The following is a 144,179-nucleotide window of genomic DNA, read 5'->3' on the forward strand; positions in this document are numbered from 1 at the left end:
CACTAGTCATATTTTGTTCAGTTGCGACTAACATCAAAGTCTGATTATATCCAAGTTCATGAATTTGACTGTTCACATTTTTACTTAATTCGGCCAAAGTGTTCTTTGTGTCGACAGTCATATTGAACAAAGCAAGAAAATCCTGACTCCGTGCCTGTTCGTTTACTCTTAAGGAATTAGTTTGACTTGCCAAAGTATTAATGGTCTCTTGTATAACGTTTATTGCATTCAGGGGTTTTATGCTTGCCAGCTGTTTTAAAGAAAGCACTTCCTTTTCAACCTCCATACTTTTATTTTTCATTGTGTTTAACTCCTCTCCTTGCAATCGGACGCGCATGCCAATGTCGTTATTGAAAATATCTTGGTGGACATATTTGTCTTCGGCTTGTTTCGTTTTGTTTGTTATCGCGATCATTTCATTTTCTAATACGGAATACTTCTTCAGTAGCTTAGAATGTTCTTGTTTTAAGTAATTGTGATTCTTCTCAAGTGCCTGATATTTCTGTTCTGTATAAAGCAGAAGATCTTCTTTGGTTTTATTTAGCTTTACTTCATCAACACGGTTTTGTTCGAGAATATCAAATTTCTGCTGAAGTTGTGTTGTCAGTAAAGCAAGATTTTGGTCCATGTCGTGTCGTAATTTATCCGTGTCCTGTCGTTGTCGGAGCATTTCCTGTTGTTGCAATTTCCTTTCTTCAAAGTATGAAGATACGGTCAAATACTGACTTGGAAAAGCAGTTTTGCCCCCAACATTTTGCGGCTTATCCAATAAAAAACCTTCAACACTCAATAAAAGAGGAAAAATTGAAATTAAAATAAACATACCTCTTCAGGTGGTGTAGCCAGTAATGAAGTAAATATGAGGACAGTATTTTATTGCTTTTATCTTTTGACAGTTTATCTGTCATATGGGTGATGGTACATATGTCTTTTTAAAGGAATACAAATAGTCTGATACTCTGACACAAACAGCATTTAAACTGAAAAAAAAACCCAAAAGAAATATAAAACATAGTATTACATTATATAATAAAAAGTATGTATTACTTATTGAACGGATGCGCTTGTATTGATATTGAAAAAACATTTCGGTCCCTCTGTAATTTAACACAGTGATCACAAGGTTTATTGATTACAGGTTGTGAAATTGGTAAACAAATATATTCGTATATCACTGATAAACAGTTGATACGTTGACTTAATCAAATTTCCCGTTTTTTTAACGGCAGTATTACAAAAATCTAATGTGTTGCGGATTTATTATAAAAATTTAATAAACAAGTTAAAAGACATAAATCTGTTATATGTTCGCAAAATACATTTTTAATTTAGTGCTGCAATAGTCTAGCTTCTACGTACAAGTAAAAGCAAAAATAAGATAAAAAAAGAAGATGCCGAAAGCCTGAATTTATTTTGATAATATGAAAGCAATCTTTTGGTAATTTTCACAAGACTTACTCAATTTCGAATTTTTAGATAGTACCCGATAAACAAAGATTCTTATTTGAGTTAAATATTGCATTACAGTTACAATTATTGTTTCATTCTAATTATTGTCAGGTAATTATTCTTGTATACTATAAAGAGTATTTTACCAATGGATTCGAGAGTCATTGGTGAGTCTTTTGTAAACAAAACGCATATCTGGCGCAAATAAAAAAAATCAATATCGATATCAATGCTATCTATGCTGAGTTTATTTACTAACATGTGGTCCTCATTATTGACATGTTATTGAACTTCCCTAAATTTGTGGCGATCACTTCGATTATTTTGACGGAAAGTTATACATTTCCCTAGTAGATTGATCAACTGGCTTAAAACATTGTGTTAAAAAGTATCCAATTAGAATGGAGACAGTATTGACGTGGCAGGGTACTTTATTGTATTTTCCCGTTGGGTTCATAGATGCACATACAATATTCAAATGACAAGACTTAGTATCCAGAATGTTAACTCTTTATCTATCCATTAACTAGAACAACATAAACAAAGTCAATTTATTTTGAAATTTAACCTACGAAATTTAATCAATTGTATCTAAATAAAGATAGATAAATGTGTTGAAGTAATCAGAATGTTTGTGAGAAGGTTATTTCGTGTATGCATAACAATGAAATCGATCAGACTGCTGTGTACTCATTGATATATTTTGTATGCAAATTGTTAAATTCATTCTTTCTGGTTTCTTTTGTATTTCTGCAGAAAACAATATATTTAGTTATAGATAAAGACTTAAGTGCTGCTTTTTCTTCTCTACCTTAAAGTCCCCTCGAGAATAAGAATGATTCACGATGAAATGTAACAAGATCTCTCTAAATTCATTCTCAAATGACCTAATTCTAATATTAGTAGAAAAAACTCATATACTTACAATCAATCGGCGTTGATGATTTAAACATAAACATTTGGATAAGGTTAAACCATGGAGGTGGGATAACAACATCTCTGGCACTGTAACTTTTGCTTTTCTTACAAAATTTCAAAAATTAACCCAAACATGAAAACGTTACATTCATGATTTTTATTTAAAAATGACGTCAAGAGTACCTGCAGCCTGAAGACATATATCAAAAACAAAGGAATCATTCATGCAGAATACAATGAACGCCCTTCATTATTTGCCTATAAGAATCTGAAAATAGTTTCAATTATTAAGAATACAATTTTAAAAAGTTTCCATTTATCTATTCGTAACATACAATACATGTGTATTTGTCAACATCAGTTTCAAATAATATGGTCTGTTTTTCAGAAAATAAACAAAAACTGAAGAAATAAAAAAACCGCTTGAACAATTAGTGAAGAGAATAAGCAAACAGTGTTTATGTGTTGACTAAGTTTATCATATATTGATTATGTCTTAGTTTGAAAACGTCGATGTAAATTGGAATGACACCTAAAATAAGCTGTAATTTTTTTTTACTTGAAAAATAAAAGGCAACATTTATTATAAAATAAAATGTGACAACTAAGACTGCATATTTGTTTATTTGGTACAATCTGGTTATTTCGATCTAAGCATGCGATGGTTTTCTTTTATATTGGCTGTCTTCCTATAAAATCTATAAAATAAGCAAACAGAATTTGAGAAAGTATTAAACATAATTACATCGATGAATATGTGTCTGGCATGACGGACATTATATTCAACTATCCAAAACACCATTACAATGATATTGTTACCCCTTCATGTATCTCGATACAGTAGCAACGACCAATAAAAATGCAAAATTTATTATCTAAAAGAAAATTAACCTAATGTTCTATTAAAAGGAACGAACGACAAAAATTCACGAAAACATATTTAATACATTTGTGCGATTAAAGTTGATAGGGGAACGGGGGTGTCATAATTTAAATCGATAGAATATTTTGATAATTTGTCAAAATGAGTTTTTATCATGCTTTTTAAAAATATAGTAAAACATATGGGTCAATGTGCTTTTTTTATGTTACAGATTGAGTAAAATTGTTAGATTGTATATAGATCATGCATGCACAACCCAATTATCGGCGATAAAAAGAAAATTGCTCCATTAGAATGTTAAGATGAAATATGAGATTATAGCTCACGGGACTCGTTTTCTTGCTACATAATTAAATAGTTAAATTCATAACACATTCTATTACAAAATTTACTTAGTTATCTTCCCTTATACCTGAGTAGTCTACCCTTAATTGCAAAATTTCAACAAAAAAAATGAATAAAACAAAAATAATCTGATTTTTGTAAAATACAGGTGTAAATATTATAAAATACATAATTTTCTATATTGAAATGAAAAGATCTTACATGAATAACATACTACTCTCGAAATTTTCACATTTTATTAAAGATGTTGTCCGATAATTATCTTCTTTTGCAAATCCAACATGGAGGTAGACACCCTATCTAATTTAATAGAAATAAAAACATGTCAAATGAATGCCAATAAGACAATTTTCAACCAAAAAACAAATCGATGTTGATTGAAACAAATGTTTTAAAACCTTAACTATATTTTAGTTCTGCCATAATTTTAAAGCACATAACAGCGTAGATAATTAATCTGTATGCATGCGTAAAATATCTAAAATGTTTTAGAAAAAGTTAATCTGTCGACAAAAACAATACCTAAGGATGTTACCACTAATTCCTTATCCATTCTTTTTACGTACAAATTGAACAAGGTCATAACGGTTTTCAACACCGAACATGACTTCATAAAACTCATGTTTCGATAGTTGTGTGTGTGTAAATTATAAAAAATGACCTACATATGTAATCTACGAAAACAAGGTTAGTGTTATGTTTTAGTTATAGAAGATTTTTTTTTATATTTTTCTTCTGGCTTTATGAAATGAATGTTGACCCTTTACTTCAGAAGCTGTATAAAGTTCAAATGTGTACAGTTTGTAGCAACTTCAGTTTTTTGAGTGATTTTTTTCTTCAAACAAGTGCGATTCGAACGCATTCATTTATCATTCTTCATAGTTTACGATTACATATATTTTTTTTTATAATATTCTTGTCCGGGGCTGAAATCAGTACTTGCTTTACACAAAGATGTATAACATGAAACATATTGAGAGCTTTGTTAGTATTCGGTTACACATACCTCTGTCGATTACAATACAAAGCATTTATTAGTTTATTCATTTAATGACCTGCTAAATGAGTACTTTTATCCCGCCGTAGTAATTGTTTGACATAAAGCAGACGCGATTTCTTTGTTATGTTGTGCTGTAACATCACTTTATGTGAAGGTTGAACGATATGTTAACCTCATCACACGCCTGTTCAAATTAATGATCCGGTAATTCAGTGATGAACGTTTCTTTATATCTACCATGTCTGTCATAATTATTTTTCGTTAATTGTATTCAATATATTGAGACAGCTATTTATCTTGATTGAATTGTTTCATATATTTTCAGTCAGTACTTTTTATAGCTGCCTATACTATGTTGGGATTTCTTGTTGATCAAAGCCATACGGTACTCTATAAAGACTTCGATGTCCATGGTTTGAACTATGTTTGATTACTGTGTAATTAGCAATCATTCTGCGTCAACTTGTGTTGTTACGTTGGGTCGCTAAACACTGCATTTTGGTCATCAGATGAATGTCCAATCAATTTGTTCAATGTGCCTTATGTTGCGGGCAATCTTTAGTCTTTGCCGGTCTTTTGTAGGGAGTTTGTCTTAAACCTTCATTTTGTTCATCATTGACTATTACTTTTACCTGATTCGAACCAATGCTTTTTCATGGGGTATTTCTTACGAATTAAAAATACGAAAGGGAAACAAAATCGTTCCAAACTACAATTAACTAAACCTCAGTTGTAGACGTTCAGCGAATTTATGCACTTGGCACTTTGGTCTGGCCAACCTTATGCAGTTAATTTTTATTTGTAATTTATGTGGACTTAAGCTTTTATGCAGGGATTTCTATTACGAATACAATGTTTGTAGAAGCATAGTCGCCATATTAAATTCAGTTGCAGACCTTTCTTGAAGTATATTTACCTAGTGTGGACAACAAATGTTTATTTATGAATTTCTAAGTTTACAAGTTGGGAGGAGGTGGAGTATCCATACATGTACGTCATACGAAGACCTAGTGTGAGACTTCTTATAAATGATTTTACGTGGAGAATTTTTGAAGAATCGAAACTTTCAAAAGGGTAATGGTCACCATACTGAATGTAACACATTATTTGGAGGCTTTTGGTTAATTAACCCACATAAGCCTTTTGCTTCGGACAACCTCATTGAGGACTAATACTGTACGTGTTTCTAGGGATTTTTTTTATAGGAATTAAAGTTAAGTTAGCCACTGATTGTCTTACCCTATGTGGAACTGTTACATATGTTATGTGAATTCGCTTGAACCTTTTGGTCAGGTCAACCCCTTCAGCCATGTATTTTACACACACCTGTCCGTACTGATTTCTTTTCTATAAATACAAGTTGGCATGGAAAGCGCGAGGTGTCACCAATCCCTTTTTTGCATCTAAATTGCAGAATCTCTGAGGATGAACACACCGTAGCCATCTAGTTCAGACAGTTTTGGCCTTTATCTTTCAATTGTTATTGAGTTGAAAAAAAATTCTCCGGTGGAAATCCTTGTTAACGACTAATATAGTTTCGAAGGTTATTGTCGCCATAGTTTAATTTTGAACCTCTGTTGCAGATGTGCTTTTAATTACTCATCTAATCATCTTGTTAAGAACAGCATTGTTGATCAAGAGGCAAACTTAAGCACTCCTCCGGGTGCGGGATTTTCTCGGTGTATTAAATACCAACATGTGGCCTTTGGCTGTTTTCTGCTATTTGGTCAGGTTGTTGTCTCTTTGACACATTTCCCCATTCCTATTCTCAAAACTAGGTCTATGGACAAAAAGTATGGAAACACGCTTTTAAGTAGGAAACTTGGTAAAGTTGGGAGGGGTAGTGTCACTGACTCGGACCATCTGAATATTTGGACCATACGCGTATGGTCATGACCATATGGGTATATACTCAAATGGTCCGACCATACGCGTATGGTTCGACCGTACACGTATGGTCAGGGTAATTCACACTCTGTTACAGGTTACTTTAAATACGTCTCAACTCTTCATATGGTATGACTTCATTAAAAAGACGCTCTCATATAGATAATTTTATATTGATTTATATAATCAGAACAAAAAGATTAGCTAAAAAAAATTAGAAGTTTCAAATAGTTAATTTTATTTACTTGTCAAAAATATATTAAACACATTTTATACCAATGGTCATTGCCGATGGTCATTACCGATGGTTATAACCGATTGTTTATAACGAGTGAATGGCTTTATGTCGACTTTAAGAAATATTTCCAAAAATTTCTTATTGAACTGTTACACAAGAAGTCAATTGAAAGTAATATATTTTATTTAAGTTGTCTTGTGAATATGGTGTATTGCAGTCGTGTTACGATATTTGAGATCTAGAACTTCGATCTTAAAAGATCGTACATATATCGGAATGGCCCAAGACCTCGGTATCACTGTACGCAGCTGCAAAAAAGCTAACTTTTCATTCGCAAACAAAAGATGTAAATGAAACGGATCGTGCACAACAAGGACTTGTAAATGCAAAAAAGCTATGATACCGTGTGGTAGTAACTGTCACCCCAAGCCTACATGCAAGAATGTAATTAGGGATGAAAACTAACTAGGGCATCAATTAAAATTTACGTAGTCTTTGAATTATAAAATTAATATATTGTCATGTAATCATCATTGCTTTTTTGGATAGTTTTTGTATTGATACGTTTTTTAAGTAATTTGAAAAAAAATACCTATATGGTCCAAATACTCATATGGTCCGGTCCGTTAATAACCAAACGAGTATTATACTCATATGGTCTGACCATACGCGTATGGTCGGACCATATGAGTATACGCATATGGTCATGACCATACGCGTATGATCCAAATACTCATATGGTCCGGAACATCACTAAGCCCTTACTGTAGACCTCATTTGCAAAAGAAATTGTAAATAAAACTACCTAGGCAACCTTATGACATTATTTATTATGTTTACCTTTTGCAGAACAAAGCTCTATTGTAGGGATATGTTTCCAATTACATTTTGGAGTTGGTAAGATTGCAATATCGGAATCTGGAATATCGATTTCATACGTTTTTTGTATATCAAACGCCAACTATTGATATGTTAACGCTAATTTTCCCAATGCTAAAATGAAAAAGTTTTTATTGCAGTGATTTATTCCACCTTTTTTTTTCAAACCAGCATAAGATAATCATTTACCTCCGTTATTCGTTCTTCGAAAAAAGGTGTGATTTTTTAACAAAAAATGCAAACAGATGTTTGTTTTAATTTCAATATGCTCTTAATTTTATTGAAACCATTAGACTCAATAAGAACAACATTTAAACTGCATACACTTTTATAAACAATTAATTCCTTGGCATAATTTGCTCAATTTTAAAAACATCAGCAATAAATTATTGAGGGAGGGGGTCATGATCCCGAAATCCCGGGCTTAAAAACTTGAAATACCGAGGTCCCGAATTAAAAGAAATTTAAATCCCGACATTTACGAAATTCGAATAAAGACGTCCCGGATCCAGAAAGGATCAATCCTAAAATCCCGAACTTAAAAAAAAACTCCGGAGTCCGGATAAAGTTCCTAACCCTTCCCCACCATCATTATACAGATTTTAATTTAATTGTTGATATTACAAATCATAATACAATATCATTGTGATAAATATTATGTACATGTAAAATAGAACAAATACAATTATATACTGTAATCTCCAAAATAAGTATACTCTGTTATATTTAAATCAAATTATAAATCTTTACTTTATTTTGATTATTGTTAGTTTGGACCACATGCCACCATAAAGAAACCACGATCCATAGGCAAACACCCAGACTTGATCATTTGGATTCAACTTCCTTGTTACAGTCACTGCACCAGTAAAAGTTTTACTACCACTATGAACTCCGATGTATGTGAGTGAAATATCATTTCCATTAAGTCTAATATAGTAATTTGCATCACTGGTATACGACGTCACAGACGCAGATATCAAGTACAGTCCTTCATGTTCACAGGTAAACTTTCCTGTTGACTTGTATGTTGACAGGTCCGTGATACCGATGCTGTACTTGACGTCATCGAATTTCATTATGGTATTTCTTATTGTTCCCTGTGACGATGGATGAGCAGTCATGGCAACTGAAATAATTGAGAAAAAAAACTGTATTATATTCTTACAATATTTCTCGTAAATAAATACACATTCCAATCTCTTGAGGTACATGTTATGTGTCACTTCATATTCTGTGACTTTCATGAAATAACAATAATTATGGTCAGATGGTATTTAAATGAAGTATCATTATACCGTTTTTGCTTTGCATGTATAGTTTTTAATTATCGTTCGAATATTATACAACAATTGTACTTGAATGTTGATGAATACGATCTCATTTGTTCTCTTTTAATCAATTAAAATTATCAACATTTTTATTTCTACTTATAAATTCAAATGAAATTTTCTAAAATTCTAATTCTGTTTTCAGTTCTTATTTTATTATTCATATACTGTAAATTTAGAAATAATTGCGTGTATTTATTATTGCGATGTTGTCATTTTGGACTGTAATGCGTTTTTAATCTTTACGATTTTGAGATAAATTCTGTTTTATTCATATAAAATATTTCAAAATGCGAATTTGAATTTTTGCGTTTACAACTAAGTCGCAGTTTTTACAATAATAAAAACCTCGCAATAGATTATGAATTTACAGTATTCGAAAATGAATTCAACAACTGCACATTTGATGTTGTTAGTTGACACCAGAATAACAAACATAATAAAACACGTACAATGTATACGATAAAAGTGACCAGTTAAACATTTCAGCACTTAAAATAAAATCAATCAGATACAACAAATCATATTTAAATAGTGTCTTTGAAGCACATAATATTAGTACCCAGCGTAAGGTTCATTATGGACTTTTGGTGCTGTAACGACACTTTTATGCACCGCATATAGGCTATTTCGTCGCAGCCAGTTTTTATTATCGGTGAAAGCTGGAGTATCCGGTGGAAACAATTAACAGTCGATAGGAAAACTGACAGTATTGACTGGTTAATGATTACAACAATAACTACTTAGACAACTCTGCAACACATGTTAAAAAAAGTTCGTCAGAAAGCAAATACATGCAACAGTAGTGTACCGCTGTTCAAAACTCATAAATCCATGGACAAAAAATAAAATCGGGGTAACAAATTAAAATCGAGGGAAACGCATTAAATATAAGAGAACAACGACACAACACTGAAATATAACACACACAGAAACAGACCAAGCATCAGACAAAATCTCACGAGAATAACAAACATAACATCAAAACCAAATACATGAATTTGGGATAGACAAGTACCGTGACACGTCTTATCGCAATGTGAATTTACACTCAAAAATAATAGAAAACAAACGACGCAACGTTAAAATGTAACACATACAGAAACGAACAATAATATAACAATGGTCATCTTCCTGCTTTGGTACATGACATTTTCAAAGGGAAAAAATGGTGGGTTGAACCTGTTTTTTTGGCATGCCAAACCTCGCACTTTAATAGCAATGTTAAATATAACATTGAAATGACAACATACTATTACAGGACTGCAATAAAAATAAACAGGAGAACATATTAGACAAAGAAACACATGATTAATAGATAACAAAAAGCATCAGGTTTAAAATTCAATACGCCCAAAAACGCGCCTCCTCCACACAAGACTCACCAGTGACGCCCAGATATAAATGATCGAAAGTGAAAAAAAATGTACAAAGTTGTACACCACTGAAGATCAAAAGTTGAAAAGGGTTGTGTCAAAATCATGTATATTGCAAATTGAAAGCAAACAAAAATGTAAAGAACTTTCAAAGTTAACAAAGTACATTTATAATTTTTTAATGTAGTGGCTTTGGGACATATAGATTCCTACATTGATACCAGTGATTTATTCAATTTATTCGTATTTATTCAATCGAGATAGTAAAATTGTCAATTTTAAAGTCCGAGCCTCGGCGAAGATTTTAAAATTTGAAATAGAACTATTGAATTGGATAAATCCGATAATCCACTAGAAACTAAAAATATTTGCAAGAATCTTTTTCTCCAATGATGAAAAAAATCTGTAAACTTCATTAACACATGTGACCATTGTTTGATTCATCAACTGCGCTCATAAAGGTCATTATTATTAAATTCGTCTTATCACCTTCTGAGATCACCAGCAACCACGCGTTAGTTAATTTTGTTTATCCAATGGGATCGGAAATGTTATCATTTCCATAAAATTATCATTTATTTAAATTTTGAAAACTGTTTAGTTTCATTTTTGTTTACTTTATGAAAAAATAGGACCAAAGTTGATGAAGATCTAAGTTAAAATCGCAGGCTATTTTTACTCTTGACATTTCATGAGAAAAAGGTTAGTAATTCAAACGATGTGTACTGATCAATGTTACGATAAACTATCTATCATTGTTTTTTATCCATATTAAATGAGGAGGAAATAATCAAACTGTTAATACATTTTTTCTTATTTTTGTTGTTGACTGAATAAAACAAAAGAAATAATGCACCTCATCTTTCTAATTCTTTTAATCAATTTGATTAGAATTATCTCTCATAAAACATATAACAAGAAGAGAAACATAGCTTCAGATGATAAATGATATTATATTCCTTTTCTATCGTAGAAATAGTTTGAATATACATATGTTGCCTGCTGGCGTTAGTACAAACTTTGTGAACAACTACTATTCACAAACACGATTCGATCACAATATCACGCTTACTTCCTGTCATTTTCTCGCTTAACCCCTTGCCATTCACACCGGTACAGCTTACCGGTGAAGCCAATTTCAAGATTTTTTGGCGGCATTTAGAATGGTGCCATAGCCATTTGCTGACGTACAGATGTGGTTAAGGGCTGAAAATAATCCTCAGATAACCAGCAATTCGATTTAATGTGCAGCAAACCTCTATCGTTATTAGTTAAAAAATAAGTCGCCTCTTACTGATGTGTAATTCTTCTGTAAAAACCATTTATTTTTCTTCGAATTTTGAGGAAAATTCTCAAAAAGAAGGGCAAAGAAAACTGCTTCTTTAAGAGGATTTATGACTTTTCTCAATAACTGTGCAGTGAGTTTTTGAAGAATAGTATTAAACTAATAGTTCTAACTTGTACACTAGTTGCAAATGTAATATTTAGAGTAGAAGCGCACTCACAAACTTGAAATGCGCTAAAAATCCGAAGTCATTTCTTAGAGATATTATGAGAAAAGAGACAAAAACCACTTAAATATTCTAAAAAAAATTTGCACAGTTGAAATAGATGTAACAAAACATGGTTTCGTAAGTGTTGGGGTATGATAAAGTTGAAAACACTTTTGTTTGAATAAAGGAACATGTATATTTCAATGAAAAAATGACATTGTAAAGAGTGGATTCCTCCTAGATTTGCGTAAAAATCATGCATTTGGCAACACAAAATTATCATCTGAACACATAATTCCAAAAGGAAAACAAACTGGGTGAGAATCTTTATATTATTTTTTTTTTTTTTAATTTCTTCCGTAGTAGTAGACTTAAGTACTTAAATTTCAATAAATTCATTGCAATGCCAGTGGCACAGGGGTACGATGATCTATCCCAAGGCGCTATGATTGAGGGTTCGAATCTCACTGCCGGAGTTGGAAAAATAATTTCCTATATTAAATGTAACTTAACTTAACTTTACTTTTAATTTCAAAAAGAAAACCTACGAAATTTTTTTCAAAGAATGTGTGTGTCAAATTGACCCCCCCCCCTTTTCATCCCCTTGGCTCCATCGGGCTCGGTCAAGGGTGTCCCAGATCAAGCTAGCATTGGTAATTCAATGACTTTTCACTTGTAAAAACACAGTTTAAGTTTCTGATTGATTGAAAACGAATTAGACCAATAACTAGGGTCCAAGTTTGAAATCGGACAATAATGGTGTCTAAAATCAGTTATTTTGAATGTTACGCACATCTATATTTCAAGGCCTATAGCACATTATGCGTCTATTTATTCCACTATGATAACTTTTATGGCTTCAACAGACTCGAGGCATTGTGTTTCCACCAAAACCTGACCCTATTAGCCCACCAATATGTCTATGCATGACTTTTTGTCCAAGGATTTCGTATGTTCTCTCTTTTTCGCCAACAGTCACGTGACTTTTGGAAATAAACCACGTGACCAAAAAATGACGAAGTATCTCCAAACTTAATTTTCTGAAATATTTTACTAATTATCTTTCATTTGAGCCCAATATGACATGTGTATGACCATTGATGCGAATGCAGTATTCATTTAAACTTCGATAGTGTCTTTTCGATAAGTAAAGGTCTAAAATGCCTGAATGGGAAGGGGTTAAGCCAAGCCAATTAAGCCAAGCCAATTAACCCCTTCCCATTCACACCGGTACAGCTTACCGGTGAAGCCAATTTCAAGATTTTTTGGCGGCATTTAGAATGGTGCCATAGCCATTTGCTGACGTACAGATGTGGTTAAGGGCTGAAAATAATCCTCAGATAACCAGCAATTCGATTTAATGTGCAGCAAACCTCTATCGTTATTAGTTAAAAAATAAGTCGCCTCTTACTGATGTGTAATTCTTCTGTAAAAACCATTTATTTTTCTTCGAATTTTGAGGAAAATTCTCAAAAAGAAGGGCAAAGAAAACTGCTTCTTTAAGAGGATTTATGACTTTTCTCAATAACTGTGCAGTGAGTTTTTGAAGAATAGTATTAAACTAATAGTTCTAACTTGTACGCTAGTTGCAAATGTAATATTTAGAGTAGAAGCGCACTCACAAACTTGAAATGCGCTAAAAATCCGAAGTCATTTCTTAGAGATATTATGAGAAAAGAGACAAAAACCACTTAAATATTCTAAAAAAAATTTGCACAGTTGAAATAGATGTAACAAAACATGGTTTCGTAAGTGTTGGGGTATGATAAAGTTGAAAACACTTTTGTTTGAATAAAGGAACATGTATATTTCAATGAAAAAATGACATTGTAAAGAGTGGATTCCTCCTAGATTTGCGTAAAAATCATGCATTTGGCAACACAAAATTATCATCTGAACACATAATTCCAAAAGGAAAACAAACTGGGTGAGAATCTTTATATTATTTTTTTTTTTTTTAATTTCTTCCGTAGTAGTAGACTTAAGTACTTAAATTTCAATAAATTCATTGCAATGCCAGTGGCACAGGGGTACGATGATCTATCCCAAGGCGCTATGATTGAGGGTTCGAATCTCACTGCCGGAGTTGGAAAAATAATTTCCTATATTAAATGTAACTTAACTTAACTTTACTTTTAATTTCAAAAAGAAAACCTACGAAATTTTTTTCAAAGAATGTGTGTGTCAAATTGACCCCCCCCCCTTTTCATCCCCTTGGCTCCATCGGGCTCGGTCAAGGGTGTCCCAGATCAAGCTAGCATTGGTAATTCAATGACTTTTCACTTGTAAAAACACAGTTTAAGTTTCTGATTGATTGAAAACGAATTAGACCAATAACTAGGGTCCAAGTTTGAAATCGGACAATAATGGTGTCTAAAATCAGTTATTTTGAATGTTACGCACATCTATATTTCAAGGCCTATAGCACATTATGCGTCTATTTATTCCACTATGATAACTTTTATGGCTTCAACAGACTCGAGGCATTGTGTTTCCACCAAAACCTGACCCTATTAGCCCACCAATATGTCTATGCATGACTTTTTGTCCAAGGATTTCGTATGTTCTCTCTTTTTCGCCAACAGTCACGTGACTTTTGGAAATAAACCACGTGACCAAAAAATGACGAATTATCTCCAAACTTAATTTTCTGAAATATTTTACTAATTATCTTTCATTTGAGCCCAATATGACATGTGTATGACCATTGATGCGAATGCAGTATTCATTTAAACTTCGATAGTGTCTTTTCGATAAGTAAAGGTCTAAAATGCCTGAATGGGAAGGGGTTAAGCCAAGCCAATTAAGCCAAGCCAATTAACCCCTTCCCATTCACACCGGTACAGCTTACCGGTGAGGCCAATTTCAAGATTTTTTGGCGGCATTTAGAATGGTGCCATAGCCATTTGCTGACGTACAGATGTGGTTAAGGGCTGAAAATAATCCTCAGATAACCAGCAATTCGATTTAATGTGCAGCAAACCTCTATCGTTATTAGTTAAAAAATAAGTCGCCTCTTACTGATGTGTAATTCTTCTGTAAAAACCATTTATTTTTCTTCGAATTATGAGGAAAATTCTCAAAAAGAAGGGCAAAGAAAACTGCTTCTTTAAGAGGATTTATGACTTTTCTCAATAACTGTGCAGTGAGTTTTTGAAGAATAGTATTAAACTAATAGTTCTAACTTGTACACTAGTTGCAAATGTAATTTTTAGAGTAGAAGCGCACTCACAAACTTGAAATGCGCTAAAAATCCGAAGTCATTTCTTAGAGATATTATGAGAAAAGAGACAAAAACCACTTAAATATTCTAAAAAAAATTTGCAGAGTTGAAATAGATGTAACAAAACATGGTTTCGTAAGTGTTGGGGTATGATAAAGTTGAAAACACTTTTGTTTGAATAAAGGAACATGTATATTTCAACGAAAAAATGACATTGTAAAGAGTGGATTCCTCCTAGATTTGCGTAAAAATCATGCATTTGGCAACACAAAATTATCATCTGAACACATAATTCCAAAAGGAAAACAAACTGGGTGAGAATCTTTATATTATTATTTTTTTTTTAATTTCTTCCGTAGTAGTAGACTTAAGTACTTAAATTTCAATAAATTCATTACAATGCCAGTGGCACAGGGGTACGATGATCTATCCCAAGGCGCTATGATTGAGGGTTCGAATCTCACTGCCGGAGTTGGAAAAATAATTTCCTATATTAAATGTAACTTAACTTAACTTTACTTTTAATTTCAAAAAGAAAACCTACGAAATTTTTTTCAAAGAATGTGTGTGCCAAATTGCCCCCCCTTTTCATCCCCTTGGCTCCATCGGGCTCGGTCAAGGGTGTCCCAGATCAAGCTAGCATTGGTAATTCAATGACTTTTCACTTGTAAAAACACAGTTTAAGTTTCTGATTGATTGAAAACGAATTAGACCAATAACTAGGGTCCAAGTTTGAAATCGGACAATAATGGTGTCTAAAATCAGTTATTTTGAATGTTACGCACATCTATATTTCAAGGCCTATAGCACATTATGCGTCTATTTATTCCACTATGATAACTTTTATGGCTTCAACAGACTCGAGGCATTGTGTTTCCACCAAAACCTGACCCTATTAGCCCACCAATATGTCTATGCATGACTTTTTGTCCAAGGATTTCGTATGTTCTCTCTTTTTCGCCAACAGTCACGTGACTTTTGGAAATAAACCACGTGACCAAAAAATGACGAATTATCTCCAAACTTAATTTTCTGAAATATTTTACTAATTATCTTTCATTTGAGCCCAATATGACATGTGTATGACCATTGATGCGAATGCAGTATTCATTTAAACTTCGATAGTGTCTTTTCGATAAGTAAAGGTCTAAAATGCCTGAATGGGAAGGGGTTAAGCCAAGCCAATTAAGCCAAGCCAATTAACCCCTTCCCATTCACACCGGTACAGCTTACCGGTGAAGCCAATTTCAAGATTTTTTGGCGGCATTTAGAATGGTGCCATAGCCATTTGCTGACGTACAGATGTGGTTAAGGGCTGAAAATAATCCTCAGATAACCAGCAATTCGATTTAATGTGCAGCAAACCTCTATCGTTATTAGTTAAAAAATAAGTCGCCTCTTACTGATGTGTAATTCTTCTGTAAAAACCATTTATTTTTCTTCGAATTTTGAGGAAAATTCTCAAAAAGAAGGGCAAAGAAAACTGCTTCTTTAAGAGGATTTATGACTTTTCTCAATAACTGTGCAGTGAGTTTTTGAAGAATTGTATTAAACTAATAGTTCTAACTTGTACACTAGTTGCAAATGTAATATTTAGAGTAGAAGCGCACTCACAAACTTGAAATGCGCTAAAAATCCGAAGTCATTTCTTAGAGATATTATGAGAAAAGAGACAAAAACCACTTAAATATTCTAAAAAAATTTTGCAGAGTTGAAATAGATGTAACAAAACATGGTTTCGTAAGTGTTGGGGTATGATAAAGTTGAAAACACTTTTGTTTGAATAAAGGAACATGTATATTTCAACGAAAAAATGACATTGTAAAGAGTGGATTCCTCCTAGATTTGCGTAAAAATCATGCATTTGGCAACACAAAATTATCATCTGAACACATAATTCCAAAAGGAAAACAAACTGGGTGAGAATCTTTATATTATTATTTTTTTTTTAATTTCTTCCGTAGTAGTAGACTTAAGTACTTAAATTTCAATAAATTCATTACAATGCCAGTGGCACAGGGGTACGATGATCTATCCCAAGGCGCTATGATTGAGGGTTCGAATCTCACTGCCGGAGTTGGAAAAATAATTTCCTATATTAAATGTAACTTAACTTAACTTTACTTTTAATTTCAAAAAGAAAACCTACGAAATTTTTTTCAAAGAATGTGTGTGCCAAATTGCCCCCCCTTTTCATCCCCTTGGCTCCATCGGGCTCGGTCAAGGGTGTCCCAGATCAAGCTAGCATTGGTAATTCAATGACTTTTCACTTGTAAAAACACAGTTTAAGTTTCTGATTGATTGAAAACGAATTAGACCAATAACTAGGGTCCAAGTTTGAAATCGGACAATAATGGTGTCTAAAATCAGTTATTTTGAATGTTACGCACATCTATATTTCAAGGCCTATAGCACATTATGCGTCTATTTATTCCACTATGATAACTTTTATGGCTTCAACAGACTCGAGGCATTGTGTTTCCACCAAAACCTGACCCTATTAGCCCACCAATATGTCTATGCATGACTTTTTGTCCAAGGATTTCGTATGTTCTCTCTTTTTCGCCAACAGTCACGTGACTTTTGGAAATAAACCACGTGACCAAAAAATGACGAATTATCTCCAAACTTAATTTTCTGAAATATTTTACTAATTATCTTTCATTTGAGCCCAATATGACATGTGTATGACCATTGATGCGAATGCAGTATTCATTTAAACTTCAATAGTGTCTTTTCGATAAGTAAAGGTCTAAAATGCCTGAATGGGAAGGGGTTAAGCCAAGCCAATTAAGCCAAGCCAATTAACCCCTTCCCATTCACACCGGTACAGCTTACCGGTGAAGCCAATTTCAAGATTTTTTGGCGGCATTTAGAATGGTGCCATAGCCATTTGCTGACGTACAGATGTGGTTAAGGGCTGAAAATAATCCTCAGATAACCAGCAATTCGATTTAATGTGCAGCAAACCTCTATCGTTATTAGTTAAAAAATAAGTCGCCTCTTACTGATGTGTAATTCTTCTGTAAAAACCATTTATTTTTCTTCGAATTTTTAGGAAAATTCTCAAAAAGAAGGGCAAAGAAAACTGCTTCTTTAAGAGGATTTATGACTTTTCTCAATAACTGTGCAGTGAGTTTTTGAAGAATAGTATTAAACTAATAGTTCTAACTTGTACACTAGTTGCAAATGTAATTTTTAGAGTAGAAGCGCACTCACAAACTTGAAATGCGCTAAAAATCCGAAGTCATTTCTTAGAGATATTATGAGAAAAGAGACAAAAACCACTTAAATATTCTAAAAAAATTTTGCAGAGTTGAAATAGATGTAACAAAACATGGTTTCGTAAGTGTTGGGGTATGATAAAGTTGAAAACACTTTTGTTTGAATAAAGGAACATGTATATTTCAACGAAAAAATGACATTGTAAAGAGTGGATTCCTCCTAGATTTGCGTAAAAATCATGCATTTGGCAACACAAAATTATCATCTGAACACATAATTCCAAAAGGAAAACAAACTGGGTGAGAATCTTTATATTATTATTTTTTTTTTAATTTCTTCCGTAGTAGTAGACTTAAGTACTTAAATTTCAATAAATTCATTACAATGCCAGTGGCACAGGGGTACGATGATCTATCCCAAGGCGCTATGATTGAGGGTTCGAATCTCACTGCCGGAGTTGGAAAAATAATTTCCTATATTAAATGTAACTTAACTTAACTTTACTTTTAATTTCAAAAAGAAAACCTACGAAATTTTTTTCAAAGAATGTGTGTGCCAAATTGCCCCCCCCCCCTTTTCACCCCCTTGGCTCCATCGGGCTCGGTCAAGGGTGTCCCAGATCAAGCTAGCATTGGTAATCCAATGACTTTTCACTTGTAAAAACAAAGTTTAAGTTTCTGATTGATTGAAAACGAATTAGACCAATAATTAGGGTTCAAGTTTGAAATCGGACAATAATGGTGTCTAAAATCAGTTATTTTGAATGTTACGCACATCTATATTTCAAGGCCTATAGCACATTATGCGTCTAACTATTCCACTATGATAACTTTTATGGCTTCAACAGACTCGAGGCATTGTGTTTCCACCAAAACCTGACCCTATTAGCCCACCAATATGTCTCTGCATGACTTTTTGACCAAGGATTTCGTATGTTCTCTCTTTTTCGCCAACAGTCACGTGACTTTTGGAAATAAACCACGTGACCAAAAAATTACGAATTATCTCCAAAATTAATTTTCTGAAATATTTTACTAATTATCTTTCATTTGAGCCCAACATGACATGTGTATGACCATTGATGCGAATGCAGTATTCATTTAAACTTCGATAGTGTCTTTTCGATAAGTAAAGGTCTAAAATGCCTGAATGGGAAGGGGTTAATTGCAATTCTTTGTCAAACAAGTTTTGCAAATATTTGCATGAATTCTATGTATTGTACTTTATTGACATGATATAAATGTGTTGTCAGAAAATGTTTACAAGAATTATTTTGTTATTGTTTATAAACTGAGTATACATTCGAATGTCGGATATGCTTTTATTAACGACGCACCAGTTTTTTCTCCTCTTATAATTCATGTGATTCCCTCGAGTTTTGTTTGCTGCCTTGATTCGTGTGCATTTCTTCCTAGTCAGTTAACGAGATTTTATAATCGGTAAACTACAACACTGTCGTCATAACTTATTTCAAACGAACTCATCAACAATCAGTTTCATATTAAGATTATTTCTAGTTTTATTTGTGTTAAGCCAAACGAGTCATTTAAAATATATTTGGTTCACCTGTTCGAATGTTTTTTTTATTGCTGAGGGAAATAATGACATTGTAAGTATTTGAAAAAAGGCATGTGTGATATAATCATGAATTTTGACCTAACCTAACAAATACACTGCCTCGAAGTCCATCTATGTTGACAATATAATATGTTTTCGTTTATCAAAATATATACGTACAGTATCAGAGTTTCGTTCAAAGGCATTTCAAATGTTTTATATTTTTCTTATTGATCTAAAAAGTGCAAAGTTTATTATTTGAGTATGGTGCATGTACAATGATGTACCTGAATAAATATTGCACCACTGATAAAAAATTCTAATTTATTGTCTTGTATTGAATGATATAACGTTCATGTTTATATTTGTTGTTCTTAAGGAGTTGTATGTAATGGTGTACACATACAGATTCCTTTTAATCTAGTTCATTTTATTGCATTTATGTTGAGATGACTCAAACATAAAATTTACAAACCTCTTTTTGTGCTTTTTTCAAACTCTGCTCCAACAGCTGATATTTTTTCCTTCATTTGTTTAATATCTCCCTGTAGTTTTTCTTTCATTGTTCTAACATCGCTTTCCTTCCTAGCAGCTACATCTGAAATTAAGTGTTTAACTCTACAGTACTCTATGTTAATATGACCGATGTTTTTCTTTCATTATTCTTACATCGCTTTCCTTCCTAGCAGCTACCTCTGAAATTAAGTGTGTAACTTTACAAACGACCATTTTTATATTACATTATATTATTTTTTTTTCGACAGGTTACTAATATTGAGAACATTATTTTTCTCTGTTAAGTAAGAGCAGTGACAATGTACAAGAAGTAATGTTAGGCTTACAACCTGTGCAAGTAGGAGAGGGAGCTGTTTTTGATGAATATGTGGTGTGTAGAAAATATTGGCAAAGTATATACTATTCCCCGGGATCAATAGTCGTTATTATAAAAAAAAGTCTGGAACGCAAATAACAAACAATTCAAAATCTTAAGATAATGTAATACAACCAATTTCAACATTTTTTTTTTAATTGATCATGTTTATAGCAAATGGAAGCAAACTCATGTTATAGTACATTTTTTATTACAGTATTCCTACGAGGTGTTGACAAACAAATCGTGTGCGAATCCACTATAGTAAACCATAATACACCCCGGATAGGAGGTACACTAAAAAAACCAATCCAACGTTATAATGAACATAAAACAATGAAACTTTTACTTCTAAGATACCGTGTATAGATTGTATTAAAACATAAGAATAAAACAAAAAAAATGGGGGGGGGGGGGGGGGGGGGGAAATCGCACTAAACAATGAAACAATTCTGTCATTAAACCATAATTCATTAAATTGTTTTTAATTCTTTAAATTAAAATCAAATTCACACTGATTAAATTAAAAAATAAGATGCTTACTTTATAAATTGTTTAGAAAAAAAATTTCAAAAACTAAGTTAAAAGGAAACAAAAACGGACAGAAAATGAAAATTCATTTTTTTCATCTTACCTTCTATTTCCTTTAGGAGAGTTGATATCGTCAGATTGTTAGAAGTTTGTAAGTTTTCCACGGCAGATTGAGTTTTGTTATTCACAATGTTTTCAGCGAGGTCATTCATTGCTTCGGAAACAGCTTGCTTCACCTCATTTCCTATCAGTTCCTTAAGTTGTGTTGTTAAGATGGAAATATCTAGTTCTGCTTTCAGGGGTGCGTTTAATTTTGAAATTAAAGGTATATCAATGGCAGCTGCACGAACATGTTTCATCAGCGAAATAGTTAACAGAAAGATAGTAATTCCGTATAACAAACTTAATTCCATATTGAAATTACGCTTTTTCCTGTGAAAATGTAGACTTTATATCTTTATGTTAATGAAAGACTATGACGAAAAGAAAATGTTCTTTTATATGATGTCAGTACGTCGATATTAATTATACTGACTGAAATATGTATTTAAGTTTGCTGGTACTTCAGTAGTCATTATGATGTCTGCCAAGTGACGATCATTTATCAAGCATTGAAGATATTCTATATTCATATTAACATCAACAGAATGAGGCAAAGGAACACGTCATAATTAGTAATCTTGGCTTTGATAGTAAAGATAAGTTGCATACCAAACGCATTTCATCGTACTTCATAGTACTTCCATTCCATCGTATGCGGCAAAATTATATAAATAACGTTTTTCCGCATCCTTAGATATCATATTGACGACTTAAGAGTCGAAACTACACAGCTGCACTTGTGATTGTTCCAAATATCTAGTCAAATACAAGGTTTACAAACATTCTTAACTAGGTAAATATGAGACATTATCATCTGTCTAAATGTTTTCAAAGAAACATTAAAATATAGAAAAGTTCCTAGAAAAAATAAATAAGTCACAGCAACAAAATAAACGTAACCAACACAAATAATTATTCTTATTTCTTTATTATTATATTTGACTTTTCGTTTCTTAGTGAGATAAATGTTGAAGGGAAAAGTCTGCTTACATTTATAACACTTATAGTTTCATGAAATGAAATTGCCAAGTTTTGCCAATTTTCTTTGTTTATCACATTTTTTCAACTTTCGTTGGTGTATAAAGGTTTTAAGACTACTAGTAAGAGCAAGAACTGTGTTTTCGTTGTTTACGTTTTCGAAGATAGGTTCACAGGTATTACATTTTCGCATATATTGTTCAAACTTTGTGCGAGTCAATGGGTGTGTTGAATAAAGTATTGTTGCGTTAAAACGGACAATAGCGCATTAACTCTGATGACAATAATTTCAATATTGTAGATTTATTTTCATTCTTTAATCAATAAATTTCTTTATCATAAACAGCTGCGTACTACGTTTGTTATGTTCAAATTTCTTACGTTGCCTTGATATAAAATAGTGGCATAACACAATTTATGATGCTATTAGCGTATTAGAGAAGTTTGCATAGTTAATTGACACGTGTGATATATACGTTCTCTATAATAATGAAACATTTGTTAGAACTGTCTATCGTGAAATTAAGTTGCAATCGGTTCTTTGTTTACGACTCATTATACTATGTAATGTCTATGGTAAATTGTTGGCTTTAAATATTGAAATATCAAACCAGTAACTGTACTCACTAAAGCATAATCTTCGTTATGAGACAAGTCTCCAGGTAGAAGGCCGTACATCTTTCTTTAATTTATGACTTTGCCTACATTTTGACTTAGTAGGATATTTGTCTAATCTGTATTTATCTTTTTATTTATTTTCCCTATAGATGTGACATGTTTACCTTCTTCCTACACTTGAAAGTAAATTTATGTTCACTGACGTGTTAACTTTTTGTGTGCAACATTTGATTTTAGCGACGTTTAACGTGATTGTCACAATACTTAGCATTATTTTAATATGTTCATCAAGTTCTTGGTAAGTCTATAAGTTATAGTTCAACATTAGTCTATACTTTAAATAAAACTAAACTGCACTTTGATATTTGATGACCTATTCAAATATTGTAAATGAGGAATAATACATTAATAAATGCGAGGGAAAACAGAACCGGAACAGGGGGTATTCAACCCACATTTTAAAATCGAAAAAAAAATATTGTGATGTGGTAAGAATGCCAATAAAATAACGGCATCAACCAAATATAAAAGAAAATTGTGTGTGCGATACAATGATGTTATGTATCTCATTGTGTGTTTTCTTTCTTTCTATGTTTGTTTGAATTCTCAAACATTTACTGTTGATTAATTCCTATTCATATGACACCATGTTTTGGTGTGAATTTCATGTGCATAGCTGAACCACAAAATCATATGTTGAACGAACGCCAATTCCTGATAGGATAGTATGCATACTTTGACAAAATCACGCAACTAAATGTAATTGAATATGCAAGTGTTTATTCATCCACGAAACTTAGTATTATGAGGCTGACTTCATGCAAGAACTTCTAAGAAAGAAAGATAAGAAGTTAGCAATATCCTTTAACTCTACTTTCCGCTATAAAGATGATGTTCTTTCACTAAACAATTCAAAATTTGGTGACTATGTGGAACGCATCTATCTCATTGAACTAGAGATAAAGGATACTACAGATACAGTTAAGTCGGCTTCTTATCTTGACTTACATCTCGAATTTGACAATGAGGGTCGGTTGAAAACAAAACTTTACGACAAAAGAGATGATTTCAGCTATCCAATTGTGAACTTTCCATTTTTAGGTAGCAGAATTCCAGCAGCACCTGCATACGTGATATATATCTCCCAATTGAAACGATATTCTCGTGCTTGCATTTCCTGTCATGATTTTCTTGATAGAGGGTTACTGCTCACAAGGAAGCTATTAAACCACGAGTTCCAAATGGTGAAGCTGAAATCATTCCTTTGTAAATTTTACGGAAGCCATCACGAGTTGGTTGACCGTTTTGGAATAACCGTTTCACAAATGATATCGGATATGTTTCTTACGTCGTAACTACAATCCCCTTCACTTTCATGAATGTGACCTACCAGATTAGACTATATACAGGATTTGTAATAACATAAGCAACACGACGGATGCCACATGTGGAGCAGGATCTGCTTACCCTTCCGGAGCACCTGAGATCACCCCTAGTTTTTGGTGGGGTTCTTGTTGTTTATTCTTTAGTTTTCTATGTTGTGTCATGCGTACTATTGTTTTTCTGTTTGTCTTTTTCATTTTTAGCCATGGCGTTGTCAGCTTGTATTAGATTTATGAGTTTGACTGTCCCTTTGGTACCTTTTGTCCCTCTTTGATAGCAAATGGAAGGAAACTCATGTTATAGTGAATTTTTATTACAGTATTTCAACGAGATGTTGACAAACAAAAAGTGTACGAATCAACTACAGTAAACCACAATGCAACCCGTCTCGGACGACAAAATATGAATTACGAATAGAAGATACCAAAAAAAATAGAAAACTCTAATATACCATATATACAGTGTATTAAAACATTAGAACAAAACAACAATAATGAAAATAAAAGGGTTTCATAAAAGAACGTCATTAAACTAGCATTCGTTGAATTTTTTGTAATAATTTGAATAAAAACCAATTACTCACTGACTAAATTAAAGATTAAGATGTTTACTTTATAAAATGTTTAGAAAATATTTGTTTTAAAGAGACAGAAAATGCCATTTTATTTTATTTCATCTTACCTTCCATTTCCTGTAGGAAAGTTGATATCGTCAGATTGTTAAACGTGGTATCCACGATATTGTCAGCGAAATCCTTCATTGCTACGGAAACAGCCTGTTTAACTTCATGTGCTATAAGTCCTTTCAGTTGCTCTGTTAGAATTGAAATGTCTAACTCCGCTTTTAGTGGCGCATTTAAGTGTGTGATTATAGGTATGTCTATCGCAGATGTACAATTGTCATTTTCACAAGAATTCCCAAGCACAATTTCATTAAGTGAAAAAGTAAAAAAGAAAGATAACACATACATACAGCATCGTTAAAATCCTGATATTTATATGCCATTTGTCTGTTGGAAGACACAGATTATATATACGTTGTGTCTACTTTACATTGACGTGATTAACAGAAAAAGTGTATCATCTATGTCATGATCAGTAACTGAAGAAGTTATTCTCATAAAAGTTCGTCAAATTAATCGTGTTTTAGATGAAAAATAACATCAACAAAAATAGGAATATGACATAATTATGAAGTTGTCGTTAATGTTTTAAGTTTATCTTATCAAATTACATCACCAGCATATGATATGAGCCTTGACCGAATAATGTGGCAGAATGTATATTTCGCTCTTGTTCGTGACTTTGATAAACATGATAAAAGTATACACAAATACAAACGTGTGTACTTGGTTCATGGAGGAGTCAAACCAAATGCTGTGAAATATGCATCAGCTGGCAAAATCAAGGTTTGACAGTAACCAATCCTTTTTAATAGTTATCAAAGGTACCAGGATTATAATTGAGTATGTCAGTCGCACGTTTCGTCTACATAATATTCATCAGTGACGCTCTTATCAAAATATATGTAAAGCCAAACGAGTACAAAGTTGAAGAGCATTGATGATCCAATATTCCAAAAACTTGTGCCAAATACGGCTAAGGTAATCTATGCCTGGGATAAGAAAATCCTAAGTTTTTTCAAATGAGTTACACGTTTGATTGTGCGGTATGCACAGATTTGCAGTCATCTTTAGTAGGTACTGAGACATTAATCATAAAACAAGAGTCAGGATAGTTCATTCTAAAATGATTAAGAACTACTGCAGCAATATTTTAGGGCTCGTATCGTATATATGTTGAATTGTATCAGATAAAATTTCTGTCGCTTTCTTACTTACCCATTTGTTCAAGTAGCAAGCCAATATCAGTCCTTCATCCTGATTTAAACCATCTTGCAAAACCTACCCATTTTACTTGTTATTAATTTATTCTCAAATTAAACTTTGAAAGAAGATAGTCGTAATGTGTGGACAAACAACTTGAAAGTTAATCGTAAATGTATAAAATATGTCTATGTCCATAGTAACTTATTTTGTCAGAATCTCTGCTAACGGAATATCTAATTAAAAAAAGTTGTGTAAACATTACAACAAACGCGTTAACAACATTCGTCACCGACATATTTTTTTAACATGAGGTAAGTTTGCATTTTTCATGATCATTTATACAAATATCTGTATACTATTCGGGACAACGACAGGTCAGCGATATTAAGAATATAATGCTCATTAAAAACTAAGTTAAAACTATACTAAGTTATAGTTTCTATCATATCTTTATTTAACACTCTTGGGAACTTCATGTTTTTCACAGGATTCACAGGAAAACAAGATACCATGATCTGAAGCATATACTTACTTAAAAATGAACATAACTTAAATATTATAGTTTTCTTTACAAGCAGAAACCCAGTTGAAATAGATCAATGTAATCGAAATAAAGGCAACAGTAGTATACCGCTGTTCAAAACTCATAAATCCATGGACAAAAAACAAAATCGGGGTAACAAAACCGAGCGAAACGCATTAAATATAAGAGGAGAACAACGACACAACACCGATACGCAACACACACAGAAACGGACCAAGCATCAGACAAAACACCTTGAGAATAACAAATATTACATCGAAGCTCTTTGTTAGAGAAAGTGATAAATACTTACTGTAAAGTTTACTATAGTAACAAAAAAAATCTAATATGATGTGCTTCTTTTGCTTTATGAATAAACCCTTGCTCTAAATCCAGTATACTTTTTTTTTGGCACAGGCGTTTATTGACTACTGCAAAATAATGAATTGTATCAAATTGGCATGTATTTAATATATTTCATTAACTTAAAAGACTTCCAAACTCTTAAATGATGCATTTGTTGTTACTAATTCATTTATTAGACTGTAACATGTGTAATGTGTTGCATTCCAAAATTGACATATTTGACCTAGATACGACAACTGTTCATGCTGGCTGTTCAAAAACTCCTCCCTCGGGAAAATCCCAGTGCCAGCTGTTTGCTTCTTTACAAACAAAAAGGGAGGTTGATGGAAGAGACTCCACAAATCGCTTAACCCTTATACATATCGGACATAGAAATTATCTTAATTATCAGAATCGAAATAATTGATGCAAGCTATATACTTTAATGTAGTTTTAACATTAAATTCGTATTATTTTAGCCCTCAGTATTGCTCGGGCAAAAATAATCCCGAATATAATGCCTATCCATGTTAAAACTACAATAAAGTTTTTTTTTTCTCAGTACCGTTTTGTTTTCATAAGGAGACGTAACACCACTACGAACCATGTATGAAATAAGCCCCGCCTCCCTTCTTTCCTTATATGGAATATAATAGGACGCAACACCACTAATAACCGTGTATGCAATAAGCCCGCCTCCCCACTAACCAAAAATGAAATATACAAGGTCTCTAGGCGAACGCTTTAAGCCTATCATATTGTCAAACAATGGACACAGATTGTCAGATAAATGCATGACAAAATTGTGTTTTGGTGATGGTGATGTGTTTGTAGACCTACCCTTATTGAACATTCATGTTGCTACAAGTATCTCTATCTATAATGAACTTGGCCCATTAATTACAGTGGAAAATCTTTTCTAAAAATTCACAAACATTTACAAAAAATTATAACTAGTGGTCTATGTGAATATAAAACAAAGGGGGCAGATGGATTCATGACAAAATTGTGTTTTGGTGGTGGTAATGTGTTTGTACTGAACATTCTTGCTGCTTACAATTATCTCTATGTTTTTTTATAACCAACAAAACGATTCTTGGAGTTACAATGATCCGCCATGTTGGGATCACTGTAACTGCAATTATGGTGATTAGTTGAACACCAGTGAACTATAAAAAAAAGGATACCAGTCCTGTCATACAACTGAATATTAATATCATTCAAACGAGTACGAATCTATGACAACGTAAATGCACTAAAAATGAGCTAAACTATAATAGGACGGGCGCTCAATTAAACGTGCCACACGGGTTGTGTCAGACCTCATAGAAAACGAGTTTCTTAAGTTCAAACCTTCAAATAGATCGAACCAACAAATGATTTTGGAGGTGTTCAATAGTAAATTCAGATACAGTTAACTTATTTATCATTCCTAATAAAGTAAAATATGTCTCAACTTATTCAATCTCAAACACCAATACAGTACGTAATATAATGCTTTTGTATCTTTACATCATATACTTTCTCAAAGATCGCACCACTTTGACATTTGGTTTCACTTCGCAATTAAATCCTGCAAAAAATAATTAGAAATGAACGTGAAGACAATTATTTTTGTCAATGTAAACACAACAGTAAAATTTTAAAACTTCCACCATAGAATGTCTGTGTGGCAGACAGATATATTATAATGCATTTACATATGTAATATAAACATTAAGGACGTTCATGCAGTCAGTACGTTATATGTATGCACCGGTCCAAATAACCTATTGACCTCGTCAAACGTCCATTATTGATAGAACTCAAATCTATTTGCAGGTTTCTAATCTATCGCCGATTCCTAAATGACAAATGTGACGTTATCAACGTCAAAAAAATAAAATCTATATATGGCAGTTTTTTTTTTTTTCTCCAAAATCAATGGCAGATCTTTATACTGCGTAATTTTCTGCTAGTGTGAGATATTATGGACATAATTGTGCAAATCGTGATACAAGCATGACATTTTGTATATAGGTTGACTAAATGATAGTTAAAATAAATCCGCTGCTGACCATCAATTTTTTTTTGATTTTTTTCAAATGGCCACCGCCCATTTGGAAATGACTTCTTATCCAATTGTCTAAATTTTGTAAATCCTTTTAAAGCTGTTTTATATTGTATAATCCAATGCAAGTTTTGATAAAATTTCAATTAAAGTTTGTAAAGTGCGATAAAACAATACATCCTTTAAGAAAAAAGTGGCTTCCGGTTCCAAAATGGCGGCAACAACGTGAAAATGTCAATTTTATCATTTCTATCAATTTAACAACAGATATTACGGTCTTTGTTCGGTTCAAATGCATAAATACAGATTGACTATCTTATAACTATCTGACAGTGACCAATACACACACCTGTACAAGGAAGACCAGAACGGTAGCATTTCAGTTACCCACACAGCTTGGTGTCTTGCATTTGCATTTTAAAAAAATCCTGACACGAGTATGCAACGGCAGCCAAAGCAATTTATTTTGGTTTCCAACTGTCATTGTTTTATTTTCTTTCATCCAACTCTAGTGTTCCTCACTTGGTAAAAGAACCTGTCGAATGAATAACTCTGGATGAGCCAAAACATGTTCACTTGATATGCTTCTCTTTTGATGTGATCCATATGAGAACATCTGGTAGGCAAAATAGCATCACAAAGCTGCTGCTTCCTTACTAACGATTCAAATTGTGCCTCCCTAACAGCAAATGTTGATGTTGCAATGCATGATGCAAACAAATGCTTCTATGTCTGTGTCTGTGTTTTCATACAAAAGCGGGGTAAAAAAGTCCGTTACATCAGAGAATACTTCTATGTGTGCCAAGTTGACCTGTTCCCTTTACCATGAAATGCCGACACAGTGTCACACCCATTAGATGCATGGCAGAAAAAAAAGAGCGGCTACACGAGGACATGCAGAGGAAGCCAAAGAAAGCCTATATTCCTTTAAAAATCTATTCACAGTTTATCCACATCTTATCTTGCGAGTGCTGCAATTTGTAATGCTACTTCATCTGTGTTAATACTACTTTTAATAATCATTTTCAGCAGCATGCTTGTCATGCATAATCATCCGTATATCTGTTTCTTCATGGTGAGGAGATAGCTGGTATTTTTCCTTAATGAAATTGCAAAGAATATTTTCACCTTGAGCATTGTTGAGTAACATAAGCATTTTTATAAATCACTAAAGAATTATGTTGGCAAGAAACTTGAACAAATCCGTTTTGTTGTCATCTTCGCAAAGAAAACTACTCCAAACCCTTCGCGTGTTACAGTACCACCAACTTTCCGTTTAGCACCTAATAATACCTTGCCTTTTTTCTCGTCCAAGACTTTAAATTATTCATTTACTAAACATCAAATACAATGTACACTGTTTAAATTGACGTTCTTAGAATTGAACGCCAGAAATTAAACTGTGGTCAAGGACTCTCTTTCCTTAAACCAGTTGATCAAATACTTAAGGTAGATCACCAGTATATATTTTTTTAGAAAGAATTTTTTCTATTATTTTGCCAAAATGAAGATTTTACAATGCTCTTTTCAAAAATTTAATGAAAAGTATGGGTCACCGTGCTATTTTTCAAGCTATGAGTCGTTGAAAATTGCAAAAATTTGGTTAGTTTGTTCATAAAAAAACACATTAGTGTGCATTAAAAAAAATTCTATGAGATAGAATTTTGAAATAAATTGTGAGAAGAAAGGTTTCATATTATGTTTTATGGAAAATAAAAAGAAAAAATGGTGTCACCGAACTTGTTTTCTTGCTACAAATAAATATAAAAAATTTCCCTATTAGCCCAGTATAAATTTTGTACTAAAAGAGTTATTTCCCCTTTAATAAATGGCTCATTTGAAAAAATAATTTTAAAACCAAAGAAAATGATATTTGTTAAAATATTTTGAACAATACAATTAATTAACAAGTTTTCTTCAAAAAGAAAAAAACTTCTAACATCTGTCTCCAAATTTGCAGATTTAGGCAAATAACTAGACCGATTTTGTACTGTGATTGTACAATCCAAGATGGCGGTATACCATCAATCTACCTTAAACGTCACGGAGTCATGGGTAATATGTTCTGCGTTTACACGTTTAAAAGCAAAAAACATGCTGTCATCGATGTGCGTGATTAGTTCTTATTACATTTGAACATATATGAAAAGAATCTGCAATTCTAGGTGTTGCAATAACGGCTTCAGTGAGGGCACATGTCCATCCACTATCACGAAATATTTCACTCAAACTTTTAAAACAAGTGGTTTGTAATGTACAAACCACCAAACAGTACGATCTGCGTACAAATCTGGACATTCCCACTGAAATTGCTTATAATTATGGTTGCCCGGAATTTAGAAAGTTAATTACCTTTTTCGTCTTATTCAATCAATGCTTGATAATTGAAAAGACGAGTATTCAAACAGTGGCATCATAAAAGTTACACGAACTTTAACAGAAGAGCCTAGATGTTTAGGGGAATGAAATGATGAAAAAGAAATGTTTAAAAAATCAAAATCCTCATCTGTAAGATGAACTACGATTTACATCAGTGTGCCCTTATAGTGCGTGCAAATTTCTCTTTATGTAAATATAAGTAGTCTGCGCATGCGCGCGAAATTGTTAAATGCATGTGTATCATAACCTTAAAAAATGGTATCAAACAAATTCATAACGTCATTAAAAATCCAAAAGCTCTAAGTATATAATGAATAGTTCAAATGTTTTTGTGTGAATTTTGTAATATTTTCGGGCATGCGCAAACTCTGAACATGTAAAATATTCATTTCTAGTATATTTATCATATGAAAAGAAGGTAGCCTCCAAGTCTGATAATATTTTATTCTAGTCAAAGAAAATGTTTTTAAATAAAAAAAAGGTATTTTAAACCTGAAAAAAACCTCAGCCATTTTGGAAAGGTGATGGCCATCTTGAAAAAATGATTTTTTTTATGGCCAGCAGTTTTTTCTTAAAAAGTATATAAAAATAATGCTCCGTGCTAATTTTCATGCTTGTATCATCATTTGCACAATTCCCTTCATTTTGCTTGCTAATATCTTCCACTATGCGGGAAATAGTAACATTTAACGACACAATTCAATTGAATAACACCATATTGCATCATCGCGACTGCAAACGATGTCAGGACCCATAGATATAAACACCATTTCAGTGGACAACAATATTGCGGATGGTTTAAAGGACGATTTGACCTGTATTTCGGAATTTGGACAAAATGTGCTGTACCGGCCGAAGCCCGCGATGAACAAGGACACCACTTTTCAGTACTAGGAATTATAGAAAAGGAGTTATTATAGTTAATATTCTACTGTCTACGACTGGCAAAGTTTATAAAGTAAAAGGTAAAATGACCGGATACCAATTTGATTTAAATGGTTATAAAGAAGATGGTTATTTGAAAATTCAAACTGTTCATTTTTATTTATCATTTTTGTTTTATAAAAAAATACCTTCTTGTTTGTAAGGGGGCTTACTTACTAGTAGAGGGTTTCATAACTGTGTTAAACAGGCATCATGCACAGATTAGAATATGTGTATTTCTACGGTGCACATCATTTTAATCTTGAATAGATATAAGATGATGTGGTATGAGTGCCAATGAGACAACTATTAATCCAAGTCACAGTTTATAAAAGTAAATCATTATAGGACAAGGAACGGTCTTTAACACGGAACATTTGCTCATACCGAACAGCAAGCTATAATAACGGGCCCAAACAAAAATACTAGTGTTAAACCATTCTAACGGGAAAACTCACGGTCAAATCTATATAAAAAACGATAAATGAGAAACACTTATGAACCATAACAAACGACAACTACTGAACATCAGATTCTTGAGTTAGGACAAGTGCAAACAATTGCAGGGGTTTAAACATTTTATTGGTACCAAACCTTCAACCTTAACTGAAACAACAGTATATCATCAAAACATAGTCATTGAAGTCTGTGTTTAGATACATGCACATGAATTCATTAAGATTTTGTTTGGAGTAGCCATCATAATTTGGTTGACCATTGTGGAATGTTTATTTCACAAAATTTTAAAGACGTGCTCCTGTTGTTGTATATATATAAAAAAAACGGATGTGGTATGATTGCCAATGAGACAACTCTCCACAAGAGACCAAATTTACACAGAAATTTACAACTATAGGTCACCGTACATGTTTAAGACAAATCATTGTTCATGTATGTTCTGCATTGTTTTCCATTTGTACAAAAAATGAATATTTGCCACAGATTAGGAAACAACAAAATGTCGCCATAGATAAGGAAATTACAGAACTTGCCACATATTAGGATTGTACAAAAACAGCCATAGATTTGGGATGGCATGGCGTCACATTAACAATAGATTAGGAATCTGCCATAGATTTTGAACCCAACATAGATTTGAGTCCTACACAGGGTTTCCGCTGGCGGTCGCCATTTTCGCAATTTGCGAAAAAATAATAATTGTGGCGATTAAAATTCGTCATTGGCGAAAGAATTTGGCGAAAGAAATATATATAACGATTTATTTTCAGCCATCTTGTTTATTTACATTTTTTCGGGTTTCTCTGACTTTACCGATCATACAATACTCGGAATTAACCTTGAACTCGTTAAGATTTTGACAGAAAATCAATAATCAGCTGATTGCATTCATAGCTATCGACATCAAAGGACTAATTAATAAAGGTGTTGATTGTATGATATGACAAAATGATATTGTAAAATGGCTTCTGTCACTTGTCACAAAAGGGATTAATTAACCATTTTGCGACGCACGTGTTTGAAGCGGTTTACTCCTGGTTTGCCCACTTTTAATTCTACCAATTATCTATTAGTAAAGAAAACAAAAAAGACAAAAGGTTTAATGAGCATACAATTGTATAGTCTGTTCCAACTTAGGTATGGTCAGGTATATAGTTAGTAAGTGTTTTCTGCATATTCAGGTTGTTTTTTTTGTATAGAAAAAAATATTAAAAAAATCAAATATTTTTTTTCATTATTTTAATATAAATTCATTCAACTTCGATACATGTACACATCAAATAACAAAAAAAAGATATTCAGTTACAAAAGTGTCTATATTATTCATTAGTTTCTGAATGATTTTCATGATAAAAATTTATTAATAAAAGATCTCTTTTATTGCAAACATAATTTAATAAATTAATCAATTTTATAAATGCATTGCATAAGGAAATATGTAAAATGAGGATAAATACAATCTTTTATATTTACACCAAAAGTCACAAAACATGATATTTACAAATCTTCACTTCATTGTCCAGTTCAAATGGAGAAGATGGGATCGATCGTCGGCTGCGTCACAGTAATCTACCACGTTTATAAGTAATTGTTGAAGTCTTTCTTTCAATAGTTTGAGTCTGGTTCTTATACTCTGTATCGCCATTTTTTTGTGGGCGGGCTCCTTCTGTTGCATCTTGGATAATATTGCATTCTGTTAGTGCCTGTGTCTTTTTCAGTAGCTCAATGATCTCATGGCCATGTTTGAGTCTCTTTTTAAGTTTGTTGTGCCATCCTTCCAAGTGATTTGTGGTGGTGGTCCTTCTGTGTAATAGTGATTCCATAGAAAACGGTAGCTTTCAATCCTGAACTCTGTCATGTATTCTGTAAATGAAGTTGTAGCCAGTATGTTTTCAGTTTCTCAAATGTCTTCTTTAGTTTTTAGCCAAACTTCCCCTACAAGGTGGGGTGGAACAAGAGGTAGTACTGCGGCCCCTCGTTGCAGTTGAGTTATGTCTTCATTTTCTTTATAATAGGACTGTAGTCCATATTTCTGTGACTATTGCCAAATACACTGGGTGAAGTGGAAGTAGCAGCCTTTCACATTAACCCCTGGCCACACTGTTCGTGTTGCGTTGTTGGTTGCTGTTTCATTGTCAGTAAATAGCCTTTTTGGTTGAAGTTTTAACTTGTGTTGATAGCAATCATGATTATTAATCGAAAAATATTTTATTGTTGTTATTTGTGTTTTTTTTAAGAAAATGCTAGCTTGGATGCAGATTACTGTGTAAATTGTGTTATATTTATAGCTTGGCTATTGAACAGTTGAATTTATATTCTAGTTGTTAGAATAAATTGGATATTTTTATATTAAGTTTCAGAACAGTGTATTTTATTAAAATTTTAAAAAAAATAAGTTAAAGAAAGTTAAAGATATTCAATGGGATTTATTCTAATAAATCTTTAGTTTCATTCTTTTACTTTTTCCCTTTTTACAGAATGTACCAATAATTAAAACTACTTGTTGATAAATTGGAAAAATAGTTCATTTCAAGTGCACATTTTCCCTATCTTTTGTATGAATAAAAATACATTTTCCTGCCAAAAATATATTAAATTTAGAAACTTTTGCACACTTTCCTTGATTTAATAACAGAATATAATGTTCTTTTGAACATTTACAGGTAAAATAAAAGGTAAAAAATATGACTATAATTCAGAAATAAACTATAATTGTTAAAACAACAATTCCCTCTATGTTTACATATACATGTAATTAAAAGTGGGCAAACCAGGATGACACCGTTTGAAGCTAAATTTTTACGCTTCCTCTCCTTCTTTTAATGATAGTCCAGAAAAGAAAATTGTTGTTATGACGAAAAATGTCCAAAAGCAAGAAAGTTCTCTGATTTAAAACTTTATCATTTAACCTTCATAGATCATTGGTTTGAGATGGTACTTCAAAGTCGTTTCGGTGACACACGTGTTTCAAGCATATAGTTTTACTTATTTACGATGGTCTAGAAAAGAAAACTGTCGTTATGAAGAAATTTATTCGAAAGGTTGGCATGAGAGTAACCCTTCAATATAATTAATGACTACACCTTACACGAGGCATCAATTCCAAGTGATAAGATACTTCGTTTTGTTGTAAAAATCACTTCTTATTTAGGGAGGGGCTGAAAAAAAGGAAAATTTTAAAAGAAAAATATATTTGTGTTACTTGGCGAAAAAAATAATAAAGTGGCGAAAAATATATTGTTTTGGCGAAAGAGGTGGCGAAAAAAATATTTGACCCAGGGGAAACCCTGGTCCTACATATATACATCATGCACTTTGATCGATTGTTGTTTTTATACGTGTATCCCAGTCACTTCTTATATTACTCTAATACACATTTTATCATAAGGAGATGAGTTAAAGGAAGAATTAAAGGACTCATGAGGATCTTGACGGTGGTCCAATTTTCTGTATTATTAATATTTTTTGTAAATCATTCTCTCTCTTTTATATTTTACACCCTTTTATTCACTGTTATATTTTTGCCTTTTTTCTCTTAATATCCTCTCTACCCTTAACTTGGTTCAAGGAGATGTGGTATGATTGTCAAGAGACAAGTTTAAATGAAGTTGATATAGGCAATTATAGGCAACCGTTCGGCTATAAAGAGTCGTGTTAAAATTTGATACTTTATATTTCAATAATTAACTATAATTATAATCAGATATCACAAATCAGTAAATCAATTCACTTATTGAAACTAAGAAAACAAACTTAACAATGTATTCTTATTGCCCAAAATCTTGATTATAAATACATAACCACCAACATCAGGCCGTTGGTTTTCCCGTTTGAATGGTTCGACACTAGCAATTGTGGGGCCCTTTATAGCTTGTTGTTCGGTGTGAGCCAAGGCTCCGTGTTGAAGGTCGTACATTGACCTATAATGGTTTACTTTTATAAATTGTTGTTTGGATGGAGAGTTGTCTCATTGGCACTCACACCACATCTTCCTATATCTATAAAATTAGATTTTTTTTAATTCAAAGTTTTATAATTGAAATAATTACATCTTGCATAATTTTTAATTCAGTATATATCGTCCACACCGGCAATTTTTTTTTTTTTTTTTTAATTATTTGTGTTCAAAACTGACTGTATAACGTTTAAGGTGTACATTGTGTTTCGTTACTAATTTCTTAAAACTTATTTTAGTCAATACTTTTTTTACAGTTTGATAAGAGAAATACAGAGACAGTTAATCGTCATATTTAGGTGTCCATTATTCAATCGGTTTGAAGTGGAACAGGATCTGCTTACTCTTCCAGAGCATCTAAGATCACCCCTAGCTTTTTGTGGCTTTGGTATTGCTTAGTCTTTAGTTTTCTATGTTTTGTCTTGTGTCTGTTTGACGTTTTCTTTTTTTCAGCCATGACGTTGTCAGTTTATTTTCGATCTATGAGTTTGACTGTCCCTTTTGGTATCTTTCGCCCCTCTTTTATAAACATTAGCTGTAATGCAGATTTCAAAACAATGTTCCAATATACATGTACATAGGCGGTATAAGAAAACATGTATGAGGTTCAAAATTGTACCTCCTTAAAAATTAGTCATTTAAATACCACTTTTAAATTTGCTAATTTTCAAAAAATGAATAGGAATAGATGTTTAGTTAGAACTTCACAGCACCTTAAAGGTGTATACTTTCCCAAAATATGTATAATAGTGTAAAATTAATTGTATGGCATGTGGTCCAATGGTAGAAGATGTATGGTGCTATGGTGTAAGGTGTAAGGGGAAGGTTGTTATAGTGTATGAGGAATGGTGTGATTGTGTAACGTGTTTATAAAGTGTGGTTATCAAATTTTACAACTAAGCAATACTGATAAGAACTCATTCCAAACTAAAAGACAAATTAAAAGAGTTGGTATTACTTTGCTTCATAAAAAAGAATGCCCAACGTAGATACAAGTATCTTGTCTTAGGGAGGGATAAATCATACTTTGTAAAGAACCATTCTGATTCAAACAAAAAATTCTCTGAAACCGATATTATCAAGATGCTTGATTTCTTGATTGACAACATATTTGTTACGTTCGGAGGACGTGTTTTTCAACAGACTGTCGGCATCCCAATGTGAACAAACTGTGCCCCTCTACTTGCTGACTTGTTTCTTTATTATTATGAGGCTGACTTCATGCAGGAACTTCTTAGGAAGAAAGATAAGAAGTTAGCAATATCCTTTAACTCTACTTTCCGCTATATAGATGACGTTCTTTCACTAAACAATTCAAAATTTGGTGACTATGTGGATGGCATCTATCCCATCGAATTGGAGATAAAGGATACTACAGATACAGTTAAGTCGGCTTCATATCTTGACTTACATCTAGAAATTGACAATGAGGGTCGGTTGAAGACAAAACTTTACGACAAAAGAGATGATTTCAGCTTTCCAATTGTGAACTTTCCATTTCTAAGTAGCAACATTCCAGCAGCACCTGCATACGGGGTATATATCTTCCCAATTGATACGATATTCCCGTGCTTGCATTTCCTATCATGATTTTCTTGATAGAGGGTTACTGCTCACAAGGAAGCTATTAAACCAAGAGTTCCAAATGGTGAAGTTGAAATCATCCCGTCGTAAATTTTACGGACGCCATCACGAGTTGGTTGACCGTTATGGAATAACCGTTTCACAAATGATATCGGATATGTTCCTTACGTCGTAACTACAATCCCCTTCCCTTTCATGAATTTTACCTACCGAATTATACTATTTACCGGATTTGTAATCACATAAGCAACACGACGGGTGCCGCATGTGGAGCAGGATCTGCTTACCCTTCCGGAGCACCTGAGATCACCCCTAGTTTTTGGTCGGGTTCGTGTTGTTTATTCTTTAGTTTTCTATGTTGTGTCATGTGAACTATTGTTTTTCTGTTTGTCTTTTTCATTTTTAGCCATGGCGTTGTCAGTTTGATTTAGATTTACGAGTTTGACTGTCCCTTTGGTGTCTTTCGTCCCTCTTTTAAACCATTCAAGGACTGTAAGCAATATGTATCTGCTCTGTCCGTTAAACAGTAAAAACAGATATCGTAGAAAGGCAGAAGGGGGTGGGCGTGGTGATAAAAAAATCAGAGATAACTATTTAGATTTTAATAACTAAACATTAAAGCGGCGGGTATACATTTTAGAATGTAAATTCTATACAGGAACATAAACAACAAACATGATCATATATTACCACAGCAAGACATCTAAAATCTAGAGATATGGGCCAAAAACATACGTTTCAATGCAAAGAAGTGCTATATTTTTAGCATCTAGAAAGAAAGCCAGAACATGTACAGCTTAGACGGACATGTACTACAATAAGTCAAACACAATCCATACCTAGGCTTGGAAATATCAGAAGACCTGAAATGGACTACGCACATCTCAAATGTAGCAAAGAAAAGCCAATTCGCCAATCGGCTTTCTAATAAAAAAAATCGTTTTGGCCCAAAAGATTGCAAAAAGACCGCATATATATCATTAGTAAGATCGATTATGGAATATGGTGCCATATATATAGGACCTATATACACAACATGATATAAATCAATTGGGAAGGATACAACGTAGAGGGGCTAAATTCATAAAAGGCGACTACAGGTCTAGAGAAGAGGGGTCAGTTACTGAAATACTAGCCGAGTAAGAACGAGAAAAATCTACAGTCAAGAAGAACAAGTCAACGGCTGGTGTTTCTGTACAAAGTGGTTGAGGGTTTGGTCCCATCTATTAATCTCGACGACTTCTTTATTAAGATTAAAGAGGAAAATCATACTAAACACTTTTGCTAATTTTGTAAGTGCCAGGTATAGTGACAAATTCTGTGAAGAACAATACGACGGCACTATACACTATTCAAACACCAATCCATATAAGAACTCTTTCTTTGTCATGAACATACTCTATTGGAGCCAGCTAGAAGACAATATTGTACGCGCAAATACAGTTGAGAGCCTCAAGGGTGCTCGCCAATACATGTATGTGTCTGTCTCTATTTCCTGTTGAGTTAAAGCAATAATTGACATCTTCAAGGTATACATACAAAACAGGTTCGGGAATTTCCCGCTGCATTGAAGACACACTGCATGGTTGCCTTCAGCTGCTGTCGGCTATATAGTCGGGTTGTTGTCTCTTTGACACTTTCTTCATTTCCATTCTCAATTTTATATACAGATACAGATAATTTACGTCATGTTCTTTAAACTCGTACATATACATTTTTTTATATTCCGACAATGTACATGTATATATATGTATTTGTACTAATCTACTTACCTTTCGAATCCCTCTCTCTCTCTCTCTCTCTCTCTCTCTCTCTCTCTCTTTTGACGGAATAATTACAGACATACATTTTTTACATAAGAAAAGGGCGATCAAAATGCATTTTCTGAGCCAAAATCTTCACAAAATATACTAAATTTAATTATCTTCTTTTAACCGTTTTACTAATTAGGGTTGATAGCATTTGGTGTGGGTTGGGGTGAACATTTCGCAACTTCTGAGCAAGTCATATTCACAAGTAAATTTGTCATGTGTCACATTTTTTTCATGAATAATACGTCTCAAAATTAAGAAGATTCACAAATGGTTAAACACGCCTCGATTATCCATAATATAGATTAAAATTGACATACAATAATTGACCCAATTATCTTTATGTTTATTTTTCAATATTGACAAATATTTAAAGATGTACTAGGACAAAATAATCAATATGAATCAGTAAATGGAGCAACATACTACAGGCTTTTAATAAATAGAAAAATCAAAAGGCGTAAAAAAATTTAAACCACAAGTATATTCAATTATTGCATTTATCATATAAACTGTTACTTTTCCAGCACCTTAATTAATGGAATATGCGTACGCACAGGTATTTTCTAACCGGTATCCATCCATTCTAAAAAATAACCTTTCTACCTACTTCTGTAGGAGGATTAAACAACACTGAACTGTTACATTTCCATTGCTAGCCTTATTTAAGGAATCGATCCCAAAGCAGTAGTAGGACTTATTCTTTTAAAGTACATTGACAAACAGGTAAGGTTAAATTAATGTATGTATATTGAGGGGGGGGGGGGGGGGGCATTAGGGGGTCCGTCAACATGTTAACAACAACTAAATATTGGCAAAACAGTTAACAAAAAATACAAAACTGCTGATAACAGTTAACACAGTGGTTTGAAAACAGATAACATTTTAATTTTATCTCAGATAACTGTAACAGTTTTTTTTTTAATTTTTTATTTATATGTTAAGTATTAGATAAGTTGTCTCTGGTCTTATTTTAAAATAATATCGATATAGTTTAAACGCAGATCGCAAAGAGAGCTCATAATGAACTGTCATACGGAAAGACACAGTTTCATTACAATTTGCTCAACATACAAACGGAGTAACATGAGACTTTGTACAAGTCCAAATAAGTCATTCGACTGGTGTCTGCTCTTTGGTCGGGTTGTTATCTCTTTGACACATTCCCTTTTTCCGTTCTTAACTTTATAGTATGTGTACCGTTTATAAGTGCAATAGTTGGGCGATTACAGGGAAAATACATTATATTGACACAAATGCAGGTTTCTGGCTTATTTCGTTATCATGTTTAAGAGCATAATTGCACTTACAATGTACAAATTTGTTCATGGAATTGTTTGACCTATTGATTTATTGATTTTATTCGTATGTCATCACGTCCAGTGGCAAATAGTTCATGTATAATCAGGATGAAAGCTTTATTCATATTTAATGCTGGTATTATTATTAGCACTTTTTTTTCGCTCATAATATGCAAAGAAAATATTTGAAAAGAAAGAACATATAAGTGGGTGTATTGTTCGATATTAAATTACCAATGTGTATTATACCAGTCAAGGAGAAATATGTTAAATTTTCCATTATAAATTCGTCCGAATTTTAAGCTTTTCTAATCTATCTACATCGGCTAAATAAGAGGCACGTCTAAATGTAGGTTTGGTGCCCACGGTTACTTCGTTATTATTTTCTATACGATGCAACATTGGATAAAGATAATAAAAAAAACATCTCTTAACAGTCACACAACTGCATATTCCACACTTAATCATTATTATATAACACAAATAATATTTCTTTTGCATTATTATTCCTGACCAGTTACTTTAATCAGGCCAAACAATTTCAGTTTCCCAGTAGACAAAACATAGATTGTACTAGATAGTATATTGTATAAGTCAAAATATTGACATAGACTACTTATATTTAAGGGATTTAATAGCTTAAAACTGTTGTGCTGATTGTAGGGGGGTTTTTGTTTTCTGTTTTGCAGGTTACTAAAATAGACAGAAGTTCTGTAAAATGATGTTTTATTTTCAGGTTCCAAAGATCAAGTCTACATTATATATTCAATAAACAATTACAATCAATTATGAATAAATCATGCATCAATAAATCAATAAACAATTATCAACCTTTACAGTCTTACATACAACTTATTTCAAAGGGGAATAACTCATCAGGGGAATTAACTCTGTAACTTTCAATAGTTATATTTCATTAAACATGTTAAAAAGGGGTGGACCTAACTCAAGAGCTTAACTCGCATATTTTCTTTAATTGCATAACTAAATATATTTCTTTCAACATGCCAGATAATTCATAATACTAAATCAATATTGTTTCTTATTAATTACCTTTTCCTGAATTCAAATTAACTTACTAATCAAAAGAGGTACATGTACTTAAAACTCTAAATTGAAAAAGGGACTTTATATTTCTAATAATTAAAATGTTGTATGCAAGACTTGCTAATAACATAAAAGTAATGATATGTATTTTTACTATCTGAATCAACCTCAATTCTAAGCATTCAAAATATTAACATATTAAATCACAATACAGCTACATTACATAATGAATACCTCAGTCTCCAGGCTTCAAACATTTCTGCAATTTCTGCAAGTCAAACTTATTTAAGTATTCAGTAAAATTAGGGTTTTGAAGATTGTGCGTCTTCAGAATATTTAGCGATATAAATTTACACTCAAAATTATCTCCCATGGACTAAGTAATTATAAAACTTATTCCGGAGTAAATATGATAAGTTCCGTAATTCAGTAATGTTCTTATTTTAAACATTTAACCTTTTAAATAACTTTTAAAACTAATATCTTTAAAAATTATAATAATTCACATTTAATATAAAACTTATTTACAGATAACTTTAACATTATAAGACTTTTTTTATTTAAAACATTATATACAATTTGTCCTTAAAGTACAACAGATATTAATAAATCTTAACCCAAATTAATTATAAATTTAGTATTAACTTATTTAATTCAAAATCATATGCTAAATTAAATGTTACTTTAACTTACCTAAAATAGACAGAAGTTCTGTAAAATGATGTTTTATTTTCAGGTTCCAAAGATCAAGTGACGCTAAAACATAATTTTGGATATTCGAAATTTTAGTCACATGACCTTTGGATTTAAGAACTTCTTCTATTTTCTCCAATGAAATGCCAAATAATAATTTAAAAGACTTCCCATAATTTATTTCATTGGTCATCAATTACCCGCTGACCATTTAAGCTTTTGTCAATCAATTTGACTTAATTCTTAGCGTCCCTAGTAAACGGATTATCGAACTTTTACCTATAAACAAAGAAGATAAATAATTCCCTTTGTTCCTTTAAATCTAAATACTTCCCAAATACAATTGACATCTTTTACTAGGATTTATCTATTTACTTTATAAAAGTCTTTATTAGTTAAAAGTATTTGACATCCAATACTTACAAAAGAGACTTAATTAACATGCTCTTTGATATAAAACTTTATGTAATACTATATACAAAATATCTGTGAAAGTATATAATTAACTTTTAATTCTATTTACAAGTTTCCAACTTTAGTTAATATTTAAAATTATATTCTTCAACATAAATCCAATTTATAGGGTTACATTAATTTTATTCAATTCTTCTAGTATAAACTTTCTTTATAAATTAGTATTATAATTTTACTTTCTTATAAAATCTATAATATTTCCTTTTATTCAAATTAAGCATTCTTTCTCTTTCTTTTAATGGAAATATAAAATTTCCATATTTTGTCTATTTTTCCTTCACTATATAACCCTATGGAACTGAAGACTTTGTTCCTACAAAGTTATATCTATGCATATGTGTTAAAAAAAATACATAATATTTATAAATGAAATATATACAATGTTTGTTCTATAGATGCTTCCACTATAATTTTGATTATTCCATTAAAAGTCTTTCATTGATCTTCATAATTCTTTTTAAATATTTTCGCCATTTTTCTGCTAAGGCTGCAGATGGATGGACACCATCAACCAATTTTGAGTAGCTATAATAATGTCTTTCTCCCATAATTTTATGTACATAAGTATGAAGAAATGGTGTAACTACATCATTATCTTCATTTGAAGCTGTTATGAATTTGTTCAGCTGGTGAAGAACTGAATTGAGTTGATTTTGCATGTCAACATATTGAGTTAAATATAATAATTTTGATGTTTTATGACATTTAAGTCTATGTAAATTCCAGTCATGAAAACTCATGGTGGTTATGGTTACAAAAACAACCTTACAATTGATGGATTCTAATTTTGTTCTTGTTTGACTGAAAATATTTTTCATAGTTAATAATTTATCATTGTCCTCTAAATTGTAAAAACTTTCTTCGTATGCTGGGGCTTTAGTTTTGGTGCAGATATCTGGTATCCCTGCCATTATATAAACTATTTTGGGTTGTTGAACTGCATGCAGTCTTTGGTAAGCAAAATTTGCTAGTTCTTCTAATTTAGCTCCTGGCTTAACAAAAATTTCTTTGCATCTTATGTGTTCTTTAAAACATTTTCCCCGACTTGAAGAGAAGAAATATGTGTGGTTGAACATCTATAGAAACAAACAAAAAAAAATAATAGTAATAATAATAAAAGAAATTAAAGGACTATATAATATTAAAATATACATACAAATTTGGATTAATAAATGATCATAAGTGTATTTGTTAATTAAGCATGCAAGGAGCAAACAAAAATATTACTATAAATATACCTAATACAAGATTTGTTAAAGATTCAACTAGTTATCTTGGGATGAATTTAGAATATAATATCATTTTTGTTTGGTTAGAGTAAATCATTCATGCAATTTGTATTTCATTTTTATTAATATAAACACTTAATAATCCTTTTGTATAGTATGGTGACATTCACCTTTTCACTTTTTGTTATCACATCACAAATTCACTTTTTGTTATCTCATCACTAATTCATTTTTTTCCATATATTGATAAATTCACAATGCTGATAATCTGTGATCACATAATCCATGATAATTTTATGAAATAGCACACGGTGTCCTCCATTATGTACGAATTCTATATTGTTGTTGTCCGAAATATTGTTGATTCCTTCGATGTCCTTTTTGAATATCCACGGCACAAGTCATGCTTTGATGTCCTATATCACTTATAACTTAACAATATTGAGAGAGAAAAAAAAAAAATTTAAGGTAGAAAATTCGTCAGGCAAAAAAGACATTATTCGTGATTTAAAACTTTAAATAGGTTTTGATGGACTAGAAGTATATACACACAGTATGGTTGTTTCAAAATTTGTTTTAGTTGTAAACTTTGAAAGAGTGGCAATCTGATCATCTTAGGAACAGTTAATGATTTTTCATTTATTTTGTTTTTGATCAAAAATTCATCCCATTTAATTAATAAAGTTGGTTGAAAAGTACCAACAACCTCTAGTGACTCTACAGAAGGGGGCATACTAATTTCCCAATAAGCAGGACATAGTGGCATCTTAATAAGGGGAACTTGAAGACAAGAAGTTCCAGTTGTAATTTCCATCATTAAATACGTAAAGTGTGATTTCAATTTTCTTCTTTTAAATAATATAAGTCCAATAAATATAATCAAAATACCAATTATAATTACTAAAATATGATTCATATTAAATTCCTGATCAAACATGTGAGATATCACAGAGCTAGTGGTTGTGGTTTCTGGTTTAAAAATAAAAGATGGTATTGAAGCAGAATGAGCATTAATAGTTCTTTCTAAAATCAAAATTGTTGTTGTTAATGTTCTAATTTTGAAAAATGACCAAATACAGTAAATAAATGTAATGCTGGCTAAAGAAGTTCCAATTAAACCAAGTGTACCATTAAGATTTGGCCAATTATTTTCTATATCTATCTGACCATCTAATAAAGGCTCTGCCAAATCTTGAAAAATAATTCCTTCCTTTTTAGCAACTTTAGCCATTTTCTTTAAACTAAGATGGTCTTGTTGATCTTTTACCAAAAATGAAGAATATGAATGATTATAAATTTTAAAGTCTGGAACATTAATACTCATCTTTTCTACGAATGTAGAACTACCATTTATTTCTATCAATTGTTTTGCAGTAAAAAATTGTTGTAGCAATGCTAGATTTATGGGATGGACAACTGTAATATTATTTGACCTTTTGCATGAAGTAATTGAAGGGGGATAACTTAATAATTTTGTGGCAATTGAACATTGACAAGGAATATTCATAATGCAAAAATCACAACCTTCATGAAAAATTTGTTTTCCTGAACAATCGATTGAAATTTGTGGGATTTTATATATAACTATTGCAGAAGAGTTCAAATACATAATTTTTGGCATTATTTTGTTGTGTAAAAATCTAAAATCACACAATGACTGTACTTTATCTTTATCATTATTAAAAATAGATACTATGCATGAATCTCCACTTCCAGAAAATGATTGTAATAATGGACAATACATATTGTTATTGTAATTCTTGCATTTCATAATTTGATGACTTGTAAGGGGTAAATATGTCTTCTTATCATTGGACAAAGCTAAGTATTCAGGGGCATCCATTAATTGGGTAGCATGCAAGGATGTGTTTACTGGGACTGGAAGAGCAGTGACTGAAAATAATTCAAATTTTGCCATTTTATATGCTATTGGGATTTTTATCATAATAAAAATATCTGATCCTTTTTTGGAGTATACAAAATTTTGGGATGAATAATAATAGTTTATATTTTTTTGAACAATATAAAATCCTGGATATTTTTGATGCAATTGCATTTCAATTTGTTTCAAAGATTTTCTTAAAGTTGCTGGTTTAATCAACAAGGGAGATAATTTTCCTTCAACTAAACTGAAAATTCCTAGTTTCAAATCATTTAATTTGTGTTTAACTTCTGTATTTAGAGTAATCGTATTTAAAATTGTGTTAGATATAGTAAAAAATAATTTCTCAAGTGCCTTTGTGTTATTTCTTAAAACATTTTGCAACAAATCTATTTCATCATGAGTGTCTTTCATTTCATTAACAATGTTTGAAATTCTTTTATTTATTATTGACATAAATGAAGACTGGTGATCTGAGTGAATAGCCATTTCTTTGGTCAATTTTACAGTTCTTGTTGTTAGGGCATTGATATGCTGAGCTGATCAGGGAAGGCCAAAATTGGAGCTGTAGTAAGAGCATTTTGAAGAGTTTCAAATGATTTTTGGCATTCAGCAGTCCATAAAAATGGCTTATCTTTTTGTAATAGAGAATTCATTGGAACTGCAATTTTAGAGTAATTTTTCACAAATTTTCTATAATAATTACACAATCCTAGGAATTGTCTAACATGTTGTTGAGTTTTAGGGATTGGATGTTCTTTAACTAATTTAATTTTGGCTTCGTCAACTTGAATTCCATTTTTGGAAAGAATATGACCAAGATATTTGACTTTTGAAACACCAAAATGGCATTTTGAAGGTTTTAATGTCAGATTTGCTTTCCTTAATCTGTCAAAAACTTGATTTAAGTGTGTCAAATGTTCTTCAAAATTTTCAGAAAAAATCAAAATATCATCTACATACACTAGAACATTTTTCCAATTCAAGCCTTGTAAAATTTGAGACATTACCATTTGAAAGGTAAAACTACTATTTTTCAACCCATTGGGCATTCTATTCCATTCATATACCCCATTATGAGTTACAAAGGCAGATTTATGCCTTGAATTTGGGTGTAATTCTATTTGCCAATATCCCTGGGCCATATCAAGACTAGACCATATTTTGGGTTTAACAGCACCTATAGTATCAAAAACATCATTAAGATTTGGTAATGGATAAAACATGGCCTTAGAAATCGCATTGACCTTTCTAAAATCTATCGTGAACCTAAAAGAGTTATCTTTCTTCTTGACAAGTACTACTGAACTATTATAAGGTGATGTAGAAGGTTTAATTATATTATTTTCCAATAATTTATCTATTTGTTTTTGAATTTCTTCTTTCATAACTGGAGTAGTCCTATAAGGAGGTGTTCTTACTGGTATCTCATGTGTTGTTTGTATCTCATGTTGATATATATTTGTTTGGCCTAATTCTGACAAATCAGTAGCAAAGACATTTCTATTATTGTCTAAAAATTTCTTCAATTTTTGCTTTTCAATGTCTGTCAACTCTGCAGATGACAGATCAAAATCAAGTTTACTTTTTTTCTTTGATTTTTCTCTTTGTTTAGTTTCTAAATTAGAAACACTATTTGTATGTATATTTTGTTTTTCAACATCTGAAAGATTTTGTAAAGTCTTTATATCAACATGCGATACCATAGCAACAACTTGGTTTCTGGGGATAGTGACAGGATCTCTATTAGGATTAATAATTTGCATTTTCACATAGGCTGAATTTGACCTAGTAGCTTGAACTAAACAACAAGCACCCATAAGTTGACTTTTTTCCAAATATGAAACTGGCTCTAATATAACAGGCTTGTTTAAATATTTTCTTGGAATAATAACAGGCAATTCACACATATTTGAACCTGGTATTGTTATTGTTTTTGCCATTCTGGCATTGTCAACTTGTGTATTGATGAGAGCGACTTGGACAGTTCCTTCATGCAAATACAGAGTACGAGTGGGATAATGAATATTTGCTTTGTTTGCTAATAAAAAATCATCTCCTAAGATTAAGGGATGTTGCAGGTCTTCAATGACTAAAAATGAATAATCTATGATTAATCCCTTAAAATTTAAAGGAAGCATGACCTTGCCCTTAACTTTATGTTTTTCACCACCTACTCCATAAATGTTAGGAATATCTGCTCTATCTAATCTTACTTTGTTTTCAAACTTTTTAACTAAATCATATGAAATACAAGATACTGCAGCACCTGTATCTACAAGTCCATTAGTTCTAATATCTAAAATTTGTATATTAATCCTATTTCTATCCATTGGTGTTATTAGATTGATATGTTTCCTGCCACTATGCCCACTTCTAGACGAGCGCCTAAAAATGGGCGCGCGTCCCTAATACCTTATCCTTTCACCATACTTGTTATATATACTTCTACACATCTTAGCAAAATGACCTATTTTCTTACATTGATCACATTGTTTATCTCTAGCAAAACAATTGTCTGGATTGCCTGAACATTTGTACATACCGCAGATTGTACAGGAAGCTTTATTTTGACCTGAATATTGGGTTTGTTGACCAGAGTTAGATTGAAATGGCTTCCTGTCAAAATTTCTACTTTGCTGACCCCAATTTCTAGTTTGCTGACCACGACTTCTATTTTGTTGACCCCAATTACTACTTTGTCTTGGGACCCAATTTTGTTGACTATTCATACTATTGCCCTGATTGTCCCAATTTTGATAACTATTGCCAAAGTTGTTGTTGGGTTGTTGCCGCTTATTTTCCCCTTGTACATCTAAATTTTCTACCTTCTTAGTTAGAACATTGATAGTATCTTGCAAAAATTGAAAGTTTTCATTTGATATAGCACTGACTTGTGTTTTCTCGTTTTCTTTTTCTAGATGACATTTTTCAGCAATTATAGCTGCTGTTCTTAACTCATCGATTGTTTTAGGGTCTCTTTGGACTATAACGGATTTTAATGATGCTTGAAATCCTTTCTTTGCAATTCTTAACAATAAATGTTCGGGAATGTTTTGATTGTTTGCTTTAATTTGCAACCTATCTAAAAATTCTACGGCCTTTTCTGTTGGGAGCTGTGCTAGAAGAATATCGTCATCTTCATATGTGTTTTTAAACCTATCTTTCAATGCTGTTGTTAATTGATCAAAGTTAGCTTGAATTGGTTCAGCCAATCCTTCAAACCATGTCTTTGCGGCTCCTTCAAGATAGAAGGGTAAAGCATAACAAGCTTGCTCATCAGATATTTTTTGTAGATTTTTCCATCTGATGAACTGTCTCACCCAATTGTCTGATTTTATGTTGCCACTGAATTTGTTTGGCTGTACGGGTATTGATTGAACAATATTTACCTCTTCACCAGGCATGTTGATTCTAACGGGTATGTTCTGTTCTGCAGCAAGATCGACTACTAGTAATTCTTCAGCGGTTTCCTCTGGAATTAAGCCTGCAGATCGAAGTAAGTAGTTTGATGGCTTACTCATGTGTCTTTATCTATGAGGTACTGGTTCGTTCCCTTTTGCCTCCACCATAAACTGTTGTGCTGATTGTAGGGGGGTTTTTGTTTTCTGTTTTGCAGGTTACTAAAATAGACAGAAGTTCTGTAAAATGATGTTTTATTTTCAGGTTCCAAAGATCAAGTCTACATTATATATTCAATAAACAATTACAATCAATTATGAATAAATCATGCATCAATAAATCAATAAACAATTATCAACCTTTACAGTCTTACATACAACTTATTTCAAAGGGGAATAACTCATCAGGGGAATTAACTCTGTAACTTTCAATAGTTATATTTCATTAAACATGTTAAAAAGGGGTGGACCTAACTCAAGAGCTTAACTCGCATATTTTCTTTAATTGCATAACTAAATATATTTCTTTCAACATGCCAGATAATTCATAATACTAAATCAATATTGTTTCTTATTAATTACCTTTTCCTGAATTCAAATTAACTTACTAATCAAAAGAGGTACATGTACTTAAAACTCTAAATTGAAAAAGGGACTTTATATTTCTAATAATTAAAATGTTGTATGCAAGACTTGCTAATAACATAAAAGTAATGATATGTATTTTTACTATCTGAATCAACCTCAATTCTAAGCATTCAAAATATTAACATATTAAATCACAATACAGCTACATTACATAATGAATACCTCAGTCTCCAGGCTTCAAACATTTCTGCAATTTCTGCAAGTCAAACTTATTTAAGTATTCAGTAAAATTAGGGTTTTGAAGATTGTGCGTCTTCAGAATATTTAGCGATATAAATTTACACTCAAAATTATCTCCCATGGACTAAGTAATTATAAAACTTATTCCGGAGTAAATATGATAAGTTCCGTAATTCAGTAATGTTCTTATTTTAAACATTTAACCTTTTAAATAACTTTTAAAACTAATATCTTTAAAAATTATAATAATTCACATTTAATATAAAACTTATTTACAGATAACTTTAACATTATAAGACTTTTTTTATTTAAAACATTATATACAATTTGTCCTTAAAGTACAACAGATATTAATAAATCTTAACCCAAATTAATTATAAATTTAGTATTAACTTATTTAATTCAAAATCATATGCTAAATTAAATGTTACTTTAACTTACCTAAAATAGACAGAAGTTCTGTAAAATGATGTTTTATTTTCAGGTTCCAAAGATCAAGTGACGCTAAAACATAATTTTGGATATTCGAAATTTTAGTCACATGACCTTTGGATTTAAGAACTTCTTCTATTTTCTCCAATGAAATGCCAAATAATAATTTAAAAGACTTCCCATAATTTATTTCATTGGTCATCAATTACCCGCTGACCATTTAAGCTTTTGTCAATCAATTTGACTTAATTCTTAGCGTCCCTAGTAAACGGATTATCGAACTTTTACCTATAAACAAAGAAGATAAATAATTCCCTTTGTTCCTTTAAATCTAAATACTTCCCAAATACAATTGACATCTTTTACTAGGATTTATCTATTTACTTTATAAAAGTCTTTATTAGTTAAAAGTATTTGACATCCAATACTTACAAAAGAGACTTAATTAACATGCTCTTTTATATAAAACTTTATGTAATACTATATACAAAATATCTGTGAAAGTATATAATTAACTTTTAATTCTATTTACAAGTTTCCAACTTTAGTTAATATTTAAAATTATATTCTTCAACATAAATCCAATTTATAGGGTTACATTAATTTTATTCAATTCTTCTAGTATAAACTTTCTTTATAAATTAGTATTATAATTTTACTTTCTTATAAAATCTATAATATTTCCTTTTATTCAAATTAAGCATTCTTTCTCTTTCTTTTAATGGAAATATAAAATTTCCATATTTTGTCTATTTTTCCTTCACTATAAAACGGTACTTCACCAAACATATCAGTTAAATGTACCAGGGGACTAAAGGCTTGATAATTGAGAGGATGAACGAAATCATGAAATACAAATATATATTGGTTTGTCCCTAGCAGGCTAGACACATTAATTACAAATAATAAACAAATGCACCGAGTTCTACTGTATTCGTGTGGTCAGTGCAGTATTTATACTTTGTAGTTATTAATTACAGGTAGTTAGTACATATAGGGTCACGATACGGGGGGCGAATATTTACTGTTTTTTGCAGATTTTTCAGTGAAGACAAAAATGTATACGAGGAAATGACTGGACTGTTATGGCTAATACACATGTGTACTATTTATAGCGATAACATAAAAGATATTTAAAATACTGAAACTCTGCATTAACTTATGAAAAGGAGAAAAAGAAGAACCTTGGAAAATGAGATTTTATATAGTGTATGACATGTTTAAAGTCATAAGAAACGAGTGACCGATGAAAAATAATGTTCTTCCAATTCTTGAACCAATGCATACAAACATCATAAACTTTAATAGTCTTCTGTGATCGAATTTATCATTTTTTTCATGTAAATTTCGTATAATCGTCAATTTTTTTTTTCAACCGGTCAGTGTTGTTGTGAAAATATGACAGGTAATTAAAATTCTTTAATTTATCCATATTTAGAAGAAGTTTACTTATTTGAATTGCTTCCTTCCAGCAAGCAATTCCCCCGACATATTTTCCGTATGCAAGGTGACCTCAGTGTGACCCATCTCGTAAAAATCCGGTGACCACAATACGCATGGATGTCCTTAAAATAAACTATTATCTGAATTTACATGTTAAACACGTGCTCAATTTCCATGCTTTTTTGTATATTTTTCGTCAATTGTTGACAAACAGGTGATAATCGTTAAACTTCGGCTTCAAAACACGAACTTTAATTACCTGTCATATTTTCACAACAACACTGACCGATTGAAAAATTTCGTCCGGTCATATAGCTTCGAAGGCATGTATTTTCTTTCTTTATTTCCTTCCAACTTTGTCTCAATTTCAAAAGTTTCAGCTCTTTTTGTATTTTCTGTATAATAGTTTGTGATTGATTGATTGTTGGTTACTTAACGTTCAGTGGCAAATATTTCATGTATGTTTAGAACAAGAAGATATTTGTGTTAAATATGACTCGCTACTCATCGGTTAAACAACCCTGCAGAGTTTCAAAAGCATTGCATAATGACTTAGGTTTGCATTTACATCTTAAAACCACCGTATGCAGATACTTTGTACTTCATAAATTCCTAAAACATTTGTGGAAATTCGCCAATCGTTTCATAAGAAAATGAGAATATGAAAAAAAAAAGTGACACCGATAACCGATGGGTCTTTCCTGCTAGGAGTTTCTCAATAACAAATATGTCTTTTTTTTTAAATTGAATCTGTTGAATGGGTACCTGTTATCACCCTACGGAGGTACCAGTTGGATTTTTTTTCAGGGAGAGGGGGGACTAGGAGTAAATTTGAAAAAGGCAGGACGGGATTTTTGAGTTAAGAAAAGGCAGAATGAGTAACTTGGCAAAAAAAACCCACTAAAATTTAACTTGTTTACTATGTATAATATTATCAATCTAGAATTGAATGAACTTGTATAACCCTCAGCCCCCTCCCCCCTTTCTAGACTACCCACTCCTACGCGCTTACACCTTTTATGTCTTAGGACAGGTTTTAGCCAGCAATGATATCACAAAAGCAATTGTCGTATAAGATGTTAAATGCATAATGATGTTCTAGATAAATATAATTTGAATTAACCAAGACGCACAGGATTTGAATATTACCTATTTGATTCTATAATCAATGTTTTGACACCGTCCCCACATTTTAAGTCTAATTTGTCAACCTCAGCGACGAGAATATACCTTTTCGTAACATGTCTACTAAAGATTTATAAAAATTAATTCTAACAAGATTAACCAAATGAAATAAGCAGTTTCACACAGTAAATTTCATCACTAGTCAAAACTATAGTAAACACTTTTTTTTCATTTTTCGATGTGTTATTACGAGTGAATGGCAAAATAACGACCTGGAAAGATAACTTCCAAAAATATCTTAATGAACTGTTACACAAGAAATCAATTGTTTTACTATTAATTAACGTAAAAGTCGACAGGATAAAGAGTCTAATAATTTGCTTACTTTTGAAACTTTATATAATAAGCATTTATTTAGCAGTGCAATATTCAGAATTTTTATACTAATACGTGTTTTTGTTGTTAAAAATGAATGACGTAACCGGCAAGGACCCTAGTTTAATTTTCTAAGTTGTCTGGTGATATGATGCCCTTCAGTCTCGTTACGATATTGGAGATATAGACCTTTTTAAAAACATCGTAGACACATCGGAATGACCCAGGACCCAAGAAAAGCTATGGCACCGTATGGAAGTACATGTCACCCTACGCATACCAGCAAGAATATCATTAGCGATGAAAAATAGCTTTGGCATAATTATTTAATGCTATTTGAATTTTAAATAATACAATTGCATGTAGAAATCATTGTTTTTATAAAGTTTTCTAATGCATATTTTTGAAAAACAAATACCTATATGGTCCAAATACTCATATGGTCTGGCCGTTAATAACCAAACGAGTATCATACTCATATGGTCCGACAATACGCGTACGGTCGGACCATATGAGTATACGTCATGACCATACTCGTATGGTCCAAATACTCATATGGTCCGGACGTATGGTCCAAATACTCATATGGTCCGGACCATATGAGTATTTGGACCATACGCGTATGGTCATGACCATATGGGTATATAATCATATGGTCCGACCATACGCGTACGGTCGGACCATACGGGTATGGTCGGGGTAAAAAACACTCTGTTACAGTTTACTTTTTAAGCTTATAAACTATTTATATGGTATGACAGTTAATTGAAAAGACGCTATCATATAGATGATTTTATCATTATATTATAACAAAAATTAGCTTAATAAGAATTAGAAGTTTCACATACTTAATTTTATCTTATTTTACTATGCGAAAACTATGATAAACACATTTTATACCAATGGTCATAACCGATGGTCATTTCCGATTTTTTTTTATTACGAGTAACTTAAATTTATTGAACTGTTACACAAGATTTGAAGGCAGTGGAAAGAAACATAGTTTATTTAATTTGTCTTGTGAATATGGTGTATTGCAGTCAGGTTACGCTATTTGAGATCTATTGCTTTTTAAAAACACCGTAGACATATCGGAATGGCCCAAGACCTCGATATCACTGTACGCAGCTACAAAAAGGCTAGCTTTTCACTCTCAAACAAAAGGTGTAAATGAAAAGGATCGTGCACAACCAAGACTTGCAAATGCAAAAAAGTTATGATACCGTGTGGAAGTAAATGTCACCCCAAGCCTACATACAAGAATGTAATTGGGGATAAAAACTAACTATGGCATCAATGTTTAATTTTTACGTAGTATTTGAACTATAAAAAGATAATACACTGTCATGCTACCATCATTGGTTTTTTTTTACATAAAGATTTTGTATTATTGAAGCTTTTAAATGTAAATAAAAAAAAATACCTATATGGTGAAAATACTGATATGGTCCAGCCCGTTAATAACCAAACGAGTATTATACTCATATGGTCCGACCATACGCGTACGGTCGGACCATACGCGTATGGTCGGACCATATGAGTGTACGCATATGGTCATGACCATACGCGTATGGTCCAAATACTCATATGGTCCGGAACATATATACACTACTTAAATATCTACATCAGTACATGTATATATACCTACGTTGTCAATAGTTCATTGACCGAATAAGAATGCGTGTGTAAACATTGGTTCATCTTACATCCAAACACTGTATATTTGATATGGTCGCTGATTACAAACATTGTTAGTATAAGCGATATTTGCTGACACTTACACAAATATATATGATGTACATGTACATACTGTCCATGATGTTTACAGCATACTCGACTTTCCTCATGCTTTGGGGCTATAATTCCCTAGCTTTGAAAAAAGGTCACTTTCCGCCATACCATCAAAGGAACCGTCATTTTACATGCTAATATTTGTTATAGCTGCTATTAAGGCACACGAAGTAAAGGTTCAGTTTCAGCATGTGTGTTGGTCATCGTCCCAAAGTCTAATTAACAGATTTTTTTCGCTTCCGTAAAAAAACTATCACTTTATATTTTTATTGTATTACAGCTCTATGTACCGTTAAGGTAATCGGGTTTTAACTTAAGGTTCGTGGCTGACGTTACAAGCTAAACAATTAATTGGCATATCCTGTAATTCAGTCAGTGGTTGTCGTTTCTTTATGTGTTACATACTTGTTTTTCGTTCATTTTTTTTTACATAAATAAGGCCGTTAGTTTTCTTGTTTTCTTGTTTTACATTGTCTTATCGGGGCCTTTTATAGCTGACTATATGCGGTATGGGCTTTTCTCATTGTTGAAGGCCGTACGGCAATCATACCACATCTTCTTTTTTATATATATCGTTTTACTCCTATCCCATCCTGGTATATGACCGTGACTATACTTGCGACTGGACGTTAACAATATAATTTGCATGAAAATACCTAGCACTGAAAAGAAACAAGTAATTTTAAGTACATCCTGCATAAGACACAGTATCCACACAATTATCTACATGTATATATCACCTTACTCAAAAATAACACTCTAATTGGCAGATTCAGGGGATTGTTTTAGAGTTGACAACCATCTTTTTTTATTTTGTTTTTAAATCATGTTAACGTTTTATCATTATGGGGGTGCCCCTCTTTATCAAAATTGCTGGATCCACGCCTGAATCTTAACGCAGACTCCTGACTTGGGGCAGGTACATACATTCATAATTTGGCGGGGTTAAACATGTTAGCGGGATCCCTACCCTCTTCATAATCTGGGACCGTGGTGTAAGAGTACAACATAAGAATGAACTGCATGTATAACAATCAGTTGGAAAAGTTATTTAGCCAGTTGTTGAATGAACCTGTGTTCATTCGTAAATAATAACGTCTGTGTCTGTTTTACCAGCTGGTTTATATGTAATTCCGGTAACCAGTTCGAGGGTGTACTGAATATGCATACATGTAATATTTGCCACTGAACTTGATGATTTTTTAGTATACCGTGGAATTAATTTCAACTTTCGGATTAATAAAAAAACTATGGGTTTCAATTTTGACGTATTATTTTCCAATACCGAACGAGACTTTTTAATAATGATTAATTATATTTCAGTTAAAAATTAGAACGAACTGAAATGAACACCGATCTTCCATCCAATCAATATTAGATATTGACAAAGTAATTGACCTATATTTTCTCTGTTCAATTTAATTCTAGTTGACCAAGGTAGGAATGTTCGGAGTAATTCGATCAATAATTTAAACACCAAAATTTGCAACAAACAAAAATCACAAAGCGTGAAATATTTTAACGTGTTTTAAGATATTCGTGTAGTACGTGTAATGTCTATAAATATCGATATATGAACTTGGATCACAAATAGATAACCAGTATTTTCGGATATTTTTGGATTATTATTAAGCAATCACTACAAATCTTCATATTACGTAGTTTATCTGGGCAGCGTTGAGGATTATCAAAACAATTCTTAACTAATTGCTTGTGTAAACACGGTCAACATCTTTAGATTGTAAGACAGGTAGGCGATTATTATTTTTTGTTACTTTAGTAGTGAGTTATTGATGATAGACTATAATTGTTAAATATAGTGTCACATATTGATTGAAACAAGGCATTAACACAATATTTGATATATATGACTTTGATAATACATGTATATATAGAAGTGCGTAAATACACAAGTATCTGTAATAAGAAAATATGTTCTATTGTGTGACCGGCTATACATGTATTAGCCAAAGGTCCTGTTTCATTTTCCTTTTAATAGCTATGTGTATAAAATATATGTATAACACTGATATTTGTATTTTAAAGCATATAAAAAGGATCGATTTACAATAGTACGACCATACGCTGTATATACTTATACATTGTATGGCATTAAAAAAACATGAAAATATCAGACCAGACACAAGTTGGTTCCTTTTTCCTTTTTCCTTTTTCGATATTCAAATTTTGAAAAATATTATTAGTCCAAACTAAATTTTTTTTTGCTTCAAAACTTTTTTTCCTCAAAATTTTTTTTTCCTCAAAATTTTTTTTCCTCAAAATTTTTTTTTCCTCAAATTTTTTTTCCTCAAAATTTTTTTTTTCTCAAATTTTTTTTTCCTCAAATTTTTTTTCATCAAAATTTTTTTCCTCAAAATTTTTTTTTTCTCAAATTTTTTTTTTCCTCACATTTTTTTTTCCTCAAATTTTTTTTCCTCAAAATTTTTTTTTTCTCAAATTTTTTTTCCTCAAAATTTTTTTTCCTCAAATTTTTTTTCTCAAATTTTTTTTTTCCGTTTCCTTATTCAATTTCTTTTTCCTTATTCGATTATTATTTCCTTTTTCATATTCATTTCCTTTTTCGGTTTCTATTCCCTGAATCGGATTCTATTTCCTTATTGGGTTTCTATTTCCTTATTCGGTTTCGATTTCCTTATTCGGTTTCTAGTTCCTTATTCGATTTTCATTTCCTTATTCGGTTTCTTTTTCCTTTTTCAATATTCATTTCCTTTTTCAATATTCATTTCCTTTTTCGGTTTCTATTTCCTTATTCAGTTTCTATTTCCTTATTCGGTTTCTATTTCCTTATTCGGTTTCTTTTTCCTTATTCGGTTTCTTTTTCCTTTTTCAATATTCATTTCCTTTTTCGGTTTCTATTTCCTTATTCAGTTTCTATTTCCTTATTCGGTTTCTATTTCCTTATTCGGTTTCTTTTTCCTTATTCGGTTTCTTTTTCCTTTTTCAATATTCATTTCCTTTTTCGGTTTCTATTTCCTTATTAAGTTTCTATTTCCTTATTGGGTTTCTATTTCCTTATTCGGTTTTGATTTCCTTATTCGGTTTCTAGTTCCTTATTCGATTTTCATTTCCTTATTCGGTTTCTTTTTCCTTTTTCAATATTCATTTCCTTTTTCGGTTTCTATTTCCTTATTTGGTTTCTATTTCCTTATTCGGTTTCTTTTTCCTCATTTGGTTTCTTTTTCCTTTTTCAATATTCATTTCCTTTTTCGGTTTCTATTTCCTTATTCGGTTTCTATTTCCTTATTGGGTTTCTATTTCCTTATTCGGTTTCGATTTCCTTATTCGGTTTCTAGTTCCTTATTCGATTTTCATTTCCTTATTCGGTTTCTTTTTCCTTTTTCAATATTCATTTCCTTTTTCGGTTTCTATTTCCTTATTTAGTTTCTATTTCCTTATTGGGTTTCTATTTCCTTATTCGGTTTCGATTTCCTTATTCGGTTTCTAGTTCCTTATTCGATTTTCATTTCCTTATTCGGTTTCTTTTTCCTTTTTCAATATTCATTTCCTTTTTCGGTTTCTATTTCCTTATTCGGTTTCTATTTCCTTATTCTGTTTCTTTTTCCTTATTCGGTTTCTTTTTCCTTTTTCAATATTCATTTCCTTTTTTGGTTTCTATTTCCTTATTCAGTTCCTATTTCCTTATTCGGTTTCTATTTCCTTATTCGGTTTCTTTTTCCTTATTCAGTTTCTTTTTCCTTTTTCAATATTCATTTCCTTTTTCGGTTTCTATTTCCTTATTTAGTTTCTATTTCCTTATTGGGTTTCTATTTCCTTATTCGGTTTCGATTTCCTTATTCGGTTTCTAGTTCCTTATTCGATTTTCATTTCCTTATTCGGTTTCTTTTTCCTTTTACAATATTCATTTCCTTTTTCGGTTTCTATTTCCTTATTTAGTTTCTATTTCCTTATTGGGTTTCTATTTCCTTATTCGGTTTCGATTTCCTTATTCGGTTTCTAGTTCCTTGTTCGATTTTCATTTCCTTATTCGGTTTCTTTTTCCTTTTTCAATATTCATTTCCTTTTTCGGTTTCTATTTCCTTATTTAGTTTCTATTTCCTTATTGGGTTTCTATTTCCTTATTCGGTTTTGATTTCCTTATTCGGTTTCTAGTTCCTTATTCGATTTTCATTTCCTTATTCGGTTTCTTTTTCCTTTTTCAATATTCATTTCCTTTTTCGGTTTCTATTTCCTTATTCGGTTTCTATTTCCTTATTCGGTTTCTTGTTCCTTATTCGGTTTCTTTTTCCTTTTTCAATATTCATTTCCTTTTTTGGTTTCTATTTCCTTATTCAGTTCCTATTTCCTTATTCGGTTTCTATTTCCTTATTCGGTTTCTTTTTCCTTATTCAGTTTCTTTTTCCTTTTTCAATATTCATTTCCTTTTTCGGTTTCTATTTCCTTATTCGGTTTCTATTTCCTTATTGGGTTTCTATTTCCTTATTCGGTTTCGATTTCCTTATTCGGTTTCTAGTTCCTTATTCGATTTCCATTTCCTTATTCGGTTTCTTTTTCCTTTTTCAATATTCATTTCCTTTTTCGGTTTCTATTTCCTTATTCGGTTTCTATTTCCTTATTCGATTTTCATTTCCTTATTCGATTGCTGTTTCCTTATTCGGTTTCTATTTCCTTATTTGGTTTCTATTTCCTTATTCGGTTTCTATTTCCTTATTCGGTTTCTATTTCCTTATTGGATTTTCATTTCCTTATTCGATTTCCATTTCCTTATTCGATTTCCATTTCCTAATTCGGTTCCTTTTTCCTTTCGATATTCAATTTTGAAAAAAAGTCCAAACAAAATTTTTTTTGCTTCAAAATTTTTTTTCCTCAAAATTTTTTTTTCCTCAAAATTTTTTTTCCTCAAAATTTTTTTTTCCTCAAATTTTTTATCCTCAAAATTTTTTTTCTCAAAAAGTTTTTCAAATTTTTTTTTCGTTTCCTTATTCGTTCTTTTTCATTTCCTTATACAGTTTCTATTTCCTTATTCGATTTCCACTTCCTTATTCGATTTTCATTTCCTTATTCGGTTTCTTTTTCCTTATTCGGTTTCTATTTCCTCATTCAGTTTCTTTTTCCTTATTCGGTTTCTGTTTCCTTATTTGATTTCTTTTTCCTTATTCAATTTTCATTTCCTTATTCGGTTATTATTTCCTTATATTTACAACTATCAAACATCAACACGCACCAAACTGGATGTAATTGAAAGATATCTAGAGGTCAATATACAGGCTCGAACAAAAGACAAAAAAGGAAAAGTATAGCGAGCTTTTTGGGATGAAGTAAAGACCGAACGTCAGTTTTAGTCGGATATACTTTAATGTTAGTCTTACATGTAAAGATGTGTACATATATCATTGATTCAGTGGCGATGGCAAATAGACACTGATAAGTCTTAAATAAAATTTTATAGTTTTGAATGTTTCTTCATCAGTTGACTAAAACTAAGTGGAGGTATGTTCTTATTGCCGACAAGAGAGGCACTCAACCTTTATTAATTTGTGCATAAAGCGATTGGAAGTTGCTAAATACTGAATGTTTTTGCCACAAATGCGAAAGTTTTAATCTGTGTATATATACTTAAAATACGATGATAAAATTCATTTCTTTTTCAGGATTTCTGTCAGATCCAACCATGTAGTAAGTCATGTTGGTGAGATATGGTTTTAGTCGATGATGTTCCTGAAGAACCTGTAGTACAAAGTATATCACTGGATTGAGCTCTCTGTCTAAGTGTATCATTAAAGTGCTTTGCTTTGAGCTGAGTTCATTGCTGTGCAATTCATTCTTTGTGAAATAAAGATTTGACATACAACTCTCATGTACAAGGATTTGTCAAAGTAGTATTCATGCTATGTACAATGTACTAGTATGTAATAGGGAGATAAAAAAAAGCATTTTATTTCGATTTGAACCAAACATTATGTGTCTATTGATCAAATTGAAGAAAAAAAACCCGGACAATGCTACTCCCCCTTCACGCAATATTATGCTAGGTTGTTTTAATACATCTGTATTGCCTACTAAAGACTAGGACCTGAGTGTAAATGGTCATTCAATTATGTGAAGAAGAACAAATTTAGGCCTATCTGGCCTAATTGATTTCTAAAACTATTATATTTCATTGTACCTGTTCAACATTTTTTCATTTATTCGTTTATTTCTTAATTTGTGTGAATTAACATATGTTTGGATTGGGAAACAAGTTTTGCAACTTATATTAATCCCTTTCCACTTTGCGGGTGAGAGTGCTGCCTTGTAGCGGCATTAGCCTACTCTTTTTCGAAATCTACAAGGGTGTCTTTAACGTGCAAGAGATATGGCTCTCTCTTATCAGAGGTTTCCAGATTTGCAACCGTACCAACCGTAGTACGAACTGGGAGCCGTCATTTTACTTTTGGAAATTATTGATGTGTACACTTAATATCAACGAATATTTTAGAAATCATATGCAGAACTATTTTGAGAAATTTTAGCTGTAATTTGGGACTAATTTCATGTGGTTACTTCTCGTATTCATAAGAAACAATATTGTGTGCACTCGATTGTGCTTTCAAGCAACCGTTGCAAGTAACCGGAGGTACGAAAGGTTTATAGTTAAGAGTTATTTCCCCGTGAAACTACATAGACACTAAAAAGATAAATTACAAAACAAATTTAAAACCTATATACATTTTGTTCGTAATAACTTTATGTATCATTATAAATGTAAAAGTTTTGTATTATTTTGGTAAGTTTTTAGAAAACATGAACAAATAAAATGTATTTTAACAAAATAAATTGACCTCAATAACAAAAAGAATGATGATAAAATAAATTTAAAACCAACACTAATATATCATGTCTATGCAAGGTCGTCCGAAATAAAGTTGAATAAACAATAATTGTCAGAGTTTTCTATGTGTTCGACAAAAGAACTGTATTTGTTACTTACTAGTAAACTATGTCAGCATCCTATTTGCTATAAAAAGTGGACGGAAGTTTTTGAGATTGAAGAGAATGATCTTTGTAAAGTATGGAAACGTTAATTTCTATTGGAAACCATCTATATTAATGGATCTAGATTTCAAAATAGCTCATTATTGTATTTTCACAAATTCTAAACTTATGACTATGAAACTTATAAATTACAATGTATGTGATGTTTGTGAAAAGGAAGTAGAAAATATCACTCATTTATTTCTATTATGTTCTGAATTAGTAGAATTTCATCTGTTTATGCAACAAAAGTTGTCAGTTTTATTTGATAATATTGATTATGACAAAATTGATAATTTAGTGTATGAAGAGGTATTTATGTTTGGTTTATTTGGATCTATCAAAGGCGTAAATGTAAGTTTTGTCAATTTCATGTTATCTATAGCGAGATATTGTATCTTCAGAAGAAGGAATTTACTTAAAAATTTAAACAGTAATGTTGATCTTATTAGACTATTTAAATACACTGTAAAACATTATATAACTTACCTGTATGAATATTTGTGTGATGCAAGATGTATGAGAAATGTTTTTGAGAAACACTTTTTAAAGAATAATATTCTGGTACAAGAAACCGAAGGTGTAATAACATTTAATTTCTAAATATTGTGCTGATTATATATATGATTATACTTTAAAACATTGCCTTGTGATATTTGTGTGTAATATGTAATATATCTGTTGTATATATATGTTGAAGAATTGAATAAAGATAAAAAAAAAAAAGTTTAATAAACACAAAGTTATTTAAAACTTCAATTTCAACAATTATGCATAAAGCTATGACTCATAGTGTATTTACTTGGCATCTTTCCGTTTGGGACAACTATCTTTACCCTCGGGCTAAAACTTTTTCTTTAAAAAAGACTCCCTAAAATCACTATGCTATAAATGTTTTAGAAACATGTCCTTTTTTAATACACAACTGTTCATATATCTTTTTTCGCAGTAAGCCGAGAGAGAAAACCAAGAAAAACTGGAATTAAATTATTTTATGTAATATCGTGTTCATGATACTAGTACATATAAATCTGAACAAATTACATAAAAACATTTACCAACCGATTGAAATGATCCTTAATTTTGAGTCCATAAATCAGTTTAAATGGTGCAAAAGACATTATATAGCAACATAGTATTTTCCGTAGAACATTACGAAGAGTTAGAAAGACATATTCATATTGCATTAGACTAAGTGTAAATATAGCGTCAAATTATTGCCGTTATCAGTGAACAAAATACGCTGTGTTGTAAGAAGTTTTTCTATCATTGCTGTGCGACAAAAGGATTAATGGATGGATATTGGTTAACATTAACCCTCTTAGATTATATGCTCGCAAGCACGTGCAATACACACATTTACTCGAGACAATATTTACCAATATTAATGCAAATAAATTACAAAATCTAGTGACATAATAATAATAATAATAAACAAACAAGATATATAACATCGTGATGATAAATATTTCGACTCAAAAAATGGTTTTCGATAGAGTCATAAAATTTAATATATTCATTCTTTACATAATATAATTAACAATTTTACTAATCAATTCATGGGGGCTTGAATATATCTTGATTTTACCACGGGTTGTCCCTTTATGCCGATATTTTACCCCTCGCTATCGCTCATGGTAAAATATTTGTCATAAAGGGCAAACCCGTGGTAAAACCACGATATTTGTCATAAAGGGCAAACTCGTGGTAAAATCACGATATATTCATATATTCATGCCCCCATGAACTATTTCTTAATTTTGCTAATTCTATTTTTTTTATTAACAGTTCATTGACAAAATAAAAGGAAAAAGATAGATCAATATTTTTACAATGTGTGTTGCTCCAATGATCGAAAAGATAGCTTAATTAATAAAAAAATATTTAATGAGAAGCCAACACAATTTTGAACACATTTTTGCCATTAGCACGTGTTCTAGTTCAGTGGCGGATCCAGAACATTTCATAAGAGGGGCCCGCTGACTTACCTAACGGGGGGGGGGGGGGGTGAGGGGGGGGAGCTTCAGCCATGTTTCAGTGATTCCATATATAATGAACCAAATTTTTCTCACGAAGAAGGGGGGGGGGGGGGTCGAGCCCCAAGCCCCTGGATTCGTCTTTGTAGTTATAACGACACAAGTAAGATGGGAGAGATCCGTTTGCGCCAAAAAATGCGTCCTTTTGCGCCACAACTTATTTTCTCAAATGCTACGTTTGCGCCACATGTTTTAAAATTAGATGGTTTCATTTGCGCCAAAAATAAAACATACGATTGCGCTAGTTAAAAGAAAATTACTTCCTTTCTTCTTTATTCGGACTTGGAACCGGCAGTGTAACACGGCACATGTTTCCTTTTCCGAAACATATGTTTTTATTACTGCTACTGCATGGGTACTTCCCAATTTAATGTATGTAGTAGCTTTAAACTTCTTTTTTTTTGTCCAAAAACACAAACATTGAAGGATGAAATCCACAAAATAGTTAATAATAGTTCATAATAATAATAAAACCCATACGCATGGTGGGAACAAAGCAAGCAAGATATAAATAAAAAATAATTACTAATTATTCCAATTCATATTAAGTATTAGAAAACATTCTTTATTCTAATAATTTTCTAAATATACAGAAAACAAAGACATAGTCATACAGGAATCTAATGTACAGTAGTTGTCGTTTGTTTATGTAGTTTAAACGTGTTTCTCGTTTGTCGTCTTTTATATAGATTAGTCCGTTGTTTTTCCTGTTTGAATGGTTTTACACTGGTTAATTTTGGGGCCATTTATAGGTTTTTGTTCGTTGTGAGCCAATGATCCGTGTTGAAGGCCGTACATTGACCTATAATGGTTTACTTTTATAAATTTGTTATTTTGATGGAGAGTTGTCTCTATATTTAGAATATAAAGGTCGAGGCAACTCAGTTCCAGTAAGGACTGTTTGATTCATTCTCTGGTGCACAAAATCAATTTTATCGTATAAAATCACAAGCAAGGTTTCTAGAAGCAGTGAAATCGTAATAAAATAAAAGATAAAGGTTTTTATCGCTGATATGCAATTCGATTTCTTTATTTTCACCATGATAATAACAATAATCTCATGCATTAAATGATACCTCCAAAACAGCACCAACGGTTGTGTTACGTATCAACCGTACCTGATACGTAGCAAATCTGGAAACCTCTACTACGGGTCAGCCATTTATCGTCCCCTTGCGACGGACTATCATCGTTTCCTTAAGACCATACTCGCAAATGGTGTCAAGGGAGAGCAGAAAATTGAGTCCCTGAAATTGTCATCCCGAACGGGAATCGAACCAGGAACCTTTGTGTTAGTAGTTCGATGATCTAACCACTACACCAAGGCTCTCACTAACATTGTTACAGTAAATGTTAATTACTACACTTTCATACCACAACAAATACTGTAATGGTATCACTTATATTTGTGTCCATATATTATAACCAAAAAAATAAAAAGAGAATAATTTTGCACTACCATTTTTGTATTGAATATTATAACTTTTTAGATATCTAGACACATTAACTAGATGCTCATAATATCCACCTTACATGCTTGAATTCTACCAGATTACTCTAAGAACAGTTATGAGTCTTTGAAGCATGCTGACAAAGGATCTTTTCACGATATCATTTTCACATTAGTAAAAACTCCTTTTTGCTTTGACAAGCTTTGGAGGAAATATTATCAAAGAATTGAAGAAAAAACCACAACACATAAGTTCTCTTTCTAGCTCATCTAGCCCCAAGCATCATGTCAGGCATTTTCATTACTAAAAAAAACAATTCGACATTTTGACCAAAAGTTTTACTAATGATACTGACGATCCACCATAAAGTAATATACATAGATCCATACAAATAGTAAGCAAAAATCAGGAAAAAAAAATTTGAGGAAAAAAAATTTTGAAGCAAAAAAAAAATTTAGTTTGGACTTGTAATATTTTTCAAAATTGAATATCGAAATAGGAAAAAGGAACCGAATAAGGAAATGAAAATCGAATAAGGAAATGGAAATCGAATAAGGAAATAAAAATCCAATAAGGAAATAGAAACCGAATAAGGAAATAGAAACCGAATAAGGAAATAGAAACCGAATAAGGAAACAGCAATCGAATAAGGAAATGAAAATCCAATAAGGAAATAGAAACCGAATAAGGAAATAGAAACCCAAAAGGAAATGAATATTGAAAAAGGAAAAATAAACCGAATAAGGAAATGGAAATCGAATAAGGAAATGGAAATCTAATAAGGAAATGGAAATCGAATAAGGAAATGAAAATCCAATAAGGAAATAGAAACCGAATAAGGAAATAGAACCGAATAAGAAAATAGAAACCGAATAAGGAAACAGCAATCGAATAAAGAAATGAAAATCGAATAAGGAAATAGAAACCGAATAAGGAAATAGAAACCGAAAAAGGAAATGAATATTGAAAAAGGAAAAAGAAACCGAATAAGGAAATGGAAACCGAATAAGGAAATGGAAATCGAATAAGGAAATGGAAATCGAATAAGGAAATGAAAATCCAATAAGGAAATAGAAACCGAATAAGGAAATAGAAACCGAAAAAGGAAATGAATATTGAAAAAGGAAAAAGAAACCGAATAAGGAAATGAAAATCGAATAAGGAACTAGAAACCGAATAAGGAAATCGAAACCGAATAAGGAAATAGAAACCCAATAAGGAAAAAGAAACTAAATAAGGAAATAGAAACCGAAAAAGGAAATGAATATTGAAAAAGGAAAAAGAAACCGAATAAGGAAAAAGAAACCGAATAAGGAAATAGAAACCGAATAAGGAAATAGAAACTGAATAAGGAAATAGAAACTGAAAAAGGAAATGAATATTGAAAAAGGAAAAAGAAACCGTATAAGGAAATGGAAATTGAATAAGGAAATGAAAATCCAATAAGGAAATAGAAACCGAATAAGGAAATGAAAATTGAATAAGGAAAAAGAAATCAAATAAGGAAACAGAAACCGAATAAGGAAATAGAAACGAAAAAGGAAATGAATATTGAAAAAGGAAAAAGAAACCGAATAAGGAAATGAAAATCGAATAAGGAACTAGAAACCAAATAAGGAAATCGAAACCGAATAAGGAAATAGAAACCCAATAAGAAAATAGAATCCGATTCAGGGAATAGAAACCGAAAAAGGAAATGAATATGAAAAAGGAAATAAAAATCGAATAAGGAAAAAGAAATTGAATAATGAAACGAAAAAAAATGAGGAAAAAAAAAATTTGAGGAAAAAAAAATTTGAGGAAAAAAAAATTTGAGGAAAAAAAAAATTTGAGGAAAAAAATTTTGAAAAAAAAAAAATTTTGAGGAAAAAAAATTTTGAGGAAAAAAAAATTTTGAGGAAAAAAATTTTGGGGCAAAAAAAGTTTGGACTTGTAATATTTTTCAAAATTGAATATCGAAATAGGAAAAAGGAACCGAATAAGGAAATGGAAATCGAATAAGGAAATGGAAATCGAATAAGGAAATGAAAATCCAATAAGGAAATAGAAACCGAATAAGGAAATAGAAACCGAATAAGGAAATAGAAACCGAATAAGGAAATAGAAACCGAATAAGGAAATAGAAACCGAATAAGGAAACAGCAATCGAATAAGGAAATGAAAATCGAATTAGGAAATAGAAATTGAATAAGGAAATAGAAACCGAAAAAGGAAATGAATATTGAAAAAGGAAAAAGAAACCGAATAAGGAAATGGAAATCGAATAAGGATATGGAAATTGAATAAGGAAATGAAAATCTTATAAGGAAATAGAAACCGAATAAGGAAATAGAAACCGAAAAAGGAAATGAATATTGAAAAAGGAAAAAGAAACCGAATAAGGAAATGAAAATCGAATAAGGAACTAGAAACAGAATAAGGAAATCGAAACCGAATAAGGAAATAGAAACCCAATAAGGAAATAGAAACTAAATAAGGAAATAGAAACCAAAAAAGAAAATGAATATTGAAAAAGGAAAAAGAAACCGAATAAGGCAAAAGAAACAGAATAAGGAAATAGACACCGAATAAGGATATAGAAACTGAATAAGGAAATAGAAACCGAAAAAGGAAATGAATATTGAAAAAGGAAAAAGAAACCGAATAAGGAAAAAGAAACCGAATAAGGAAATAGAAACCGAATAAGGAAATAGAAACTGAATAAGGAAATAGAAACCGAAAAAGGAAATGAATATTGAAAAAGGAAAAAGGAACCGAATAAGGAAATGAAAATCGAATAAGGAACTAGAAACCGAATAAGGAAATGAAAATTGAATAAGGAAATAGAAATCAAATAAGGAAACAGAAACCGAATAAGGAAATAGAAACGAAAAAGGAAATGAATATTGAAAAAGGAAAAAGAAACCGAATAAGGAAATGAAAATCGAATAAGGAACTAGAAACCGAATAAGGAAATCGAAACCGAATAAGGAAATAGAAACCCAATAAGGAAATAGAATCCGATTCAGGGAATAGAAACCGAAAAAGGAAATGAATATGAAAAAGGAAATAAAAATTGAATAAGGAAAAAGAAATTGAATAAGGAAACGAAAAAAAATGAGGAAAAAAAAAAATTTGAGAAAAATAATTTGAGGAAAAAAAAATTTGAGGAAAAAAAATTTGAGGAAAAAAAAAATTTGAGGAAAAAAAAAATTTGAGAAAAAAAAAAAATTTGAGGAAAAAAATTTTGAGGAAAAAAAAATTTTGAGGAAAAAACATTTTGAGGAAAAAAAAATTTTGAGGAAAAAAAATTTTGAAGCAAAAAAAAATTTAGTTTGGACTTGTAATATTTTTCAAAATTGAATATCGAAATAGGAAAAAGGACCCGAATAAGGAAATGGAAATCGAATAAGGAAATGACAATCCAATAAGGAAATAGAAACCGAATAAGGAAATAGAACCAAATAATGAAATAGAAACCGAATAAGGAAACAGCAATCGAATAAGGAAATGAAAATCGAATAAGGAAATAGAAACCGAATAAGGAAATAGAAACCGAAAAAGGAAATGAATATTGAAAAAGGAAAAAGAAACCGAATAAGAAAATGGAAATCAAATAAGGAAATGGAAATCGAATAAGGAAATGAAAATCCAATAAGGAAATAGAAACCCAATAAGGAAATAGAAACCGAAAAAGGAAATGAATATTGAAAAAGGAAAAAGAAACCGAATAAGGAAATGAAAATCGAATAAGGAACTAGAAACCGAATAAGGAAATCGAAACCGAATAAGGAAATAGAAACCCAATAAGGAAATAGAAACCGAAAAAGGAAATGAATATTGAAAAAGGAAAAAGAAACCGAATAAGGAAAGAGAAACCGAATAAGGAAATAGAAACCGAATAAGGAAATAGAAACTAAATAAGGAAATAGAAACCGAAAAAGGAAATGAATATTGAAAAAGGAAAAAGAAACCGAATAAGGAAAAAGAAACCTAATAAGGAAATAGAAACCGAATAAGGAAATAGAAACTGAATAAGGAAATAGAAACCGAAAAAGGAAATGAATATTGAAAAAGGAAAAAGAAACCTTATAAGGAAATGGAAATTGAATAAGGAAATGAAAATCCAATAAGGAAATAGAAACCGAATAAGGAAATGAATATTGAAAAAGGAAAAAGAAACCGAATAAGGAAAGAGAAACCGAATAAGGAAATAGAAACCGAATAAGGAAATAGAAACTAAATAAGGAAATAGAAACCGAAAAAGGAAACAGAAACCGAATAAGGAAATAGAAACGAAAAAGGAAATGAATATTGAAAAAGGAAAAAGAAACCGAATAAGGAAATGAAAATCGAATAAGGAACTAGAAACCAAATAAGGAAATCGAAACCGAATAAGGAAATAGAAACCCAATAAGGAAATAGAATCCGATTCAGGGAATAGAAACCGAAAAAGGAAATGAATATGAAAAAGGAAATAAAAATCGAATAAGGAAAAAGAAATTGAATAAGGAAACGAAAAAAAATGAGGAAAAAAAATTTTGAGGAAAAAAAATTTGAGAAAAAAAAAATTTTGAGGAAAAAAAATTTGAGGAAAAAAAAAATTTGAGGAAAAAAAAAAATTGAGAAAAAAAAAATTTTCAGGAAAAAAATTTTGAGGAAAAAAATTTTGAGGAAAAAAAATTTGTGGAAAAAAAAATTTGAGGAAAAAAAAAATTTGAGAAAAAAAAAATTGTGAGGAAAAAAATTTTGAGGAAAAAAAAATTTTGAGGAAAAAAAGTTTTGAAGCAAAAAAAAATTTAGTTTGGACTTGTAATATTTTTCAAAATTTGAATATCGAAAAAGGAAAAAGGAAAAAGGAACCAACTTGTGTCTGGTAAATATCAGACGTATAAAAATGTTAAAATTTTAAATCGTATGTCAAGTCATATGTTAGAAATCATGTATGGGTATAGTTAAATGTATGTACTTATAGTTTATTAATTGAAATTGTGATGTGGACGACGAATCTGGTTTTAAAAACATTAAGCGGTTACAATCAATTAAAATGTTATATTTTGACATTGATCTTTCTTAAGCTGGGGTCACACATTCACGATTTTTACTGCCGTTCTTGACAGGACCATTCACGATTAAAATTTGTCAAAAGTCTGATCAAGATCCTGTGAATCGTGGATGGAAATTCAAACTTTACTTAAAATTTGTAAAACAAATAATTTAGTCACGACAACAATCAGATATTGTTCAGGAAGCGCCGATATTCCAAGCGAATTTATCCCGATAATCCCGTTCTCAATCCGTTTCTAATCCAATTTGTATCTTTCGCCAGGTAAATTTCAACCGAGCCTGTTACGACTGCGTCCCGATTCTACCGAATGTAATCCGACAGAGATCAGACAGTGACCAGACAGTGAACCGACGCTGACGGAAGTTATCCGTTCGAAAATTGTCAGCATAATGCGGGGTTCACACATTGCCGATTATTGCTCCCGATTGAGATCAGACAGCAATACGACACGAAAAGTGAAAAAGTCGGATTAGTATCCTCAATTATCTGGAATGTCCTATCATTGTCTGAACGCATTCGTTTTAGTTCGTAACAGATTCCTACGGATCGGGAAGGGTCCGAATAGTTCGGCAAAGCATCCCGACAGTTAGGTGCGTCCCGTAACATTCGGGGCAACTCAGCCGATTTTGTCTAGTCGGATTACAATCGTGGCTATGTCGTGACAGATTCTGCTGTATCGGATCGAATTCCGAACAATGTCTTGTGTATTCTGGACGGTGTCCTGTGGAACGGGAATGATCCGGAGTTATTTTTCATAGTTGTTTTTCTGCCGATTGAGTCCAGATTGCATCCAGATCTTGTCGATTGCGAACCGTTTTTTGCCGAAACCGTTCCGAAACAGTCCCGTTATTAATACGAAATTCGTCAATGATACCCACGTCAGAGTCCCGACAATTACAGAATACAATACGACTGAGACCAGACAAAGCCGTTTGCAATGCGATAGAGCGGACTATGATAGGATTACGTTCCGACAGTACTTGATCATCCCGAATATGCCGACAGTTTTCGAACGGATAACTTCCGTCAGCGTCGGTTCACTGTCCGGTCACTGTCTGATCTCAGTCGGATAACATTCGGTAGAGTCGGGACGCAGTCGTGACAGACTCGGTCGAATTTTACCTGGCGAAAAATACAAATCGGATTAGAAGCGGATTCAGAACGGTATTATCGGGACTAATTCGCTTAGAAACGGTTGAATATCGGTGCTTCCTGAATACTATCTGATTGTTGTCGTGATCAAATTATTTTTTTTACAAATTTTAATTTAAGTTTGAATTTCCATCCACGATTCACATGATCTTGATCAGACTTTTAATAAATTTTAATCGGGAATGGTCCTATCAAGAACGGTAGTAAAAATCGTGAATGTGTGACCCCAGCTTAATGGGGATCAGCAGGTACTGTCGGAACGTTATCCTATCACGGTCCGCTCTATCGCATTGCAAACGGCTTTGTATGGTCTCAGTCGTATTGTGTTCTGTAATTGTCGGGACTCTGACGTGGTTATTATTGAAGAATTTCGTATTTATAACGGGACTGTTCCGAAACGGTTTCGGCAAAAACGGTTCGCAATCGACAAGATCTGGATGCAATCTGGACTCAATCGGCAGAAAAAAAAACAATGAAAAATTTCACCAGATCATTCCCGTTCCATAGGACACCGTTCAGAACACACAGAACATTGTAAGGATTGTGATCCGAGACAGCAGAATCTGTCACGACATAGGCACGATCGTAATCCGACTAAACTAAATCGGCTGAGTTTCCCCGAATGTTACGGGACGCACTTAACTGTCAGGGTGCTTCGCCGAACTATTCGGTTCCTTCCCGATCCGTAGGAATCTGTTACGAACTTAAACGACTGCGTTCAGACAATGATAGGACATTCCAGATAATTGAGGATAGTAATCCGACTTTTTCACTTTTCGTTTCGTATCGCTGTCTGATCTCAAACGGGAACAATAATTGGCAATGTGTGAACCCCGCATTAAGGTGGGGTCACACATTCACGATTTGTACTACCGTCCTCGACAGGACCATTCCCGATTAAAATTTATCAAAAGTCTGATCAAGATCCTGTGAATCGTGGATGGAAATTCAAACTTAAATCAAAATTTGTAAAAAAAAATAATTTGATCACGACAACAATCAGATAGTGTTCAGGAAGCGACGATATTCAACCGTTTCTAAGCGAATTAGTACCGATAATCCCGTTCGAAAGCCGCTTCTAACCCGATTTGTATTTTTCGCCAGGTAAAATTCGACCGAGTCTGTCACGACTGCGTCCCGACTCTACCGAATGTTATCCGACTGAGATCAGACAGTGACCGGACAGTGAACCGACGCTGACGGAAGTTATCCGTTCGAAAACTGTCGGCATATTCGGGATGATCAAGTACTGTCGGAACGTAATCCTATCATAGTCCGCTCTATCGCATTGCAAACGGCTTTGTCTGGTCTCAGTCGTATTGTATTCTGTTATTATCGGGACTCTGACGTGGGTATCATTGATTAATTTCGTATTAATAACGGGACTGTTTCGGAACGGTTTCGGCAAAAACGGTTCGCAATCGACAAGATCTGGATGCAATCTGGACTCAATCGGCAGAAAAACAACTATGAAAAATTACTCCAGATCATTCCCGTTCCACAAGACACCGTCCAGAATACACAAGACATTGTTCGGAATTCGGTCCGATACAGCAGAATCTGTCACGACATAGCCACGATTGTAATCCGACTAGACAAAATCGGCTGAGTTGTCCCGAATGTTACGGGACGCACCTAACTGTCGGGTGCTTTGCCGAACTATTCGGACCCTTCCCGACCCGTAAGAATCTGTTACGAACTAAAACGACTGTGTTCAGACAATGATAGGACATTCCACATAAATGAGGATACTAATCCGACTTTTTCACTTTTCGTATCGTATTGCTGCCTGATCTCAAACGGGAGCAATAATCGGCAATGTGTGAACCCCGCATTAAGGAATGGGACGAATTCTGAAACGATAATAACATGACAAGATAGAAAATGCATTTTAAGCTGGTCTAAATTTCTTCTTATATTTATAGAATAGTTAACTCGGTCTCTTTTTTCCGGGGGGGGGGGGGGGGGGGGGGGGGGGTAATTGAAACATGGAAAGAGTATCCAAAACAGAAAACAGATAAATGGGAAGCTATGAACAATGAGTGTAAAGAAATCAGATAAATTACATTAAAAAAAATTAATACGGAATTCAACGTATAGGTTTTTCCCAATTTTATAAAAATGCTTACCTTAAAAGGATGATCGTACAGCAGTATAGGAGTGGACACTGTCACTTCATGTATGGTTCCTTTTTCAAATTTGATTTATAAAAAAGAAGATGTGGTATGATTGCCAATAAGACAAATATCCACAAAAGACCAAAATGACACAAACATTAACTTCTATAGGTCACCGTACGGCCTTCAACAATGAACAAAGCCCATACCGCATAGTAAGCTATGAAAGGTCCCGATAAGACAATGTAAAACAATTTAAACGAGAAAACTAACGGCCTTATTTATGTAAAAAAATTAACGAAAAACAAATATGTAACACATAAACAAACGACAACCACTGAACTACAGGCTCCTGACTTTGGACAGGCACATACATAAATACTGTGGCGGGGTTTAACATGTTAGCGTTATTATACTCATTATTAAGGATTCATAAATGCCTAACTTATCTTCACTTACTAGTATTATAGTGCTGATTTTCTGATGCATAAGCATATACGCTTCTCCTCAATTCTCCCCCTACCCAATTATTTATACTGATTAAAAAACACCAAATAAGGCACATCAAGAAATTGGGTTTATGACCCAAGCGCCTGTTGTATTATAATGATAAAATTGTCATAGCTGTACAGGATGGTCTATGTTTTCGTATAATTACGAATCAAATTATTGACATTTCAGACCAGACAATGGCTACAGAAGGGGCAGAACTGAAGGCAGCAGAAGCTGGAGCCGCTCCACCCTCGTATGTCGAGGCAAATGGTAAACTTAAGTCATGCGCACATCCATCCATTTTAAAAAGGAGGAGGATCTAAGCTCCGAAATTCCATGACACGTTTCACCATAGTGTAGGTACATGCTTGTGCGGTACAAGTACAAATGTAACCATTACACAAAACAATAATTATACCTCTAAAAACAACAATACTAAAAAACCAAAAAACAACAAAAATGAGCAACAAAAAAAGAAGGCCGGAAAACGAAATATACAGAAAAAAAACAAGTTCCATGTTTGTTATTTCCAATTAAATTATCAATATAAATAAGAAGATGTGGTTTGAGTGGCAATGACACAACTCTACATGAGTGCCAATAAGACATCTCTCTATGAGTGCCAAAAAAGACACATCTCCACCGAACACAATTATTAATATGGGAATTGTAATGGAGTGCTTACTCAAACATGTGTCGGTGCTATAAAAAAATGTGTACACAATGTGTTTTTGGTACTGAAGAAGATTTCAGAGAAAAAAAGATATAGTGAGGCAAGAAACATAACGATATAGATATAAATAGACGTGGTATGCGTGCCAATGAGACAAATCTCCATCCAAGTCAAAATTTATAAAAGTATATTTGTTTTCGCTGAATAATGAGCCTCCTCTTGTGAATAGCAGATGGCAGTTAGGTCCATGTGAATATTTGGCGGCCATTTTTTTTTTATAGTTATTTGATTACCAAACCAAATATTGCATGGTTATTTGATAATCTAGGACAGTACTGTATTTTTGATAACTAGGATTTTGATATCTGGTTTAAAAAAATAATTAATGATGATGTGATGATGTGATGATGTGATTATTTGATAACTTGGACACCCCTTGGGAACCTCAATATTCTGTAAAAAAAAATGTAGAACTAGTGATGCAAGAAAAATCACCTTTTTTGGGGGCGGAATGTTCTGTAAAAAGTGGTAAAACTTCTGTATTTCAGATGTAGCTCCTCCACCATCTTACGATTCTCTTTTTGGACAGCTAAAACAAGCGAAGGAAAATTCAGATGGACATGTTGATTTTGTCAAGACATGCTGTGGAATTCTAGTAGGTTCTGGTAAGTACAAGATTTAAATATGTATCAAAAAATTAAACTGCATTATTACTAATCGTATGCTGAAAAAGTGTACCATTCGAGAAAATTAAACGTTGTCTTTTATTATTTCTATACATTAAAAAGCCTCAGTTTTGCACCTGTCTTAAGTCTGGAGTCTGTTCAATTATAGTTCAGGCCTTGAAGGCATAAAACTTTGCTCAGTGCTCGGAGCACAATAACCATGCTCGAAACATGAAATCCAGCAATTTGATTGGTTGATTTTCGAGTCTGAGTACAGAAATCATGCTCGAAAGTTTTATGACTGTGAGACCTGATATATGTTTTGGAGTTTAGCTTGACGTCTATTCTCACAAATTAAAACTAGTACGCATTATTAGAGGCAAGCTGAAGTCCGCTTCCAGTGATGAGGTGTTGAATACAAATTGGTAGCAATTGGCGGTTTTCTGCACTTTAAGTGGGGTTATTGTCTTTTCTACATTTTCCTCATTTCCATTCCCAATTTTAACTAAACAACTATCGCCAAAAAACTTGTTTGTTCGGTACTGAATAGAAAACCGTTTTGAAAAAAAAGTTTCTTCTATACCGTTTTTAACATGCTGGTAAAACACTTTCACTTCTCAAATGCTACTGCCTGTCACTAAGGTATATGCTAGTGTTGACGAATTATGTTCTTTTTTTTCAGTTGCATGTACTATCTGTTTAGGGATACTTTTGGCGATTCCAATAGCTATGATTGCTGTGGGTAAGTAGCTGCTACTCTTTCTGCCTTTGAACATCACAATTCGCATCTTTTTTAAATTACCCACTACATTCACCGTGATCTGTTTTCGCGGTTCCCATGAGTCTTTTTGAGAGATTGGTCGGTTTACTTTGAGTTTGATCCTTTTCGCAGATGATTTTAATTTAAATAAAAATCATGGTTGTAAAAAACTGTATGCCACGATAAATCCGTATGAGTTACATCTATACACAATCAAAACTTTGTATTTTGGTCACCGTACAGCTTTGAACAATGAGTTAAACCCATACTGGACATCAAGCTATAATGGTTTACTTTTATAAATTGCTATTTGGATGGAGAATGTCTCATTGGCACTCACACCACATCTTCCTATATCTAAAAAAGGCCTTGACATGACAATTGTAAAATAATCCAAACGACAAAACTGATCCTCTAATTTATGACTAACGGTATAAGGTATATGATAAACACATATAATATACAGCAGCAAAGGACACACACTGCATAACAAGCTCTTCATTCCTCTGTAATGATGTAGTACTGTTGAAAGACTAGATTTCTTTGAAGGAGATGGTCAACAAGTACTGTGTGTAGTCTTATCATATCATATATGGCGCATGATCTAACATTAATGAGAGTTTGATTTGGGTTTACAAAATAGAGAACGGTGGGCTTAAATATAAAGAATAGAGATAAATACTTTCAATAAAATTGAGAATTGAAATTGGGAATGTGACAAAGAGACAACAACCCGACCATAGAACAGACAACAGCAGAAGGTCACCAATAGAGAAATTCCCGCACCAGGTGGCGTTCTTCAGCTGGTCCCCAAACAAACCCATACACTACTCTGTGATAATGAACGCCAAAATTAACTCCAAACTATTCACAAGAAATTAAAACTAAAATTATACAAGACTAACAAAGGCCATTTGTGATTTCCGGATTTGGGACAGGCGCAAAAATGCGGCGGGGTTAAACATGTCTATGTGATCTCAACCCGTAACCTATACTTTAGCCAATTTAGAAAAGTAAACTTACTTAGGAGACCACATGTATTAAGCAAACCTCTGTGTTAAAAGACCATCAATTTCAAATCCCTTTGTAGTACATTTCATATAGGTTGAACCTGTATTTATAGACCACCTGTCTTAAGACACAATTTTTTGCTCTCCCTTAAGTGGTCTCTTAAAACAGGACTGGAGTCTAAAAAAAATAAAGAATAAAGAAATGAAGCACCCCAATCCATACCAACATTAATATGCTGCAATCTGATGTAAACAGTCTCAGTGTCCATTGTTTATAACATGTAGCCAAACATAACGGTGCACGCTCAATCTCAGTATCCTAGTAACTAAAGGGCGTCTGGAATAATAAAATCCCATAGTGCATCAGTATGCGTACAGCCGTTGGGCATTGTTTGATATATTCATCTTCTTTTTCATTTCATAGGAGCAACCTATTTACATGACTGTCCGGCAGAGAGGATGATCCCTATATACCTGATTGTAGCAGGAGTGTTTAACATTGTTTCAAACATACTCATGATCATCCGGGGGCAGGTCAATAAACGGAAGGAAGGGGAGGAAGAGAAAAAGTCAGGCGCAGGACCGGAACAACTTATCAACTGTTTCCTGTTTGCTTGGTTCATTGCAGGTATGTTGTACAGTTATTGAACTTGTGTTCTTTTTAGATAGTTTTTACGCAAAGAGCAAATTTGTTTACAATTTTTCGTGCAATTATACATCTAAAATCGTATATAAAACCTTAAGTTTTCACATGACAAGGACATGCAATACTTACGTGGACGTGTTCATAATCGTTAGATATTGCATTAGTTCAATGCTTGAAAAAGTACACGCTATATTTTGATAAATTCGTACGTTCATTAAGTTGCTTCGTATTTTAATGAGTCTTTAATTTGCAATTCTTATTTGCAACCCAAGTAAAAGCTGTCAGCACTAACAAATAACTTAAGAGTCGTACATGTATATGCATAATGAATAACCAATCATTAACTATGGTTGAAAATCTTGCTACATATGAATTTTTTAAGATGGAAATGTGGAAAAGTTGATCAGGGTAAACAATTGTGGTATTGTTTTGGGAGAGATAAGTGAACTAATTGCGCCTGTTGAAATAGGCGAAATGTACCAAAGTCAAAGATTAGCCGGAAAAAAGAGAAAGCTGTGAGTGTTGCCATGTGATCTAGTTTTCAGCTGTCTACCAGTAAATTAGTCATAAACCAAATAGTTCTGCATTTAAATAAGTGTCAAAAGCCAAACATTGGTGACCGGAACTACTTACGTCCTTAAACTTCGTTTTTTTTCCGGAAGATTTCGCGAAATATTTTTTTTATGTAACTTAGAACTATCACATATCCTTTACATCAATTGAATGAACAATTTGTAACTTTTATTTTAAGGTAATGTATGGGTTTACAGAACGTACGATGCCTGGCAAAGCAGTAATTCCTTGTTAGATAACTTCTGCGACCCAACGCTGTATTACTTTTCATTCTGGATAATAACTTCTACTTATATCGTGTTGGGAGTGTTGCTAGTTATCTGTCTTGCTGTTTGTATTTGCATGTGTATCTGTGGCAAGAAGGAATAACTTTGAAAACTGTGTGGATATCTTCCGATCACATGATCAAAGGCAACCAACATTTTCAGTTTTGCATCTTACGGTATTCGGATTCCTTCACTTTCCACGTAAAGGCATACACACTATCTGTTTCTTTTGCAATGTCGTAGTTGTTGAGAACAATACAATATGATACACATGTATTTGTTCTTTCAGTGTAGTCTCGTTATATCTGTTATAGTTCTTTGAACTTCTCACGAGAATCGTAATCGACTGTTACTTAGTTATTGTATTATCTTAATACATATGCTTAAAATCGTATTGACCAGTTTTAGACTATACCAGAGCCACATTCTATCTGAATGCTCATGCCATTGGGTTTAATCTTGTGAGTAGTTGATTTCCGGATATTATGCCATAAAATGGAGTTATTTTAATATCGGAAATATATCAATTATATATTGGAAGAACTTTATATCAAAACTGATTTGTTTTTAAAAACATTACGTATATTCATAATAGTCTTACTTACCATCTTACCATGACAGTGTGTATCTAGCTCAATCTAGTTCTATTGATATATCACGAATACTTCTACCTCTCAGGTACATATTATATATTTGTTTACTTTGTTATCAACATTAAACATATATAAAGTGACAATACACCTACCATTTATCTTTTTATTTCGTTTTTGATGACAAATGTGTGTATGCACCCATCGTCGCCTAGGGGAATTACGTTTTACCCTTGTTCGTCTGTACATACATACGTAGAATACATATCTACATACGTACTAACATTGGTTTTCGTTCTCTAACTTTAGTTTGCCTCAGCCAAATGTTATAGAATGTATACAATGCATATAACAACAAAATCAAGATTAAGTTTGAATTTGAGTCGCATAACTTCTACATTTCTTGAGTTATAAAATTGAGAATGGAATTGTGTGTGTCAAAAAGACAACAACCCGACCACAGAACAGACAACATCAGAAGGTCACCAATAGATCTTCTAAGCAACGAGAAACTCCCGCACCTGGAGGCGTCCTTCAGCTGGCCCCTAAATAAATATATATTCTAGTTCAGTGATAATGAACGCCATACTAAACTCCAAAATTATACACAAGAAACTTAAATTAAAAATAATACAAAACTAACAAAGGCTAGGGGCTCCTGGCTTGTGACAGGCGCAAAAATGCGGCGGTGTTAAACATGTGTATGTCCCTTTTTAACAGTTTATGCAAGCGGGGTATCATGTGTGTCTTATTCCCCATTTATTTCTAATTGTTACAGCCGTTGAATTTTTACGGCTGTTTTTTTTCTTCTTCAAATCTGCACAATTCAGACGACGAAACATTCCCTGGTAATTTTGTTTATAACATTTGAAAAATCTTTCAATCTTAAACAATTGGTATACTATTTTCATAAACTCACACACTTTTGTACTTGAAAACGCTGTTATAAACAAATGCAACAACGTACGATTAGGGAATTAAGGGAAATTTGGGAATACCAGCAATATGGTATCACAAGGCCTCTTGATTCTGACACGATGAACCGGTTTTTGTTAGCGCATATGAAATTTTGTTTAATTATATAACATAGTGACCTGAGCGTAACCCTCCTCGTAAAAATCCGGTGATCGCAATACGAAAGCATCTGTCATTAAAAGAAACAATTATCTGATTGTACATGTTAAACACGTGCTCAATGCCCATGCTTTTTTTGTTTTTTTTGTTTACTATAAACGATCCCAAATAAAAAATCTCCTAACCAAAAAGAGACATTGTTTTATTGTGGACGTTGTCATATACACTATTAATACGTTAGTCATAACAGACATAGGGAAGAAAGTAAGATACACCAAATCTGTTTTTCTAGGTTCTTTACAATGACAATCAAGATGACTCACACATTGATGTATGTGATCAGTCCACACGATATATTTCCGTTTCCTCGTGATTGTTACTTACTTAGCGATACCATATATCCAGCTATATACCATAATACATCATCATACACTGTAAAGCAACTACGCAATCATTATGTAAAAATCAGCGATCTACGCAAATGTTTCAATGCAGATTCAATCAAGAAGAGTTATTAATGTAGAACATTCCATAAGAGGAATGGAAATTGATTAAATACTATGTTCTCTTTATAGACATAGTCGGTACGATATTGCACCTAGTGAAGAACTATATGCAACTCACACCATACGACGATACCTGCCTCATGAATCATGTACATCATGAATGAACTGCATCAACATCTTAAATTGTAAAGATATATCTCGTTTTACTGTATTTAATAATGATTGAATTTAACATTGCTTTTTGATAGATTTATGTGAATTGATGAATTGAAATACATAGGTACCAGGTACCAGGCTTATATTTTGATACGCCTGACGGGCGTTTCGTCTACATAAGACTCACCAGTGACGCTCGGATCGAAATAGTTAAATAGCCAAACAAATTTGAAGTTGAAGAGCATTGAGGACACAGAATTTTAAAAAGGTATCATGCCTTGGATACACAAATCTTAGTATTTCGAATAAGTGATTTCCAAGAACACAATAAAGATGAAGGGTTCAGTTTATTAACATTATGTTCAATTATCATTTACCTCACTACTTTTTTTGGTTTCGGTTTCGGTGTCGGCTTATGAACATGTCTATTAATATGAAGTTTACTTGAAACGCACAAATGAACAACATGTACAAATGGGAAGTACAAATTACAAACTGTCCCGCAGTTTAAAATTTTAAAATAACTATACACAAAGTAAATAAACTTATCATAGATACCAGGACTAAATTAAGTATATACGCCAGACGCGCGTTTCGTCTACAAAAGACTCATCAGTGACGCTCGAATCCAAAAAAGTTTAAAAAGGCCAACAAAAGTACGAAGTTGAAGACCATTGAGAACCAAAAGTCCTATAAGTTTTGCCAAATACAACTAAGGTAATCTATGCCTGAGGTAGAAAAGCCTTAGTATTTCAAAAAAATCAAAAAATTGTAAGCAGTAAGTTTATAAATATAACCATATCAATGACGATCAATTCATGTCAGCACAAAAAGTAATAGTGTTATACCTGATCGAGGACGAAGTATCATGTGAGTGTAAGATAACCCGGATGAACAGAGGACAGAATGATCTAACACTGACACAGAACGTCCGAGAAGGATGGATTACTAATTTACACCAAAGGTCTGCTTGATTAACTATATGAACACACATTTACGCTTCATAACATCTAAGTTAGAATACAAGACATTGTTGTACCATAAATATATATATTTCATATATTACTACACATACATGTATAGTGTATACCCTTTCTGAACCCCAGATATAATTTTTAAATATATTTCATTAACAGAACGTTTAAATCTAGTCGTTGTGTTGTAGGGGAATAAATCCGGGCTTTAGGACGGAATCCCTAAAAATGTTTACACTTGTTGGAGTTTTATTAAGCTTGAACAATTAAGCAATTATCTCCCTGATCATTCCATAAATGCATAGGAATTTTTTTGTTGATATGATTTTTAAACATTGCTGTTGATGGCTGTCTTTGGGGGGAAATGGAAATGTGTACTAAATGATTGATTGGTTGCTTTTTGAGAAAATGGTTAATGGCAAATACAGTTTTTTTTGTTTTTGTTTACTAGTATCAAAATCGTACAACCTTTAAAAATATAATGAATAATTGTTGGGTGTACTTATATCGAAAAAGGTTAAAAAAAAAAAGAGGGACTAAAGATACCAAAGGGACAGTCAAACTCATAAATCTAAAACAAACTGACAACGCCATGGCTAAACATGAAAAAGACAAACAGAAAAACAATAGTACACATGACACAACATAGAAAACTAAAGAATAAACAACACGAACCCCACCAAAAATTAGGGGTAATCTCAGGTGCTCCGGAAGGGTAAGCAGATCCTGCTCCACATGCGACACCCGTCGTGTTGCTTATGTGATTACAAATCCGGTAAATAGTCTAATTCGGTAGGTCAAATTCATGAAAGGGAAGGGGATTGTAGTTGCGACGTAAGGAACATATCCGATATCATTTGTGAAACGGTTATTCCATAACGGTCAACCAACTCGTGATGGCGTCCGTAAAATTTACGAAGGGATGATTTCAACTTCACCATTTGGAACTCTTGGTTCAATAGCTTCCTTGTGAGCGGTAACCCTCTATCAAGAACTCTATTAAAAACTGTGTATGAAAAAATGAAATATTTGCATTCTAGGCTAGAATTCAACATTTCTCCAAAAAGACAGTTGAGTTCAAAGAAGGTTATTTTGGAGGGTTGGGCGCCTGCAAGCATATTTAGTCCCGCCAAATTATATATGTGCCTGTTCCAAGTGTGGAGCCTGTAAATCAGTGGTTGTCGTTTGTTGCTGTTTAATTTATTACGGTTGTTATTCGTTTGATACATATTGTTTGATACATATTGTTTTATACATACATGTATTGTTTTATACATATTTTTTTATACATATTGTTTTATGCATATTGTTTTAAACATATTGTTTTATACATATTGTTTTAAACATATTGTTTTATACATATTGTTTTATACATATTGTTTTGAACATAAATCAGACTGTTGTTTTTCTCGTTTTAATTGTTTCACATTTGTAGCTGACGGGGTTATAGTTTTTGTTTATTGTTGACGGCAGTTCGGCGAATTAATTAAAGTTGTTGAATGTTATTAATATTCTGGTGGAATATAGTATCATTAATCAACATACCACATCTTCTTATTTAAGTTACGACAAGTGTTGTATATCTATTCGTTAAGGACATTCATTCAACCCACTTACAATTATTTTTAGTTGTACCTGTGAGGTGAACTGTTTATAAATATATTATACATGTACACAGAAGGCATAAGAATCTTTAACGACGCATTATTTTATGAATGACAAAGTATTTACATGCATTAGCCTTTCAAAAAGGGCTAGTCGACTTTTAGCTGATAAAAATGGAAAGTGTTCTCTCTTTTGTAGATTTATTCATTTACTAGAATAGCCACGTGAATCAATCAACAGGTAGGTCCAGTAAGACCCCTTTTGGCCCCAAAATATAGCAGTTTTACAAAATTGTTCAAATCTTCACTTTTAGTTATTTATTGGATAGTAGAATGCTTCTGCTACATACATATGGGCTGTTTTTGACAATACAATGCACGTATATCGGGTACTAGCACCATTAAGTCATGCTAAATTACTAAAATCTTCACAATTCTAGCATTTTTGTTAAATGAAACTGAAATTTGACGGCAAAATAGGTCCTTACCAGACCTACACTTTTTACCACCAACGTGAAGTTACACGGTATGAAGTAGTATCGTTTAACGTTGTTGTTTACGAATCTCAAAAGATTCGACTATTTTAGATAAAAGTTACCTATGTCCAATATCATGAATATGCATGATTTATGACTAGGCAAACTCAAATTGCTAAAATAGAAAGGACAAATCCAATACTCTGCGGGATTGAAGTACATTTACTAGGTTTGGATTGTCCTAACCAATCAATAAACTTTGATTATTCACGTCTCGAAATATCGTCCAATCAGGTACACGGCCGACACTCGGCTAACCGAGAGATAGGTCGATTAATCTATATTGAGTATACGGCTATATCGGTGGTGGGTCTGTTAATCGGGTTGGCTAAAGTCTGTTAATCAGGTGTTATAGTGAAAATCAGTGCAAGGTCATTATGTTTCATTGTATAACTTTTTGATTTTATTTGTATCTTAAAAACTATTCATGTCTGACAAAATGATTTGGAGTACTGAATCCAGTGGTGTAATTCTTTATTTTCTAGCCTCAATAAACGATCTATTAAATGAAAAGGCGAGTTACTCATCAGTAAATTTATACACATTTTACACACACAAAATGTACACAAAAATGACAAGTTGGTTGCGTTTTCTTGCATGCAATTTTGTTAACATCGAAAAAAGACTGGCATTATGTTTGTTTACCATATTAACATCAATATGTGAAAAATCTACACGGAAAACTGTATTTTGGTGACATAAATCAATTTTTGATAAAAAGATGGTCTGTTAATGGGTCGGATGTATAAAACTCGGTCTGTTAATTGGTCTGTTAAGAGTTATGAATGACATTACTATCATAATTTAATTGCTGTATGGGGTGTTTTCTGAATAAAGAGATTGGCTCAAGATTAGAGGCTAGAATATATGGAAACAGAACATGAACAATGAAACATAAGTTTAGACAATGGAATCTGAAAGTCGATAGAAATGATTTTAAAAAGTGTAAAATCAAAGTAATATTAATTTCATCAAAGAATGGTCGCATATATCATGTGGATTCTGTTTCATTGATATGAATGGCACCACTTTGTCATTTACATAGTTAACAAGTACATAAATCAGAGATAAACTACGTAATGTTTTGATTTTTTTTTATCAAATGAACTGACATATGTTTATAACGTAAACAAATATAGACAAACCTTTCAACATCAACCTTTCTCTACACCACCTTAAATGTCACTCGATAGAAAAACAAGCACGTTTACGGACTGCGAGTCGGCTAAATGACTTATGATATCATAGGAATACATCATTACTCGAAAAATTAAATTAATATTACACATTTATTGTGATTTACAGGAATGTAAAATTGTCTTGTTGTTACACATTTAATCAGCACACAGCACTAATATAAAAAACCTTACTAATGTCTATTTCTTGTTTAGAACCACGGTTTAAAACTTAATTGGTACATACATTTCCTAAGGCGGCAGAAAATGAGAATGATGACTCGGTACAAAGGAAAATAAATTACCGGAAATAAACTCCTCATAGATACCAGGATTGAAATTTGATATGTGCGCCTTATATTTACGCCAGACACGCGTTTCGTCTACGAAAAACTCATCAGTGACGCTCGAAAAAAATGTTTAAAAGGCCAAAAACAAAGTTGAAAAGCATTGAGGAAATGCAACTTATACTGGCGTCACACATCAGCGATTCATTGGCGTACTAGAAGCGTACCTAAGGCTAAGCGTTTATCCGGCGTTCAAGAAACGTATGTTGGCGTATGCTGTGTGTTTTTTATACTGCATAAAAATTTTCTCGGGTTGTAGCGTTTATCAAGCGTATTTACTTTCGTTCAGTGGCTAGAGGTATAGGGGGAGGGTTGATATCTCATAAACATGTTTATCCCCTCCGCAATTTTGTATGAAATTTGAAAAAAAATAGGCAGGACAGGAGTTTTGAGTATAAAAAAAGGCAGGATGTAACACTTGCAAAACAAAAAAAAAAGCAGGATGACAATTTATGTAAAAAAGTCAGGATAAACCAAAAAAAAAAAAGAAGGCAGGACCGGATAGAGTGAAAAATAAAAAGGCAGGACAGCGATGACAACTAAAAAAAATGCAGGACAAAATTTGTCATCCTAGCACCCCCATAAAAATCAAATGGTAGCTCCCTTATGGCGTGCAACTAACGTATACCGACTTTGTCAGTTTTCTCTGTTCGTTTGGTGCACGCCGGTCTATCCGCCAATATGTGACGCCGGCATAAGGTATTTTAATCCTGAGGTAGAAAAGCCCTAGTATTCCATCGAAACCGCATGGAATTTAACAAGCCGCATTGCAAAACATGACAGATTCATAGATGCTACAGATTTTGAACAGACAAAAAAATAAGGCTGATTGATAACTTGGCGTAAGTAAAATAATAAATTCATGCGAATTCGAGCGACCAATCAGTCCATACAACGCTAATTTGAAGTGACACACCCTTTTAATGAAATGCAGAGAAAAAAAAAGCTCTTTCTATAAGGATACTGTTGCATCGTATTGTAATTTATTCGTCACAAGTACATCTCATTTTTTTCAATGTGAAAATATAAACTGAAGGTAGTAAGACTATTGTCGTGGCTAACAAACTCTTAACTGACACGATTTTAAATTAATATCCAACCCATTAACAGACTGTATTCCCCTAATATTCATTAAAATGTGGTATAACTCAACTTATATAACAATTATGATATATTTATCAACGACAATTGATTTTTTTTATAACCAAAGTACTAATTTGTGTCCTTTAAATCATTTCTAAAAATGTTTTTTGGCCTTTTACCTAAAATATTGCTTTGCGTACAAGCATAAAAAACACATACTTGCACGACGCTTTTTCGTTTTACCTAAAATTGCGCAGGCTATGCATTTTTTTTAATGGTGGAAAATGTTCTATGATAGATATCATTTTGATGTGATTCTCATTATATGCCAAAAAATCTATATATTTATCAGAGTTTAACATTAAATTGTGAGTTTTATTCTTAACAGACTTTAACCAACCCACTTAACAGACCCACCGCCGATATAGCCGCATACTCAATATAGATTAACCGACCTATCTCTCGGTTAGCCGAGTGTCGGCCGTGAGGTAGCAAGAAAAATTAACGCACTAACTGTCCATCGTTCAATTCTTGATATTGACTCCTAAGAGTCGATTATTAAGGTGTACCGCGGTAAATACCATGAAAGATTTTAAGGTAACTATGCTTTAAAAGACGTCAATAAGGCTTTATTCCAACGACACATTAAACCATAATTTTATCAGAATACAATAACATAATTCATGTTTTTCATAATCAATATAAATCCCATTACTACGACCAAATGATTCACTACCACATTCAAATGAATAATAGTTTTTTGTAGTTAAAAAGAGGACCTGGAAAAGATAGTTTAAAAGATAGAACTCGAAAAATAGACTAAAGTATAACAAAATTACTTCACTTGACTGGGCGGAGTTTAAGAAGTTAGCTCATTTAAGACCAGTCCATCTATATATAGGAGTTTTTGGATAAGCTCATCAATGAAGTGTCCAGTTATTCGTCACATATCATACACTCAGTTCTTTTGTATGTGTGTGTTTTTATGACACTGATTAGTGATTATAATTCAACAATAATTATAACAGCAATCATCCTTATCACACACATCTTCAAATAGACTGTCCTTATGCCAAATAAAACATGAGCTCCGCCTGAAATAACATTGGTAATAATTACAATCGATTATTGATCAATTCAAGAGGGTCTTGAAAGGGGTTTACAGAATAGAATTCGAGAAAAAAACCGGCAAAAAGGTGTAGAAAAGAGTTCTCGAATATAAAGAATTAAGACAGAGATATGGAATAGAATAACGGGGTGTAAAAATATAAAGAATTGAGAATAATTATCAAAGATAATAAGATGATAGCAAATGGTGTTTAAATTAAAGAGTAGATACGAAGAACTTATAACCAGACCTTCATGCAATACCAGAAACAGAAATAGAAAAGGTAATCCAAATTCATTCAGCATGCTGTGTTAGTATGTTTTGTTTACGATAATTAAATGGTTTAAAGCAACAAATCGATCAATTATTGGGCATAATCTACCTCGCCGCTCAATAGATAAAACATTGGAGTCTGAAATTATTTAAAAAAAAAAAAAAAAAAAAAAACAGCATTGCAAATTTTTATAAAAGAACCCCAACATTCATTGATAAAATAACTTAATGAATATGCCAACCCCCAAAGAAAATTCTTATAGGAAAGTCCCTTATTAAATATCAAAATCGAATAAGCATATATATGAAGCACCTGGAAAACATTTCTAACATGTGAAAGACATTTCCTGTTTATAGAAAACGGTAGATCTACATGTGTCAACACTGTCTTAAGGTAGCACGATACAAAGATTTTATAACTCCAACTCCCAAGTTTTAAAATGCTGTAACTTTTTTTAATAATGCTTGAAAATTTATAAAAGTGGAAGTTTTGGATAGCTAACAGATTACTCTTTCAATTAATACAATGTCAGTATTAGCCGTATTTGGCACAACTTTTTGGAATTTTGGATCCTCAATGCTCTTCAACTTTGTACCTGTTTGGCTTTATAAATATTTTGATATGAGCGTCACTGATGAGTCTTATGTAGACGAAACGCGCGTCTGGCGTACTAAATTATAATCCTGGTACCTTTGATAGCTATTATGCAACAATTATGTAACCAATTATAAGGTTAACTGTGTCTAAAATATTTTTCACCAGATGTCCACTATCAAATGAAATTAGCTTCTGCATAGTTATCACTAGAGGGTTGATTTTATTATATGTTGTTCCTATGGCCATTATCTACTAAAGGGTGTCTCAGATTTCAGATAGAATTTAGAGAACAAATTTTACACCTTCTTAAACATTATCTTCTTTTATGTGGTTAGGATGTTTGCACTAATTAGAGATTTATGAGAGTATGAATACCATAGAGACAATCTGAGACACCATTTTGAAGCCCATGCTGTGTTGATTACGATTTTGTTAAATTTTTTTGTATAGTTAAAGAGATGAATGAGCTAAATTCATTCAAGTGAACTTACCAAGATTTTGCCACTAATTACAGTCATAATAATTGATTACATAATGATTGCATGATAAACATATTGCATTCATTTAAAAGATTAATCTTTTATCTATCTATATATACCTCTTTTATTATTTTCTATGCATTCATAAGAAAGTTACAGGATTTCAAAGGTTAGTGATTGGAAGTAAAAACATCTTTGTATTTTGCTACCTTAAAACTTTTTTTGTTAACAATTAATATATTAGTAGTTATATAAAACATTGTATTTCAGAAACTTTCAAACGTAGAAGAAAACAGACAAAAATATAATTACTATTTTCTTTATTTTTAGTTTTTAAGAATTGCGTTTACTTAAGTATAAAAAATAAGATGTGGTATGATGCCAATGAGTCAACTGTCCACAAAAGACCAAAATGACACAGACATCAACAATTATAGGTCACCGTGCGGCCTTCAACAATGAGCATAGCGCATAGTCAGCTATAAAAGGCCCCGATAAGACAACGTTAATGTAAATTATCTTTAATCATGTTATCATGACGACAGATGCGAAAGGTAACTCTTGTATTAAAAAAAATACCAACTTGAATTCAAAACCTTTCGCTAGACGGACCACATCACGAGTTTGTTGACCGCTATGGAATATCCGTTTCACAGATGATATTGGATATGTTCTTTGTGTTGTAACTACCACCCTGTCCCTTTTTCACGAGTGTGACCTTATGTGACTATTTAGCGGGTTTGTTGTAACATGAGCAACACGATGGGTGCCACATATGGAGCATTATCTGCCTACCCTTCTGGAACATCTGAGATCACCTTCAGTTGTTTGTGGGGTTCTTGTTGCTTAGTCTTTAGTTTTCAAAATCAAACGCTCAAGTCATGAATATGACATGCAGCTGTTACTGTTATCCATTAGTATGTTGTGATTGAGCTTATTATTTTGTCATTTGATTAGGAACTTTCCGTTTTGAATTTTCTTGGGAGTTTAGTATTTTTGTGATTTAACTTTTTTGTATGATAGTATATATTTTATGGTGACATATGTTTAAACTAGAACAGTATTTTCGGTACACAATATTTCTCTCTGATGTATCAAACAATCGGCCATTTGCTATATACAAATGGTATATGCCATATCTAAATCAGATATTATTTGTTGTGTCGCTTCATATCATTTTTGTTTTTCGTTTTATTATTTTCTATATAAATCAGGCTGTTAGTTTTCTAATGTAAATTGTTTCAATTTGTCATGTTAGAGCCTGTAATTGTTTTCTATGCGGTATGGATTTTGATTTTGTCATTGCGCTTACCCATGACGCTGCAATCTACCTCAGTTTGTCTCTTGTTGAAATGTGTCTCATTGCATTCATACCACATATTTCCGAAATAGCAGATTATTCAATAGAATTGTATTACTAAATAAGTATCTGTAAGCATATTATATACATGTTAAGAAATAGTGAACCAAAATCCAAAACCACTTAAAAGGGATTTCATTACAAGGAATATTTTTCTTTTTATCTTTAGCTAAACATACAAAAAAAAAATAATCTGTTACATTTTTGTTTTTTAATTTTACTGCACATTTTGCTTATTAATCTGTATTAAACCAATCCAAACCCTCTTGTAAAGTGCAACGTTTAAACATGTACGACGAGAATCTGATTCATTTAATGTACTTTGTACTTTACCTGAATTCAACGAGACGCACTTTGCCTTACAGATACATGTATCTCGTTCTTGTACTTTACCTGTTAATGGGAAACATCAACACACAACACATACGTTGTAAATATGCACTACAAACTTTTCAATCAGACTAGCATTTGTCATATTCAGTTGTGTTTTCTGGTTTGTCAAACACGAATGCTAGGCCGTAAAACACGAAATTAGGCTTATTCTTGTGCTTATCATATTTTTTTAATATGATAAATCAAAAGTACAAATAACAACAATGCTCGAATGTATATCTATAAACTATCAATATTCGTACAACGCAGTGAGATTTGCACAGGTTTTAAATTACATCCTAACCTCAAGTTTACCAAAACTGACTTATATTTGGATCAGTAAGCATTGATGACACTTGGACAATATTGGTTTTTAATACAAGGGAACAAGTATTCGTGTTCTTAAGTTCACATAGTTAGATTGAAGACATATTGTGGTAGGAACCTCGGATATATTTCACATAGAATTTAGTTTATATTTAAGGAATGACTGTATTATTTTTTCTATCTATGAAGAAATAACATAAAACATTTGGTGCACACTACATAACGCGCGTAGCGGGTTATTCAACAGTGTGCACCACATTTTTTTATGTTATTTCGAATAGACAGAAACAAATATTACAGTCATTTCTAAGTATTAAATTCTAAATTCCATTTTAAACCGTAGAAAACCATGAAAAATAGTTGATGACGTCACGGTCACATGACTAAATGATGTCTATGGGCTCATAACAAAATAACGTCAGCCAATCAGAAGACGTTACATCCAACATTAAATGATTAAATATTAATGTTTAACTCTCATTAATCTATTTGAATTTAGAAAATAAAACATGAAAAATTCAAATATCCTACACAGCTACGTTTGCATAGGTACTATGTCTGTTCCAACAATCTGTAGCACTGGAAATCTCCTTCTAATATTCAGTACTATTTTGTTACTCTAAAATTATCGTAATATTTAGGTACCTGTATTTTACAGTACTTGATGTGTATTTGAAAATTTAAGTGCTACATATTTTTGGTTACACCGTTACATTTTCAGCAGTTTGATAGTATGTCTATTTCAAATCTCTTAAAATTATGATTTTCAAACATGGAATATTGTGGTCGCTTTTGGTATTATTTCTGTACTCAAATTTTAAGTACAAATCAAGTACTGTAAAATATAGGTACGTAATCAGTACACTAATTTTAAAGTAAAGAAACAGTACTTAATATCAAAAGTAAATTTTCAGTACTACAGATTTTAAGTACGAAAATAGTATCAATGCAAAACTGGCTGTGTATATAATGATTTCCTAACTATTAAAGGACACAACTAAGTTCTGAATAATCCATTTAAACAGCAGCGAAACACAATATGAGTGACTTATTTGCAACGTAATTGTTTTTCTAAAGACTATACGCATGTAATGATTTTTGACTTATAGTATATGAATTCATCATCCGACATTATTATACAAAACTTTAATACGTTTTATATTTGATATGAAATAAGACGCACCCAGTATATATTCACAAATCAATAATCGTAACAAGGCGGAGGTTACCACTGTTAGGGAGTTAGACAGATCAGACGACAAAACAACGTCAGAAACGTCAAAGGTACAAAATTGTAGTTCCATCGCATCAGTCATCAATTTGTGATGGTTACTTTTCATTTTTGTAATCACTGTCGATTTCATGAATAAACCTCTGTTTCAATCAAATCATTCGCAAAAAAAATCCAATCTTCTATACAATGATTTCCAACCATTATAGGAAACACTTATACACCATAAAGAAACATGGAAACAATTTGGAATTACTGTAATATTTTTGCTGTCTATAAAGAAATAACATAAATAATTTGGTGCACACTGAATAACTCGCAAATTTTAATGTTATTTCGAAAAGACAGAATTTGTTTTACAGTCATTTCTTATAATTTAATTCCATATATCCTTTTTAAACCGTAGAAAACCATGAAAAACGTTGATGACGTCACGGTGACATGACTGAATTATGTCTATGGACTAATAACATAATAACGTCAGCCAATCAAAAGACGCGCTATATTCAAAATTGAATTATTAAAGAATACTTGACATCTTGAAAATGAAACAAAGACATAAACTGAAATGTCAACTCCATGTTGAATCAAACCGTTTTGCGCCATTTGATTTCAAAACCATTTAAAACTTTTTACACCAGGACTATCATCAATTTCTTTAAATCTCTATCGCAATCCCTATCAACACAGTTTTTAGATTCCAATTATTCCTTTCATGTCGGGGTCTCGGTGGCCGAGTGGTCTTAGTAGTTACTTATCTCTATCCAGTCAACACTGAGGTTGTGAGTTCGAACCCCGCTCGTGCTGGAGCACTCGACTCCAATCTTAATTGATCAGGATTGTTAGTTTTCCTATCGAAGGTCGGTGGTTTTCTCCAAGCACTCCGGTTTCCTCAACCAATAAAAACCAGCCGCCACTAAATAGCCTAAATGCGGTGCTTAAAAGTGGTTTCAAAACACCAAAATCAAATCCTTTGATGTCCAAAACAACGAAGTATCCCGTTTTTTAAACATAAAGCCAATACACAATATAAGTTTTGTTGGATGTTAAAGTTATAGGAAACCTCAAATTAATAATAATGCAGATGTTTTTTTATAACTCAATGGAAAGTTTCCATTTTAAAACTTATGTACATATACTTCTTTCTGACGAAAATTTTTGAATTTGTTCATATTTAGAGGTTTACTGTATATTAATTGCTAATTCCTTCTATAAAGCAATTCCCCGACATATTTTCTGAATGCAAAGTGACCCCAGTATGACCCATCTCGTAAAAATTCGGAGATTGCAATACGCATTGATGTCCTTAAAATAAATTATAATTATATGACCATTGTACATGTTTAACACGTGATCAATATCCATGCTTTGTGTTCATTGTTGACAAACAGGTGACAATCGTTAAACTTCGGCTTCAAAACACGAACTTTAATTACTTGCCATATTTTTACAACAACACTGACCAATTAAAAAAACAATTGATGATTGTACGGAATTTATGCCAAAAAAATGATATAGTCGTGCACAGAAAACTAAATTTATGATGTTTGTATGCATTGGTACAAAAATTGAAATAACTTTATTTTTCATCGGTCACACGTTTCATATATATGACTTTAAGTTATATTGGCTTTAGTTAGGACATTTTTTCATGTTAGTTATTGATGTCTTATAACTTATATCGTTTGATGCTTAAGCATGTAAAATGTGTGTCAGTTTATTCTGGTAAAATACAACTATAGTACAGTGGAGATCACTTCTAACCTCTCATTAAATCAGTCAGAATCTGTTAGGAGAACTGTTCTAGGACAGTACGTAGAACTGTCAGCCTGACACCTTTTAGTCCGTTCTAGGTTAAAACTGTTTTAGCTAGAACTGATTTGGTCAGTTCTACCTAGAACTGATTTGGACAGTTATGTTATTCAGTGATTTGTTTTTCTTTCATTTTTTGAACATCGGGCCGTTTATATTAGGGGCTGGGGTTAATCATTATTTCAATTGTTTACATTTGTCATTCCGGGAGTCAGGATGGCTCGTATTACATAACAAAATTATCTGACCTTGATGTAATACGTTGTTCCGGCCAAAACAACTAGGGGCGGATCCAGCAGTTTTAAAAAGCGGGGTTTCAAACCAAGGAGAAAGGGAGGGTCCAACTATATGTCCTCATTCAAATGCATTGATCGTCAAAAAAAGGGGTTCAACCCCCGAACCTCCCTCTGGATCTGCCATTGATCCACTATAAACTTAAACTGACCATATTTGATTTCATCATATAAATCTATATACATTTAGCTGCACACTGCATGAATTGAGTTTATGTTTAGGCAAGGATACCAATTATTTTGGAAAACATTAATGATTTCAAAATTTGATTTGCACTCAATTTATAGTACTAGCATGTCATCTTTTTATTTAAAATACTGAATCGTAAGCAAATGTGGTATCTGTTTACGAGTAGTTTTCATACCTCGGACGGGCCTGTTATACAAAAATCTTTTGACCGCATCAATCTAAACTGACCTTATTTTCTCTTTCTTCCTGCAAATCTATATAGCTGCACAGTAATTCAGTTATAATTTTAGGTCAAGAGGGACTGTAATATACAAGTTACAGCAATATTGGAAAACAATAACCTCAAAATTTTGTTCGCATGCATTTAAAGTGACAGCATGTCCTCTTTTTATTCAAAGTATCTAATCGTAAACAAATATCAGTAGTTTTCATACTTCAAACTGAGTCGTGTAGTAAAATCTTTTGACCGCCTTAACCAAAACTGACCTTATTTTCACTTTCTTTCTGCAAATCTATATAGCTGCACAGTAATTCAGTTATAATTTTAGGGCAAGAGTGACTGTATTATACAAGTTACAGCAATATTGGAAAACAATGACCTCAAAATTTTGTTTGCATGAATTTATAGTGCCATCATGTCCTCTTGTTATTCAAAGTATTTAATCGTAAACAAATATCAGTAGTTTTCAAACTTCAGACTGAGTCGTGTAATACAATCTTTTGACCGCATCTATCTAAACTGACCTTATTTGCTATTTCTTTCTGCAAATGTATATAGCTGCACAGTAATTCAGTTATAATTTTTGGTCAATAAGGACTGTAATATAAAAGTTACAGCAATATTGGAAAACAATGACCTCAAAATTTTGTTCACATGAATTTAAAGTGCCAGCATATCCTCTTTTTATTCAAAGTATTGAATTGTAAACACATATCAGTAGTTTTCATACTTCAGAGTCGTGTAATAAAATCTTTTGACCGCATTAACCAAAACTGACCATATTTGCTTTTTTATGCAAGTCTATATAGCTGCACAGTACTTAAGTTATAGTTTTAGGTCAAGAGGGACTGTAGTATATAAATAACTTCAATATTGGAAATTAACGAAGAAAAAAAAAGGGTTTTTTAACAGTGTGCATGTACCACATTTTTATGTTATTTCGAATAGACAGAAAAAAATTGTACTGTCATTTCTTATAATTTAATTCTAAATTCCATTTTAAACCTTGGAAAACTATGAAAAATTGTTCAATGATTTAAAACACAAATGTAGTGCCTAGATTCAAACACGCGTTATGGTGTCAGACCACCAATTAAAAATTCCTATCTGTTCAACCAAATTTTGCAATTTTCACAGCTTTCTAAATATTTTACCTTAAATTTAACTTCATAGAAACCAGGTATATCCTGAATTGGACATGTATCAGCTTTCTACATGCCAATTTTCACCATACCTTTATAGCCATCAAACAAAATAACTGACCTTCAATCAGAGGTACTCCAAAAATAATCCCTGCTTTTTCTAGAAATCTCAAATCAGTATACTATGGAGCGCATTAATCCTCTATATTTAAAAAAAAGACAAGTAAATTTGGCTCAAAATGGTCTAGATATATTTTTCTTTCACCAAAAGTACATTTCTGAAAATTTGTTGGTTAGTTTAGGTAAACAAAAGCACTAGTTTGTGTCAAATTAGGGCTACTTTTACGTTCTAAATTGGAGGGAGGTAGTAATTGATTGTCTGACACCTTATCCCGTGCCGTTAATCGTTTTGTAGCTTATACTATCAGGTCATCAACTAGGACAAACTAAACTAAGTCGCTAACTTCATTTCCTTTTTTTGGTTTGTTGTATGGTCGATTTGTATATTTCGAATAGTCCAGTTAGTTTGAAGATCGTTGTTTTGTAATTGGAAATATTTTTTTTTTAGTTTTAATAACTTTAATTGTTTTTTTTATGAATTGATAGTTTTGTCATAATTGTAATATACAAATCAAATCCTTTGGTCACGTTTCCGACCCGGAATATCACACACATTCACCGTCCTGTTAAACGATGCCAATCAAGCCAGAAACGAAATAGGAATGGAATACAATGGGATAAGTATGTGAAAGTCAGGGTTCTTCTACTGGATTGCTTATTAATAAGTGAGGAATTAGCACAAACAAAAGCCTTATCGAAGCTAATAGTTTATTGCAGAATGCTTCATACCTAGACCATCTTTATACTGATGATTACAAAATGTTGTACCACCATTCTTGCTATAAATCTGACATTAGCAGACACAACTGCAGTTATTTTAAAGGTGAAAATCAAGTGCTTGTTCGTCTTTAAAAATGTTTCAGGTCATATATAGAAGGTGGTCACATTTTAAACTGGAATAAGTTTTTCTAATAAGTGAGAACCAGCAGGCCTTAATAAGATTTCACCGCGAATCGATTGTTCAGCATCATGGTCGATCAACAGTTATTATGATACACGAGGAGGTAATATTCTAGCTAGTATTTTCAAGGGCCTAAGCTCAGAAGGAGTGTTCAGGTTTTAAGAATGATTTTGTACGCCCGATGAAGTAGATACTCACATGATTTAACATGGCATTCATGTAGACAAAGAGTTCAGTGTAAAATGAATCAAAGGTAGGGCAATAATAAAGTCACAATATTCAGATGTTCTGATATTATGCGTTCGTTACTTCCCCTCCATGAAACATACGCATGATCTATGGTTTAAAACAGGCACTATAACGTGCACACGAGATTTGCGCCGCTATATACCTTTCCACGAAATTTGTCTCGGGTTTGCCATCTGTAAAATGTGTACACAAACACTTTGACCTTTTCATTTTCCAAACTTGTTAGTTGTGTACAATATGTACTAATATAGCCAAATGTTGCTCTTTTAGTCATCCGTAAGTGTTTCTAATAGACGTTTTGTTTTCATAATTTTTACCCCCTCCTTTTTTTTCTCTGTTTGCAGTACTTTTTTTACATCATTCTGTAAAGCAAAGATATACACAGAGCTTTATATTCAACCAAGTTTGTCGTTAATTTCGTAACAAATACTTTATATTTACTCTTTCAAACCCAATAACAGAAATTTCAATATTTGCCATGAAATTGACGAACACCTTACTATCAAAAGACGTGAAAAACACATTTTGTTTACGACAAATGATTAAAGTTATGATATAAAAAACATATTTAGTTCTTACTTTCACAATTAACAAGTTTGGAAATTGAAAAGGCCAAGGTCAATGTTATTTAACAGCTGTTTGAAAATTTCAAATTTGCACCCTTTATGCAAAAGGTCAATCTAAAGTCATTTTTGGCGATAAAAATATAAAATAAATTTTAAACGTAGATACAAAAGAAATGTTTCTATAAATTTTATTTTTTTGATTTTGCTCCAAACGCATATCTATAGGAGAAACAAGCCATCTAAATGTGACTGTGCATTTTTCTTGAGTTTTTGCTTTGACCTTTGACCCTGATTTAATAAAAAAAAAAAAAACCTGACCTCGGCAGACAACGACGACAACGCTATTTCGATGGGGATTGTTCTCCTCTATTCAATGATATAGAATATAGCCGTGTGTTATTCCGTTAAGGAAAATCGATCAAATTTATTGATTTAGCACCCTACTTGTATTCTTGCATCAAATTACACCATTAAAGAACTCATTTAAGCCTGAACATTATGACATTGTTTATTTTATTTTATCAATGTCAGTTTTTTAATGTTCTCACAACTTCCTGTGATGATTTTTCTAAATTTCAATGACACTATATCGTTAGGTAAATAACTATAACACAGTTTGACGAATGCATGTCTCTCTAACGCCTGGTCAACGAAAACTATTTTTTGCCTAAAAAATAAAAAAATATATGAATGGATGAAACAAACAAATAACACACAACTTTTTTTTTCAAAGTAACATTACAAAATAATTAAAAAGAATATTAAAGAAAGGAAACAAACTGTAACTCGAAAACACACACATAAGACAATAACAATCAAAACCAAGGAGTAAACAAAGACTCACAAAGCCAAAGGACATTTTCATCAATAGTTATAAATAATAATTAAGAAACAAAACGAACTCCACTGAAAACCGGAATTGACGTCATGTGCTCCGGAAGGGTATGCATTTCCTGCACCGTATACGGTACTTGTCGTGTTATTTCTTTGGTCAGTTCAGTAATAATGGAAGGTTATTGTGACTGAGGAAGAATATCAGATATGAATTCTGACACACTTTTGTCATAATGCCCAATCACCTCATGATGGCGACAGTAAAATTTCTTGAGTGATGACCTTAATTTGATTGATTCACAGCCCTGTCTTAGCAACTTCTGAGAATGCAGTAGTCCTCGTTCAAAAAAATCAACGTACTTTGAGCTAGCTCTAGAGTAACGTATCAATTGAGACACATATACTCCATATGCTAATGCCGCTGGATGTTGCTACACATAAATGGAAAGTTGAAGGCCGTACTTTAACCTATAAAGGTTTACTTTTCAAATTGTTACTTGGATGGAGAGTTGTCTCATTGGCACTCACACCACATCTTCATATATCTATATATAGGAAAATTAAAATCATTGCGTTGGTAATGCATTTTGGTATTCAACCTACCATCAGTAGGCATTTCTAGAAAAAGGTCTTAAAATGAAGCAGATTTATATGTGTCGGGAGTATCTTTAATTTCAAGTTCACTTGGATATATTAAATGTAAGTGATCCCTGAATCTATTATTATTAAGATGCAGTACATCATCAATATACCAAAAGATGAAATTAAAAGACTGGGCTAATTTCTTTTCTCTGTTGTCTGTTGGAAGACCAAACTTCAAAATTCAACAAATATGTTGTCAATTAAAAAGTCCAGCATGGCAGTGATATCCTCTTAGGTATATTTTTCCCTGACTCTGTATGATTTTTCACAAATTAAGCTGAATTTCAGCCCCAAAATAGATAGTTATAATAAATGCACAATTGAAAATACAATGTAAACCCTAAGGCACTAATGTCAGTTGGAAAATATGCATTTCAAAAGTTATTTGAGGAGATACAATTAAATGTAATTAATTAGTTAGTAGTGTTTTAAAAAAAATTAAATCCACACCATTAGTAACTTCTGTTGCGCACGTGATACCATTAAATCCAGTTGCACAATTGCACTGAAAGCCACTACCAAGCCTTTGACAAGTACCGTCATTCAGACAAGGAGCTGATGCACATGGACCTGAAATTATAAAAAAATACGCCGTTTCAGAATCTAATGCATTCTGGGTAATATTTTAAAAAATGTACCCCTAAACGTCGTTATTGGTTTAAAATTTTATAAAGAAAGGAAATTTAACCAATGACGTGACGTTATTGCATGTTGGGGTAAGTACCGTTATTCAGACAAGGTGCTGATGCACATGGGTCTAGAATTATAAATAAATTGTTGTTTATGTTGTCTGGTATCAAATTATGGACCCTATATAAAGTGACTGCAGCAAGTTTGTTATTGTTCTAGCTTTTCAACTTTAGTATAAGTTTTATAAAACGAAATACGAAAGACATTGAAAATATCACATATATCACAAACAAATATTTCACTCCTGAAAAAGGGAAAGTTCAACTTATTTGTCAGTCTTCGTTTTCTAATGAAAGTAGGTGTGATTCAGATATCCGTCTTGATTAACCAATTGCTCTATATTTTACCACATATCATGAAACAGGTCGTCAATGAATTTAAACCATAGTGTGAATGATTGTTTTGTTTTACAACTCCAAGATGATATATTCATTGACGAAGTCGTATGAATGATTATCCAAACGTCACAAAGTCGACTTCCAACTTAAAACCATAAATGACTACGAGTCATGATCATTTTTCATAATTTGTTTATTTAACGTTCAAGAGATATCCCTATGATAACCCTAAAATCTATGTTTTGGTATTTAAAGTTATTTGTTTGTATTTTGTATTTCTTCTTTATTTAGTGTTCTTCTTCATTTGGTATTTCTTTTTTCTTTTGTGTTTCTTCTTTATTTTGTTTTTCTTCATTTTATAATTATTAACATGCACATTTTGTATTCAAGAAGAATATAACACAAAACTTGTTTGATAATGAAGACCTGTCATTCTCAGCGTTTATATTTTATCAACCCCCCCCCCCCCCCCCCCACTGTTCCAAAAAAGCCCAAACTAACCCTCCCCCCCAAAAAAAAAATATATATGATTGAATTATATGATGCAAAATGACATACAAGGATAGTATATATGATCAATCGAATAATGTTTCTGGTGTTATTATTATCGTAGATACAAGAGAAAGTGTTTGTAAATCGTTCATTATACAGGTTCTTATAGTACAATGAGGTTTAACATGAACAAAACTTATTGTTGAGAATAATAAAAAATCTACGAGATAAAACTCTAAAATAAAGTATTAAAAGAAAGGTTATATGATATTTTTTTAAGAAAATGAAAAGAAAATATTGTGTCACCGAATATTTTGGATAATGCAATAAATCACTAAGTTTTCTTTAAATAAATATACAGTCCAACCAATAACTTGTTTAGTTTAAACATATTTATTTAGAGTGGATTGGGAAACAAGTTTTGCAACTTATATTAATCCCTTTCCACTTTGCGGGTGCGAGTGCTGCCTTGTAGCGGCATTAGCCTACTCTTTTTCGAAATCTACAAGGGTGTCTTTAACGTGCAAGAGATATGGCTCTCTCTTAACACGGGTCAGCTATGTATCGTCCCCTTCCGACGGACTATCATCGTTTCCTTAAGACCTTACTTGCAAATGGTGTCAAGAGAGAGCCGAAACTTGAGTTCCTGAAATTTTCATCCCAACGGGAATCGAACCAGGAACCTTTGTGTTAGCAGTCCGATGCACTAACCACTACACCACGGCTCTCGAATAACTTGTGAATCGGTCTCCAAATTTGCAATTTGAGGCAATGAAGTAGACCGAATGTGAACTGTGATTGTACAATCCAATAAGGCAATATACCATGAATCAACCTTTAATTCTGCATAATATATCGATTAGTTGGCGACGTTATACACAAACACGCAACATGATATGTCTTTATAGATATAACAATATCAATGATAATTCATTTCAGCACAAAAAGTGCTGAGTACTTGGCTATGTGTCACATAGATCACAATTCTATTGGACCTGTGATCTTTCAGTCTTCATTTTCTATGGTTTATATATTGGTTTTTTTTTGCGTTATTAACTTTGTGCTATTGGGTTTTCAGTATGCACGAATCTGAATAAGATCCTCTTTTATACCAGAAGTAAAAGCCTGTTAACGTAGGAATGAAGACAGTTATGAACGAGAATATTTATACATGTACAGCAATGATCAGATATATACATGTAATACTATTTACACTGCAACTATAGTTGTTTTTATTTCCTAAATATAGTAACAAAGCTATATTTTGTATAATGTCAATTTCATCATCGAAAACTTTCTCCACAATGAGGGGTCCATTAAGAAATGAAAATAAGTTTAAAATTTGTGTTACAGTTTAAAAGGCTATCAATTTATTAATTTAAGTTGCAGTATAAAAACAATATAAGGTTAATGTCAGAAAAATATTAACTTTTGTTGTACTCAACGCAAAACGGTTTCTCAGCCTCATACACAAAAGTTTATATTTTCCTGAAATTGACCTTATATTGTAAATATCTGTGGCAACACTGTATTTCATTGTTCGTGATATTGTCTTGTTTTTTGAGAACATTTCTTTTGGTCATTATGAACTTTTACTTATTGCATAAATGTTATAGCGACATAATTTCCATCCGTTTTTAAAATGCATTTCGAACTATGCTAACACAAAAGACAAAATTATCTAGAGCAGAGACTGTGTAGAAAATGTAACGTACCGTACCTACAATCAATTGTCAGGGAAATCGATGACACGCCTGCACAAGCTTTTCGGTAAAGGGATAATCCTTTGAAATATTGCCAAAAATGTACTATTTAATTTCTTTAAGGAGGACCAGGTAAGATGATTATATTTAAAAAGATAATATTGCAAGAATTAACCATAATAGGATAGGGTTAAAACTGCAAGCAAATATAATACTTGGAGCTGTGGTAGTTTCTATAGGGACATTCGCTGTAATCACTGGTGCAATGTTTGGAGAGGTTGTTGTCGTTGTTGTCGTTGTTATTGATACCATGTTCATCATCGTTGCAACTGCGACCATTGCTACTGCTGCAAGGACAAAACATATATTGTGGGTTCTGTATTATTCGTTGGATGCCAATTTTAATAAATTTCGTAAATATCCCAAAAAACTAAAGTGTCCGTCGAATAGCGAATTTCCTTTAGGAATTAATGCAGAATTTTACAAAACCACGAAATCAAATATTCACGAAAATGCAAGTAATCATCAATCAACGAAAATTTGCACCAACGAAACTAATGATTCTATGTATTCTGAATATTCTGATACAAGGGCATGTAGGGTATTTAACCGCCGTGTATATATTTTTTCCTACGTTTCTTTAAATATTTTCTTAATCAATGTATTTTAAAGTGTCTATATGTCTTTTCGTTAAATTACTTGTTGTTTCAATTTGGTTAATGAAAACTTAATTTTTGCCTTATTTTAGGAACATTTAGCAATTGATTGATTGGTGCTAACTTAATCAGAGATTTAACTGTCAATAAATACATCCTAAATATGAAATAAAGAACGGAGCTAAAAATATATCTCAGTTTAGTAAAAATGGACGTCATACTAAACTCCAATATACACAGGAAACTTATATTTAATATCATACAATTACTGAAGACAGGCGTAAAAATGCATCGGGGTTAAACATGATTTTATGATCTCAACCCTTCCCCTATACCGTTAGTCAATGTAGAAAAGACAAACACACAACAATACGAACAGTAAAACTCAGTTCAAAAGAAGACCGAGTTTGATGTCAGAATAGGTAACAAAAAGACATTTAACAACATTACAATGATACATAAAATAATAAAGGACTACAAGCAATGCTCAATTCACTAACTGTATATACTAAATTTCTTTAAATGCATGTATAACAGCGAAAATGTTAACATTTTTTTTTATCAAAACTGTGTATTTCATTCACCTTAGCTAAAGAAAACGAATGCTCTAAATAATGATTTGTGATTTTGTACGCGTCAGATATACAAGCAGTGTGTCATATTGTCACGTAGACAATTAGCTGATTAATACAGATAACGATGATTTTTCGACTGAAATGTATCTTAAATTGATAAGCAATGCAGCTTACTTTTGTAACGAATATGGCAAACATATTTTGAAACACAAAAACAGAACAAATGTCAACCTCGAAAAAGCTCCTTGTGAGGTCAAAACAAATAGACATAAAATGGACTTTGTACAACTTGCACTGTTTAATAATATTTTGTATTCAAAACAAAATGGAGGTATCATAGCCATGACAGTTGTAGTATATTAATATTTGAACATAATTCTCAATTGACTTTAGGCAATATGTCAGAATTGAAATCTGCATACCGCAGTATTTCAGAAATAAAATATTGTAAAACAATTATTTTGGTCTTAATCTATGTATTTGTTTGTTTCATGTGTGTTTACAGGAATAAGTTTTATCTGTTATTGATACACAAATCGTAAAGTAATTCCATTTACCTGCAACAGCAACCAATGTTTGCGATTCAGTCATTGTCATACTGGACATTGGTCCTCCGAAGAAAGGGTCTGATGGAAAAAAAAAGCGAATGCTTTAACTATTACCAAGTGTTACAGGTATTTAGTTTATACATCCATCATCATTTCAAATATACCTTTTATTATTATTTATAATTAGTTTTTAAAGTTTCTTTACATTAAGATTTTTTTCAATAGATTCTTAACATTGTTTAGGTGTCCAATACTGATTATGTTGTTTTTTTATAAACGTTTTAAATCCGTGTGAACACATTAATATGGTACATAACACTAGCGGGAGGTAACCTCGTAAAATCAGCTGAACGTTTAAATCACTTTGTATTGTCAAGAAAATATGAAGCTGCTCAACGACCAAAAGTAGTGTTTGTTTAACTGTTATATATTCAACCAATTGAAAGATGCAATGCTTAATAAACTAGTGATGTTTTGTGTTAAAATTAAAATGAATATAGAATGAATTAGACCGTTGGTTGTCCCGTTTGAATGGTTTTACACTAGTAGTTTTGGGCCCCTTGATAGCTTTTTGTTCGTTGTGAGCCAAGGCTCCGTGTTGATTGCGTATGTTGAACTATAATGGTTTATTTGAAGGGGGAGATGTCTCATTGGCACACACACCACATCTTCCTATATATCTATATTCATATCTATAAAACTATTAATAATATTTAAACTGATAAGTACATTTGACTTTCATGCAAAGTTAAGTTTAGGTCGGTCATACCTAACAATGTACCTTTTAGGAGCTATTATTTTTTTCTAAACCTAATTTATGTGTTTAAATGGCTGTCAGAAAAAAATCGAAGAAGATAAAAAACCATATGTGCACATTTCTCGCTATGACCATTTGAAAGTACATGTACCTTCTGTTTATGGTAGCACAATACAAATATTTTATAACTCCAACTCCCAAGTTTTAAAATGCTGTAACTTTCTTAATAATGCTTGAAAATTTATTAAAGTGGTAGTTTTGGATAGCTAACATATTACTCTTTCAAATTAATGCAATGTTAGTATTATGCAACAATTATGTAACTAATTATAATGTTAACTGTGTCTAAAATATTTATCATCAAACTTCCACTTTCAAATGAAATTAGCTTCTGCATAGGTATCCCTAGAGGGTTGAGTTTATTACATGTTGTTCCTATGGCCATTATCTACAAAAGGGTGTCTCAGATTTCAGATAGAATGTATAGAACATATTTTACACCTTATTAAACATTACCTTCTTTTATGTGGTTAGGATGTTTTCACTAATTAGAGATTTATGAGAGAATGGAATACCATAGAGACAATCTGAGACACCCTTTTGAAGCCCATGATGTGTTGATTAAGATTTTGTTAAAATTTTTCTGTATAGTTAAAGAGATGATAGAGCTAAATTCATTCAAGTGAACTTACCCAGATTTTGCCACTTATTACATAATGATTGCATAATAAAAAATATTGCTTCATTTAAAAGATTAATCTTTTATCTATCTATATATACCTTTTTTTATTATTTTCTATGAATTCATAAGAAAGTTACAGCATTTCAAAGGTTAGTGATTGGAAGTAAAAAAATCTTTGTATTGTGCTACCTTAATGGTATACATCAATATTTACCTTTTTGGGCCTATTATATTTACACATTTGACTTTTGTTGTACTTTGAATAAAGACGCAATGGACTTATCTTAATCCAATTAAATTTTAAAAACCTCAAGGTTGGTGTCAATCTAAGAAAATAATTAAAACGATATTGCTTTTTCTTGTCGAACTGACTATGAAAGCATTCACAAAATTTTTTAAAGTATTAGATTATTTCATAGATACAGAGATTTGATTAGTAAACTGGCTGATTCTGTAAAAAACGTATCAAACACTGTCTCTAACATATTGAATGTTACGGTAATACTGTACTGTAGGCGTGGTAATCACGAAATGATCAGTGTAAACTCATTAAACTTTTCAACAATCTTATAAGTAAAAGTTATCTTATTAATGTTGTAATCGGATTTATGCATATATATCTTTAAAAAAAAGCCGAACACTCATATCTTTTGACATTTGAAAAAGAAGAAGCTCACATGAACCAATACAATTTCTAGAACTGTATATACAACATAACTGAGCGAATAGTGGAGTTTCAGCATAATTGTTATAAGTTAAATTGCTATTTTACATAATCCCTCTGACTTTTATGCACTCAAAACGTGATATATTTGGTGCGTTCTTTGATATTAGCATACTTTAGGATTAAGGTTCTTAAAAGGTTAGAGCTACACACAAATTGACCTCAAATACCAAATTCTGACTTTTGTTTGAGATAAGAACTTCCGTTTGCAAATAATATCCTAGCTGCGGAAGATTCATGAATATAAAACAAGGAGATGTGATATGTTTGCTAATTAGACAACTCTCCACAAGAGACCAACACGACACAAATATTCCGCGGAATAATACTTTTGCCTTAATTCATATAGGTCATTATACGGCCTTTGACAATAAGCAAAGCCCTTGCGCATAGTCAGCTGTAAAAAGTTTGTTATCATTCAGGTCAGTATTGAACAACTCCCGGGCGAATGCAGATCCTGGTAGATTTACAGGAGTTCGTTGAAACGAAAAGTAAAAATAGATAAATAATTAAGGTGGTACCAAACACCTTGACTTAAATTATTTCGCCTCTGTTGGCTTTCATATAAATCTAACAAAATGTTTATTTTGACCCTTTGACAAAAATATCCAAATTTAAAAAAAGGTGACTAAACATGAACAAGACAAAATATCGGAAAACATTTGTTGAATATATGGTAGTTTTACAAACACTAAAGTTGATCATTGAGAAGCCTTATATTTTCTTAACACTATAATTTGATTAAAATTTTAAGTAGATTTTACAAAGTTATCTCCCTGTCAATTTATGTTTCACCTTAAATATAACGTAAACAAATTATAAAAACACTTACAAGATGAAGAAGACTGAGATCTATCGTCATTAAACAATAGTATTGTTCTTTCTGGTTGATTATATGGATTAGCAATAGGTACCGGGCGTGGAACTGGTAAAAATACTCTCTGTATTCTACTCTGACAAAATACCAGTCCAAATACCAAAAGGAAACATAGGCTTGAACGTGTAATCTGTAATCATAAAGATAAAAAGTACCTATAATACTTAATATCTGAGAAAAGGTTTTCCAAAATCAAATATATTGCGATGTTTTCATTATGAATATTAATGTTCTTTGGTAAAAAATACCCTATTTCTTTTCTTGATAACATTACGTACATGTAAATCCTAAAGTTTTAATTGACTCACAATAACTTTGCTAATAAATCCCATAAATGAGTAATTTTCAACTTAAGTTTAAGTTTAGATTAATAAATTGAGAGTCATTTCGATTTTGAAGTGACGGATTTATTGACTAAGTGCAAAATGTACCCTTATTTACAACAACTAACACAATTTAACGGAACGAGAAGATGTTATTGTTTTATTTATTAAAACATACAATCAGCGCAATAATTGGTCATACTTATTGCCCAAAAAACGCATTTGTTATTTCGGCGTTCAGTATTTTTCTTGATATTACAGTTTGACAGAGAGACTAGTTTGTCGGTACTATTTGTAAACCCCTAAAAGAATATTGATATGTTCATGACAATTATAGGACATAACATTAGGTTAAGGAATTATGAATAATACTGATTGTGGTATCACGAAGAAAAATATAAAAAAAATAGTTCGTGTGTCCGAACAGCTTTTCTTAATTCGCAATTATCAACTTTGCGTAAATCTCATTATTTGAAAGTCAGTGATACCAGAAATGTTATATATGTGCGGACGCGCGTTTCGTCTACAAAAGACTTAAGCCTGACGCTCGAATAAAATGTCAAAAAGGACCAAATCAAGTACAAAGTCTGAAACTGTGGAGCAGGTCTTGACAGTTAGATCCTTCAAATAGTAGATATTGCTATAACAACAAAATAAACAGTTTTTGATTAATATTTAACAGTACAATTTTATACATGTACTGATTTTTTTGTAACACTTTGACTATAACGTACCTTTCGTTATAATATTCTCAACTAGTTGAATTATGTCTAAATTCTCTAAACTAACATATCAAACTACCGCGTTGTATGCTAGAGGGAAGGTTCAACATACACAAATAGAAGTACACGAGACTTATGTTTACTATGCTTAATAACTTAGGTCACATGCTGTTCACAAATATGATTATGATTACGATAAACAAAACAACAAAACAAAAAACAATCATAATGTAATTGGTTGTAAAGTGCAAGGAGTTTTGCGTATTTTGCATGACTTTACTCTAATCAGATTTAAAAAAAAACTAAATATTTCATTTGTTTTGTATATTTATTTAAAGAGGTTAAAACTGCTATATATTCTTTTGAGTTTGAATTTTATAATATTCTATTTCAATTTTACAATTCATTTAAGATGAATCCTTCAAATACTATAGCGGATCGTCCGGCATCTTTTATAGCTCTTCTATAAAAGCATGCAAATCAATCCTTTGATCACCTTGCTTGCTATGTTTGCTTGGATGTTTGCAAACAATAGGTAGCCGGAGTTTCAGTCTTGTTTTATATATATTGAGATTTGATTCGACATTAAAAATTGACATGCATTTACGTTTATGTTTATTGTGCAATCAAATTCCAAAACAGACTATCTACCTGTTGTTTACAAACATCCAAACAAACATAGCAAGCAAGTTGATCAAAGGTTTGCTGTGCATACTTTTGTAGAAGAGCTGTAAATATGACAAATTCACACCCTACAAACATTTGGTGAAGCGCACGTGTTCCGAATGGAGTTCCTCCATTAAAAGGAAACTTGTATTGCCTACGTTTCACACTTCATAATTGGGGATTATTATCAATACACATTTTGGCAAAGTTATCAGATCTTATTTATAATTTATAAAATGTTATGAAATGAATATTCAATTCAATTAAACAATATGACTTGCATTTATATTTTTTTTTTAAAGTTTTATGTCTTGTGATCTAATAAGTAACATGATTTATGAAGCGCCAATACTAAAACAAGTTTTCATATTCATCCTGTTCATATTGCAATTAAAAAAAAATTGTTTTGTTACTTTTGTAAAGCTGCCATTGTTTAAATGTATTAAAATAGTATTATAATACAAAGTTTTCTTTGAAAATAAAAAATATAATCTTTTCAAAAACTTTGATTTGACACATCACATTGTGCTTTAAATTCTTGCACACGATTCATAAAAAAAAATGTGGGTTTGAACATTAATTATTTTTTACTTTGAGATATGTCACTCAAACCTGCATTATTTTATTAGAACTGTGAATTTATATAGTTATGTCAATACATTGTCTTGTGAAATGAATATAATATTGACCATGCAAATTATTATATCAAAACAAAACAAATGAAGAAATTCGTTTGCGTTTGCGGACGTTCAGATATGTTGTTGGAGTTAGATTAGTTCTGGTACACGATAAAATACCAAAAAGCACAGTCATTATATTTTTTTCTTTGAAGCAAATTTTGATACCATATTACACTAACGTTCCTTATATTGATAATGTGCCTTTTATTGTGTTGTTGTCATCTTGAATCTATGAATTTTATATTTTACTTAAAGAACCCCTATGTAAGATAATAAAATAAAATATTTACCTTCATTTGAAAAATAAATTCCGTCTAGTAAGTCGTTAAAAGATAATATACATTTTTGTCCTCGTTTATCTAAAGATAGTCGTACAGAAATGCATGTAAAGATGATCATGGTTTCAAACACTATTTCCCTGCAGCAATTTGATAATTTGGTCGGGATATGTAGTACCATTTCTGTCAACACTGATAGTACATTCGTGTACTTTTCACCATGTGTATTGATCTCTGATCGTCTCAATATTCATACGCATACAACTATGTTCCTTAAAATCATGATTATGTTAGTATTTGCCGTACCCTTAATTGCCTATCTGAATACACGACGTAGGATTAGAATAGGTAATTGTAAATTTCAAGGGAGTTTTGGACTTGTACTGTTTATTATTACTAGTGTATTACAGGAATTAATGAAATGTAAATTATAAATTTCTTGAAATTTTGTACATTAGACCCATGGTTTGATACTAAAGGCTCAAACGTGCAGTGAAGCAAGACGTTGAAGAGCAAAGAAGTATCAAATGTGCGAAAGGTTTTGCCATTTTTATTCAGGTACCACTTTTTATCAGTTTTTTTTTAAAGTTCTTTTTTAGTTTTTTTTTAATCTGGATCATTATATAAAAAAGAATATGCGGTATGATTGCCAATGAGACACCTGTCCACAAGAGACCAACATGACACAGAATTTAACAGCTATCGGGCATCGTATGGCCTCCAAAAATAATCAAAGTCCATACTGCATTTCAGCTATTAAAGGTCCCTAAGTGACATATGTAATATAATTCAAACGAAAAAAAACTAACGGCCTAATTTATGTACCAAAAATAAGCGAAAAACAAAACTATATCACATCAATAAACGACAACTATTGAGTTTCAGGCTCCTGACCTGGGACAGAAAAATACATACAGAATGTCGTGGGGATAAATATGTTAGTGGAATCCAAACCTTCCACCTAACCTGTGGAGAGTAGTTTCATTGGCAATTATACTACATCTTATTTTCTTATATCAAATGTATATGTGTGGCACTATCGACACTGTACTGAAATGTTGTCATCTTCTTTTACTTTAGAAGGTCGCTACATAAAATGTTTTCCTATTTCTAAACATATATATCTATATACCTACATAAATATTGTAGCATTTCAATTTTGACGAATAATCTGTTATTATAAATGATGTAAAGTTGTAAGATTGCTAATTAGCCACAAGAGCCAAATTTACGTTGATAGTAGCATTTGTAGGTAAACACTTATCTTTGAACTGAGAACAAAATCCATACTGTAGAACTTTAACAACCATAACATGATAAATGTAAAGCTATTTTGAGCAGAAATCATATAGCATTGTGTTCATGTTTATAAAACCCACTACACGAACACAAAATGTGACATTTAAGAACAACCACAAATAATAGATCAGATTGCGGATGGTTTGATAGATCAGGATGAAATTTTTAGTGCGATAGATGTTTTGTTTATAAGACTAGTGTTAACAATTGTAGGTTGCATTATGCAAATTAAATACCACATATGGAGCAGGATATGCGTACCCTGCTGGAGGACCTGAGATCACCCCAAGGTTTTAATGCGTATTGCTTTAGTTTTCTTTGTATACTATTATTTGTCCCTTTGTCTTTTTCTTAGTTAGCTATGGCGTTGTCAATTTATTCTAGATCTATGAGTTTGACTATCCCTCTAGTATCGTTGCCCCTTTATTTGTTGAATTTCGAAATAAAATCGATTTATTGATATATTTGACCGTTTAGAATTTTTAAATTTGAGAGGGTATGTTCTTGGAATATGGAGGATGTAGTTTTTGTTAGTGTGTTCTTTAATTTTGTTTTTAGTCATTTTACTGAATTATGTACAGCAAACATAAACTAAGTCTCTGCACATGCTGAAAGCAACCATTTACATTTTGTGTCTTCATGAAAAAGTCTGCTTTTTGTATTTTATTCTTTATGAAAATATCTGGTGTCGTGAGACGATGGTAAAGATAACAAAATACAAAAGTCCTATTTGACATAGTTTTATCTACTGCAATTTTTAGTTTTCAGTTAAAATCTAAATCGTTTTTGCATCTATACAAATACATCTTTTTTCATTTACCTGCAAAATATTAATGAGAGTTAGGTCTATAAATATTTATTGTGTCTTTATCACAGCGTACACATAAAAAACGATCAATAAATGCCACTGACCACATTACAATTCAACAGAAAATTCCTAAAAGGTGAATATATATCCAATATTGCATATTAACTTTGACATTTGCAAGGGGACTTTTCGTTATGTGTTTTCCTTTGCATTTGGTATATTCGTGGTTTTATATGTTGCCACTAATAGAAAATGATTCGCCCTTATCCATATTGTACACAATTTTTTTTTCGAAATAAAGACTGGTTCTATACAGGACAAAATATCTGCTGTTTATTCAAATTTGAAACTTTTAAAGTGACTTTAAAGAGGCTGTAACCAATTTGTATTGAAAAAAATACATTAATATAGTTATACTTATACCGCTATTTCATCGATGCCCTTTGTTTATACTAAATAGAAACAATAACATCTCACCTACTATGTAGGTATAGTGCAGAGTGTACCAGTAAACCCACCACGACATTCGCATGTGAAGTTACGTCCATTTGATAAACATACTCCACCGTTGGAACAAGGATTTGAACTACAGGGGTCTGAAACTAATAACATGTGTGTTTAGATAAATTAATTAAATGAACTAACAAGTATACGAATATAATATCGATATATATATAATAAGATGTGGTATAAGTAACAATTAGACAACTCTCCATCCTAGTCAAATTCGAAACGTTCACTATTATAGGTCAAACTACAGTTTTCAATACGAATATTGGCTCACACCGAACAGCAAGCTATCATGGGCCCCCAAGCTCACCGTTTAGGGCTCAACAAGAAAAACGAAAAACACACCAACAAATAAACCATCATTAGCATCGGGTCCAAAAAAAGAAATATAACAGGTTAGATGGGATAAAAATATGTAACAGTAAATAACAAAAATGCATTACCAATTGTATCAACAGATAAGTTAACTGGAAAGTACAAGTTGAGCATGTTGAGAGAACTCGCAGTTAATAAAAGCTAGTTAAAAAATTCATGCATCAGAAACCAAAATCAACTAAAAGAAAGTACACATGTCTGTAATTAATAAAATGTGTGCATACATAAGTCAATAAATGAACCAACGTGTAAATGCACATACTATAGTGTGGATGGTTCTGAAATTAATTAAACATTTGCCAAAAAAGATAAATAATGGTTTATTATATGAATAGATCCGCCAATATGTGATACAAAATCTACATATAATACAAAATGCAACTTGCAAATTTTACATTGAATTTGTAAAATCACACACATTTCAAGAGTTCTTACAAAATAATGAATTCAATAGTTTCATAATTGCGTGATTTGACTTCAAGTTGGTATTTTACAATATCACTGAAATAATAAAGATTTATTTTCACATATCAATTGACTTAATTATAGGGAGTTGAACTATGCCTCAATTATTTTTGTAAAATATTTCGTTGAAAAAAAAATCAAAACTTTACAAGAGCAATAGTTAACATGTTTAGGTTCATTATCTTATTTAATAAGTAAAGCAGTCTTTAAATACATGATTGATTTGATTTTCTGTGTTTTTACGCCATTTTAAGGCCTTTTGGCTAATTCGTGGCGACTAGTTATTTATTGTTGAAGGAATCCGAATTGCCATAAAAAACACCACCGGCCTTCGATAGAATAACTTGGCTTAAAATTTAAGTCGGATGGACCCACACGAGCGGGATTCGAAATCACAACTGTTGTGCTGACTGGCTAGTGATTACAGTAGTAATGACTAATACCACTCTTCCACCGATGCCCGCACGATTACACGTGAACCTTCATGGCCCAATATCACTTGGATATATTTCACGCCGTGATCTTTTATTTGTATTCCCTTCGTTTCCCCTTATAGATTGTCATGTGTGATCTGAATATTCAACATCATGTTTAAATGATTTACCACGTCTTATATTACAAAAGATTTCATATGGAGCAAAATATATTGAAATGAAATGTAAAAAAAAAAAACCAAGGATGCCGATTATGTGACGAAATTTCCTAACCCTGATATGATTATATCTATGACTAACACAGCGTATTTTTGTATATTTGAAACGGTAAGGATTACATTGTATATGAGTTGATAGATATAAGAAGATGTGGAATTAATGCCAATGACAGAACTCTCCAAATAAGTCACATCTTATAAAAGTAAACCATTTTTGGTCAAAGTACGGTCTCTACCACGGAGCCTTGGGTCACACCAAAGAACAAGCTAAAAGAACAAAAGAAATAGTGTAAAACCATTCAAGCGGTAACCCAAACGATCTAGTATATATGAACGACAAACACTATAAACCACATCAACAAACGACAACTACTGAACATAAGTTTCCTGACTTAGGACATGTGCAAACAATTGCAGCAGGTTAATATTAAATCAGAGATAACATTAAAGCTTCGAACAATACCTGGAGAAGTTGTAGTTTCTATAGGAACACTGGTTGTAATCGATGGTGTCACGATTGTGAAGGTTGTTGTCATTGTGGAAGTTGTCGGAGTATGTTCATCATAGTTGTAACTGCGACTAATAGCAGTACTGCAAGGACAAATCATCAATCATGTTCGACCATAGATTTGTCTTAAATTTATTTAATAGATGTTTCCCTGTCAAGTCATTTCAAATCACAATATAAATATAAAATTTGTTCTCGTCAAAATAAACATATACATAATGATTTTTTCATGAATACCCCCTAAATTAAAACTGAAATAGGGGTTTACGAGCTTCATTGTTGTAAAACATGAAAATAGTACTAAACTTTCCTACAATTATTTGCCTTTCGTTTTAGGAAGATATGTGTCTGAAATTTGTTAACACTATTAACAACATTTAATTTTTCGATAGTCTGATCTATACATTTCAAGTGTTAAAGGTTTTAGTTGTAATGAAAGGATAAAATATTTTAAACCCACAAAATGTAATGTACTCTTGAAGTACATTAGTAAGCATCATGAAAAGGTTGCATGTCTACAAGGTTTCTTTATAAATATATTATCGTGAACATCTGTAATTTGCCACTTCAAAGATGTGTACGTGTCAATATGGAGCTAAAAAAGGTGGTCAGCGCATAGACAGATTAATCCGTCAACTTATGATTACTGTTTTCCCATTAATTTGTTACCCGGTTAAATATAATGTACAATTGGATAAATCCGGCGTTTCGCGTCAACCTTGTACAGAACAGGTTTTATTATAATCCCATCATAAATATGCATTGTGCAAATGCTTTGTTAATTTTCTTGTGTTTTTATTTTATTTATTTGTATCGTGAGTATTCTAACTGTTTCATTTATCGAAAGGATCAGTTTTCGGGTGATTAAAATACGCTTATAGAATAATCAAGTGTACCTGCGACTGCCATCGTTTCCATTTCAGACATAGTGGACATTGCTCTTCCAAAGAAAGGGTCTGTCGAGAAAATCATATAGAATAATTATATCAAAAAAGCTAACATCATAATAAGCAAACCCCTTATTATCACCGTCTTCTTTAAGTTTTGTTCGAAAAATGACCAGTCTTTTTCTAAATGTTTTTAAATTGCGTCTCCAATTCTCAAATGTACGCATAATGTCTGAAAAAAAGTAAAATCTAAAAAAATACTGAACTCCAAGGAACATTCAAAATGTTAAGTCCTTAATCAAACGACAAAATCAAATGACAAAACGCACCAAACAAATAGACAACAAATGTCATACTTCTGACGTAGTACAGGCATTTTTAAATGTAGAAAAAGGTGTATTGAACCTGATTTTTTGGCGTCAAGCCTCTCACTTGTATGGTAATTGAATCAAATTCCGTTAAATTATAACGATGCATAAACAAAATAGACATACTATGTAAAATAGTCAAAATGTGGGTACAACGGTCATCACTGTGTCACAATCTCAAAACAAACGTATATTGAAAAAAAAACCCACAAAAAGCATCTATCAAATCTTAAAATCACATTCATTTCTTCGCGTATTTGAAGTCAGAAAATGTAAACAGACCAAACAATAAAAGTAATATAAATATTCGAACAATAACAGAACATATTACACATTGTTAAGATTATAAACAACGGCAGTACACAGACTCTATACACCGAGTCCATCATGTAGTATTTGTGAAGGTGATACGGAATATTTATCAAAACGTTCTTGGTTCTTTTCGATGAACTTTTTTAGGAAAAAGACAAGACATCCTTTGGCAAAACCCTGGTTGATCAACCTTCTGTTCATACACTGGTGAAGTTTTATAAAGTCTAATTATGAGCCGCAAGCTCTTGGATATCAAATAAGTTGGGTAATGTATATCCCATAGACAGTTTAAGTTGGTATATAGCTACTAAATAAGGTGGGGGCACTTGATAATTTCAATATAAAAAAAAACGTCTCGTTTGTCATAGATTCTTGTACTGAGATAACTGCCTATGTCTAATTCGAGGTAAAAGTCTAAAACTTAGGCTCAGGAAGACGTGCTTGTTTTTGTTTTATTTTAAGTTCTTGGGAAGATATATAAATGGAACCCAATCAGAAAAGTTCCGATTGCTAATGAAAAAAACATCATCAATATATCTGAAAGTGAAATCAAATAATATGGCTTCTTTGATCATCTTGTTTTTTACAAGTGTCTGAAGGAACCTCATTTCATATAAAAATAAAAAGAGACCGACAAGGAGAGACGAACAGTTCGTTTCCATAGAAATGCCGACAATTTGTTGAAAAAAGTCTACCTCCAAATTTAACACATATGTTGTCACTAAGAAACTCAGCAAACTGATTACTTGTTCCTCTGTGTAGCATGCTTTACACCTTCTGAAACATTTTTGTTTGATCTCCATAGTTTCTAACAGCTTACAAAAATAATGTTCAATTAAAAATAACATGTTTTGATTTTTTAAAAAATATCATATTATTAATGATTCTAAAAAGTCTAAATCAATATTCAAATCTATGACTGTGGTTTGATTTAAAACCGCATTTCTTTCTACTTGTGATGCAAAACAAATTCCTTGTGAAAGGGGTTAACATACAGCGCATAACAAATTTCATAAATGACAATACAAATGTGAAAAGTATATTCTAAAAAACGCATTCGAATAACATGTCGAACAAAGGATGTTCTTAAACCCAAATGCCATTTGCAATTGCCACAAAACGGTTTACCAGATGTAAAATGATATATCTTAATCATCAATTTCATACAAAACTGAACTGGAGTAGCTCTATTGAGTTATAGATACACATACCGCAAAATAAATAAAAAAACACATTTACCTGCAACAGCCATTGATTCCGTTCCAGTCATACTGGACATTGATGGTCCGAAGAAGGGATCTGTTGAAAATAAATAACGAGTACATTTTTTTTCGAAGATTAAATTTCTAATTTAGCATGCTCTTTATCAATATCATTTACTACACAGTGATCAACTTCTACAAAATGACCAACTTTCTCCAATGTTTTGTATACATATAAATGCTGTCTTAAAATTTTGAGAAGGTTGTATCATGTTTGAATTTGTTTTAACATATATTTAACATTCTGTTTGTTTGTTTGTTTTTCTTGAATTACTAAAATGTATAATTGACAGATCTGAATTGACTTAAAATGAAATGTCTCAACAATGTTGATTTTGTAAATAAAAATTGCTGTGGATTTATTATTATTCGTTTGATACCAATTTTCGTTGATTTTGTGGGTATTTGAGAATGATGGAATTAATTGTTTAACAAATATTTTTCCTATAGGATTATATGCAGACTTTGAATCACACATTATAGGAGACAAGAATCGATAAGATGATCCAAAGCTTGGAAATATAAATATTTCAAAGAGACCTGAAATACCGATGTTAGAATCTACGTTTACGAGTAATACAGTATAGCGTGTTATTTTCGCGGGGTGAACACATTTGCTTATTTTCGCGGCTAGAATACTATCGCCAAAAATAAGTTCAACTAATTTAAAAGTGGACATGCAAAGGTATTAATAAAAGTTATGAATCGTTCAAAATAAAAACCGCCTAAATATTTCGTATGGCTTTTCAATGAAAATCGCGAAATTTTACAACTGCGAAAACAACTCGCTATACGGTTATATGTAACCAACGGAAGATTACTTAAACGTTTTTCATCAGGTTTATGTCAGTACAAAATCATTAACTTATAAAAAAAATTACCACTTGGACAAAGATCCACCCTATAGAGGAGTCGATATTGCGTGTTGTAAACAGAAGGAAATACTGATGCATAGCATCACACACTAATTATTATAAAGAAAATGAAGTATGAGCACACATTTTTTTTATTTCAAAGAAACAATTTTCCACAAGAGAACAGATGACACAGAAATTAACATCTATATGTCACTGAACGGTCTTTAATGGTGAAAAAAGTCCATATTCAGCTTTAAAACTAGAACGGGACAACATATGAACCACGAAAACAAACGACACCATTGAACAACAGGATTCTGACTTTGAACTGTAAATCATCAGTTTAACTAAACCCATTATATTATTTACGCCAATTAATTGTTTACCTTTGACATATTTCTTACTAGTTTAAAATATCATGCTAGAATTACTGTGAATTCATTTATTTTCGTGGGTACCAATATTAGTGGAATATGAAAACTTATATATTCTTGGATATCTACAAAAAATGTAATTACGTGGTTTTGCTGAAGTTGGTATACAAGCCAACAATTCGTAATTTGTTAAACATTCACTTTCCTTTTTCACCTGTATTAACGAAATCCAGGACAATTGGTATAAAACGAATAGTAATGAATTCACAGTATTAACTTTATCGAAAAGTACCCTAACATTCAAAACACTTACAGAATGAAGAAGACTGAGATCTATCGTCATTAAACAATAGTATTGTTCTTTCTGGTTGAGTGTATGGATTAACTATAGGTACGAGACGTGGAACTGGTAACAATACTCTCTGCATTCTGCTCTGACATGGTTCCAGTTCAAATACCAGAAGGAAACATACAATCTGTAATTATGAAGATAGAAAGTACTTATATATATGATACCAGTCCAAATACCAGAAGGAAAAGCAGGTAAAAGTATGAAGTCTGATGATAAAATGTATTTAAATAATATGAGATGTAGTTGAAAGCTTAATGTCAAAAACAGATTTTCAAACACAAAACTACCGCAACAGTATTATCATCAATATTGATTTTTTTGAAATAAACAATCATTCAGAGTTACTTTTGAAAAAATAAATTTTATAAACAAAATTTCAATTTTGAATTGACGAATATATTGACAAAGTCAGAAAATAATTACAAGATTTTTTAGTGGTTTAGAAGACCAGGGATAGGTAATTTTTTTTATTTACCAAACATACAACTTACATGACCATGAGGGAGTCACATTTTGTAATGTAAAAGCTATTCACAACTCGCCATCAGTTTTCTTAATTGTTTTTTTTAATGCATTTGTTATCACGCCTGTAATGGATTTTTTTATAAATATCACGTAATTCCAAATTCAAATTTTTTTCTCATCTCTGTTTTAATGTTTGTTGTTATGGATATAAAGAATAAACTTATATAACTGTTTATGTGCATCATAAACATATATTTGATCCAAACTGCTAAACAAATATTGATAGAGTCAATGTTACTTTAGAAAATAACGGCTAAATATATAAAAATGAGTCAGGAGTTTGACATGCTGATAGTAATGTGGAAGCCATGAACTATCTGAAATAAATAATGTTATATAGAAAAGGGGTGTAAAATAAAGAAGACGGGACAAACTACTTTATCTTAAATTAAGGTTATTTCTTTGAGTCAAACAGTGTCATGATTACATCCTAAAATCAATATACATTAAAAATAAGTTTAGAATTTTATACGCATATACTGAATATGCAACAGTATATTTTGAAATATATATATTATATGTCTATTATTTTATCAAAATGTCTGAACTTGTCTTATATAATTATATCTTAGTTCGATAAACTCTATTGGAACTAATGTCAACAAGAGTTCATTGCTCTAACGATGAAATAAAAAAAAAACAAGATTAGGCATATTTGGTGCAACATGTAATGTGTTTAAAAGTTATGTTCATATTTTTGTTTTTTTTAATTTGAATGACTTGTATATGTTGTGGTCTTTTTATACAGTAAAACTCATAAATCGAAAAACAAACTGACCACGCTATGGCTAAAAATGAAAAAGACAAAACAGAAAAACAATAGTACATATGACACAACATAGAAAACTAAAAAATAAACAACACGAACCCCACCAAAAACTAGGGTTGATCTCAGGTGCTCCGGAAGGGTAAGCTGATCCTGCTCAACATGTTGCACCCGTCGTGTTGATTATGTGATTACAAATCCGGTAAATAGTCTAATTCGGTAGGTCACAGTAATGAAAGGGAAGGGGATTGTAGTTACGACTAAATGAACGTGGCAGCCTTTTTTAGTTATTTATTTGCGATAATTTCTTCCAGTTTATTAAATAATAATATTCCATTTGAGCATGTTTAATGCTTCAAATCAACATGCGTATTTTAATTTGCTGCATGCAAATATTTAAAACGGACAGTTTCACTTTATTGAATACGACATTAACGTATCTTAAACACAGATATTATGTATCAAATGTTAACCGACATTGTGTTTAACTTAATCCCGTTACGTCATGCTTTAAAAATGTAGAATTATTTCAGGTACAAAGAAATAACATAAACAAACAAACTAGAAAGTGATTGGTTATTTTCAATTGTAAGAAAACTTATTATAATATACACACGGTTTTAGAAGTACAAACAGATGTATAAAAAAATCACTATGTATGAATATTTATAATGACGTATATATAATTTTCTTGATTATCACTAAGCGGTTATAGAATTGAAATTGAACAGGATTACCTTAACATATTAGACAAAACAACAATTGATACACAATTACATAAACTTTATTGCATCAAGACAAATGCTGTTTAACAATTTACTAAGCTTACTTCATAGGGCTAAGTTTCCTTGTGTTTTAACTACGACTAGTATTAAATATTGTATTTAGGGAGAATATATAATAAGACATATATTGATGTTAGTAATATACCCTGAAACGCAATACATAATATAAATAAACATAGATATAAATTGATCCGTAAGATTTTCTGTCTTTTTCAAATAAGAAAAGAATAACTGATCTATACCGTAACGTTTTATGTGTTTAATTTCTGATATGAACTTATTTATTCTTTTATTATTTGACGGAGGGTTTTGATTCAAACTTACAGGTGAGTGTATATATTTATTTTAAATGCGAATAAATCGATTATTCTGTATAACAAAACAAGATATCACTTCGATTCTCCTTGCAATTAAGGTACACATATAAACAAACAAACCATGAACTCTATATAGCACATTTACAGGCTTTCTTTCTTCTAGATGTGTCAGTACGCATTGGTTAGTCAATAAGCAGATAGTTTTCTGACAAAGTTTAATCCAGCACATTGACTTGAAAGCCCAATTCCTGGGAGATGTCCCTTTTCTCTTTTGAATACTGTGATGTCATAATTATGGAAACTTTGATATATCGTCCTTTCGAATAAAAGTTTTATTAAATTGACAAATTGTTGTCGTGCCGCAGTTAAACGAAAAAATTGTTTGTGTTTATTATTGTTTGGGTTATTGTGGCTGTTCGACATGCATATTCGAGCTGCATGACGAAGTCAATAAATTGACGATGTTCTTCTTTGAGCCATTTCTTTTTAAAAGTTAGAATACTAAACACATACGTTTCTTAATTTGAATAACTTAAGGTACCTTTTATTCATTTTTTTTTAATAAAAGAAACTCAATTCAAAATTATACGACAAAATTTACCTTCATGTGGCAAAACAAATCCTTCGAATAAGTTATTGAAACATAAGTTGTCAAACATGCTTGTGAAATGATCACCGTTTATACAGTTTCCCTACAGCATTACTTATCTAGGTCATAGAATGTTGAACCACTTCCTACAAAATTAAAGTACATTCGTGTACGTTCCATCACGTGGTATTGAGCGTGTAAAAATAAAAGTGCATACAAATATTTTTCATCAGAAACCTGAGGTTGTCAGTGTTGACTGCACTCTACATTGCCTACCTGGATAACACAAGTAAAAAGAACAGAAAAAATAACAAAAATACCGATCTCCGAGGGATTTCAAAACGAATTATGAAAATGACTGTACTTAATGAAGAATACGACAGTTGTCATCAATTTGTTTGATGTCTTTGAGCTTTCATTTTTGCAATCTGTATATGGTACTATATTTTGAATTTATAGAAATCACAATTGGACAAAATGCATCCCTTTAATTATACAACTTCAAGCTCATGTTCATTGCTGTCACTATTTCTCCATGATTACAATAATACTTTTTAAAATATGATCAGCTAATTTTTGAAGAAACTTTAAAACAATCAAGATTTTTAATAATTTGGAGCTGCACATTATTAAATTTTACAAATAGTTTCATTAAACGTGTTTTTTCTTGGGTCCTGACTTCACAAGTCTTGTCGACAGCAGGAATTTCTGATAGTGTGTTTTGCACAATTATTTATGATGAAAGTGATCACTATCTTTGGAGAAGTTATAATGATCATAGTTTATTTATATATTAGTTAAAATATTCCAATTATTTCAAACATCTACCATGTACATGACTTGGGTAAAATTTTGTGTTTTATTATCGGTGGTTGACTTATTAACAGTGAGGTACATTCTCTGCGGACTATATGTTGTTCGAAAATTTCCGAATCCAATGTACGATAAAAAAAGTTTCTCATCCCTGTAAACTTAAAATAACCCTATGCAGGTAGTATTAAACATTATTCATAAATCGTTTCCATGTTTGAAAATGCAAAGAAATTCCATAGTAAAAATTGCAGTAAAAACCCATTGATGATGATAAGAATAAAAGGATCGTAATAAATTGCATAAACAAAACTTCAGTTAAGATGTATTCCATTTCAATTCCTCTTTCGTTTAATTATTTCCCTATTTCGGTATTGATTAAACTTTGTTACTTTCATGTTTTAATACTGTGGATTCATTATTATTCGTGGGAACCACGAATTTAAATGTTCAACGAATTACAAATTATCTACAGGAATCAATGCAGACTTTGCCAAAACCACGAAATTAAATATCGACGAACATGTAAATTTTTCTCAAACCACAAAAATTGGTATCCACGAAAATAAATGAATCCACAGTATCCAAAAAGATTCCATATTTTTAACAGTTGCAGTAAAACTCATCGCCGATTATAAGTGAAAAGGCTTTCATCATATGCATGCATGTTGACCAGCTATCACAGTTTTGGTCCTTGAATTTAACACACTGATTTTCATGGGGCAAAATCGTTGTATGTAGCATCTTAAATTATTATACGAACGTTGGCTTATATTTTTTTTTAAAGTAAAATACAACGTTATATAACATGTGTATATACTGACATGAATTATTAATCATGACTTTTTATTTGATGGATTTGTATTGACGATGATTTACTTAATTTACAAGATAACCTGCTTCTAACAAATATGTCGACTTTTTATCGACATGAAAAAACGTTGAAAAAATCGAAACGAAAAGTTCTTAATCAAATAACAAAATTGAAAGTTCAATTAAGGTGGTACCTAACACTACAGGGAGATAACTCTGTAAAATCAGCTGAACGTTTTAATTACGTTGCGTTGTTAATAGAGTATTAAGCTTCTCAATGATCAAAATTAGTGTTTGTCAAACTGCTATATAACCAGTGTAATTTTTCTGATAAAATGGTTGGTTCAAATTTTTTGATTTTTTTATATTTTTGTCAAAGGGTCAAAGTAAATACTTTGTCAAAATTTTATGAAAATTAAACGAGCCAAATTGATTTTAGTGAACGTGTTAGGTACCACCTCATTGATTGGATAGCAGCCGTCATATTCCTGACTTGACAAAACCACAACATCTGAGAAGTGAATAGTGTTATAAGGATACCGAGCTTCAAGGCATTGTCGAAAAGAGAAAGTTAAAGAAAACTGACTGAATAATACGCTATAGGTCAACTGAACAAAGGAAAAATAACTGACATAATTTAAGGAATTGTATCATTGTTTCCGTCCGTTTGATGTGTTTGAACTTTTGATTTTGCCATTTGATTATAAAATTTCCGTTTTGAATTTTCTCGAAGTTCTGTTTAGTAAATTTTCCTTTTCCCTTACCTGGTAAATCCTGGTCTGAATAGACTGACGGTATATACATCTTGCTTTATAGCTAGTTCAGGGAATGGCTGAAATCTCAAATTAAATACGAATTATATCGATATTGAAAAGTCTGCTCAAAGAAGCTTGAGAACAAGTTTATCTAGAGATCTGAAAATTAACTACGGCTGATAGAAACATCATTAAAACGTGTTTTATTCCTTGTTTTATTTCACTCACTTTAAGTTCAGAATAGTTACATAATAATATTTAGCATAAATGCTCTAAATTAAATTCAAATGGTGCTTGATAGAAAGATCATTCTGTACAATCAGTTTATGTTTGTAGACATGTAAGACTATGACGGTGTTTACTGGTGGCGCTATAAAACATGAACTCGGATGTGAGCAGAAATCTGTAAGTACAATGAAACTCTATGTATGATATACACAGGATTAATAAAAAAAACCAAAAAAAAAACACGTTTATAATTTTTTTGCGTCCGGTGCGCTTTTCTGGATTTACCTTCATCAGGAACGCTCAAAGCAAAACATTTGAAATCTGAAGATGTATAAATATCGACACCGAGCTATACACAAGATTCTGAAATGTGTTTCGCTCATTCTTAAAATAAAATACAATTTAAAGAGAAAAAGTTAGAAAACAAGAACGGATTCGAACAAAAGACTTTGAAAGCAGAGTAATTGTGCACATTATAATTTACATGACTTTACCACATGACAACATGAGTACTAGAAATTCATGAAATAAACCGTAGGTACCTTTATTCAGTCAAATAAGTGCAAACATGGTTAGGCAAAATTACAGACATTTGCCCTTAAGCGATGTAGTTAAGCCTCAGATAAAAGACATCAGTTGCCACTATAAAGCTATACTAAAATTCAAAATACAAAACTTGTTTGAGAAGGCAGTCTGAGATATCTAAAAAAACAAAAAAATCTGGCCGTATCTGAATTGAAAACATTAATCTTGTCCTCTTTTTTGCTATAAGAAAGAATATTTCCATCAGAATTATTTAGCCTCAAATTAACATGATGAATACAAAAACGGGCGTATTTTTTTAGGGGGGGGGCGGGGGGATGGGGCGGGGGGATGGGGCGGGGTTTTCATGTGTGACTGGAAAGTCTGTTTCGCCGAACTGATATATTGAATAATTTGTTCAATACCAAACTGCAACGAGCTGCTGGGAGTGGCCTTTATGTCTCCGTTTGTCGACCGTCATTCATAAACTCTTTGTCATTTTAGACTCATTCGTAGCCTTTGGTTAATTTGGAAGCCCTCACTTCCGTTAATTTTGTTGAGTGAAACATACCAACCAAATATTTGGTTACAAAAGGTATGTCGTTCTTAAATCGTGTCGGTCGTATTGTAAATTTCATTGAATAGCCCGGCGTATATCTGGTTTACAAAAAATAATTCTGTGAGGTTATTTTAACGTAATATACTACAAACGAGATTGTTCAATGTCTATTTTTTACTGACATGTCCCACATGTAATATATCAGTACAAAGCTTTGGATCAATATCATTATTTTATGATAGACAATTATTAGGCAAAATACAGCATCAACAATGTCCAACCCTTACACTTTACAGTCGCTATAAAAAATACATGCCCAAATAAGGAACCGTATAAAATGTGCATTTTACACTTAATGTATGTGTTTTAGCCCGAAAAAGGTGGCACATCTTTTTGGCCTCTCTCCGCTCGGCAATCGATAAGAATTTTCGCCCCTTCTCTTCTAATATCCTGGATCAACCCCTGCATGTACAATTCAAACAAAAAAATATTTTTTTTGTTTCTGTAGCCTGATTGCTGCAAAAAACATAAAAGAGATCATACCGTTTTGAAACAAACTAAAACAATCACTAACAATTCATTGTCCATATCATAACTTTATCTAGACAAATTTAGATGAAACATTCATCTATCAGATTATTGTATATTTCAGATATGCGATATATGGTTAAAAGAGTACAAAAATACTCACACACCAACCATTGGTAAGAGAGAAGATCATGGAGACCTTGTTCATTGTGCAGCATGCTGTGACGGGCTTGGTTGTAACAGGCATCAATGTACAGAGGTCAGGGAAAGTACGTTTGGTAAATCTTTATACTTATCTAAAACAAGTAGAACAACAATCAAGTTTATTCTCGTTGTAATGCATTTATTCCTTTTGCATTGCCAGTGCAGTTCTTTGTTCATACACACTTAAGATATGTGTCATTCAAATATAACACATCGTTTATTATTTTACATTGTTATACATATAAGTATTATCCTTTATAACAAATAAAACGAACCAGCGTTTCTGGTAATCATTACAAGTCACATGTTAGTAGTGCAATATCTGTCATCTTGCTTTTTATACCGTCATTATTTATATGGAAGTTTGGTAAATTTGAATAAATAAGATATAAAGCACTTGACAAGGAGCCAACTATAAACAAATTTCAAATTATCGTGAATAAGCAATTTCAAGTTACCAATCGAATTGCTTGCAAATGCATGTAGTCAGTATAACGTGTGTCAAGGCATGTACGTGACACAATGTGAAACAATTAATAAACAACATTAAATAAAAAAACAAATATGATGGTCAGCAACTAACGACAATCAATTAAGTTCAAGCTTCTGATTTTGGACAGATGGAAGTAAAAACTGGTGTGCAACCCACACCTAACTTAGCCGAAAAATATAGTTTGATATATATATATACACACACGAACACAATACAATATAGCGCACCATTTTGACAGTACTCGCGTGTTCCATCTATAACAACAAATATATAAATCAAGTTTTCAAATATATATAGCAAGATGTAGTATGAGTGCCAATGAGACAACTCTCCATTCTAATAACTTAGTTGTATCAATTTCAGTGAATATTGAATATGATTTATGTTTCATAAATAGTTATCGTTCGATGTCTCAGTAAACATTGGTCAATTTTATCACCTGCACTTGGTTTTTGACCTAGACATATCGTATAACTTAATGATATGTTATTTGTGTGTTTTTTTTCGACTATAACATGAAACATACTCTTTTTTTGTTACATCAAAACGAATGAAACAGAATAATGGGAAAATATAACTGAAATCAACACCAATTATTTGACTAATACAAAGTGCATGTATAAGTTTAAATCGGCTGATTCGATGAGGAAAATAACGTATTTTCTGCTATAACCAAACAATGCGTAATGGATTTTATAGAAGCAATAGGTACAATGTACACAGTAATACTATCTGTTACCTTTTATTTATATTTCATCAAACTGAGATACATATCTGGTTCATTATGAAATCGTTAACGAACACATGTGTTGAATAGTAAAGTTGTTCTATTTTTCTTTTCAGATCAACCGTGCTTCGATGCTACTGTTTGTGGATGTCAATGTAGTAATGATGGAAGCTATGAAATAATTAAAGATATTGCAAGATAACAGTTATTCAAGTGTGTACATATTGCAAGACAATCATTGTGTATCATCGGTACAGCAAATATAGGTACAGGTCAAGCGGGCATGATCGATATTGAACTGACACGGTAACGAAAATCTTTTTTGCTTTTATCAACATTCAGTGTACACTTCTCCACATCTGAAATTCCTGCTCCCAAATAATTTTCGAATCGTTATTTTCCAATTCATAAGACAACTTTGATATTATTATAAGAACATTTAACTCGACATGCAGAAATGGTTGTGAATGTCAACACCAACTTTCAATTTCGATACAGTTGTCCTGACAGTTATATGTTCTTTTCTGAAAGAAACATAAGACACGGCAAAAGTAATAGTTACCAATCCTAAACCTTCCTGTGATCACTCATTCCTTGAAACTGTTTGGGTAATAAACGAGTATGAAAATAAAGTTTTTGTGTACGGTGTACAGCAAATTAACTATGCACCGTACATAAGGATTTATGTGGTCAGCTAAACACATCACACAACGCTTCTTTTCGGAATGAAATATCAAAAAATAACATATGTATGAAAGATTTCAATGTCAATTATTGCAACAGATATACTTTTTACAGACACACAGTGGCCTTCTATCAGAAAAAATAGAATTATATCGGATGAGACGAGCGGCAACTTCTTTAAAAGTAGTTGCAAATGTTTTTGTAATCGTTCTTTTTTTTGGAAGATAATGAGACATCTCTACGACCAAGTAATTTCTGAAAAAAACAATTATGTTTAGCTTGAAGTATATATTGATATAATGTGAACAAAACAAACATTTTTTTTCCGTGTAAGGTTCAAATCGCTAAGGCCTGCTTGGTTAGTCCCTTTATCCGCTGTACCGATGATACACGGTGACAACTGTGAACAAAACAAAAATACATATCGTGTAACTAGACTGCACTTATTTTGTTTCCAAATATGTGAAATATGTATGAATACTAACAGTTATAGCAAGGAAATAGAGACGGCCCAAATACTTATTTTAAATTATAAAGTACTGTTGGATAGAATCCGTTTTAGCGGAATCCGAAAGTTGGAATATGTACATTTGATGCACATGTCCTATAACCTTAATTGACGTTGCAATGCTATACTTTAAAACAATTTTGTTTACCGCTTCAAAAAACGACGTTGCGAATGATATTTAATGTTTGTTTAAACTAGTGTTACTGGACAATTTGAAAAAAAATTAATAATATACTTACCAGTTTAACTTAAAAATGATCTAGACTGGATTGAAGATGTTAAATGTATTATCTATTTCGGGTACTACTGGGGGTTTTGTAGTTGCTGGTTGCGGTGGTACTTGATGTCGTATTGAATGTTTGATTTTGTTTCTCTGGATTTATAAATGCTATGAAAGATTTATAAGAGCCGATTATATATTTCTTTCGTACACACTATTGACTGAAATAAGTGTCTTTAATGATTATACCGTGCTGTATTTTCACGGGTAGTCAGGTTGTCATACCGAGGAGTGTTAAGTACAGTTATTTTGTCATAGCTTGGTTAAGTTCGTAATGGAGTAGCTATGTTACTTCTCAAAACGATTGCATCAGATCTTTTCTTCAAATAACAATACAATCAAAATGCATGCTTGAATCTTGATTTCAAGTCAAATGATCTAAATTGAAATTGAGAAAAAAACGGAGAATAACGAAAGTATTGAAATTTGTATGGTTTGGTTAAGCGATTGAAATTGTTCAGTTAAGGGTCTAGAAATGCGTCATGCTTTTGATTTCATTTGTCATGGTTTAGATCTAAATTGATACATATTTATTGCAACTTTTATTGATAGTTTGTCTGGGGCGATTGTGAAAAATTAAAATAACTCACTTAACAAATTTACTAATTGAAAGCAGAAAACAGCCTTTTTTGCTTAATTTGGTTGGCGTAGGCGACTTATTGTACATTTATATATTGTGTTGCCCGCGTAACGCTTGCATGTTCAACTAGAATAAAAAACGTGTGTCCTTCCGTCCGTCCGTCCATTCGTCCGTTATGTCTCACGTGTACAAATCTTACCAGAGTTTTGAAGAAACTAATATCGTACGTTTTCTAGCAATATCTTGGACTAGTTCGAAAATCAATGCAGATAAATTATTTTAAAGAGTACTGCCCCTTGGAAACATTAGTTATATCAAAATGTACATTGTTAGCACTCTCATATGTACCATTCTTGCAAGAATCATTTTAAAAAACTTGCATCGTAGATTTATATTAGCAATGTTTTGGACGAATTCAAAAATAAGCGCCGATCAATTACTTTTAAAATAGTAATGCCCCTTGCAAATACAATTATATAGAGAACTTTTAAGCGCTCTCATGTCTGCCATCCATGCCCGAAGTTTATAAAACTTAAATCATAAGTGTTTATCAGCAATTATTATTAAAAGTGTTAAGAACAGATATGACTTGCGTTTAGTTATTAGCGCTGTACCGTAGAGAATTTAGATATATGCAACAGGGAAGAAATACAAACTCGTTTGCGATGTTAGTTTTGGTTGTTTTCCTAATATATGATAAAATTGAGAATGGAAATGGGGAATGTGTCAAAGAGACAACAACCCGACCATAAAAAAACAACAGTAGAAGGTCACCAACAGGTCTTCAATGTAGCGATATATATTTCTATCATATATTTAGTAGTAAATACAGTAGTTTTGAATATGTGATAAATAGCCTGCTGTTTATTCCATATCGCGCAACTTTGATGCGCAACCTTTATCACACCCTTAACTTTTACCGCATGGCTACCCTTCAGCGCATGACTACCCTTTATCGCAACCCTACTCGGATTTGTCGTTCGTATTCACTCAGCAGACGACAACATTGATCATCTATTCATGTCATGGCGTTGCCATGAAGCACGCACAGCATTTAGATAGAAGAAGAAGTAATGAATAGTTTGGCTCAAGATGTTTTAGAACTGGAAGATCGGATTGAAGAACGAGATCGTGCTGCTGAGCAAATGACTACAGATGAATTCATTGACCAAATGAGAAATAAGAATACAAGTAGGAAGACAAATTCAGATGTCAACAAGTTAAACACATGGCTTTCCGATCAAAATGAACTACGGGAATTTCATGAGATTTCTCCTCAGGAACTTGACCTCTGGCTAGCAAGATTTTCCATGACTGTCAAAAAGTGTGATGGAGGGGATTTTGAACTAGACACATTAAAATCTATTCAAGGCAGCATACATAGACATTTGACTGAAAAACACTGTAATATAGACCTAATCAAAGACAAGGAATTCAAGCACTCAAGAGATGTTCTAATGTCTAAAAGAAAACTACTTCGTCAGAATGGAAAAGGTAATAAACCAAAAAAACACAATTAAAATGATAAAAAAAAGCAATTAAATAGACCACATGATGTTTTTCGTTTTAAATTACTTTTTATTTTACACGTCTGTCTGATATGAAGTTTGTGCTCTCCATATAAATCTACAATACTAACTGATTAAAGGTTCCTCTTAACCTTTCGTCCCACAGAACGTGACACATACATGCTCATGATGACACGTGTATCTTCTTGTTTTCAGCTATCCTTTATGAATTTTTTTTACAAGTAACAATAACCTTACTGTAAAAGTACGATGCATGCATATCCCTCATTGGCGTTACACAATGTACAAATATTTTTTCTATAGTTTAACATTTATTTTTTTGACAAAAAAAGTATTACTTGTAGACTTCATCTCACCTGGGACTTATGTAATAGTCCCAGATCTCACACAAAAAAGTGTTGGTTGTTGAGCATGGTGTTTTATAACTAATATTAACAAAATAATCCATTTTATTAAGTGACCACCTTATTGATATTTATGTCAACACCAAAGTGTTGGCTACTGGGCTGGCGATACCCACCTGGACGAAACGTCCACTATCAGTGGCATCGGCCCAGTTGTGTAAACGCAGAGTTAACGTGGCATTTAAATACAGTGCACACGAGTAAACCCCGCGTTAAATTGTTACGTCCATCTACATGTAATGCTTAATTTGCACCCATCTGTAAGGTGTTATCTCAAATGTTTAAATTGACAGTATGAGTCTAAGAAAGACAACTTAATTTTTTCATAAGATGTCAGTTGAATTATGATTATAGTTAAAAATATTATTGTATTTCTAATCGGCCTCGACTGTTGTGAGGGTTTTGTTCTAAAAGGTAATAAAAAAGAGAATGCAAAGGGAAAAGATTTCAAAATAAAAACAAAGGAAAAAAAGCCAACATGCCACCATTGGGTCTTTAACGCAACGATACAACACTACACTCGGAATCGTTTTTTTTTTTTTATAGAAAACCACAATCTATACTTATTAACTCTTAATTCCGAAACATTAAAAAAAAACGTGCATTACTGACAAAGTCATTGTGTTTCAAAAATGCCGCGTGTTTAAACATGTTTTGTGGGATATCAAAACTTGCCTTTCTTTAAAGTCAATGTGGAATTAATAATAAAAAAAAACAAAAAACAACAGTATCATGACATCTTAAATTTACCAGAAAAATATCGCTCACATGTTCGTATATATTATAGAATATGAGATTTTAAAGTAAAGTTATCACCCGTTTCGTTATTCGATATTCAATATTTCACCGGCTGCTGGCATCTAGTTCGATATTTAAATTTAGTTCAAAATCATAATCAAATATAATATTTGATGACATTAAAAGCATGACTTTCCTATTTGAAGGGAGTGAAAGATACATAGGAAATCGTTGTATGCCCCTTCATGTTGGCTAAACACCTCCTTGACCTCGAATATAAACCATTATCAATGCTTATGTAAGTTGCATATTTGTGATTATGTTATTTACACTTTTATCAATAAAAAAACCTGAAAACATTAATTTATATCTTATCTATTTTAAAACATAAACAAAAACCGATGACTCTAGAAACATTTAGAAATATATATGGGTAGCGAATGTCCATAACATTAGACGAATTCATAGACTCTGTATATATACAGATTGTATTTCAAGAAAATGTCATCTTCGATATCTATAGAGCGTAAAGGTTGTCATTCTTCAGCTTAAAAATGTCAAAATAGCAGGACAAAGGGCACATGGCAATGATGAGAGCCCCCTGATCTCTCAAACAGGCTTAAATAAAGAGACACTTAGTTAATAGGAAGATGCAAACGTGAAAAATTTTTGGTACACTCTCTGTCTTCTATGTTTACGAAGGCTTTCCATAAACATTTCTATTGATAATTCTATAAGTTTCTACAGTCATCGTTTTTTTTTAAATATCATATATAAAATTACATGTTTGATGACATTTTATTGATAAAAATATATTTTACATACAGAGAAATATGCAACTTAAAAAAGGTTTTATATTTGAGAAAAACGAAAATTTACCACAGCTTGAAGAGGTCATTAAATGATTTCCTGCGTAACTGATAAGACATTTAACAATGCTTAACTATGACAATCATGTTTTTAATGTTATCAAGTATTTTTTCTTTTATGATTTTCAACGAAATTTTAAAAGCCGAACAAGCAGTTGGTTGGATATTGAATATCGAATATCGAAAAAAAAAACGGCTGCTAAGTTCACATACATTCAATAATCATAAAATGCACTATTAATCATAAAATAAATAAAATATAAATGAATGATATAGCTCATGCTATTTGATATCGTCTGAATACCTAACTTAATCGAAATCACGGTAAGTATAAAGCTAAAAATAAAACATGTGAAGATGTACGTTATTTGGCATGCATGGAACAACGATAACAATTACAAATCTTGTTATCAGTAAATTAATAACCCAAATGGTAACATCTTTATCTGATTTGTCGTTTTTCAAATATATTTATATATTTGTTTCTGTTGATTTATTTTACATTTTTTATGGGGATTTTTCCTCCAATGATTTTCATTTTCATCTCGTTAATGCATTGGTTTGTAATTTATCATCTTCTTTAAAATGTGTGATACATTTAAATGGAATATTCATATCATATTAGGAATGTTTATCGTTGCCATAATTTCTCCTTAAACGTATTATTTTAATATATTGACTAGCATTACTTATCTTGCAAAAACCTATAAACTAGCACTACGTAGTTGATTTACGTAGTGATACAGAAAAAGAATGAAAGTCCGATTTTTCAACTTAACATTTCTCATCACGGTAGAAATTCCTCAGTTACATTACAATTTTAGTTTATAGTTTACGTTTAGCACTTTTTGATAGGAACATATACATGGTCTTTGTTAAATCAAAATAAGTTAAAACATTTCTAACAACGGATATTCATATTGGAACAACCAGAATACATAGTCGAAAAAAAGCAAAATTAAAAAAATCAAAACTGTGAAATAACCACCAAACATCAAATTGAAACGGAAATCTTTTAACTTAAAACTTAGAAATGTTAAATTAATTTTAATCAATGACAAGTTTTGAATTCACTGTTCTTAATATGTTGTGTAAAACAAAGATAAATTTCAATTAGACAATACATTTATTTAAAAAAAAATGCAAAACATACAGATTCCAGCAAGTAGTTTCAAGTTTATATCTATCTTTAATTTAATGACACGCTGTTAAAAATATATGCAAACTATTAGTCCCAAATTATAACTTAAATCATTTTTTCAAGTACTAAATAACGTCATTTGAGTACTTAAATTTCAATAAATTCCATTCAACATTGTTTTTGTTCAAATCTCAAAATTTTCAGAAAAAAGAAGCTAAGTAAGTTGCCCTGTTTGCCTCGATGGTTTACAAAGTGTATTGTAAATGCATGAAAAATGTAATTACAGATGTTTTAGTAAAATGTGGTTATCGTGACTATATATGTAAGTAAGTTTTCTTACTTTTTATTTTATTAAAGTTTGATAGTTTTCTCACAATGTAGTGGTCGTCTAAAAACCATTCACAAATCAGCTTTTTTATGTTTTTGAATCTGGGAACATTCAGATTGAAAGTTATTAAGAGGTCTTTAGCTTTACTTATTCGATACACAGATTGTAAATGTAAGACCAGCTTTTATATGTAGAACTAAAGGTCAGAGTCATGAATTAATTTCATTTGTAAGACGTATGATTGCAGGTAGACCAACACTCTTTCTATGAGTAGTACTATACAGACTTGATTGTTTTGCTGACAACATAAACTAGTTACCTTAAGGATGTCTGCTGGTCATGTTTTTGAATTATTGTCATATTTTCGATTTTCTCAGGTTTTATCCATCCAAATGTATTAAAAAAAAATTTACACGACACCCCACTTTTGTCTTCATAAATCTGTTCAATAGATCATTTCAGATTAAGTGATCCGGCGGCATGAAATCCTTGTTATTTTTTCTTGGTTTAAAGGGTAAAAAACAATTCCAATGTTAACAAATAGTAAAGTCTGAAGAAAACCCTTTTCCCGCCATTTTCTAAATGTCTCGTATTTTGAAAACTACACACGAGACTAATGATTTTATTACTTTATTTTGTTTAAATATCAAAGTTGTTTTCATTTTAAGCAACCACATGAAATCCTTGTTATTTTAAATTAGAGCAGCAGACATCCTTAAATACAAAGTTTTACTGTAACTTATACATATAATTTTTATATTGCTATATTGATGATGTTCTCAGAGGCAATAAACACGACTTTTTCATCCTCATTTTAAGACTAATACCCCAAATACCAATACCAGAATATATGAAAAACTGAACTAAGCGACTGTTTCGACATTCGCCGATCCGCGATAAGCATTGATTTCATACGTAAAACTTGTTTAACATCAATCATTACCAACTAACGTTTGTATATGTAAACCGTCTTGTTGAATTGTGGCCATGGGTAGAATGTTTACATAGGTATATGTAGATTGACGTCACAAGCACTTTCATAACGGATGAATTTTTCAAATAAGACATCAAAGTTTTATCACTGATCTTATGCCTTCGGAGTAAGTCAACTCTTGTACATAAACACAGCATGGTATAACAGTAAACATTCTATTTTACCATTCATTTAAAGAGGGGAATATCATGGCATGCAATGATAAGGTAATATTTTATGTATTTATCTTGTTGTTGGCTTAATATATACGTTATCATTGAAATGAAAAGGTATATATTTTTTTATAAGAAATTGTTTTAATGAATGTTAAGGAAATTGTTATTGACCCTTTTACACAAATTATAAGAATTAAACTTTTCCTTCAATTTCGAAGAGCAAAATGTTTCAGAAATATACTGTACCAAATCCGGAATACGACAGTTCTTGTCAATACCTTCGATGTGTTTCCGTTTTGTCATATGTTTTCTCTTATTGTTGAGTGTGAATTCACATTACTATAATACGTGTCACGGTACTTATCTATCCCAAATTCATGTATTTGGTTTTGATGTAATATTTGTTATTCTCATGGGATTTCGTCTAATGTTTCCCTTAGTTTTAGTTTGTACCCTGATTTTGTTTTTTGTCCAATGGTTTTTGAGTTTTTAACAGCGGTATATTACTGTTGCCTGTATTTAAGTAATCGAAATCAATCAAACATTACAGATAATATGTTTATTCATATTTCTGTGTATATTGGTGACATAAGTTTTTTTTTTTTTTTTTTTTTTTTTTTTTAAATATTTCAATTTTTTTAACGTGATTTTATTGCAAACTTATATTCAAATGAAAGCAATATTTGTATGTAATGCTATCTATGAATACAAATGGTGTATGCTTAGTTATTGTTATCTATACTATTAAACGAGAAGACCTCATTTTGGGTGTCGCTTCTCTTCTTTCCACAATTAATTGACCAACACGCCTCTGTGTCCTATAGGTACAGTGCATAGTGCCATTTGTCATCCATTCATATGATAATTCAGATTGAGTTATTTTTGGAGAAAAACGAGAAAAAAGGCATCCGGATATTGTTCCGTCATTGAACGAAATTTTAAGTCAGATTATACTTCCGGTGTGCGTTTTTCTGTATACTTTGAACATACATATACAAAGAATAAAGTGTATTTTCAGAATTCTTTCAGCTATCATTTTCAAGTTTACTATCCACGGCAGTCACAGAGTTTATTAAATAGAGGGGGTCTGTATACTATATCAATGACCACTATGGATCGATTAGTAAATTTAGAATTGAAAGTTATAACACTATATTTATATAGTAATGAATGTTCATAATATACAGATAAGCACTAACAATATTCATGTGAACTTTTGATACCTTTTCGGAAATTCTCCAGTCATTAAATCTTTTACAAAATTCATTGATTACAAAAAAAGAAGATGTGGTATGATTGCCATGTTGAGACAACTCTTCACAAGAGACTAATATGACACAGATATTAACAATTATAGGTTACCGTACGACCCTCAACAACGAGCAAAGCCCATACCGCATACTCAGCTTTAAAAGGCCCCAACTAACAATGTAAAACAATTCAAACCAGAAAACTACCGTCCTTATTTATGTACAAAAAATGAACGAAAAACAAATATGTAACACATAAACAAACAACAACCACTGAATTACAGGCTTAACAATTATATGTTACCGTACGACCTTCAACAACGAGCAAAGCTTATACCGCATACTCAGCTTTAAAAGGCCCCGAAATAACAATGTAAAACAATTCAAACCAGCAAACTAGCGGCCTTATTTATGTACAAAAAATGAACGAAAAACAAATATGTAACACATAAACAAACAACAACCACTGAATTGCAGGCTCCTTACTTGAATGTTCATAACATACTAAATGTATGTTCATATTGAAATTGATAAAAAACCAAAAAATGGGAATATTGGAAATAAAAAAAAAGCATTTTCCTGTCTCCATGGCCAATAACCTACGACTTATGATACTCTTGCTGAAATTCTCCAGTCATTCAATATTATAAAAAATTCTTCCAACAACACTTTACATACTTTAAACTACGCTCTGAATGCCCGCGATTTCGCGGGTGTGTTCTAGTTTCTGTTAATATTAGAGCAAACATATTGTAGACTATTCCTGAAGCCTATGTATGTGAGACCAGAGTATGAATACAAAAAATATGTAAGGTGTATGCCAACAAAAATGGAACCCCATCGATAAACATTATTTGCTGATCAAAAACAGATAAAAGGTTAAAAGACTTTCACTATCTGTTAACGTGAAAAATGATTGTAGTTATCTTAGTTTGAACATTTTTTTTTATTTTTCTAAAACCATTATATTGGGATACTAAATAAAAGAATATCGTCAAGTTGTCGAACTTACAATGGGACTAACTGTGTATCACTCATTGCGGACCTGTTTCTGTATTGTCATGAGTTACACTTTATAACTAAAATCAGCAACGATCCATCTAAACAACATTTGAGACAAAAAATATTTGAATTATATATTGGCTCTTAACAATGACGACTTCAGTATGTACACTAAATACATTTATTATAGTATGTAACGCCTTTTAAAAGGAATTTTTTGGTGTATAAACTCGACAAATTCACTCACAAACAAATACATATCCGAATTACTTTTGTGATATGTTTGTGAGTGACTTTGTCCAATTTATACACCAATAAATACCTTTCAAAATGCGTTGAATCCTTGTAATTCTTTTGAAATTGGAGATAAGAAATATATTTTCCACACTTTTTGCCTCTATCACAAGTAAGTTGTATATGTTTGCCATTGAATAGGCCTTGCGCATGAATATATGTGTTGGTTACCGCAAAACTATGTACTCAATAAAACTTACTATCTGATATAAAGTTTACTGCAAAAACTCTTGTTATCATTTAAACGAATGTTTTTATGTGTATGATTTAATCTAGCGATGAACGTGCAGTGAAAATAAGTTTTGTTAAACGTCTACACATGGAAAAATCATCTGATTCAATTAATTGACATACATTTTGTTAGCAAAACACTACATTAAAAAAACTAGAACAATTCAGTTTCTTAACACTTTAATTTGATCAAAATATATTTTTCTGATAATGACATAGTGTCATTTAGAAGGTCATTTTATTATATATTATTATATTACTGTTAACCAACTTATTTTAGGGGATACTTTATTTCGGGTTCATCCCTTTTTTTTCGCGGTGAATTAATTTCGCGTTTTTCTAATTTACTTGATGAAGTTAGATAAGGAAAGATCCAAGTTTTACATATTCGCGACAATTTAATTTCGAGTTATTTTCCGACTTTCGAAAATCGCTTAAATAATTCACTTGCGAAATTAAATTTGTTTATAGTATATTACTCGAAATCAAGTTTTCAAAGATAATTGGTTTATTTTGAATTTTATTTATTCCCCCATATGTCTTTTTTGATATCAACATCTGTCACTTGTGTTTTCGTTTGCCCACCCCAGTCAAAATCAAGGAATGTATTACTTGTCTATAAAATTCTGAAACCTATTTAAAATATTCTAAATGTTTTAAATATCTAAAAGGTAAAAGGTATAAGATTCCAGTTAGCAAATTAACCATTAACAATTCTTTAAACCTATGATGCCTAACGCCATGTGAAATAACTTTTAAAATCGACCATTTGTAAGCCTCCTTTTTCAGATGGAAGTGTTATTAGGTTTCTTTTAACTTTGTCTGGCTTCCAATCCAAAATACGAGGGTTGTCCGTAAAATTTTAGGACAATCTCAATAAAATTTTATTTACCCGTCCAAAATTAATAAAACAAGTATGTAACAAATTTCATAAATTACTGATTCAGTGTACAGAATTTTATTTCAGTAACTGCTAGAATAATCGTATTTTCATCAATTCAAAAATAATAAGCAACTTTCACCCGGAGCACCAAAACAAATATTCCCGACGTTCTGACGTTCGACGACGACAACATTTTTACTTTTCTCAACGTAGTCTCCTTTCAAAGCAACTCATTTTATACATCTTTTTACCCAGTTATCAAATATTTTCTCAAACTGTTCTGTTTTCATATTTAGGATTGTGTTCATTACTTCCTGTCTTAGTTCAGATAAATCGTCGAAACCTTTGTCCACGGATAAAGATTTGATAGGCGTGAATACCGCAAAATCCATCGACGCTAAGGGGAGTGTTTCAGACATTTGAATCCAAGAAAATCAATGCCTAGCTATATTTCGCAGACTGTTTTGGAAGATTATGTGTTTCTGTTGGCGTTTTTTCAATGTCTTCACAAAACTTGATAACTGCCTGCTGTTCCACCTTTGCCGTAAACGTCCGTTTTTTTAGTGATGCTGATTCTGGATTCAATGCTTCAAAATGAGAATGTGTCATTTTTTCGAAATTTTGACCATTCAAATTTATCAGGTGTAACGTCAAGACTATTGCCGACGTCCCAATGCAAGTCTCGAGTATTTTTGGCGGATTTTGAAATTAAAAATAACAAAAATATGAAAAGACCAGCCTGCATTTTATGTGACATTTTCGCCGTGCTCCGGATCCCTATTGCAATGAACTCGTATGAAGTTTGTGTCATTATTTCGCATTTAAAATTGGAAAAATATTGATATAACCGAACTAGCATATAGTACAAGATTTCAAGTATGCAAAAATAATTCGCCTGAAATTATAATTTTTAGCTGACTGTAGCTTGTCCACGAGTTTTACGGACAACCCTCGTATGTTTTAAGCTTCGTGTTTCTAAAGACAAAATAATGCTTTAATAATTAGAATTTAAATCATATAAACAATATTTGGACTTTAAAATGTAAATCTGTAGAGCCAAAGAGTAAATCAGCATTTTTTTTTATGTCAGGGCGTATTGTATCAAACAAATACAATAATATAAGTACACTATAAATATTCTGGTTAAAAAAAAAACATAAGAAAAGAAAAGTAATGCAAAATACGTAAAACACATTGCATTTTGCAACCAATTAAATTAGTGTTATTTTTTTCCCTATTTTATCGTAATCATAATCATATGCATTCATACGAGCTATGTTATAAATCATTGTAAACAAAAGACGTCACATATTCTCATAGTCTAGTTACTTCTATTTGTATATTTTGAATCTTCCCTATTGTAATCAAGTCGCGCGGTATTTGTTTTGTAAGTTTACAGCATTAAGACATAGTTTAGCACTTCGGTGTTGACATGAATATCAATTATATGGTCATTATTTTGATCTGAGCGTCACTGATGAGTCTTATGTAGACGAAACGCGAGTCTGGCGTATAAAATTATGATCCTGGTACTTTTGATAACTATTTACACCACTGGGTCGATGCCACTGCTGGTGGACGTTTCGTCCCCGAGGGTATCACCAGCCCAGTAGTCAGCACTTCGGTGTTGACATGAATATCAATTATATGGTCATTTTTATAAATTTTCTGTTTACCAAACTTTGAATTTTTCGAAAAACTAAGGATTTTCTTACCCCAGGAGTAGATTACCGTAGCCGTATTTGGCACAACTTTTTGGAATTTTGGATCCTCAATGCTCTTCAACTTTGTATTTATTTGGCTTTTTAACTATTTTGATCTGAGCGTCACTGATGAGTCTTATGTAGACGAAACGCGCGTCTGGCGTATAAAATTATAATCCTGGTACTTTTGATAACTATTAGCTAGTGAGAATATCACTACGATAGAAACGTGATGTTACGCATGTTACAAAAAAAAAAGTAATCGGTAAAATGAATGAAAATATACTGTTAAATGTTCTTCAATAACTGTTTTGAACTAATACCAATGTATATTAATTAAAAGATTTAACATAAACGAAACGCGCGTCAGGCGTATTGAATTATAATCCTGGTACCTCTTTAACTATATACACTACTGGGTCGAGGTCACTGGTGGTGGACGTTTAGTCCCCAAGAATATCATCAGCCCAGTAGTCAGCACTTTGATGTTGACATGAATATCAATTATATGGTCATTTTTTTTTTAAATAAATTTTCTGTTAATAAAACTTTGAATTTTTTGACACATTAAGGATTTTCTTTTCCAAGGCATATATTAGCTGAGCCGTATTTGGCACAACTTTTGTGGAAATTTAGGTTCTCAATGCTCTTCAACTTTGTACTTATATACTTGTTAAGATTTAAAACTATTTTGATCTGAGCGTCACATATGAGTCTTACGTAGACGAAACGTGCGTCTATCGTATTAAATTATAATCCTGGTACCTTTTACAACTATTAACTATACAATGTTTTGCTGCAGTGACTAGTAAGGACAAAAACATAACAATATTTTGTTCCGTTTTTGTATTGACAAAACTTGTTTTCGTTTTTGAATTTTAGAATATCTTTTAAAAATTTCATATGTTCTTTGCAATTTGCTACAATTTTATTACTGCTAACTGAAAGTGGAAAATATGATACTAGAGCATCATTTGTCACCTTAAACACATTTGTATAATAAGTTTAGCTTTTTTTTGGTCAAAAATTATAACTTGCACATATTTCTACGAGTCACTGGCTTTTACATACTAAGGTTTATGCGTATTTAATGGTGGTCAATCAAGAAAAGATATAAACACAAAATGTTTATAGATGTGTCTTCGTGTTACCACAATTAGTATTTAAACATTGTTGATTTCTCTTTAGATATTGAACAGGAATTATTTTCCCTAATTCCTTAAATTTCCCATCGATGTCTTGAACTCATCAATATTCTTTCGGGGGTTTGCAAATAATGAGAGCAAATGAGACTTTATAAAAAACAAGTAATATCACACGAATACCAACCGTCGAGGGAAATTCAAAAACGGAAAGTCCCTATCCAAATGGCAAAACGGATAAACAAATTTACAGACAGGTTTAATTGTTTAGATCCTCATAAAAGCAAAAACATA

The 144,179-nt window shown here is 31.9% G+C and overlaps 3 protein-coding genes across 6 annotated transcripts; 1 reads left to right on the plus strand and 2 right to left on the minus strand.

Moving 5' to 3' along the window:
* Window positions 1–6,670: 6,670 nt before the first annotated feature.
* Window positions 6,671–25,008, minus strand: LOC134695834 (uncharacterized). Of its 2 annotated transcripts, none has more exons than XM_063557264.1 (3): window positions 24,969–25,008; window positions 20,280–20,402; window positions 6,671–8,728 (listed from the first exon to the last, which is right to left on the minus strand). In XM_063557264.1, the coding sequence occupies exons 1-3, from the start codon at window positions 24,973–24,975 to the stop codon at window positions 8,346–8,348; spliced, it is 513 nt and encodes a 170-aa protein (XP_063413334.1). In that variant the 5' UTR covers window positions 24,976–25,008; the 3' UTR covers window positions 6,671–8,345. The 2 variants fall into 2 exon arrangements, with proteins under 2 accessions (XP_063413334.1, XP_063413333.1); XM_063557263.1 differs by lacking the exon at window positions 24,969–25,008 and adding an exon at window positions 21,310–21,718 and having other exon boundaries at window positions 6,707–8,728.
* A 15,725-nt stretch (window positions 25,009–40,733) lies between these two features.
* On the plus strand, window positions 40,734–80,806 carry LOC134695873 (transmembrane protein 272-like). Of its 3 annotated transcripts, none has more exons than XM_063557339.1 (6): window positions 40,734–40,871; window positions 75,644–75,724; window positions 76,676–76,792; window positions 77,475–77,534; window positions 78,987–79,190; window positions 79,960–80,806. In XM_063557339.1, exons 2-6 carry the CDS (start codon window positions 75,652–75,654, stop codon window positions 80,148–80,150), a joined length of 645 nt encoding a protein of 214 aa, XP_063413409.1. In that variant the 5' UTR covers window positions 40,734–40,871; window positions 75,644–75,651; the 3' UTR covers window positions 80,151–80,806. The 3 variants fall into 3 exon arrangements, with proteins under 3 accessions (XP_063413409.1, XP_063413410.1, XP_063413408.1); XM_063557340.1 differs by lacking the exon at window positions 40,734–40,871 and adding an exon at window positions 57,664–57,916 and having other exon boundaries at window positions 75,649–75,724; XM_063557338.1 differs by lacking the exon at window positions 40,734–40,871 and adding an exon at window positions 57,665–57,916.
* A 19,088-nt stretch (window positions 80,807–99,894) lies between these two features.
* Window positions 99,895–105,861, minus strand: LOC134695802 (EGF-like repeat and discoidin I-like domain-containing protein 3). The gene is made up of 4 exons (XM_063557219.1): window positions 105,821–105,861; window positions 104,248–104,379; window positions 101,260–101,379; window positions 99,895–100,000 (listed from the first exon to the last, which is right to left on the minus strand). The coding sequence occupies exons 1-4, from the start codon at window positions 105,858–105,860 to the stop codon at window positions 99,990–99,992; spliced, it is 303 nt and encodes a 100-aa protein (XP_063413289.1). The 5' UTR covers window position 105,861; the 3' UTR covers window positions 99,895–99,989.
* Window positions 105,862–144,179: the final 38,318 nt, after the last annotated feature.

Source organism: Mytilus trossulus, chromosome 14 (assembly GCF_036588685.1).
Source record: "Mytilus trossulus isolate FHL-02 chromosome 14, PNRI_Mtr1.1.1.hap1, whole genome shotgun sequence".
Classification (NCBI taxonomy): Eukaryota; Metazoa; Mollusca; class Bivalvia; order Mytilida; family Mytilidae; genus Mytilus; species Mytilus trossulus.

What these genes read in the sequence shown, in the direction of transcription:
- LOC134695834 (XM_063557263.1), bottom strand. Translation starts at nt 21,619, where the DNA reads ATGGAATTAAGTTTGTTATACGGAATTACTATCTTTCTGTTAACTATT. An exon ending in TCTCCTAAAGGAAATAGAAG is followed by an intron (nt 20,403 to 21,309) that starts GTAAGATGAAAA and finishes ACTTAATTTCAG; the next exon opens with ATGTAGCTGCTAGGAAGGAA. An exon ending in TGAAAAAAGCACAAAAAGAG is followed by an intron (nt 8,729 to 20,279) that starts GTTTGTAAATTT and finishes CAATTATTTCAG; the next exon opens with TTGCCATGACTGCTCATCCA.
- LOC134695873 (XM_063557339.1), top strand. Translation starts at nt 75,652, where the DNA reads ATGGCTACAGAAGGGGCAGAACTGAAGGCAGCAGAAGCTGGAGCCGCT. An exon ending in AATAGCTATGATTGCTGTGG is followed by an intron (nt 77,535 to 78,986) that starts GTAAGTAGCTGC and finishes TTCATTTCATAG; the next exon opens with GAGCAACCTATTTACATGAC. An exon ending in GTTTGCTTGGTTCATTGCAG is followed by an intron (nt 79,191 to 79,959) that starts GTATGTTGTACA and finishes TTTTATTTTAAG; the next exon opens with GTAATGTATGGGTTTACAGA.
- LOC134695802 (XM_063557219.1), bottom strand. Translation starts at nt 105,860, where the DNA reads ATGACAATGACTGAATCGCAAACATTGGTTGCTGTTGCAG. An exon ending in AACATTGGTTGCTGTTGCAG is followed by an intron (nt 104,380 to 105,820) that starts GTAAATGGAATT and finishes TTGTCCTTGCAG; the next exon opens with CAGTAGCAATGGTCGCAGTT. An exon ending in AGAAACTACCACAGCTCCAA is followed by an intron (nt 101,380 to 104,247) that starts GTATTATATTTG and finishes TTATAATTTCAG; the next exon opens with GTCCATGTGCATCAGCTCCT.